At 41.4% G+C, this 141,634-nt stretch overlaps 2 protein-coding genes across 4 annotated transcripts; one reads left to right on the top strand and one right to left on the bottom strand.

Moving 5' to 3' along the window:
- Positions 1-52,578: 52,578 nt before the first annotated feature.
- Positions 52,579-105,689, bottom strand: GALC (galactosylceramidase). 3 transcript variants are annotated; one of them, XM_067556355.1, is made up of 17 exons: positions 105,346-105,689; positions 103,183-103,251; positions 100,013-100,076; positions 96,102-96,215; positions 93,483-93,622; positions 91,768-91,806; positions 82,692-82,822; positions 78,872-79,027; positions 76,519-76,643; positions 75,416-75,543; positions 73,395-73,484; positions 71,715-71,804; positions 70,081-70,225; positions 64,460-64,640; positions 61,103-61,266; positions 59,124-59,200; positions 52,579-55,346 (listed from the first exon to the last, which is right to left on the bottom strand). In XM_067556355.1, exons 1-17 carry the CDS (start codon positions 105,577-105,579, stop codon positions 55,203-55,205), a joined length of 2,091 nt encoding a protein of 696 aa, XP_067412456.1. In that variant the 5' UTR covers positions 105,580-105,689; the 3' UTR covers positions 52,579-55,202. The 3 variants fall into 3 exon arrangements, with proteins under 3 accessions (XP_067412456.1, XP_067412454.1, XP_067412455.1); XM_067556353.1 differs by having other exon boundaries at positions 93,483-93,523; XM_067556354.1 differs by lacking the exons at positions 52,579-55,346; positions 59,124-59,200 and having other exon boundaries at positions 61,154-61,261; positions 93,483-93,523.
- Positions 105,690-129,159: 23,470 nt separating this feature from the next.
- GPR65 (G protein-coupled receptor 65) lies at positions 129,160-130,173 on the top strand. The gene has a single exon (XM_067556361.1). The coding sequence runs from the start codon at positions 129,160-129,162 to the stop codon at positions 130,171-130,173; it is 1,014 nt and encodes a 337-aa protein (XP_067412462.1).
- Positions 130,174-141,634: the final 11,461 nt, after the last annotated feature.

Here is a 141,634-nt window from a genome sequence, read left to right as displayed (position 1 = left end):
GTTCTTGGGAATTCAACAAGTGGATACAGGAAGCAGATATCTACAGATATTGTAATACACTCACATCTGCTATATGATACATTGTTCTGACAGTGCTAAAGTATTCGTTTTATGGCTTTCCCTCCTATTTCTATAACATAAATAACTCCTATGAGACCTTGTTCGTGTTCCACCTAAATCACCCATTTTTGTAACTAGTTGGAAATGTTTCTCACTCACCTTCTTATCCTCCTGAAGTTATCTTAGATTTTTGAAACAAGGAATATAATATCTCTTCTACAATCTATAGAGGCACCATAGTCTGGAAGTCACTGACAATAATGTCACCAAATCAAATTCACTGGGACACACTGGCTATTAATTACACAATTAGGCCAGAACACAACATGATGCAGTTGAGAAAGTGTGGTCAGGGAAAGTCTAACCCCAAAGCGAAGTAATAGGCACCCTACATCATTCATAACACAGAAATGTCATTTAAAAGCTAACATGGAGAAAAACATATCATGGGGCTCATCCTGCATCCTGAAGCATTCAATATACACACACTATAATCAAAAAGAGTTTTAGTTTAGAGCAGAGTGGAAAGAGTTTTCCTATCTCATGAAAACTTTTTGAGATTTTAAACATTTTTCTGTTTCCAAATTGGAACAAAGAATCAAAATCTCTAAAAATGTTCACAAAGTGAAAAAATCAGCTCAGGTCCTGCAGAATGTTTTATTTGATCATTTCAAAACATTGTTTTGATTTCAACCAGTTTTTAAAAACAAAACAAAAAAAAAACAAAACAGTTTTTGCTATAAATTAGCTTAAGTTTTGAAACAAAAAGTCATTTGGACCCCCCAAAAAATACTTTATTTTCAACAATTTTGGAAATTCCTCCTCCCCACCCAAATTGTTAATTTGAAATTTGGCAAAACTGGCTCTTTCCTGCAAACAGTTTCAGTTTCAATTAATTGGCATTTTCTGACCAAAAAAAATGTTGAGTAGAAAAATTCACAAACAGTTCTATTTTAGATTCAGAAGGTATGCAGAATCAAGCCTCAAAAACTAGAAAAAACACACTGAGTAAAGTAGTAGTATGGAAAGTAGAGCACTTTGAGTACAACAGGCAGAAGTAGGAGGTAGGCATTACTAGGTGATGGTAGTGTTGGAAGCATCTGTTGGATGAGGTGATGAAGGAGACTGGCTGCTGGCTACACAATGCAGACACTGGTTTTATGCTGTTTGCTCTTTTATTCTTACTATTTGTTCTTCACTGGATGCTCTTTCACACAGCACATTTGAGCTGGCTCATCTACATGGGAGCGGTTTTGGAAGAAGCATGCTTTCCACTGTACCAGAATAGTAGGAAACTATAACTAATACCTGGACTGAAAAAGGACAACCACACAAGAGTAGTAATCATATGTATTCCCAAACTACCAGTGTCCTTCACTGCAATAGGATTTCGTCATGTGAAAAAATTGCAAGGTTGGAAACTAAATTGCCAAACTGTATCACACATCGCCACTGGTAGCATTACTAAATTTGCTCTTTAATATGACTGTGTATAGGCCTGAAGTAATTATAGAATCACTGAGGTTGGAAGTGATGGGCATGGATCCATCTAGCTGCTTTATAGCAGCCCAGAATTTGTAATTGCTAAGGATTAGATTGTTTTATTCTATGAACCACTTAATTTTGAACCAACTAGTGGAAGTGTGGGGGAGATGGAAGGGGAAATGAGTACTTCTCTTTGAAAGAGGTTCATGTAATGACAAAATTAGCAAACCAATAGGCTGATGTTTTATTGCTGCTTTACACATTAAAAATAAGAAACCAGTTACCAGCTCTTTCCCTCTGACTCTTTTTGTACATTTACTGGGTTTAACTGGTATTAGTAGGACATAACTGATGACCAGTCAGAAAGATCCAGTTCTCTCTTTGCTTAGAGCAAGGAATCCATTAAACCTCTGTCTAGCTAAAACAACATTGTGCTGTCACCCAGACTTACGTAGGTCCTTAGTTATGTGGTAAATACAGAGCAAAATCACATTGTCATGGAGACTTTGAATTTATCCAATTTGTTTGCTATTTTGAAGTTTCTGATTCTTCTCTGTCATAGCTGGATGGTAAAATGGAGGATTACAGGCAGGTAGATCAGGTTTTTCGACAATGTACTGCAGGCAAGTCAAGATTGGTAGCTGGCAAGTTGGAGGAGGAGGATGTTGCATATAAGTTTGGCATCCAGGATATTGATTCAAGGAAATACAATACCATTGACTCCTGAATGCCTTTTTCTATTGAGAATAAAGTGTGCTGCTGGGCATGGAGCACTCCTGACAATTAGGCCCTAAAATTATAATCTTACAGAAATATTCAGGGAGATAGAGATATAAATCCTGGTGTAGTTTGTTGAGAGGAATATACAGTCTTTAGTTTTTAATACTATTTTACCATGCATGATCCATTCAGTACAATGAAAGGCTACAAGAGGAAGTTATTTTTCATATCTCTGTCTCTAGTGTTGGTACAGAGAGAATACCACTTAATTCACACCATCATTTGACTGTGTTTCTAGGGCCCTTTACCACCCACTTTCCTCCTCTCTGAAAAACCTCTAGCAGGTTGACCAGTGTGAACCCAATCAATTTGTATGTACAAAGATAAATAAAAAGCAGACCCAAACAAAAGACCTTTCCATCATGCAATTGTGATTTAAATTTTTATTTATCTAAATATTTCCTTTGGAAAAGCTTTTCGCAGTCCCTTGTGCAAAGCAACAATCAGCTGTTAAGAGCAGATAAATTAAAGAATGGAAAATTATAAACACACATTCCACCTGCATATTGGCTTTCAAAGTGAACATCAATCATTTTCCAAGGTAATTAGATATTGTGTTGGCCTGCAGGGACCCCAGTGAATGAAAAGGGTAAGATTTAATGCTCTGTCTATGCAACAGGCACATGCACATGCACACAGAGGCAAAAACTCCCTCTCTCTTAAAAGGCTCACGGAACAGCCTTCTTGTGAGCACCACAGCTTTTCTTAAACTGGTTAAAAATCAAGGCCAGAAGCTCATCTCAGTAGCACTGGTCAAAATCCAGAGTAACACTACTGATATCAATGACATTGCTCAGGATTCACCCCGGTGTAAGTGGAATCAGAATCTGGCCCAACATTCCTGCCAAGTTCTAAGGGAACAAAACCTTTTTAGTTAAGCAACAGGTTACAAAGAACAAGGCTCTATCGTCTAAACAGACGGCAGCATGCTGATGAGTAACAGCTATGGTGGGTAAATGAAACGTTATTAAATCCATCAGGCCAAGTCCTGGTCCCACTGAAGTCACTGGGAGTTTTGCCACTGATTTCAGCAGGAGCAGGAGTTACCCCCAGGTGTGATTATCTCAAAAGTATGAGACACAGTAAGGCAGCAACAGCAAGGACAAACATTTAAAGCCCCACTGGATGAAAGCCTAGAAAATACACTGGGGAGGGAACAACTGGAATAAACCCCAGTATCTAAATGCAGAGTAGATCATAACTGGAATCCAAAAGGAAGTACAAGGTTACTCAGGAGGCAGTGCTGATTTATCCAAACCAAGGCTTAAAGTTATGGATTTAAGAAGATTCATCATAGCATAGTGAGCGAAGCCCATTTTTCCCATGTAGTATTAAGGGAAAATCCATTACGTTTCAAAAGGTTTTAATACTGCAGAGTCCCTTTGGCATCAAGTAAGTATGAGCAGAGCTGTATGGAAGATGGGCACCAAGTAACACTATTACTTTCAGAAGGCCTGGCAGCACCACCTATTAGCAAGGTTGCCCGAACTTTCCATTATAAGGCACGGTTTTCATTTGCTTATAACTTTGCCAAACCATTTGGGTTGCAATTTTCCAGGCCAGGTGTTTGCCTCCGGTTGAATGTTTTGGGACAATTTCAGCCAAAATGGCTCAGCCATTTCCAAGAGCGAGGCTAGGGGAAAATATGTTCTTTGGCCCATGTTAAAAAATTCTGGTGGCCTATTACTTTGAAAAGCCCTAGCATCCCCACGCTTTGGTGCAGGGGCTTGAAATTGGACAGGGGATGGCCTTTGTGTCAGGGATGTGATTTTTGTCATTCCCTTGACAATCCACACAAATGTGGCCAAGTTATAAGCCCTTGGAAAAACCTCACTTTGTACATTCTCAGCATAAGAGTAACAGCTAAAACGCCAAAAGAGTATTTTCCCCAGTGAGCATGCACCAGCCCAAGGCTGAGCAGGAATTTCCCTGCAATTACTGCTCTGGGCTGTGCCAGGACTGGGTCTGGGTCTAGACACCAGGACCGAGAGCAGGGAGATTGTCTTTCTTGTGCTCTACAATTCTCCTTCTACTGGGCCCAGGCAGTGTGGAGAAGGAATCTGTCTAAGTCAAATGTGGAGGGGAAAAGAGACAGACCCGCAGGGGCTGGAGACTGGGACAAGGAGCTTGGTGGGAGAGACTAGGACTGGAAACTGGTGGGGGGAGGAAAGGAAAATTGGGACGGGAAGCTGTGGGGGAGACTGAGACTGGCTGGGTAAAAAGACCAGGAGATGAAGAAAGAAACAGTGGTGGAGGTGAACTGGGAGCCAGCAGTTGTGGGGTGGGAGCCTGAAATTTGATGAGGTGCTGCAGGTGGGAGATTGGAACTTGCTGGGCAAGGAGACTGGCCTGCAAACCAGTGGGATTGGGTAAAGACATGGGAAGGAGGAGGGTGTGGGAAGAGGACTGGGACAAGGAGCATGGGAGGGGAGGACACTGAGATTGGACAAAGAGCTTGGGGAGAGAGACTAGAACTAGGGAATGTGGGTGTGTGGGGCAGGGCAGGAATAACTGGAGGCCAGGAGGAGGGAAAGAGAAATATTGGACACGAGCAGTTAGGGCAGGAACTGGGAATGGCCCGGGCAAGGAGGATGCAAATAAACAAGGGGACGAAATTTAAATTGCAGAGGCAGCCTTAATTCTGGCATTTTTCTAATTTTTGAGTCCTGAATTTTGCAAATTTAGCATTCTTTTAACATTACTTCTAATGAGTCCTAAACAAACAGAGTCTGCCTCGGTCGCACTCCAGGATCCAAACCATTATTAACTAATCTTTTCCTTCATATTCCAGCTGACACAGGAGAATCACAGAATGGCTCCAGAACAAGGTGTATCAGCCCTTAGCCAGGATGATAGATCAGAAATCAAAGATGAGGAGGATAAATACAAAGGTTCTAAAAGGTGTGCTCTGACAAAGGAATTAATCCTTTTCATTTAGGACATCAAGCTTGGGAGGTTTAGGAGGGTGGATTTGTTTGTTTTAGTGTCTGTTACTTTTATGTCCCTTGTTCTCCAAGAAATGATGTTTGGAAAATAGAGATTTATTCAGGGCCTCTGACAAAACTGACAGCCTGTCGCTGCTATCATGAGATACGTCTTTATTCTGCCAAACTGGTTTTGACAGACACTTTTAAGGTTTCACTGCTTCACGTCTCAGCTCCAGGAGATGTTTTCATAAAACCAGGTCATTCTATTTATTCAGCTTGTGAGTAGTAGATGATATTTGTTTCTTATCCCAACCCATCAATATTGGAGTCCGTCCTGGGCAGGAATGGTTACATGTCTTTCTCCTGTTTGCTAAATGAACCTGGTCATGTCATTAATGGGGTTTTATTTCCCATAAAACTGACTGGTAGAGTTGGTTGGAAATTTCCTGTGAAAATGATTTTTCAACAGTCTGCAAAATTGAAATTTTCCATTGGGAAAATGGCAGTGAAATATTTCAGTTTGTTGAACTAAATGGAAATGTTTTGTCTTAAATCAGTTTGACATGAAACTAAATCTGCCAAGAAGCCATGCATTCATGTGAGTTGTAATTCAGGGGATTTGTGTCCCCATTCTACCCTAAGGGTAAATGAACTATATCTCCAATGATAAACTGTGATCTTACCTTTCACTCATCTGTGTGGTACATCATCGCAGTCACATGACCGTGGGAGACTAGTCCAGCCAGCGACCCAAGTCTGTAATAGAGAATAGGAGGACAGATTCGTATTCCAAGATCAGAAGGTACCATGTGATCATCTAGTCCTCGTGTATAACATCTAGACCTCCTGTCTAACGCAGATCATAGATCTTCCCCAAAATAATTCCTAGAGCATATTTTTTAGAACATCAATTTTGATGGGATGCAAATGGCACTGAAAGTACAACTCCCATGAGGCACTGCTGCACCGTAGGCAGACAATTTAATATCAACCTGACATGAAAGGCAATGTTCAACAATTCTGAATAAAAATGTTTAGAACTTTTTATTCCATCAAAAAATTCATTAGTCCAACTTTTCATCCTATTTTAGGATGAAAGCAAATGTCAACATATCAGCCCTTCCCATATAATTTTTACAGCAATTTCACTGGTCAGAACTTCTTCACAGCACAATTGGACTGGTCGATGGGGGTGTCACAAAGCTGATGATCTCATCTCTCCAGGAGGCTAGTTCCCTGAAAACATCCACTCAATGTGCAGCAGCAGTTAAAAAAGCTAACAGAATATTGGGAATCATTAGGAAAGGGATAGATAATGAGACAGAAAATATCATAATGCTTCTCTATAAATCCATGGTATGCCCACATCTTGAATACTTCAAACAGATCAAGTCGCTCCATTGCAAAAAAGATATATTGGAATTCAGAAAGGTACAGAAAAGGGCAACAAATATGATTGGGGTATGGAACAGCTTCTATATGAGGCGAGATTAATAAGACTGAGACTTTTCAGCTTGGAAAAGAGATGACTAAGGGGAGGTATGATAGAGTTCTATAAAATCATGACTGATGAGGAGAAAGTAAATAAGGAAGTGTTATTTACTCCTTCTCATAACACAAGGGTCACTAAATGAAATTAGTAGGCAGCAGGTTTAAAACAAAAAAAAAGGAAGTATTTCTTCATACAACACACAGTCAACCTGTGGAACTCTTTGCCAGAAGATGTTGTGAAGGCCAAGACTATAAAAGGGTTCAAAAAAGAGCTAAGTAAATTCATGGAGGACAGGTCTATCAATGGCTATTAGCCAGGATGAGCAGTGATGCAAAACCATGCTCTGAAGTGTCCCTAGCCTCTGTGTGCCAGAAGTTGGGCATTGGCAACAGGTGATGCTCACTTGATGTTTACTTGATGTTTACCTGTTCTGTTCATTCCCTCTGAAACACGTGGCTATCGGCCACTGTCAGAAGACAGGATACTGGTCTAGAGGGATCGTTGGTCTGACCCTGTATGGCCGTTCTTTTGTTCTGTCACAACCAGTTCCTCTTACTCACTTATGGAGTGTCAGGATGAGCCAATGAGAGTCAACAACCTCTTCCCCAACCCATATTACTATTGCTATCCCAGGGGGAATGGCACCACCTTCAATGGGTGTCAGAATAAAGTAAATGGGACCAGAGTAAATGGGACCAACCCAGGTAATTATAGGCCTGTCAGCCTGCCATCTGTCCCAGGCAAAATAATGGAACAGTTGATATTGGACTCAGTTGAAAAAGAATGAAAAGGAGGGCAATAAAATTAATACCAACCAACATGGGTTTATTAAAACAGATCCTGTGAAACTAAGTTTTCTATTAGGGTTGTGGGTGCAGTATCACAAACTGCTAGTTATCACAGTTTGCCACTAAGAGCAGTTACTGACATCTAATTATTATATTTTCTGTCCTATCACTAGTTTGCTATATTTCACCTTTGCCCATTCCCTGGTCCAGGTAATACATTCTGATGGATGGCGGGGGGGGTCTCCTTGCAAGAATTTACTACCTGCACATCAGTTTGTCTACCTGCCCCCTCCCCATTCCTGCCTACACCTGTTTGACCCTCTTCTGGACACAGTTTGCCCCCCCTGCACACACACATTCTGTTCATCCTTCCCATCTGATTTCCCCTCTGCTGCCCTACTTTAGCCACTGCTAACAGCAAGGAGCAGATTCTGATGGCAACTAAAGGTAGAGTGAGGGCAGCAGCTTCAGTTGATATTATTAAGCATGCTTACTAACAGCAAAGTAGCAAACTGATGCTTTAGATCAAATAAGAATTATTTCAGGGAAGGTCCATGGCCTGTGTTATAGAGGAGGTCAGCCTAAATGGTCACAATGGTCCCTTCCTTCTAGCCTTAGGGTCTATGCAAAGTGCATAAGGAAATTAATAACTCTGTCTTCAGAGCAGGGTTTGAATGGGGTGCAGTGACTAAGGCATAGGGTCACACAATGAGGATAAAACAAAATATTGAGCATCATCCATCCTGTGTACTGAATGAGCAAGAGGGGGGGCTCCTGTGGAAAAAAATAGTATGTGATCACGTTATTAAAGTTTGTATCATAATGCACATGCACAAGGAAGTGGGCGGGGGGTGAATTAAGAGTTCACAGGCACCCTTAATACTGGCATTTTCTAGCTGTTGTGTGATTGACTTTGCAACCTTAGTAACGTTCTTTTAACAGGTGTGTGCGCATGTGCGTGCCCGTAATATATATGTAACTTGGTTAAAGGCAAAAAAAGGGAGAATGATGTCTTTCTGCATGTATATGAAATGTTTAAATGTGAAAGAGAAAAAAATGATTCGTGGTGCTTCGAGGATATGACAAAGCCATGTTTTGGACTTGTCCCTGTGGAGAAGAGTTCAGGGTTTGTGCAGCAGCTGGCCAAGAAGGTGTCTCACGATGAGCTTCAAAAGCAACGCAGTCATTTGCATTCTCTTTTTCCTCTGCAAGTGGATACCAAAGGATTTTGGATCAGCCTGATAAAATCAGTACATGGGGATGAAAGTAAGTAAAGGAAAAATTAGGCTCAGTTTGAGGACAAACTTCCTGTCAGTGAGATCTCTTTGGGTGTATGGCCGTCTTCCAAAGGAAGTGGTGAGTCTTCCCTGGAGTCCTTTAAAAAGAACTGGATGAAGCAGTCAGAGAGACACTGGCAGTGGGGATAGATGATATAATAGGTCTTTCACAGCTCTAATTCTTATGATTCCATCATTACCCTTTAATTTAAAAGTAAGTGAGAATCAGCACAAATCAGATAAGTATACATTAGTCAGAAGACATGCACAGTAATAGGACAATATATTACAAATCCATTTAGTAAAGTGCCCCTTTAAAATGAGCTTGGCGCTCACTTCCATTGAAGTCTGCATGTGTACAAGGACCTTAGCAATATGTTAACAACTTCCAGTTCAATTATATAGCAAGGATTTTAAATGGAAGTCATCACAAATATCAATTAAACATGAATCACACCAGTTGATTATTGACATGATGCTCTGGTTACAATATTCCCTCAGAAATCCATTTTCATTAGCAGAATTGCTCTGTCATTCCCTGATTTAACACTCATGCACAGACATCCCCTAATTCAGTAGTTGATAGAGCAACATACTTCTTCCATAGGCAATGAGACGGAAGAAGAACAAAGTCTCAGTGTGTTTTAAAGGGCATTGTGCTATTTCAATGACTTCATCACCAAGGTTCCCTGTGAACACCAACTACACAGGCCTTACTTAAAGAATTTCCAAGGAGAAGGAAAGATGGACTCTTCTCCTCAACCCCATGTCAGGGGAAAGGGTACCTATGCAACCGCTCCTCCAACTCACTGGCTTCATTAGTGGCCACTACTCCTGTAAAACCCTGAGAAGAGTATTTGGCTGGCAGATCTGTGCAGTGGTAGCCCCTAGACCTTCACCCCTTGCCCTCCACAGCCCTGCTCACTAAGTTTCAGGCCTCGCATGCTCTCCTAGCAGAGCAGGGCTGCATTTCTTAGGGAGGCAGAAAAAAAGGTTTTCTGGAGTAAAACAGTGATTCAAATGTGTATTTTTCCCGTTGCAATCCAATTCCTACAATTCGTGTAAATATAAACTCATGCAACTGAGAACCCAAATGGGCAGGGAGGCGGGTCCACATGGGCCCAAATGGCAGGGGCGATGTCCACAAAATGAAGGGTGGAATCCACAAAGGGACTTAGGCGTTGCAATGCCTAACTTTTGGTGCCTAGAAAATCACAGGACCACACTGTGATCCACAAAGCCGAGTTCGGTGCCCACTCTCCTATACAATGTGTGGGGAGAGATAGGTACCTGAGAATGTGAATCACAAAAGTCAGCATGCTACGCAGCTCCCCATGTAAGCTAACCACTGGGAGACACCAATGTGTTATGCCCCACCCCCTTCTCAGAGACAGGCACCTAAATCCAGGCTGCAGGGAGGTGCCTAGCTCTGCTTAGGGATCCAGGAACAGGAACCTTCCTCCTGTCAGGTGCTTCATAGTTTCTTGTGGGAATGAGTTAGGTGCCTGCTTCACTCCACACAAAACACAAGGGGGGAAGGAAGGCGATGGTGGTGGCGGCGATAGCCGCCTCCGCCTTTAAACTTTTAGCCCAGTGGCTAGAGCACTCACATGGGATGTGGGAGACCCACATTTAGTAACCAATCCCTCGCAGAGGGGGGGAGAAAAGATTTGAGGGTCTCCCGTCTCTTAGAAGAGAGAGTTCTAACCATTGGGCTATGGGACATTGTAAAGTGGGGCTTCCCCAGTCTCTTCTGTTGAAGTTGTAAGGTAACCAGGGCTTGGTTTGGAGGGAGTTTTGTAGATCATAGTGGGGGACCTAGGCACCTAAAAATGGGATTTAGATACCTAACCTGAGGGTGGGCACCTAAGAAGCTTCGTGGATTCTGCCGTCTTTCTCTATTAAGTTGTGGTCTTATCTATGAAAAAGCTCATAAAGTGTAGGGAGCTGCCACGACAGCCTCTTTTTTCCCCCCAAAGTCCCTACATTTTATTCACTGAAAATGGTCTTGTTCCACACCCTCACAGTCACCTTCCAGACAGCAGTGCCTTCCGGGTCCTGCTCTAAGGCCTCGTTCTGAGCCCACTTATATTTGTGTAAATCACGTGTAATTTTACTGAAGACAAAGTGATTGCACTGGTGACAAATCTGCCAGCATAAATGGGATCAGAATCAAGTCCTAAAACCCTGGAGTTCAACTAATCCATACAGACACATGAAGTTCAGAATTACAAAAGAGGCTAGGAATATTTCCCAGTTAGAAGAAGGCAACAAATTACTACTGTAACCAATTCCAGCAGAGTTTTGCTCTTGGTAACTTTGCTTCTGATTTCATTTGGGTGCACAGGATTCTTTCCATAGTCTATTGGAAATGGACATATAACAGCCTCCTGCTGTTCAGATTCATGTTCACTTTGGGAGGCAGGAAACGTGCAAATGATAAATGTTTTTTTGCCATTGATTCACTGACAAGTAGCTTGGGGCTTTCACATCTGAAACATCAATGGTCAGGTTTGAGCAGCAGGGGATTTGAAAATATGTATTTGTCTATGAACATTTACCCAACACAGACAGTGGCACAAAATATCCTTCGCCGGAGCCGGCATACCTTTCATCGCTTTGTGCAGACAGCATTGTCATTAATTTTAATGGCAGATCTGCTTGAGTAAGGACTGCCGGATTTGCTTTTTTACAGGGTTAGACTATGGAGCCCTGACACACTGGTGAGCAGTTAATCTCCCAAGGAGTAGAGTCAATAGGATTCCTCAGGTACGTGCTCACATAAGTGCTCACCCCAACCTGGACCATAATAAAAAAAAAAGACTATGAAAATATTATTACAACAGGGGGGGGGAAGGGAGAAAGAGAGAGAAAGACACACACACACCCTGATTCTAGATCCTGTACTCCTAACAGACATTTTCTTTTAACTTGTAGGGTAAAGGCCTGTGCTTTTGGACAGGAGAGTCTGAGTTCTAGCCCCACTGTCATCAGGCACAGCCAAATGTCCCTGTTGTGGCAATGACAGTTGTGACGGTCCCAGGTGGTTTCACAGTTGTTACATTCCACTAGACGTATTTGTCAGCCCAGGCTGCACCTGAAAGTTGTAAGCCTAGATCAAAAGCAAAGACAAAAAAAGTGAAACAGCTGGTCTAAATGTAGCCTGTGCTGTACGACCCAAGGAGCAAAAAGGAAAGAGAAATATCTCCCTTTCTTCTCACAACTTGTCACATATAATGAAGTGTTTTGATGCATCTCTGCGTGCGATGCGTTCAGTAGAGAGCAGCTCAATCACTGAGATGGGAACTGCTTCAGATCCTCTCACAAATAGACGGGCTAGCATGTGAGGAACTTCAATGTCATACGGAATCCAGGCTCACTGAGAGACAAATCAACTCTTACCCACTGAGACTTTGTGTCTGCACTAACTTTTTTTTTAACCTAAAATCTTCCACCATTGAAGCTCGACTGTTGGTTGTAACCATCCTCATGACTGTAACTATCATGTCACATAGACAGGCTGTCACAGCAAGGTTAGACAACATGGTGTCTACACTAGGGCTTTTACCATTTCTTGTACCACCAGTGGAGTTCCACCAGCATTAGCCATTAAGGGAAAAGGCTAGCATATGCCTAGCTTAATGTAATTCAGTTCAGATACAGTCTGTTTGATCTGATCATGGCAATCTAGTGTAGAAATGAGGCACAAACGTCTCATGACACAGCGATGTCATCTGGCCAAAAGCTCCCCTCATAGTCAGTGTATCTATATATGTAAGACTGTCTGAACAATGCTGTTGGGAATGATTGCCACCAAAGCTACAGCTACTAAACACAAAGTGAGCAGGGAATCAGACTTGGTTGGCTGCACTCTAGGTTAGATTTATGTGCATAGCTAGTTCACAGTGCCGGATAGAGATCACAGTGCATCTCACCCAAAATAGTCATTGCCCATCCAAAGGAGCCTCCAGCTTCCGGTATCAGAGTCATGACTCCATCAGTTCATGCCGGCGGGTGTAATATAATTTCATCGCAACTCCAGCCTAGAAAGGTAGGTCTGGAAGGGATCTCAAGAAGTCATCAAGTCCAAGCCACTACACTGAGGAAGGACCACATACACCTAGACCATCTCAGACAGGTCTTTGTCAAACCTATTATTCATAACTTACACTCATAGGAATTCCATAACCTCCATTTAAAACCTATTCCAGAGTTTGGCTACTCTTATAGTTAGAAAGCTTTTCCTAATATCTAACCTAAATCTCCCTTGCAACATATTAAGTCCATTACTTCTTGTCCTACCTTCAGTGAACATTGAGAATAATTGACCACTGTCTCTTTACAACAGCCCTTAACATATTTGAAGACTATCCCCACAGTCTTCTTTTCTCAAGACTAAACATGGCAAGTTATTTTTAACCTTTCCTCAAAGGTCAGGTTTTTCTAAACCTTTTATTATTTCTGTCCCTCTCCTCTGGACTCTCTATGATTTGTCCACATCTTTCCTAAAGTGTGGGTCCCAGAACTGGACACACTACTCCAGCTGAGGTCTCACCAGTGCTGAGTACAGGGGGACAACTACTTCCCGTGTCTTACATACAACCTTCCTCTTGATACACCCCAGAATGTTATTAGCCTTTTTCACAACTGCATCACACTGTTGGCTCATGTTAAAGGCTAAGATTGGGTCATGGGTACGTTTCGTAAAAGATATGGACAGGTCACAGGCAGTAGACAAAAATTCATGGCCTGTGACCTGTCCAACACTATAAACACCCCTGACTAAATCTTAGCTGCTCCCAGGTCGCCACTGCTCTGGGGCACCCAGGGGCAGACAGCTGGCCCCTGCTCCAACAGTGGGGGCTGACTGCCCCCAGTCATCTGCTGCTCCAAGACCTCCAGCGTTACCCCTTTGGCTGCTGCTCTGGCCACTGCCCAGGCCTCCTCTGGAACCACTGCTGCCCCAGCGGTCCCAAGGGCCACCCCTGGGACTGCTGCTCAGGCTGGCCCCAGGGCCGCTCCAGCAGCAGCCGGTATGGCTGTGGAATTCACAGAGGTTGCAGAAGGTCACGGGATCTATGACTTCCACAACCTCCATGACAGACTTGCAGCCTTACTCATATTCAAATTGTGATCCACTATAAACCTTTTCAGCAGTACTGCTGCCTAGCCATTTATTTCCCATTTGGTAGCTGTGTATTTGATTTTTCCTTCGTAAGTGAAGTATTTTGCACCTGTCTGTATTGAATTTCATCTTGCTGATTTCAGATCAATTCTACAATTTGTCATGGTCATTTTGAATTCTAATCCTGTTCTCCAAAGTGCTTGAGGCCCCTCCCAGCTTGGTGTCATCCACAGATTTTATTAGCATACCCTCCACTGCATTCTTCAAGCCATTAATGAAAATATTGACTAGTACCAGACCCAGGACTGACTCCTGAAGCACCCCACTAGACACACCCTCCCAGTTTGACAGCAAATCATTGATAACCACACCGAGTATGGCCTTTCCACCATGTGATAGATTTTTTTCAGCACAGTTATTGTCTGTATATTTCAGGGAGATGAAAATGGCTGAGTTTGATGGAGATCACATTTTTAACACTAAGGGTAGCCATCAGAATAGCCTACCAAAAAATGTGATAGATGCTCCATTACCTGAATACTTTAAATCAAGTTTTGTTGTCTTTCTAAAAGATATGGTCTAGCTGAACCACAAGTATTGGTCTTGGTGCAGAAGTTATTGGCTGAAATTTGATGGCCTCTGTTATGCAGGAGGTCAGACTAGATAATGGTCCCTTCGGGCCTTAAAATCTATGAATCTATAATATACAATTATTTTAAATCAAACTTTCTCCTGGCCTTTTTATGATGTTGCATTAAGGTGAGTTCTCAGGATCTGTTCAACAAAACCTTACAGGATAAGATTGGAATAGGGGTTGATGTGGTTCTATGTTAGGTGCTGGAAATGTCCTCAGTTTTAAAAAAATTCACCCTATAAAATCCCTCCCTCTCACAACTTAAGCCTCTACATTCATAACTCAATTATCTTAATTTTACACTATCTACATCAAACAGCATGTGGAAGAATAAGTTATTAGGTGAAATTTCCCTGACCAAATCTTCCACCAGATGTTTGTGTATTTGGCCATGTATTTTACAATGTTTCCCTATGTGATATCTCTAACAGTTAAGGGTCAACATCATGAAGTAGGTTGTATCTTGCCAACTATTTTGGGGGCTTCCTAAAATAGACAATGTTCTCAAAACTTTGTATCCAGAAATTTAAACTACATGTTTCATAAACTAGACGAAAGACTGTGCTCTGTATCAGTGGCCGAAGAACAACCCCCAGAAAGCTAGATTGGCACTCGTGGATAAGAAAATAGGGATTTCTGTTAGAATTCCTCTCTCTGGCCCTGAATCTGCTTCTTTGCTCAGTTGCCTGGTATTCATTTTTCACACTCCCCATCTATTGTCCATTTCTCATGCCAGCTGTAATTGTATTTTTTTCCTCTCTCCCCATCTCTGTTCTTTTTCATCTCTTTTGTGGAATGTGAACCCAGTAAGGTCCCAGTTCCAGTCAAACTTTCTAGACCACATCGTTCAAGTGGATTCAAAATTAGTTCACCACACAGTAGGTTAAATCCTGCAGTCTTTGAACAGTCCCAAAGGAGACAAGGCTTCTGTTTAAGCCAGAAATGCAGAATTTGGCTTTATATTATCTCCAAAAGTAGTGCCGATGACAGCCATGATGATAACCGATGTGTAATGAAACAGTATTCATAACATTTTTACATTTATATTTTCTGCTGCACTAGAGAGATTTTTAATTGAATTCCAAATTCTCATCACATAAAGCTGATCAAAAGCAACAAACCTACAAGGAGAGTGATCTCATGTATTTGCAGTGCTTTGTTGCACCTCATTTTTAAATGTTGCTTTCACCGTATTTTCTATAACTTGCTTTTTATGACAAATAATGGGAAGGGGGGTCATTTCAAATCCTATTCAGCAACTTGGTGTGCCTCACTACCAGAGAATGCAAGCGGTGTCGGAATAATGAGCTTCATTTGTCTTTCCCTTTTTATCAGCAGTCTGTTAAATTGGGGAAATCACTTATTCTAAGTGCTGTTGGCTCAACTGCTTTTGGATCTGGCATCTGTTTCACTGTAGTGTCTGATCATTGTGCCTTGCATGCCAGGCCAAGCGGACAAATGGGTGCTCATGTGGGTCTAGGTAAAAGAAGGCCAAACTATGGCTAGTTTAAGACTTTCTGTATAGTTACGTAAATTGCTGAGAACTCATGAAATGGGGGAGAGCAGAGTGTAATAACGTGCCTACTGGTATAACTCCTGTCATCACAGAATCACACAGCACTTTACAAATAATCATTAAATCCCACATTTTCCCTCTGTCGTAGGTAAATAGTAGCCTCTTTTTTACAGATGAAAGATTTAAGGCACAGTGATTAAGTAATTTGCTCGAGATCACACAGCAAGGCAGTGAACAGAATGGGCAGGAGTCCTAGGCTTATGGCAATGGGTTACATCACTGCATTCGTACCTCTGGCCTGAGGATAGGATGGTACAAAGGTGCCTCCTGAGGAGCTCCAGAGAGATTATGCCACAGGCAGGGACGTTTATGGAGGGGATGGTAGGATGGGACTGCCTGCAACTGCATGCAGCCCATTGGCAACTGCCAGAAGCAAAAATCCCCAATGGCTGGAGACAGGACATTAGCTGGGCAGGGCTCTGAGTTACTACAGAGAATTATTTCCCAGGTATCTGCCTGGTGAGTCTTGCCCGCATGCTCAGGGTCTAGCTGATTGCAATCTTTCGGGTCAGGAAGGAATTTACCCCAGATCAAATTAGCAGAGACCCTGGGGTGGGGGGGTTGCCTTTCCTCTGCAGCATGGGGAATGAGTCACTTGCAGATTTAAACTAGTGTAAATGGTGAATTCTCTGTAACTTGAAGTATTTAAAGGACTTCTTTTGAGGACTTCAGTAACTCAGCCAGAGATTAGGGTAAGGTTCTGTGGCCTGCAATGTGCAAGAGGTCAGATTAGATGATCACGATGGTCCCTTTTGACCCTAAAGCCTGTGAGTCTATGAATCTCTCTAAGGCCTTCTCCAGAGAAACAGGATTTGTGCAGCATGCTTTATCCAGTTGCATGCAGCAGACTGCCTTCCTGGAGTGCCAGTCCCACTCCACAGGCCAATGTTCCATCTGCCATTTTGTTGCCTAGTCAGCCACTTTTGTGAGAACCCCTTTGTAACTTCCCAGTGTGCTTTTGACTTAGCTATCTTAGTTTTGTATCATCTGCAAATTTGCCACCTCACTGTTTATCCCTTATTCCAGATCATTTATGAATATGTTGAACAGCACTGGTCCCAGTACAGACCCCCTGGGGGACACCACTATTTACCTCTCTCCATTCTGAAAACTGACCATTTATGCCTACTCTTTGTTTCCTATCTTTTAAGAAAGATAGTTCATAGTGAGACACAGGGAAACAATGCTGCAAGAATACAAAAAGTAACATCAGATGAACTGATATCTTCTAAGGAACATAAAATTTCCCAAAATGAGTCACATTATTGGTCTATCAAGTCTGGTATCTTGTTTCCAATGGTGTCTAGGAGTGAAGGTTTCAGGGAAAGGTTTAAAAAACACAATATAATACACTAGATTCACAAAGGAACATAGGTATGGTGATGCTGAGCATTGCCACATGCCACTCCTAACTTTTAGATACCTAGAAAATCACAGGGATTCTCAAAGCCTGGGTTAAGCACACCGCTCCCTATACAATGAATGGGGAGAGAGATAGATGCCCTGGAACGGGCTTCATAAAAGTGAGCACGCTAGCCTGCTCAATGCTAAGGTAGCCAATGGGAGATGCCAAGCTCCAAGGTGTGTGTTCAGCCCCCTTTCTTGGAGATCGGTGCCTCCCTGGGTTTCAGATTCTCATCTGCAAACCCTCTCCTGGTATTTGGCATCTGCAACACTTTAGCAAGAAACCAGCAGGTGGGAGGGAAGAAGATCTGGACCTTCCTTAAAATGTATAACCCAGTGGTTAGGGTGCTCTCCTGGGCTGGGAAGACCCCCCCACTGCATATCCCACCTCCATTGTGACTAGCTACATGAAAAATACCCAGCTTATAACTTTTAGCCCAATGGATGTGGGTTCAATTCCTCCCTCTGCCTAAGAGGGAGAAAGAATTTGAACAGGGATCTGCCGCCTCTCTCACGAGTACTCGAACCACCGATCTATGAGATATTCTGGCAGGCAGCTCGTTCAATCACTCTTGTTGAAGCTGTTCCTCTATGGCTAAAAAAATAAAATGTGTGGCAGCTGATTCTTCCCTCCTCTTCCCCCCCAGGCATTTAGCCCAATCCAATAGGTGAGGTCAGAGCATGCTTACCGGATCAGAACCCGCTGGTTAGTTAGCAGAGGAGCCTCAATTTTCCCTTGGTTTGTGCATCGCTCAGCAGCAGAAACATAGCCATTCAGGGAACTTCTACTGCAAAAATTTAGGCATTGAGCAAGATAAAATACTAATAAGGTTTGGGGGCAACTGAAGAGGGGGGACTCTGTGACTCTCACTGGGGCCTGATTCTAGGATTTAGGTGCCTAAAGTGGCAGTTAGGTGCTGTGACAGGGCCAGCCCTGAGGGCTATAGGAGGGTGCTCCTATTTGCAAACTAGGAAGCCTAAGGAGGGGGAGCTACTGGACCTAGGATGCAACAAATTGCTTGGGACAACAAATGAAAAAACAGGAAGGGCATGAGGGTCAGAGGTATAAACGAAGGGAACCGGAAGGGGACACCGAGCAGAGAGCCCCGGACACCGCCCACCGTTCCCGGAAGGTGTTGACGGAGCCGGTGGATGCCGCCCAGAAGAACTCTGCCCAGACACGTGAACGGAGAAGGGAACGGAAATAGGCCCCACAGTCGCAGGACGCCTCCCCAGCCAACCTCCCCTCCCTGGTATTAAAGATGGCGACTTTGGCCAGGGCCAGGAGGAGGTTGACGAGGAGGTCCCGCGATATAGGAGGGTGCTGGAAGGCATATATATCAGCCCCAGACTTATCAAATTCCTGTTCCCTGGGTAACACAGCCAGGGTTACTCCAGGTTAATTGGGTCACCCGAAGCCAATTAAAGAGCTTGCCACAGCAGGTAAAAGCCTCTGTTTCAGGCAGGCAGGGGCAGCTGAGAGGGAGTTGAGTGGAGGAGCGGAGAGGAGCTGAGCTGCTACAAGGCTTGGAGCTAGGGTGGGTGTTGCGACAGCACCCAGCCACGGGAGTTAAGCAGAAGCCCGTCCAGGCAAGGCCGGGGGACGCTGTCCCCAAAAACCACAAGCAGGGGGGCCGTGGACAGGCGACTCAGGGAAGGTAGTAGCCCATGGACTAAGCTGTTTGAGGCTAGGGTCCCTGGGTCGGAGCCCAGGGTAGAGGATGGGATCAGGCCCCCCCCCCCCCGCTCCCACCCAGCTACACCACCAGCGTAGCCGAAGGAAGCGCAGACCCATGGGGCCAAACAGGCCCATCTCGCCACAGTGCCTAAGTCCTTTTGTGAACCTAGCCCTCAATCAATCGTGCAGAAGTTCTCCTTAATATTATCTATGACGACACTACGTATACACAACCCAATTAGTACAAAAAGAAAAGTTACCTGAAAGGTAAGCAGATATCCAAAGTGGGTAGCCAGCCAGGTGAACACTCACCTGATTTGTGCTCTCAGATGTGGGGATTGGAGCATGCAACAAGTGTACACTCTTGTGATGTCCTCCGTTGCACTGTGCTTTGACCATTTGCCCCTCACACTGCCTTTAACAGTGTCATTAAGGATTTGATTAGAGAAACGGAAGGATTAGGACCTATATGTGAAAAACAGAGCATGGACTGTAATGAAAACCTCAAAATCCCAGCACCCCAGAATTTGGGGGGAACTGATCTGAATGTTATCACTGTGCCCTCTCTCTATCACAAGCTGAGTACTCGAATCCAAACACCCTGGAAACTTTGGAAGAGTTTCGATCTGAACCTAATCTTTGTGCCATGCCCCATTTCTATTTCAAAGACAACCAAGGAGTCATTTCAGGCAGTCTTGTTAGTTTCATATTTAGACTGCAAATGTCTACATTAACACTCTCCTGGAACCTATTTTAACCACCCCCACCACCCATATGTCAAATCTTTTCATCAGTGCATACACTCCTACACCACCTATGAACCCAGCCCTTATCTCCCCCTGACCTATTGAAAGTGTCAGGCAAAATGTTTTAATAACAAAATCTTGTATAACGTAAAGACTATCTTCTGACAGTGCTAAAGGAAGTGTCAGGCAAGGGAATTGTTAAATTGGGTCTCAATTCTTTTGACAGACATTGCATTTTGAATGGAATTAGCTTCTCATCTCATCTTCCACTTAAGTACAAGCAAGTATTCAATATATTCCACACAGAACCGGACAACAAACTGTCAGAATCCACCAGGTAACAGCTCCCGTTCCGTAGCCTTGAGCAATGCACAGCTGCACAGAGGGGGAAAAGTGCATAGTGTATATAAATATGAACTATATTAATAGACTGAGGCAGGATCAGAATTACCATGCTCCCTTAACAGGACACACAGGCATGTGGCAGCAGGCGCCGATGGACCAGGGATATTGAGGGAAAGCCACTGAGACTTTGGTCCGAGAGCAGGAACTACCCACACTGTACCTTGGGCTCGCATCGGTAGAGTCTTCCTGGAGAATCTGCTGGGAGCAGGATTTTATGGCCTAACTGCTGGCAGTCTAGTTTTTTCTTCTCACCACAGCAGCAGGAAACCCTGTGAAAAGCAGCTTGTGGCCCAATGACTTATCTTTCAGCAGTAGCAGGCCCCTCAAGTGAAGAAAACCAGTCGCCCAATGCCTCCCCTTCCATAGCTGGACGGAGATTCTCTGTGATATGCAGCTAATGATCAATCCCACTCTGGTATTGAAGCAGAAGATGGTGGCCAAAACCTTCTCTGGCGACAGGGATCTCTTCCAGCAGTGCAGGCTGGTGACAGCTGAAATAGAGTAGGCTCCACTGATCTGGGGAAGAGACATGTATCTCATTAAAAGCAGGGTAAGTAAAGCCAATGCCTCTCCTGGAGAACCTGCTCAGCAGATTTCCTTCCCTTCCCCTTTTGCTGCAAGAGGCAGATCTTACACATTTCAGAAGCTACATTTCTTCAAGGCAGTCTGACAGTCATATTTATTTACGGAATGAAATAACCCCAGAATACTGATGTTTCGGTGGCATTGCTATGAAACGTTTTGCTGCATTCTCAGGTTTGAATTCCTATTTACCCTCCTATAGCCCCCTTCCATCTGAGCACTTGACAAACACTCATTCATTTAGCCTCACAATACACTGTGACCTAGGAAAGTAGGATTATCCCCATTCTAAAGATGGGGGAAAGCAAGGCACAGGGAACAGAAGGCCAAAATTCCCCAAAGTGTCCAAGAAATGCAATACAGGGCCCTTCACCAATAAGTCACCCAGTTAGAATCTAGCCCCAGCCGTGCCCAAAAATCCTTCCTACCTGATAGCTGTATGGTGACCTATACTGAGTCAGGAAGCTCAGCAGACAGGTGTCCTCAGCACAAAACCATAATCACTGACCGGTACCCTTGCTGGCAGTCTCAGAGGAGCCATGTAGATTAAACAACCATCTCAAGTAATAGGCCTTCCAGTTCAGGGAAGGCATGTTGGTAGAGCGGTTTGCTCTGCCATTGCTTGTACTATATCTGTTTGATGGATAAACAAAAACTTCAGTCTCCACAGCTGTTAATTTGATCTCTCTCCATGACTCTAAATTCAAAACTAAATGATAGCAAGTTTTAAAAGTAATAATGCATATAAAATATATTCTTCAGCAGTAGTGGCTCTAGAATTACAGTACAGCTGATATCCACAGCTGCTGTAAATCGGCATACTTCAATATATACTAGCTGAGGATCTGCCACTTACATTTGGGATTGTCATATTCCCCCCTCCCCCGCCCCGGGATTGTACCATATAGAGGATAACAGTCTACTACTAGGTCTAGCTAATGGAGATATGACTGGAACCACAAAGGAATTTAGGCATTTTGATGCTCTATTCCCCACCCCCAGCTGTTTTGTGTAGAATAGGCTACTTGTGAGCATGGCAATAGGATTGGGCCCTACAGGCAAGCATGGCAGAGGACTCATAGATTTTAAGGTCAGAAGAGACCATCATGATCATCTCGTCTGACCTCCTGAACACCGCAGGACACAGAACATCCCAGCTATCTTCCCGAGTCAAGAATTACTCTGGGATGTATGTGGGAAATGGGTGTCCAGGTGCCTTGAGTGAGGCAGCAGCACACATGCCCAAAGGCAGCAATTTAGCCACCCTGGGAACTTTTACTGTAAAAACTTGGACGCTGAGGCCTGAATGCACAAAAGGAGTTAGGGGCCCAAGTCTCTGTTTTAGGCTCCTAAGTCCCAGTTTTGGGACCACTGAGATTCACAAAACTCCCAGTGAATGCTGTAGGCACCAAACCTAACTCGGCAACTAAATTCTTGCAATAAAATTGCCCGGACACATGTGTTTCTGTCTGACCATGCGTGCTGCTGCCTCCCGGTGAGCATCCAGGCACCCATCTCCCATCTAAGCCTCAGAGCAGTCCACTAACAGGGCAAGATAAACGTCCTCCGCTTGAGTCACATGCGGGGCCCCATCTGGTAGCATGTTCAGAGGGCACCTCCTGGATAGGCCTGGCAGGCAAGTTCACATAAACCAGCAGGGATGGAGGAGGGGGAGGACGGGGAGGAGGACTTCCCTCACATCATATAGCCCAATGGGGTCAGGGCATACTTTCTCTGCTCCAAATGACTAAGGGAGAGAGAGCAAACACACAAGAATGACGCTGTAACCTGGTGGTCAGAGCACGCACCTGGGAGACACAGAATCCAGTCCCCCTACTCCAGTCACTCTAATTATTTATCCCCAGTGCGACAGCTTCAACAGGAGATCCTGAGGGACTCCCTACAGCAGAATATACCATTGCCCAGTGGCGAGGGCATTCACCTGAAAGGGCTGGTGCCTGTTTAAATCCCGTCTTTCCCTCAGGTGGAGAGGGACTGGAACCAGGGGTTTCCCACAAAAGTTATGCAGTCATCGTCCTTCACCTTCCCCCTCCCCCTCCCAGTCACTTGCTAACAGCATAGGCACTTGCTGCCAGAAAAAGGTTTGCAGTGAGAATCTCAAGCAGAAATAGGTACCTCCTGCAGCCCAGACCTTGGTGTCGATCTCCAAGAAAAGGCGAGGCTTAGCACATACCTTCCTCATTGGCATCTCCCATTGACTGGTCTAGGTGGCTCCCTGCCTAACATGCTGGCTTTCGTGGATTGCAGTCTAAGGTGCCTATTTCTCCCCAATCATTGTATAACAAGCCCAGGAGCCTAACTCAGGCTTTGTGAAACACAGTCATTTTCCAGATGCCTAGAAGTTAGACACTATGACGCTCAGTGTCACAATTAGCATGAGTTTTTTAAATCGCAGTTGTGCCCAAAAATAGCACTTAGACACCTAAGTAGCTTTGTGAATCCACCACCTTACTCCTTTAGCTAAGGGTCTTAGAGCCAAAATCTGCTTATGACCTGCATTTTAAATAAAACAGACAATGCCAAATATTAACATTGCTCAGTAAAGCTGGTAAATAATTAGAAAAATTCTTTGCAAACATTTCAGTGACTTCTAAACAGAATTTAATTTGACCATGCTCACAGCCCTATTTAGATGATGTTTGCAAAGTCAGGCAACTGAAGTTTTGTTCATGTGGATGTTTGCAAAAGACAAATTTCTGACCCAATGCTGAGGTTCAGTTAATTGCAACACAAAATTTCATTTCACGATCAAAGTCTGCAATTGCTGTCTTCCATGGGAAATACTGAAGTTAGCGCATAGCTGCTAGAATGCCAGGTGCTTTATAAATATCTAAAGTAAAGAGATGGATAGGCAGGAAACCAAATTTGTTTTGGGTGAAAGCAGAAGCAAGCTATAAAGTTTAGGTCATCTAACCTGAGAACAGAAATAATATCACATGACTTAGGTGTGACCAGTAAGACAGCTCAAACATCTAAATTACAAGTACAGGAATGACCACACACGGTGAACAGTTCATAAGCAAGCCACAAGTAGACATTCGTTTACACAAAACATTTGTCTGACAATTCCAAATAGTCATCAAATTCTTTAAAAAATGGCAGGCTTCTTGCAGAACATTTCAGAACAGGAAAAAGTGCTCAATTTGCAGAATAAATTGTTCGGTGCAAATTGTTCCTCAGTTCAAATGCTCAGCTTGAATAACTGATTTATCTCACTGTTTTTAGTTGTCTCCCATTTCAGAAAGCACTATATTATATAAAATTGTGACTGTTTATTACCTGACACACACCTTTTTTGAAAGAAAACAAGGGAATGTATTTTTAAACTATAAATTTCCAGTATGTTTACCCCTTGCATAAACAAATAGTGCTGGAGTTTGCAAGTAATATAAAAGTTCATTTAAATTGCAAATCTGACCTTATTAAAATGGCTTTTCAGAGAGCTATAAACAAACAGTGTGTGAGCTGGTAATGTAGCCAAAACAACAGAACACATTCTCAACCAGCGCTATAATTAATGTGGAAAAATTTTATTTTCACTTCTGAAAATCTCAGAAGGGGAGAAGGAGCTGGGGAAAATATATTATAGCAATATCTGGGGGTGGAGAAATGATTCCATCTGCACAGCCCCTTTAAGATTCTTTGGGACAATTACTCTTTCAAAGTCAATATAAATTCTGATGAACAGCATGAAAACATTATTATGCAGTTGCTAATTTAATGTGTTTTGAATATTTTTTTCCTACAGCTACTACATTCCCTCTTAATGTTTGAAGCACAACCATTAAGATTTACTGTGTTTTCAGTGAGAATAAAATGGAACAATTAAGACTGCGCTGGTATCTGCAACGGATATGGAGAGCTAGTAAATTTCAGCATTAAACACCAAACAGATATACCAGGTTGGTTTCTTGGTTTATGGAAAATCTATACCTGAAGGTATATTTAAATCCATGTATTGTCAGCAAACAAATTGTTTTCTTTTACTTAGAAAAATAATACAGGCTGCTGCAGACCAAGCAAATTAGATGGAGCAGAGGTGAAACGTGATGGGTATTTTTTTTCCCCTGCAGCTGAGCTTTGCAGTTGGTAATTATGGCTCTTTGGTACAGCACGGCTGGCTCCCTAGTAGCTCCTAGGAGGACTGGCTCAGAGATTAAAAATACCTCTGAACAACATAAAAGCACAAACCAAATATAGGCATGGCAAAAAATGCACATTTGATTGGAGAACATCTATAACAACACAATCACGCAGACAGTTCTGAAAAGAGCCACCACCTCCATTCCATGTGTCCAGGAAGGGGCTGGCTAAGATGAAAAGTTCTGCTGATTAGAAGCAGGAAACCCTATACATGAATGGACAATGAACCACTAAGGCTACGGACTCTCCTTAACATGGGCATGCCGGGGAGTAAAGATATCCCTCTCTGAGTGGCTGCACTGGTGCTACTCAGATTTGCAGGGAGAGCCCATGTCAGATGCTCTCCCATGGAGCAAGGGGGTCAGGAATGGAACAGTAGTTTGTGTAGCCCCAGCTGTACCCCTGAGTCAGTCACCGGCGACGCCGGCCAGCCACGCAGGAGGAGGGAGCAACCTGGAAAAGGGTTTCACCAAAATACTTGGCCCATCCCTGCTGGGAGGTCTCAAGAGGAATTGTGCCTCAGTGAGATGTAATGCTTCCCTCCTGGGCCAATGCAGCTGCACACCTTCCTTTATTCAGACCAGTGCACAAAACGCACCAGCCAGCCCCAAATGAAGTTCTGCCAAGGCAGAGGCAATGAATTGTATGGGAGTTCACAGTCCCCTCGGGTGTAAACAAATGCAGCACAGAAACAAATTAAACCAGCCTTAGACTAAACTACTGATGGTCAAAGCTCAGGTTCTGGGGAGTTCCTCAGCCACGGATCATTGTTTCCCTTTGTGCTTCTACAGTGCTTCACATACATGGGACAGAGATACCCACTGGCGCCTCTAAGCACTACTGAATTGGGTGCATATAACCCGTTGCATATACAAAATAGGACTGGAAATCTCACAAGGACCGGATTTCTTGGGAAGTTTCCAATAGTTGCTGCTTCCCCACGGGCTGGTAATAGCATGAGAACGAGCTGTCTTTGCAACAACTTGATGCTTCCACTGCCAGCCAGGAGCTGGGAGTGCAGGTGCAACACAGAAATGAAAGTACAGGGGAAAATTAATCAAATTATTGCAAAGGCTTAGAAAGAATCAGTTCAGGTCTGATGCAAATTCTGGATCAATGTTCAAAGCAGGTCTTATTTTGTTCAAGTCAGTTTATGTTTGATGTGCCTATATAACTCCATTAAATACAGGCTCTGGTTCCTTTACAAGATTTCATTTTATTGGTTGCTTATTTCAGGCTCAGCTGACTACATCCAGGGATCAGTCATCATCTACCAAAACATATTTGCTATTGAACTAAATGAGCCATTTTGATCTCTAACCATGAGGCAGGGTTTGGTGGGCAAGGTGGAGGGGAAAGGTGAAAACTTTCCATGTTAATCTCTCCTGTTGGCCACTCCACCAGAGATTGCTAAATCAGAGTCAGACACTCCAAGGTGGATGAGTAGGAAAGTCTTCATTACTGTTAAATGGTTAATGTCTGCCAGCTAGCTGGATTATTACTGTCACCTCCAGCTAGCTACTCCCACACCTGGTTCAAACCAGACCATCTTAGAGAACAGTAATGAAGAAAAAGGTGAAAGCAACCCTTCCAGACTGAACTCTGAAACACACTGCATTGTCACATAACTTATTTTACAAAGGACCACATACTAGAGCACAATGGCAGTCCCAGTGCAGACAGAAATCACAGAAGCAAAATGATCAATTGGCCTGCCAGGCGATTATACACAAGGCACGCCAAAGATGCACTGAGATATAAAGTTCACAACCAACCATGCTTAACAGTCCTGAACATTTCTGTGTTATTGCCTGGGAATTAGATAAAGAGGAGAATGGAAAAGGCAGCAGGTCATGCATGAAGGCAGCAGTGCATGGTTTAGATCTGTTTGTCTGACATTTAAGGGAGAGTTTGAATTCAGCCAGTTACTATCTAGCAGGCAGGAGAAGGCAATTCTTAAAGGGTAAGGGAAAATTCTCAGTTAATCTACAGCACACTCAATAGGTAAAATACCAACACAAAGAAACACCATTTTCACTTTGTGAAGAAATGGCAATTTTTAAATGAATTGAAGACAATAAATATGTACTGTATAGCAAGAAATATATTAACAGGGGGTTATTATTATGACTGATGAAATATAATTGGGGGTTTTGTGCTTGTTTTTGTTGTGAGGAAGCGCTGGGACCAACTTTTAAAGGGATTCAAGAATAATATCCTTTCATCTAAGGAGCTGAAGCAGGAATGAATTAATTCTCCAAAAAACCTTTTTGAGGCTAGGAATTGTTAGACACATTTTATAAATGGGGAAACTGAGGCACTGAGTGGTTAAGGGGACCACTTAAGGTCACACAGTGAGTTAGAGCCCAAGAAGTCTGGACACTTTGTCTCTTGATGTAATTAGACAACACTCCCTCAGTTCAGGGAGGACTGCAGTTAAGGAAAGAGCTGGAAGAGTGCTGGAGATTAACTAAGTGGAGTACTAAGCACAAGGCAAAGAGAGTCACTGCTGGACCAATAAAGCTAGCATGCAAGATCTGGAATAAATGCAAGCTGCTATGTACTCATTTTGCAAAGAGACTGAATAAAGATCATGGACTCAGACTACTGGAATGTTTAGACAGGGGGTGGAATACTAGGACAGGATGACCTGAACTGCTTCGTAGGAATGAACTGGAGGAATCAAAGAGGGGTTTTGATGGTCAGCAGGAGAGTGGCTAGGACACAACATTTCTCTTCATAAGGATTAGGCCAATGAATGTTGGTAGTAAGAGCTTTTTTAATAGATGCAGAACTAACAAGTGAGGATTGGACATTTCTGGGTACAGAGCCAGGCAGAGAAGTCTTCTGAGGTTGAACCGGTGGGACTTTCAGGCAGCAACAGCAAGTTGACTAACCCTTCCACAAGCCTGAAAGGCAGATATTTGAAAGAAGAATGGCATAGCAAATGTCACAGTTTAGAGCCCCAGTTAATGAGTAGGCTGCAGCACCTACAGCTATAAGGTAACTGAAAGGCAATGCATCACCTGACTGGTTTCCCATCAGTGTAGGTGTTCCATCCTCAAGGCTATGTTCAAGCTCCTTGTTTTGCCTAGTACACCAGCAATCTCACAAGGCGTTTTCCCCTTCTGCTGGGATTGTGGAGTTCTGCACTGCATGGAAAGAAGAGATTTAAATGAGAGATATACCAAGTCCCTAGGACCGACAACTACTCACTGCACTGCTTGATAAACACCAGTTCACCCATGCTATGTGGCACATGTCAGAGAATAGTGGCACTAAGCATTAATATAAAGTGCCTGAAATCCTTTCACAAGGTCTAGCAAGATCCAGCTGGTCCAAGGCAATGGAGAAATGTACATCTGTGCATGACAGCTCAGCCCAACCTGTAAGAAAAGCAAGTTTGCTCACAAAGAGTTCTCCAACCATCCAAGGAAGACAGATGATCCTTGTTGGTTATTCAATGCTCAGAAGAATCAAAAGAACTTTCTGCAAGGGACAAGAGGATGGTCTGCTGTCTTCACAGAGCCAAGACACAAGACATCACTTTAAGATTGAATAGGCTTCTGTGGTCGATGGGCACTCCGTCAAAAATGGCATTATCTGTTCCGGATTCACTGATAACTCAGATCTTGAATGCTCCTCAATCAATGTCCAAACATGTATAGAACAAGATGGGGTATTAGTTGGTGTCTGCTATGGACCACCACATCACAGGAGGAAACAGGATGATTTGGCTCCTTATGCACCTATCTATAATGTGTAGGGGAAAAAAGCTGAGAGATCATGGAGGACTTCAATTTGAGTGACACATGCTGCCAGTACTAAAAGATCCTTGCAATTTCTAAACATTAGAGATGACAATTTCCTAACTCAAAATGTGTTGCAACCAACACAGGGGAATTCAATATTAGACCTAGCCTTGACAGACAAAGGGGAACAGACCACAGATATAATAATTAATGGTGGCTTAAGGACAAGTTATCATGATTTGATCATATTTCTAATGTGCAAAAAGAATAAAGGCCAAACCAGTAACGTATATACTTGGTGCTTTCAAAGGGCTAATTTCACAAAGCTGAAAACAACTGAGCTGTACAAAATAAAAAATCACATCTATAACAAATGGAAGAAAGGGGACTTTGATAGTAATGAATATAAATGAGAAGCTAGGACTTGTAGAAACCTGATCAGGGAAGCAAAGGAAGGGACACAAGGAGAAATCTATGGCCAGCAGAGCTGACAATAAGAAGGTGTTTTTAAAGTACATTAGGAACAAAAGGAATCCTGACAATGGTATTGGTCCATTACCAGATAGATAAAAATGGTAAAATTATCAATAATAGAGCAGAAAAGGCAGAAATGTTGAATAAATATTTCTGTTCTGTATTTGGGAAAAATAGATGATGTAGTCTCATCATATAATACTATTTCCATTCCACTAATATCTCAGGAAGATGTTAAATAGCAGCTATTAAAGTTAGACATTTTTAAATCAGCAGGTCCAGATAATTTGCATACAAGAGTTTTAAAAGAGCTGGCTGAGGAGATTGCTAGACCATCATGTTAATTTTCAATATATCTTGGAACATTGTGGAAGCTACAGAAAACTGGAAGAAAACTAATGTTGTGCAATATTTAAAATGCGTAAATGGGATGACCTGGGTAATTATAAGCCTGTCACTGTGACATCAATCCTGGCCAAGATAATGGAGCAGCTGATAAGGGACTGGATTAGTAAAGAATTAAAAGAAAGTAATATAATTAACATGAGTTTATGGAAAATAGATCCTGTCAACTAACTTGATAACTTTTTTTGATGAGATCACAAGTTTGGTTGATAAATCATAGAATCATAGAATATTAGAGTTGGAAGGGACCTCAGGAAGTCATCTAGTCCAACCCCCTGCTCAAAGCAGGACTAACCTCAGCTATATCATCCCAACCAGGGCTTTGTCAAGCCTCAGCTTAAAAACCTCTAAGGATGGAGATTCCACCACCTCCCTAGGTAACCCATTCCAGTGCTTCACCACCCTCCTAGTGAAAAACTTTTTCCTAATGTCCAACCTAGACCTCCCGCCCTGCAACTTGAGACCGTTGCTCTTGTTCTGTCATCTGCCACCACCGAGAACAGCCTAGCCCCATCCTCCCTGGAACCCCCTTTCAGGTAGTTAAAGGCCGCTATCAAATCCCCCCTCACTCTTCTCTTTTGCAGACTAAACAAGCCCAGTTCCCTCAGCCTCTCCTCATAAGTCCTGTGCTCCAGCCCCCTAATCATTTTGGTTGCCCTCCGCTTCACTCTCTCTAACTTGTCCACATCCTTTTTGTAGTGGGGGGCCCAAAACTGGACACAATATTCTAAATGCGGCCTCACCAATGCCGAATAGAGGGGAATATAATCACTTCCCGTGACCTGCTGGCAATGCCCCTCCTAATGCAGCCCAATATGCCATTAGCCTTCTTGACAACCAGGGCACACTGCTGACTCATATCCAGCTTTTTATCCACTGTTACCCCCAGGTCCTTTTCTGCAGAGCTGCTGCCTAGCTCGTCGGTCCCCAGTCTATAGCTGTGCATGGGATTCTTCCTTCCTAAGTGGAGGACTCTGCACTTGTCCTTGTTGAACCTCATAATGTTGATGTAATATACTTTGACTTGGTACTGCGCAACATTTTGATTAAAAACTAGAATATAAAATTTACTTGGTACACATTAAATTAATTAAAAGAAATCTAATTGATAGGTCTCAAAATATAATTGTAAAAAGGCATCATCATCTCCACTGGATGGGTGTCACAAGGATCTGTTTTTATAAATGACCTGAAAGAAAACAAAAGTCATCTCTGATAAAGTTTGCAGACAATATAAAAATTGATGAAGAAGAGATGAGGAGGAGGACAGTTCATTAATACAAAGCACTCCGGATTGCTTGGTCAGCTGGGTACAAACAAACAATATGTAGTTTAAAACAGCTAATGTAAATGTATGCATTTAGGAATAAAAAATGTAGGCCACACTTATAGGATGGGGAGCTCTATTCTGGGAAGCAGTGACCTTGACAAAAATTTGGGAGTTGTGGGGGATAATCAGCTGAACATGAGCTCCCAATGTCATACTGTGGCCAAAAGGACTAATGCAATCCTGGGATGCATAAACAGGGGAATTTCTAGTAGGAATACAGAGGTTATTTTACTCCAGTATTTGGTATTAGTGTGACCACTGCTGGAATACTGTGTCCAGCTGTGAAGTCCACAATGCAATGTTGAAAAATTGGAGAGGGCTCAAAAAAGCCATAAGAATTATTAAAGGCTTAGAAGCCCAGCCATACAGTGACAGACTCAGAAAGCTCACTCTATTTAGCTTAACAAAGAGATGGTTAAGGGGTGACTTGATCACAGGTTAAGTATCTACTTGGGGGAAAAATATTTAATAATGGGCTCTTCAATCTAGCAGAGAAAGATATAAAATGGAAGATGAAGCTAGATAATTTCAGCATAATTTGTTAACAGTGAGAGTGATTAACCATTGAAACAATTTTTCAAGGGTCATGGGGGATTCTCCATCACTGATCATTTTTAAATCATGATTAGATGTTTTTCTAATAGCTATGCTCTAGAAATTATTTTGAGGGAGTTTTCTGGCCTGTGTTATATAGGAGGGCAAACTAGATGCTCACAATTGTCACTTCTGTCTGGCCTTAGCGTCTATGAATCTACTGCCCCACCTGCACCCATGCCAAGCAGTCACAGAAATCTTAGGCAGCTGAACTGCTGTGGGTCCACTGCATGGGAGAAGCGGGCCAAAAAAAGGTCAGGAAAAGGGAATCCACTCTGGGGCTCAACAGGCCCAATTCTCCTGTGTCATGTAGAGGGAGCACAAGATTTCCCTTCTTACTCTTGCATCTGCTAGTATGACAACAGAACAGCTTGGTCGGAGTGGAGGATAATTTCCCCCTCTTCTCAGCATCTCTTGGATCACCTGCACAATAATGGCCCGGCTCTGCACAACCGGGGCTGACGCACAGACAAGCTGCTTCTTCAATTCAGTGCAGAGCATGACAATACCCAGCTGCATTTTCTGTAGGCAACATTTTTAATCCCAGAGCTCTTTACAAACAGGACTAATTTCACCCATCAATAAAAGACACCCACCACTGGTGGGGAACACAGCAACACTGCCCAACAGCTTACAACAAGAAGTGAAGCACTCTACAGTATGGTATTCAGGCAAGGAGAATACAATAAACCAGATTGGAAGTTAGCCAGGACATTCAGGGCCAACATCTCTAACTGCACAAAACACGCTGTGGGATGATTAATACCGCAAATCGTCAGGATCTCAGTTTGATGTCATACCTGACAGGTAGTGCTTCTAGCAGCACAGCACCCCCTAGTGCTGTGCTGTGGCATAGGCTCATCCTGGGTGAGAAGGAAGACTTTAACTTAATACCCAGTCTAGCTATCTGCAGGATCTTGAGTTTTCCTTAAAGGTTTCCTCTCCAGGTTCTGACCTCTCCTCACCCTGCACAGCTTATGAAAACTGACAAGGTGACAGCTCAAGGTGCTATGGCTACAGGCGGGTGTTTAGGCAACCGAAAACGCTGTATTCTAACCTCAGAATGTATTCCATCATACCCAGGATTAATTGTGTATGTGCTGCACTGTAGAGGGAAAATGTTATGATCACTAGTGCAAGACAGGATGACTTTCTGGTGAAGTTACAAAGCAGGAAAACCTGTGTTGTGATTATTTGTATCATGGGGGTGGCCAAAGGCTCTAGCCAACTTCATTGTGCCAAGCACGGTACACACCCAGCCCCAGAGGGCTTGCAGTCTGAATAGATAAGCCAAAGGATGGGAAAAGGAAGTATCATTATCCCCACAGTTGGAGAACTGAGGCACAATGAGATGAAATGATTTTTCCCATGGCCACACAGAGTGTCAGCGGCAAAGCCAGGACTAAACCCCATATCCCGCAAGTCTGAGGGCTTGTGGAGACGATCAGTTAGTGCGTGGCAAGGCAGGATATGAATTTACAGTGGACTAGCCTGCCACACGCTAGCTGGTGATGTGGACAGTTCAGATTTGTAGTGTGCAGTAGCAGGATGTCAAAATATGCTATGGAATTTTTAGGGCACCAGTAGCAGAATCCATCTGGTGACTTAGTGCAGAGCAAGTTACTGTTGTAGATATACACCCTACGTAGCTGTGCACTAAGTTTCCATGTGAACAAGCCTCTGTCCAGTCCCTTAAACACAAATCCAACCTTCCTTTCTTTACCCAGCTCTGCCAACAACTTTCAGTGTGACCCTGGGCATATCTTTTCACTTCCACTATGCGATATATTGAATAGCCCTTGGGGATGAGAATACTTCTTTGCCTCCCAGAGGCATTGTGATAATTAATCAGTATGGGTATAGTTCTTTGAGGATTTGCTCAGATGAAAAGCTTTATAGAAGTACAATGCAATATTATTATATGGCCCAGAAAATAGAATATGCTGTCCCAAATGCTGCAGTGTAGTGCTTAATAATGTTACAACTAGCATAATAAAGACACATGCAGTAATAAACTTCATTCCCAATTGATTACATACTTGTCTATCCAGAAACTAACACTCCAGAGTAGATTATTTATTAACCACTTTCATCTTCTGTAAAATGGCACCATAGTCACCTTGGCAGCCTGGTTATACCATGATTATTCACTGACCACAGTAACAAATTCCACTGCAGAGCTCTTGGAATAATTTAAACCTCTTAGATTTCACCAAGATTAGAGCTAAACGTATACTGTAAAAGGCAATAAGTCTATACACACATGCTATGCGTACACGTGTCTATATTAAATGATTAAACCACCAAGCCATGAACATACCTAAGCTGAATAACTGTGTGATCTTATTACTTAATCTTTGTCCTGCCTCATGGCATCCTCTTTGTACAGTTTGTTACGTTCCTCACCTATCATGTTATGTCACAGATTAGAGTGTAAACTCTTTAGTGCAAGGACCTTGTCTCCCTATCTATCTGTCCTGTAAGCATCTAATATAGTGTTGAGTGCTCTAAAAACAATTCAGAGTAACAATAAAAGATTTGTGAACGTTTATTTGAATGGAGAATCATCTCTTCACTTCCATTACAGTCTCAACCTCTTATTCAGTTTCCATAAGCATTCATGAGTGATCTCTTTGTTCGCAGGAACATTCATGGAAAGCATGAGTGTGTTTGCACAAGATACGTGCCCAAAAATGAGTGTGTGACCACCCTGCAATTTTTTTGATTTCCTTCCTCCAGCCTATAAATGTTTTGGTCATCTAATCAAGGAGCAGAAGCAATATCATGCAAAATTGGTGGCCTACACACACTACAAACAAAGCAGACAGAGAGAGTTAAAGAGAATCATTTGCAAACAATCCATAGTCTGAAAGACATCCACAAAAAGTGATCAAATGGACAAATTCTTAAAAAACAATCTATTGGGAGATCACTCACAAACTGAAATTCATTAAATAATTATTAATAGTCTGCACTGTTTTAACCATCATGCCACAGCATATGCTATATTCCAGAGGGGTTGCCTTAGCAGTCTAAGCAGGGTTGCCAACTATCCATAAATGTATAGAGTCAGTAAAAAAAATTTACAATTTTAACAGTCTGTAAACCCGTAAATAAAAGAAAGTGTCTGTGAAATTGGGTAGAAATAAAACATATTGTATTTTGACATTGATTGTCGTTGTTCCGAATCACTTCTTGTATCATAAAACTACACTGACCATGACTTTATCAATTTCCTGTTTTCTATTATTACACATGTCCAAAGAACCCAATTGATCATTTAACTGCAGCTAAAAAAATTGTGTAATTCCAAATAGCTGTTTACACAATATCACGAGTGAGTACACACTTTTGTGACATTATTGTATTGTTTATGGTATCTTTAGTAATGTCAGTGAAACATTTACCGTGTCAGGGGAAAAAAATCAACTTCAGATCTTCATGTCAGTAAAAACTAAAATGCAAGGTTGGCAACTCTGCTGAGCACAGCACATTTGAAATGTCCAGATCCACTGATCCACAGGTCTAAATACAGACATCAACCCAACCTTTCATCCCTCTACAGTATATGTATAGAGTTTCAGGGAAAATACAGACTGTAGGTCTTTCAGATGAGAATTAAAAAGCAAGGTCTGCTCTGCATAGATATTAAAGATCACATGGTTCCTTTTAATTAAAAACAACAGTTTAATCAAAGGTATCCTTGGCCAGAATCCCTCTTTCCCATATTTACGTTGTCTGTCAATTATCTCCCTCTCTTGTCCCCAGAGTGTTTATGGTGGATGTACAGTAGTTAGGCAACTGTGAGCATTTTGTTCCCCGTGCACTGCATCTTTGAAGCAGTCTCTCTATGCGCCATTTTGTTCTGAGAGCTCAATGCACTGTGAGAGGAGACTTTATGTTTGTTTCTTTCTTTCTTGTTTTGATTTATTAGTCATCAGAACAAAGAAACATAACAGAAAAGCAGAACAATTTGTACAGCATGTGGAGACAGGATGAAAGGAACTGTGTAAATGAAAATTATTTTTATGACGGTTTCATACCATACACCACTGATCCAGGGACGACATTATACTGTCTGTCTATTCCATGGACAATTCAAGGACAATCTGTGAGCCAAATTTGGCTAACAGAATTCTAAAACATGGCCCCTGCCCATTATTCTCTCTTTTCCAAAGACTGCAGATTCCATGTGACTTCCACTGAGATCGTGATGAAGCATTACAAGCTTATGCCTTTCACCTCCACGGGTGGAACATCCCTGTTAAAGATGAAGGGGGCTCCAATCTGCTCCATTTAATACAAGTGAAAAGTAGCCCTATAGTGCCAACACTGCCCATGGGTGGGCAAAATCTGTGCTGACCCTGCTCTACTTGGCAAACACTATGGGCGGTATGGGGAGAAATCCTTTACAAGCAGCCTGGATAATTCTGGAATGAAGCAATTGCCACTGCTAAAGCCATAAATCCTGTACCTGGAGACCCTAGAAAGAGCTTCATTACTGCATTGACATCTAAGCACTAAATCTTCTTTATGATGGTCCTCACTTCACATATGGTACCAACAAGCTTGGAGTTGTTGGAAGCAATTCATATAAAAATGATCCCATGAAATGAACAGGCTAAATCCAAAACCAGCCTGGCTTCTGCTTCCTCTAAAAGGTGCTTACGTACACTTAAAAAAAAGAGAGCTGAGAGAACTGTTTGGCAAAGGAAAATGCCCGAGAGGGAAGTGGCTTCTTCAATGCTCTGATGTCTTAAGTGCAATCCAGATTTATTGTGCTGTGGCTAATGTTAAAATTTGTTTGATGTATTTACAGTGCTGTGACTTTGTGTTATGTCTTCTAAGAATGTGATGACCAAATGCCACACGGCCTCCTCAGAAATGCACTGTAGACCTAATAAATACATAAATAATCTGACATTTCTTTGACATTTATTGACTTCCCAGAGGCTCATGGTATATGAAGGATAGGCCTCTGGAATTTTAAACAGTGTCTGACTGGCATAGGTTTTTCTTTAAAATATATATATATATATATATATATATATATATATATATATATATATAAAACGACTTCTTATAACTATAATCCAAGATCCAAAGAGAGGATAAGAAACTGAAAGTGAGAAGATAGGGATGGATATTGACAAGGTTTTAATGCGGGAGATATACAGGCACCTATCCCCCAGCCACAGATCTAAATCAATTTATAATGTAGACAGCTCATCAGTTAAACCTAATCTATTGGTATGAGCTATAAACTCTGTTTGGTTTCCAGATTCTGCAAAGTTTCTATGGAAATCAGGCTGGGTGTGGTGAAGGTGAGAAAAGCTTTCTTTGCTGTCAATATGTTGGGGTTTTTCCCTTGTCCATTACACTGATGCTGGTATAGTTCAAGGCAGATTTAGGAATAAGAAAATGCTGTTTGGTTTTGTTTTTCAACAGGGCTATGTATCTTTACATCTAAAAATATTTTCAATAGATAGATAAAATGCCACAATCTAAGAAAAATAAGTGTGGCTAGTATTCAGTCTTCACTCTAGTGCTTTTAACAAAAGTTATGTATAATTATAACCAGATTGGGAGAGTAAGGGAGGCAGAGAAATAAAGGCAGTGAGCACAATTCCATAAAACAATAGGCTCATAAAATGATCATATGTTTCTCAGTGATACAAACACCCCTCAGAAATGTGGTGTTAGATTAAAGTGCCATGCAGGGCTGTGTGATATAGTGAGTTTCAAAATCATAAATGGAAAAGGAGTCAGGGGAAGGGTTAAAGGAGGATGGTAAAGACAATGGAGGAACTCAATAAAAGCCAGTTCAATAATGGCCTTCCTAGGACTTGATTTATTGTTTTTAATAAAGTATCTTAAAGGCCATGTTTGAATATATCGTAGTGTTTTATTTAGTTAATTTGCTCTGGGACAAAAGATGGTGTCTAACAAATGCCTGTTATTAACAAAGGAGCAAATGAGTTCAGAACTTCCTCCCACAAGAGCCAAAAATGACCACAGTGCAATAGGCAAGACCCACTCTCTGCCTAAGCATCTCTGTGATACTAATGAGCATTATCTCTGCCTGCTCTGAGAACGGAGGGGAGAGGACAATAAGAATGAAGTGAAGCTTCCTATAACTCTCACTGTGACTGGAAAGAGGGTGACGAGAAAACTGAGGCCTGCTTGTAGGTTGTTCACAAGGATTGATGTAATTTTGGAAGATGGTGAGGGAAAGATAAATACCTCAGGTAACAACATCCTACCTCCAGTGAAGTCAATGGCAAAGTTCCCATGGACTTCACAGTGGGGCCGGACCAGGATTTCACCCCTACATTAGATTAGATTAGATAGAAAGGCAGTACTAGATCCAGTTATATACACAGAGTCTGAGCAACATGAGTTAGGTAACAACAGGGTTAAGCTGTCTTCTGGAAGTATTACTTTAGAAAATAAATTAGCTTCACAAGATGAATCTAATTCTGGTCCATTGCTCTCTAGAGATGAGTTTGGACCAAATTCTTGGATCTAAACTTTGCAACTGGCCCATCTTTTCACACTGGGTTAAACCAAAACCCTGAATCCAAATGACCTCAAATGGTGGTTAACTTTGTATCCTAATTTCAAGGCTTTGACTCATTTCTGTGCCCTTCACCCATTCAAGCCCTTCACGCTTCCTCACCCATCAATTACCATTAGTACAGCCTGGGCACCAGAGTTGAATCCAGAAGATGCTGTGACTTCAATGCACATTTAAAAGAGCTCTAGACGAGAGCTGGTGGGAAAGCTTCTGACAGAACACTGGTCCGTTGGAAAACGCTAATTCAACGGAATTGAAACTTTTGATAAAAACCAGGCAGGGAGGCAGCTTGTTTTTCTGCCAGCTCGGGCTTTGTCAGCATCCTGGGCAGTTGCCTCCCTAGGCTGCCTGACTCCCTGGGGCTCCCCAGGTAGACAGCTCCCAGGGGAGTCAGGTAGCATAGAGAAGCAGCTGTTCAGGGAGCCAGCTCCCTGACTCCATGGGGAGCTGTCTTCTAAGGCGCCTGAATCCCTGGTGAGTTTGGCAGCATAGAGAGAGAGAGCTGCTGAAGGAGCAGGTTCCCAACTCCCTGGGCAGCTGTTCCCCATGCTGTGTGACTCCCCAGGGAACTGGCTGCCTGAGGGAGACAGGCAGCTGGGAGAAAGCTGACAACATCCAATTTGGTTTTGACAAATATAGAATTATTCAGAATTTTCCCTCCAGCATGTTTTATTTTTGGACTTTTTGTCACAATTTGAGATGAAAAATTTCCCCTCAAAATCGAAATTTCCCCCTGGAGGGAAGTTCCATTGTCTTGCAAGCCCTGCTCTAGCTCTGAAGGCCGGGTGGGGTGACCATCAGAGGAAAGGTGAAAAAGGGGCCTTTTCAACCCATTTTGGGGTGCTGTCCAGAAGAAAATTAAATGCTCCTATGGCTCCAAACAGGCAGCTGCTGCTGCTATCTTGGCCACAGTTCTGTTCTTAAGAGCAGCAGTCTGCAGCCTCAAGAGCTGCGCTTGAGCCATTTTTGAGCACATAAGAACTGCGGCATTTTGTTTCAAAATGACTGCACTACCATTATCTAACTACAGTCCCAGACATTTAATTCCAGTCCTGCAAGGTGAATTTCACTGAGTAACACTGACTCGCTCTGATACAAGCTACTCCATTCCTTCAGAAGAAAAGGGATTTTAAAGGACTGGGGTATATAAAGCATTTTGAAAGCTGATTTTCTATTCTTTGGTACAATCATATGCTTACACTTGCATTAAAACCTACCAGTGACACAGCACTTTTCATCTCTAGGTTGCAAAGCACTTTGCAAAGGTGGGGCAGTGTCATTACCCCATTTTACAGACGGAGAACCTGAGACACAAAAATGTCTGACCAGATTCAGTGGCAGAAGACTCCACATCTCCTAACCCCGGGTCTGGTGTCCTGTTCGCTGTCAACCCTGCTTCCAAAGTCACAGTCATCCTACTGTCCATAACAACAGGGCAATAGTTTGCCCTGTTGTAAGCCCACCAATGCACCAAATACATTGCTGTATCAGGCCCGTAGCTCTGTAACACCATCAATAGGCCCTGAATGTAAAATGGAGACCTAGCAACGCATGACAAGTTAAGATGGCACAATTCTATTGTTTGGTTCTCCAGATGTTCTATCACCTTAAACTGAACTCAATGACCATACGAGTAACAGTCCTGCCTTCACTAAAGCGTACCACACAGGTACATAACAACACTAATGGAACGTGAACAGGGAACGTGCACATATGAAGACACCCAGTGTCTGATTTCCAGAGGGCCTGAAGCTGCCCTCCGCAAATAGATTCAGGGCTTACTGAAGTCAGTGGGAGCAGCAGGTCCTCGTTACCTCCGGAAATCAGCTAGCTCCTCTAGTCCATCTCGTTGTTAATTCAGGATTGCCCACGACACTGTATTCTCAAGCAATGCACCTCACAGTCTAGTTTTAAGCCATGGTTCGAATCAAGTGTCTGGTACAGCGTTTTCTATATCAGAGCTCTTAAGCTAAGAAAGCTTGCGATTGTGTGTAACCTATGAATCTCTTAGGCACTGGGATTATAGTTAGGCTCTGTTACTAGAACTCCTTGCTATTAGCTTTAGGTTATATATTGTACTGGAGAGCAGCCAAAGTGCTAGCCAGCCAAACAAGGGGGTTCATCATTACAGAGTGGGAGCCAGAAGTGCAAGCAATGGTACCTATCCCAGCAACTGATAACCACTGATTTAGACCAGCAGCTCACCCTGGCTCTCTCTTATCACTCAGGAACTCAAGTGCTTTCTTAAGGAAATTCCCTCACTAACTAATCCCACACAGAGCATCGCAAACATGCTGCCAAGCTGCCTCCTTGTGCTGACTCCACAAACAGTGCAGTAATCAGGAGCAGTGTCCTGGTGTTATCTTGCTTAGTGAGGCAGTCCTATATAACTCACCTGGCTCCAAAGATGCTTGTAAATAACTGTTGTCCTCCACAGGCCCTATGATGCCTTGGGATCTCTCTTCTGCCTTGCTGTATATTCTTCGCTTATCTAAGCTCTTTCTGGTAAGTAATTGGCCTTCAGATTACTGTAAGCAAAAAGAAAAGCCCATCAAGGTTTAATGATCATATTTCAGTACCTCACTGCTTAATGGAAACTTTGGTTTCTGGCCCTTATGCAGTAGAAGCCAGTTCGTCCCAGGAACAAGAGCAGAGAAATGCAAAATGAAGATTTGAAATATTGGCAAAAGAGCAGGTAGCATCAATCAAAGGAAAACTATAGGGAAAAGGGTCACGACTAAAGAGTACAGGATACCTCAGGAACTATAAAAGCAGGCCAATAAAATTCAATGGGATTTCAACAAGGAAATACATCAAAACAAATGAGCAATATTAAGGTTATAAACCAACAAACCAACTGTCTGTAGTTCTTCAAACCAGATCTGCCCCCTAGGTGCTTTGGTAATACAAATAAATCATCATCATCAAAGGGATTTGACACACTTGGAAAAAGTTACCCCCCCCCCCAAACCTCTTCTTCTCTGCAAAAGCATGAACAGCCAACCATAAGAGCCACTTAGCCAAGTAGCACCAAAGCCTTCAGATCTCCTAAAAAGGATGAGTTTCTTATCCTGAGAATCAGGCACATAGGAAGCTACAGACACCTATGAAAAAGAATGACTCCCCTTCAAGTTTGTCAGATTCTACGTGTATTGCTGTAATCACAACAAAAATCAAAACCATTTCTCATGTACTCTTTCTGGGGGATGATGCAAAATGACAATCTTTCATGTTGGATCTTTATATAATTGTTCTAAATTCCACTATGTGTTTCAGTTTCATGATCACGCTATTCCCTGCACTGTTCTGCCCTCCTAGGCTCACGTTGTGCTGATCAGGCAATGCATAGGGAGCAGAGACTGGCTGTATCCCTTGAGCTGGGGATTCCCCTGACATGGAATGTTCCCAACGTAATTGAACTGGTTTAGCCAGCACCCAACTTCCCTCCCAGCCACCTCAATTTAAGTTGCATGTCTGGTGACATGTCAGTGAAGGATGTCATCTCTGCAAACCAGGAAGCTAACCCCTAATGACTATTGAAGTGAATAACTGGCCAGTAACCTAAGGCACATCAATCTTTCGGAAGCTTGACACAAATCAATCAGTTGCTTTCCCATGACTTGAAGAGGAAGCTCATTTGCCTCTCCAACTTCTATGACTATGCAATTCTGATGGTCTTCTGAGCTCTTTTGATGGCCCCACATCCTGTTCAAACCTACCCTCACCTTCAAGAATCTTCCCCGTTGACCTCTCATCTCCTGCCCCTCACCCATGCTGCTCTCTTCCAAGTCCACCTTCCTTCCGGATCTTTTTACATCCCCTTCCTGCACCTATGGATATGCTTTCTCTCACGATGCCACTGCCTCCCTCTTTGAACATGGACTCTCCTTAAACAAGTTAATCCATGTTAGTACTTCCTCGGCAATCAAACCCCACCCCTTTAGTCTCTCCCTGACTCCGCTCTCGCCCTGCCCCCACCTCAGTCCCTGCCCCAAAAATGTTAAAACATGTAAACACCAATAAATCTCCCTCTCAAAATAAACCCAAAATCATCCAGATGCAAAGTGGCAGACACTGAGAACTAGTAAACTCATAACCCTATCTCCTGTAAGACTCACCCTTCTCTTATCTGCTGTCCCTGTTCATTGTTTTGTCTAATTTGGGCCCCCAGCATACAACTGCATTTACAAATGCAGACTCTCTCTCCGGCAGGGTCTCATTAAAATAAATAGGTCTTTCGAACGGTAAAGGTCTGGCCAGCAGATTCTTTGGCAGGATGAGGGCATTACAATCTGCCTCTAAAGCAAAGTGTGAATGCATGGAGCTACAGAAATAACAATAATATATTTCTTAATAGGGAGATAAGAGGAGGTGGATTTTTGAGACTTGTGCACCAACTTACACCTGCCTGCTTCTGGCAACAGTTGGAGGATTTGGTTTTTTTTTCTTTATTTATTTTTTTTCCAGATAAACCCATGTGGATAACTGATGCTTTATGAAGCGCTTGCTTTGTTTAGCTTAATCTGTATAGAGCAGATACAAAATTTGTAAGAGATGAATGAATATTCCTTGTGTGAGTAGCAACAGGTTTTGTGTGCATGAAGTCTTCCATAGGTTCAGTCTCATCTTTCCTCACAAATAAAACTGCATCCATTCCACATTTTCATGGCTGAGAGAGGCTGGCCCATAACCACTGAAAATACCAAATACTTCTTAGTTATAGTAACACTGCCATCTAGCGGCTCTGTGGTGGAACAGAAGATTTTTCCTGCCTTCATGAACTTGTCACAAAAGATAAAAAGTCGTAGGGTTCCTGTCAACCCTCTATTTTTCATTTGGAAACCAATCTTTGTGATACCTCTATAGATTTTTCTGAGTACAACTCAGGCTAGCTTTAATGAGGTTTTCTTGTAGCCTGAAGTATGTGCTAGCCCTCTTGACTGCCTTGGCTGAGTGGTGTTTTTCAAATATTGTGTCAGTCACACTCAATGAGCTGGAATAGCATTGCTGTTTATCTGTTTTCAGTTAGGGCTAAGAGGCTTTTCATGGGGGAATAGGCTGCCAGTGTGGAAAGCGTACCAGTAACTAAGCAATAACGTGACCCGTGTTCATTAATTTCAGTGACGTGACTTTCAAAAGGAGGCTACAGATATAAGTGTATTGGCTGGGCCTTTGGTTTTGCTCTCAGACCACGTAGGACACATGCTCTTGACAGATACTGACTTTACTTTAGGGAAATAAACTTTGTTTGAAGTTTTGCTCAATGCCGCTAAGGCCCAGATCACACCCTCCCACTGTGAAACCCACAAGAGGAAGCCTGGGAAAAGACATTTCTGGGAGTGTGCTGTGGAGCTCCTTACAAACAGGCTATTGGGGTGTTGTATCTCCCTTTCCTTCTGGAGAACTTGGCAGATTCTCAGGGATTTGTGCGATTCCAAGGGGACACGCCAGAGACCAGGGCCATCTGTGTGGAGACTCTGTGAGACTCTACAGCAGCTGTGCCCACTGGGCCCTCATGAGCACTACCTCCATTCTCCCTGAAAAAGCGAAAGCCATCCTTCAGCTCTACTAAGAGACAACAGTTTGTGCCTTTACAGCATCTGTATTACTGTACCCACTTTCTAATGAGAAAATTGTGACACAGTGTCAGGAATAACAACCAGATAGCCTGACAATCAATACCTGCTTCTACCAGTAGTTTAAATGGCTCCTTTTAATTAAAGCAAATTTGCATAGCAACTTTCATTTAAAAGCTAGCGTTTTCATCCTTCGATTGACAACACGTTCCAAATGTCAAGCTGAAGAGCCAAATCAGTCAAAGGCTCTAATAAGCTGTGTAACTCTAAATGCTACAATAAATTCAATACCAGCGAGGACTGCACACCCTGCAGCATAGTCATTTCAAACATCACCAAAATTCACAGCAGCTTGAGGGATACAATTCAAGAGATCCTGCTTTTAAAGCTTCGCCCCCTACTTGTTGAGCTAAAGGAGAATCCCAAATAGCCCTTAGCAGTTATAGGGTCTATGACACACAATGAATTATTTATAGTAGAAGGAAATGGTAAACAATTGCCAGTTCATAACAGAATTGAAGGGGTGAGAATTGCCCAACAATCTTGAATAAACAACCAGGTACAGATGGAGAAAAACATTCCAGTATGAAGGTGTAAGACTAAAAGATACACACACAAAAAAAACCCACAAAAAACCACCCACCAATGTTTTAATCAAATGTTACTTAAATGAAAGCCAAATAAACTTCTGCAAAGTGATTTCTTTTTTTGAGATGACCTAGTATGGCTAAGTACCCCCAGCTGAAGCTTTCAAAGGTATCAGGGAGGCTGGCAGGCAGAGAATTGCAGTAATCAGTCTTTGAAATGATAAAAGCAAGGCAGCACCTTTCCTGCACCAGGCTGCATTAAACAATTTGCTTGCAGAAGATTTTGGTGGTAAGGGACAGATGATAAACAGAAACCCAAAAGGAAAGGAAAGAATAATTGAGAGATCATTAACACCTCCCACTCCTGATCATATTGGGAAGGGTGACCCAAAATCTGCCCCAAAGCCAGGAGCTGATTTTTTTTAATAGGGAAAAGGAAGAAAAATTATCAGAATCTATTTTTACACTGTTTTAATTAGAAGAGAGTGTCATTCCCAGTGTTCTCCGGTGAACCGACAAAAGCAAGAGACCTATGATAGATCTCTATCCCACGCGGTATCCATCATACGACCTTTAAAATGAATACCCAGGATTTTGTCCTTATAGCCATCATATGGTTTTTGTGATATACAACAGCAGAGGATAAGTCAAGCTGTCCTGTGGTTTAAGACAGATAACCCACTAGGTGAGCTATCCTCATTTCTTATGCATGGGAACTCTGACTCGTCTTCACAATGCAGTAGTTTGATTGTATTTATGCTACAAAAGGTGGATTACAGTGAAAGCCTTTTCAATCCCACTACCTGTACACAGATAAAGGAAAACTCAAAGAAGTGACTGTTCAGAAGTAAACTGAACAAGTGGAGAGGGAAGGTAAACTAGCTCTAATACTGGATTTTGAAGGAGTTAATTTTAAAAGACAGATAAAAAGCACTGAATGCTCTATTTATAGTTTGGCTAAACAATTATTTGGATGGGAAGGGACATAAGCCCTCTATAAATATTTGTAGTTTGGAAGGTGTAAACATAATGGATGGACAGAAATTCATTAGAATGGTAGCAAGCATAAGAATATATTTAGGATAAATATTAGGAAAATTCTCCTGGTATTGAGCTCTATTAAGCTGAACAATTGTGAGCTAGGGATTTCTTGATGCCAACTGGCAGACGTTGTGCATAGGATTTTACAGAGATCCTCTGTGTTGAATATATGCATAACAATTAACTAAAGAGTGACACGTGAGGTCTCTACCAAGAACCAGCAGCACACTGGTCATCATAATCAGTGTGAAATGTATGTACAGATAATATTTAAGGAGTTATATGTTTGTACTGAAAATTAAGTTCTTAAGGCAGGTAACCAGGGGATAACTTGTCTCAGACAAGTTTCTTTCAAGCAGGTCATCTCTCTGTCTGGTCATGTATATTGGGCACTGTCTCTCTCTCACAAAAACACTAATCAAGAGACTGGAAAATCTACAAGAGAGGAAATTTATAGAAAGAAATACACAGCAGAAGGGGAGCCTTTTTACTGCTGGGGTACATCTGAGTGTGCAGTGATACACCCTGGATCCCTCACCGAGGTGGCAAGCTAACCCTGCGTCTTATGAACAGAGGGTCACTGGCTGTAAAATGCTGGAAGGACTTTGGGGTGAACCTTGCTCCATAGTACATGGAAGCATCTAGTTAAGTGATTTTAGGGTCTAGAATGAACATTATGACGCTCATTTGTTTCCAATACTTCTACTTCCTATCATTTGACTCTCTACATTTTGTTAAATAAACATTTACCTGTTTTCACTATAAACATATTTAAGTGCTGCACGTTAAGCAGAGCAGTGAGCTGAAGTGTAACTGGTAAGATGGAAAGCACTGTGTCTGTTAATAATGTGAGCTTCCAGTGACACAGGGGTTGGATACTCCAGGAAGGTGCTCCAAGGGCTCAGGGGTTGGAGCCTATCCCTAATCTGGAGAGGGGTGGTCAGGCCTGTAGTAGTCTAGAAGGGAGTGCTTGTGTTGCCCATGGAGCTGGGGAGCAGACCCATGGCAGGCACAGATGAGACTTGTTCATGCTAAGGACAGACTGTAGAATAGTGCCTCACAACCATGGGTACTCATGGGAAGTGTCACCACAATCACCCCAGGACATCAGGAGACATTTTTAACTAAACTGCACCATGCATTCAACACCACACTGTCAGGGATGACCTAGGCTGAGCAGAAGGGACTAAACCATTTAATATAGTTTACACCAGACACTCTCATACCAGTTGCCCATCTACTCCAGCATTCTGTCTCAGACTAATATACATTTGCTAGCATATATATGTATTATGCTGATGATACCATCTATAATATATATTTAAGTATACATATTAAGCATTAGTATAGTAGTTCTATAGCCCAGACTAGCCTGTACTTTTGTTATAATCCTGTACACTTATGATAAGTGTCCCACAACACCTTGCATTAGCTGAAGCATGCCTTGGCTTGAGTGGGTAGGAAAACAGTATCAAAACAGATGATTATTTCTTCATGGCAACAGGAAAGGAATTACCCACACAAACCTAGGAGTTGCCTTCATGCTCCTTAGTACCTGGAATGCGTGGGTTCAGAACAAAAAAATAAAGGGGTGTATTAGAAACAAACATGGTAGAAAGCTGATTAATTAAATCCAGAGGCGTAGTTGTGTTAGTCTGTATACAGCAAGAACAATGAGAATCCTGTAGCACTTTAAAGACTAACAAATTAAATTCAGTTTCAAATGACGTATATAGTATCTTTTACTGGTAAACAAGTAGGGTATAAATGGATGGCTTTAGAGATGCCACTTTGGAGAGCACATTTTCTGACTAAAGTGAACGTAACATAGCCATACAGGAATGTCCTTCAGAGACTGGTATTGTATAGAGCCTTTTCCCTGTACCATATTAATATACCTGACAGACATTGGTGATTTGGTCTCTTGCATATATTTCATAATGAAACATTGAACCAAAATGTGATCAAGCAATTGGCCATGCAATTGATCAACAGAGGGTGACCAGCAGAAGTGCAATAGCACAGAAGATGAGCCATGGTCTCCTGTGGTTTGTGATAGATACACCACTGGCTGAGCTAGCCTCAGGTTATCATGCATTGGAACTCACTGACTTAAATATTTTCTGTCACTACTTGCTAAGATTTTGAAGCCATTTATTCTTTGTTAGTTATTTATATTAGTAGTACAACATGCCACACCATACACTAAGGGAGTAACATCAGGAATTTCTGCTAAAAGCTGGGGGTTCATCAGTTGGAGGTGACAGAGTAGGAGAGAGACCTGGGTGTGTGGGTCAATCACAGGATGACTATAAGCCACTAATGTGTTGCGGCTGTGAAAAAAAGCAAAATTGATCTTAAGTTGCACCAGGCAATGCATTTCCAGTAGCGAGAGAGAAGTATTAATGCCATTGTCCAAGGCATTGGTAAAACCCCATCTGGAATACTGTGTATAGTTCTGGTCACCCATGTTTAAGAAAGATGAATTCAAACTGGAACAGGTGCAAAGAAGAACTACTAGGAAGATCAGGGGACTGGAGTGCCTGTTCTATGAGGAGGAGACTGGAAGACCTTGGCTTGGTTAGTCTAGCAAAAAGAAGGCTAAGCAGGGCTATCATTGGTCTCTATAAATACATTTGTGGGGTGAAAGGGTAAATACCAAGGAGGATGAAGAGCTATTTAAGCTAAAGGACAGCGTTGGCACAACAAATGGTTATAAATTGGTCATAAATAAATTTATAATGGAAATTAGGTTTCTAACCCTCAGAGTGGTGAGGTTCTGGAACAGCCTCCCAATAGGAATAGTTGGGCAAACAACCTAGTTTTAAGATGGAGCTTGATAAATTTATGAATGAGATTATATGATGGAATTGCCTGCCACATTAGGGGACTGGATTTGATGACCCAGAAGGACCTTTACTGATTTATATCCCCATGTAGGGCTACGACCCAGGTCTCCAACTCCTAGCACTCTGTTCATTAGACTAACCTCTCAAAAGGTTCTAAACAAAAATGGAAGATAATTTAGTATGATTTAAGTATGTAATTAGAAGCAATGGGAAGTAATTAAGATAGGGAAAATGTTGGCTGATCCTCAACAAAACATTCCTGCTAACGAGACATACAAAACTGTAGAATAATGCCATGATGGAAAGAAGTGGAAACACCATCAACATGACATTTTTTTAAAAAAGAGATGAAGCAAGGCACTTGAAAACATACTACAGGGACTAATCCTACATTGCCTGGGAGGTGGATTGGATGATCTATTTTCTACTATTCATTTTGTCCTGCTAAACTGAGTGAAGTCCATAGACCATGGGGAAAAAGCACTTTAGGATAAGCATCAGTAGAGGAATAAAAGAAAATTCAAGCTGAACCAGTAGCCAGCCATATCAGACTGAATAGGAAATAGGCAATTTAAGCCACAGCCATTGTATGCCCCAGCGCAGCTTTATAGATCTCACACTGAAATATTAGCATTCACCTCGACTCAGCACAAAACCTGAATGATCTCTCACTGTTTTACAGCTCCATGAACACCGCCATTTATTGCTCCCACTACGAGAGCAATCACATGAGAGTAGAGAATAGACATCATTAGTAGGATTTGCTGTTTGTCACTGCTGCATGCTCTTTTCAGATTGACTCAAATAATAATATACTCTAAAATCAGACTCTGTGGGCCACAGAGCCTTTCATGAGAATCTTAAAATTGTTGATGTACTTTAAGCCTCAACTCCAGTGTGTAAGGGATATTGAATATAAAGTGTTCAATAAACTCTCCATCTGGCCCCGACACTGTCCCAGCATAGAAGACAACACCCACGATAGGAAATGCTGGATCAGAGCTGGGTAACAGATGGTTTTCCCATACCAATTGGAACAGGTAGTCAATCTCAGAAATGTCCACAAATAGAAAACCTGAAAAAAAATTCAGTTCTTGTCAATCAAAATGTTTTGTATTGATAATTTTGAAACTGTTTCAATTTTTCACCTTTCGTTGAATTTTCTAAACTAAAACTTAACTAAAAATTCTAATTTAAAGTTGTTTTGAACCAGAACATTTCATTCCAAGAGAGTCAAAATGAGATGGTTTGACATTTTCAAAACTCTTTCCCTTTTTTTGGGGGGGGACAATTTTTTAAAATTGACGCATTCCTGGGGGAAGTATCAGTTTTGACTAATCTGCATTTTCCAATAGAAAAACCTTTTGTCAAAAAAATTCCTGACCAGCTCAACATTAACAAGTTAAAGTAATTGACATTGACATGTTAAAGAAAGACCTTCTAGGAGTGAAGTTATCAGGTTTGGGGGTTCAACCCAGACCAGTGAGAGGTTGTGTCACCCTTTATCCTGTAATCCTGAGTGCCTTAAAACACTGTTTTGCTGTGTGGCTAGCAACCCCGACTCCAGCAGCCTACTTATTACACCACAGCCACATTCTGGTCTTCACCAGCTTTGCTTACTATCCGCCAAGGGATCCCAACACACCCTCAGTCCCGAATTTCCCCAAAACCATCTATCCTGAAATGTCCAGTCCTCTCCTGGAACATTCAGGAGTAGTAAGGGTCTTTAAAGAGACAAAGCAAAAGCAGCTTGGTTGCTTTAACTGGAGTTAGTAATCACTTCAAGTCCAACACAATACTGGGTTGGTTTAGAATAAACGTAAAGCAAGTTTATTTAATCAAAGAGAGAGAGGTTTTGAGTGAGTTCAAGTATAAGGGATTCAGAAACCGTTACAAATGAAAGTGAGAAATGCTTTCTAGTGATTAAGACTTATCAAAACCTTATAGACTTGGTTCAAGGTAAGATTCTTACCACACCTCTTTCCAGCAAGATGGCTGATCACCCCCTGGGTGAGGATCTCCCACAAATTCCACAGTACTCAGTTCTTTTGTCATTTTAGCTGAAAGATAATTTGGGGTTCTTTGCCCCCTCTCTTTTATAGTCTAGTGAATTTTTGAACTTCCCACAGTTTAGAGCCTCCCACTGTGCCATGAAGCCTGGTGAAGAAGGTCCCATGCTGGTTTTTTCCACACTGGTGCTGTCTACAATGCAAATTGATCTCTTCCCTGCAGCCTCCAATATGCCAATGAATGGACACTTCACTGATTGCCAGTTGTCTGTGGCTGCACCTGGATGGAGACATCGGCCTTTGCTTTGTCCAGAAAAAACTTGTTTACCCACACCCCAGACTTGTTTGGTTCAAATATATTTTAGTCCCATATGTCCTTCACATTTGTACAGTCCTTTGGGTGCTCACCATACATACATCATGCAAGAATATTAGCGATCAGTGTGTTATTGGTCTTCCAGTGATACCGTACATGATCCCTATTAGGTACAGATGATGACATAAGTGAATTGGGATACACTGAACTGGTCAGGCCCGTTGAAACTCTGATACCAGTGAGCCCCTTTCCCTCTGGCATTGGGATGCTCTTAGGGACCAGTGTTTGCAGTAGGCTTCCACAGCAGTCCAGTGTTTGTAGCGGGCTTCTGAGAACCTACATGCCTTAGTTCTAATCCAAATTCTGCCAATGACTCACTGTACAACTCTGTGCTTCAGTCCTACACCATATGGGATACGGGGACAATGTACTCCCTATATTCTGTAAAAGGGGATAAATATTTCCCCACCACACAAATGAGCTGTGAATCATGCACTCTAAGACACTCACAGAAAGTGCAGAGGGGAAGAAGGAGGAGAATAGTTACGAGAATAGTTGAGATTTTTAAACATTTGGACTGATTTTTCCCTCCATGTTCTATAGTGGTGTTTAGCCGTCCTTTTGGATGTACAATGGCAAATAGGAGGCAGTATATGCATTGGCTTCAAAATTATTCAGCTCCTTTTAAAGAATTTTAGTTTGGACCTTAGTATTTACTCTGGACAATTAAACCCTGGTCTCCTTTTACACATTGATTATACAAACAAGAACATCATCATGAGGATGACACCAAAGCATACGCAATATGGAACTTGAGAAATGGAAGGAGCATGTCTAGCAGCAAACAAAACTTGCTGGATATTAATGTATTTGTCTGTATTACTGATGTGTTCCAGATGATTTTTAAAGCTTCCAACTCCACACACAGAGCGCATCCAAACTGAACATCAATAATTCATCTTTGTTAGGGTGCCAGATCAACATTTGTCATTTTATTTCTCTTCTTAGCAAGCCCAGACGTGAATTGTGATGTAATGTTCCCATCTTGCTTTTCAGTACAAACAAAACATATTATACAGAGTTTTTAATAAAAAATGCTTGCATCTCAGTCATTGCCAAACTAATGGGCTGTTTTGTCATGACCAAACCATTGCAAGCCTTTTAAAATTTGGTAACTGTTTTCTTTCAAAAGCAGGTCCTGTGCCTGTGTGAATTCAGCGCTCATGAAAGGTGCTGGATTGACAGCTCTATAGATTAATAGCCTGTTTAATCACAGCACAAGGAGAGCCCAGGCAATGGAAGTGAAGATGTGCACACACACACAGGCACATATAGCTTATCCCTGACCTGGAGGGATTACACCTAAGTGGATAAATTAGGTTTCTAGGCATTTTAAAATCCTTGGCCACGCTGCTTGTTCTCCTTTAAAGTTGGAGTTTGAAGTTTTTAACCATAGTTTTCAAATTTGAATTCAAGGAAAGGTAAAAGCCACATTTAACCCCATGAAACCTGAGCTCTTTACAATAACCGCTCACCCACGTATAGATAAATGGCTCTGAGGCCTAATCCTGCCAGGTGGTCAACTCCCAATGAAGCCAAAAGGTATTTGAAGGCACTCTGCACTTTGCAAGACTGGATATTAAAACAGCTTCATACCCTTAACTAAGTGCAAAGGCCTCAGAAACAAAGCGTATCCTTGCTCCAGTTAAGGAAAAACACTGTTTGAAGAATATCACATCAGGAGTGTAAACACTAACCTATAAGGATCTTTCTGAGAGTTTTGTAAATGAAGGCTGTTAAGTCATTCAAAGTTGCAGTAGCAAAATCTTCCAAAGCATTTAACCTAGTGACAAACATCCTTATCAGAAATCACAAATGAAAGATTATCAGCCTTCTCTCTGAAGGATACTAAGATGCATTTACAGAATGACTATGCACAGATAGGGCTTTTTAGAAGTGTTTTATTTGCTCATTTGGAATCATTAGTATTTATAATCAACCATGTAAATCTGTCCCTCACTGAAACACTGTTATCGCCAAGTGTATTACAGTCCATTGAAGGGGAAAAATTTACAGATGTATAAGATGACTGTGCAACAAAACTTCATTAAACATAGTATTCACATTAATTTAAAGCACAATATTTTAAATCCCCTATACTTTGTATTATATAAGTTAACATAAAAACTATACACTCAATAACATACAACACATTTAGTCCATAATGCAAAAACAGTTCAATTATTTAATAAACTAGTGCAAAAATGTTAAAACTGAACTGTATTCTTTGGAATAATCAGTGCTGTTCCACCACCCACACATACACACCCTGCAGCTAAGTTACCAAGAATTGCTGCACAAATATCTCGTTAGGAAAAGATACCTAGTTCCACCAAATTTAAATTTTTCTTGAAACTTGTTCAGTTACAGACATTCTTCAATTTTAGGGATGCACAAATGGCCTGATTTTAGGAAGTGTTGAACCTCTGCACCTCCCGCTGAAGTCCTTCTGGAGATTAGGTCACTTATTTAGACATTTAAATATAGATTTAGATGCCTAACTTTAGGCCCCCAGTCTGAATATTGGCCTAGAAAATTTTCTTCTGTTTATCAAATAAAAACTATCTTGCTTATTGCCCATGACAAATTTTTAAGGTGATTTTTAACTAATATTATTTTCAAGGTTACCTGAATTAATGAGACTACGTATATATAGGCTTTTGCTAATAGTCACAAGAATTGTCAGTGTAACTGCTTAGGAAAATACATCCCGCTCTAGCAATTAAGGATGCAATTCCGAGATATCTTTCTCCAACAACTATTTGCAAAATGCTATGCATTAGCCTGTCATGTTCAAATTGCGAAATATTTGTAATTACATTATACCTGCCTTAAGCGACCACTCAGATGAGTTGCTTAATAGAGTTAGTCTTTAATAAAAGTGGATCAGAACTGTACTCAGTATATTTAGAGATACTTTGGGGCAGTTTCAAGACAGGAGATGGCCTACTAAATGTGTCCTTGTATAGGTGTCAAGTGTGTTATCAACTCCGGAGTTATATTCTTGTCTCATTGGATTTATTCAGTTAAAAATTGAGTGAAATTTGATAAGCGTTAATCAATTAGGAGGGATGGAAAGTTCTCCCTCCTGGGATGACAAGATGACATACATCTCTCTGAATTACTAAGATACCATTACCAAACTGAGCAGATCACTAACAAACAAAGGAAGAAAAATGCAGGAGTCTACAGAACCCAGAGTTGCAAAACATATTAAGAGTCTCACTCTGTATTTCAAGATTTACTTATACGTTCAATAAATTAACTCTGCAGCTGGTGCACTGACTTGTAAAGTCAAGGAATGACAGCAAAATGTAGAGGTTTTTTTCCCCTTAAGGATTTATAACATGTAATTATACTTAATTTATTCTTTGTTTTAGAATAGAGCCCCCTAACATAAGTGGAAGATGCTTGACAAACCTTTTTGGAGCAGAGGCACATCTTTCATATATTAGCTACTTGGTATTCCTTGCCCTGACATGAATGGAAAAGTTTACAGTTGTCAACATCCATAATTTCTGCATGTCAGAATGGGGCCTTTACTTATCAGACCATTCAGTAGCTGAGTGGCAAAGCTGTCTTGGATGTCAAATGTAGAGGAAAGAGCTCATCACCATACTCAATAAGCACCTCACCGAATTAAGAGACCCATCTTTCCCATCCCACTCACCTGGAAAAGCTGCCAAGATGGTGCACAGTAAGAAGTGGGAATATATCAACAGCTGATCGTGTTACAATTATTTTTAGCTCATTTGCTACACTGTCATTAGTGAGAGAGGTAGTTTAAAAATAAGGCACTTCCTAAATGGCCAGATCAACCATAAGCTGTGTTTCTACTCCAATGCAAAGAACACAGCCCCAAAATACATGTCTAAAGGCTGGTATTGCTGTTCTCATCTGCAGCTGGGAGAAGTAATTCAAATGCACTTGTAGTTGTGTATTCTCTAGCCTCAGACTAAGACAGGAAAAAAGGCAAACATCTTGATATTATAGTAGACCTAGGCACTTTGACAAAATGTGAATCTGGGAATCATAAACGTGACCTTTTACGAATATGTTCACTAGGTTTAATGTTTAATTCTTAGCTGGAGGGTGAAGAGAAAGAACACCAGAGCCATGTGAATGTTAAAACTGAAGCTTGTGAGGTCTTCTACCTAATGCACGTCAATTTCTTAAAACGGCTTAAAAGTGAACTGGATGTTTGGATTCAAAATATTCAAGAGGGTTTGAATCCATGGCTCCTATTTGCTATCTCTAGCTGAAGCCAACATTTACCCCGGGAAATTAAAGGGCAAAATCCCAGAGCATCCTTTTGATTAAGTCACTGGCATGTGTACACCTACCTACTTAGGTACATTTCTAACAAACAGTAACAAATAAGGGTAGAATACAAGAGCCTGGCCAACAGATCAACTTCAAAATAATATTTACAAGTTATCACCAAAGTCTGAACTGGCTCCAATTCAAAGTGGTAGTAAAAGAAGGGCTTGTCCGAGTATGCCAGCAGCCTCAGCTGGCCACAACATGGAAGTTGTCGAACTGTGCGAACTCAAAGGAGTGTGTTCCAATAGCTGCCCAGCCATGACTTGGGCCCGATATGGTGACATTCTCCCAGAGAGGATAACCGTTTAGCAACCCTGAGGCAGAAGAGCCCTGTCAAAATAAAGGAGAGAAAGTTTTGCATATCCAGAGATCAGTTTAACACACTAGATCTAGAGGAGGAGCAATTGGGAAAGTTAGCAAGATGTTGGAAGCACTGAAAACGTTAACCCTTTATAGTGCTTCAAGTGCAGTCCTCTACTGAAAAGCAACTAAAACACTGCATCATAATGTTATGCTTATCAGTTCAGTTAACTCCAAATAAAATATGTTTAGTGTGTGCATGAAGAGATGTATCTCCCCTAAGCTCCAGCCTGGCAAATTCAACCTTGCATTTGAGAATTAAACTGGGTTCACTCCATATTTCTGGTGATTTCAGAGTTCTGCTATGCAAAATCTGCCATTAGACTCCTCTGAGCAACCCCCATTGTCTTCTGTGGATTTGCATGGATGGAACTTACTCCTGCTGGTTACACAAGGAGGAATAGAGTCCAGCTCAATTTCTCAGAGCTGTGTTGGCTTCCCAAGGTTAACAGGAATCAAAACTCTGCTCCTTAAGTGTAGTAAGAACTGTATCCACTCATGATAGTAACTAAAATATATTTTTACTGCTTTGGAGTATGATGCTGCACATGCTAATAATATAAAGCAACTTGTGGTGTAGAAACATTTTAAGAAGCAATATTACTATTTACCACTATTTTCCACTAAATGGCAGTAACAAACAAAAATGCACATCAACTACCTGAGTTTACACTTCTGAACCACAAGTGCTGCTATAACCAGACAGGAGCTGCAGAGGCAGCATTTAACAGAAGGAAAGAGTGGCCCAGCAGTGATTATCCTCTTTGGCCACTATTAGAACTCTTTAGAGGGAGCTCCAATTTTTCTAACATCACATCAAATATGTGGATACCTGGGAATATTTATCAACTACAGTAACATATCCTAGAGATAGCTCCAAAATGGTACTGGAAACCTTCTCTCTACCACCCCAGTATCTGAGCACCTCACAAACAGCACATTTTTACACTCAACATCCCTCTGAGGTAGGTTTCATTATCCCCATTTTACAGAGGTGGACTGGGGCATGAAGATTAAGTGCCTTGCCTGAAGTCTCTCACAGTCTGTGGATCACTAGAAACTGAATCCAAATCACTCCAATCCCAATTCAGTGCCTTAACCACAAGATCATCCCTTCTCCAACCCTAAAAAGATTAAGGTGAACCAAGAACACCCACAAAGCAACATGTGCCAGTCTTACAGCAACATGCTGCTATGTGGACAACTAGGGTAGAGACTTATTGTGCAATTTTAAAAAGGGTTTATTATCTCAATTCAAGCCGGTGCTTAACTGGTCTCAGACCAGGTGTAATGGAAAAGTTTACATAAGGACAGAGAATCTGGTGTTAGAAGTTCCACAGAAAAGCCTCTGGCAACTGCTCTTTTAGTACATGAATCAACACCACAGAAAGCTGGTCAGATGTGAATATTTAAGAAGTTGCTGACAGTGCTCCAGGAGGTGATGGAGGAGTGCTGCCAAATTGTGGCTAGCAGCAGTATGCTACATAAAATGGTAAATTTCTTTATAGTGATGCAGAAAAAGACAACATATTTAATCAATATTTCTGCTCCATACATGAAAAGAAATCAGCAGGCCCGCATGATTAGCACTCAAAAGTCCTAAAGGAGATGTCTGTCCAATTGATTTTTTTTTTTTTTTTAAATAAGTCATGGCACAGGAGGGAAATCCCACAGGACTGTGAAAATGCTAATGTTGCACCAATATTAAAAAAGTATGCAAGCAGGATGAACTGGGCAACTACGGGTCAGTAAACCTGACATCAATCCTGAGCAAAATAATGGAAAAGCTGATGTGATTTGATTAATAAAGAATTAAAGAATGGGATGTCAGCCAGTATGGCTTTATGGAAAATGGGTCTTGTCAACCAAGCCAGATTTCATTCTTTGAGATTACACGTTTGGTTGATAAAGGTACCTGCACGGATATCACAGACTTTTGTTAGGCATCTGACTTAGTACCGCATAGCATTCTGATGAAAAATGAGTATGATACAATATCAACTGAGCACATGTGAAAAGGACTAAGACCTGGCTGACAGATGTCAAAAAACAGTTGTTAATGGGGAGTCATCAAATAGGTGTGTTTCTAGTGGGGGTCAGGAGGGATCAGTTCTAGTCCTGATGTTGTTCAACATTCTCTTTATCTATGATCTTGAAGTCAATATAAAATCACTGTGATAAGATTTGTACAAGACAAAGACTGACAGAATGGTTGATAACGAGGTCAGGACAGTCATACAAAGTGATCTAGACTGCTTGGCAAACTTAGCCCTTTCAAGCAAGGCAGCCACATGGAAAATTGTATATCTGGGAACAAGGAATACAAATCAGACCTATAGAATCAGGGACTGTATCCTGGAAAGCCATGACTCTGAAAAGGACCTAGGGCAGCAGTTCTCAAATGGTGGGTTGGAACCCCGAAGTGGGTCATGATCTCATTTTAATGGGGTTGCCAGGGCCAACGTTTGACTCACTGGAGCTTGGGGCAAAAGCCAAAGCCTGAGCCCCGCTGCCACAGGCTAAGTTAAAACCCGAGGGCTTCAGTCCGGGGTGGAAAGGCTCAGGCTCCATCTCCCCTCCTCCTGTCAAGGGTCATGTAGTAATTTTTATTGCCAGAAGGGGCTCATGGTGCAATGAAGTTTGAGAACCACTGATCTAGGAGTCACAGTGGACAAGCAATTCAACATGGGCTCCCACTGTGATGCTGGCTAATGTGATCCTTGGATGTATAAACAGGGAAGTAGCAAGCAGGAATAGGGAGGCAATTTTACCTCTGTACATGACACTGGTGAGACCAACACTAGAACAGCATGCCCAGTTCTGGTGTCAAAAAATTGGAGAGGGTGCAGAAAAGAGATACAAAAGTTATTTGAAGACTGGAGAAAAATGCATTAGAGTGAGAATGAAAGAGCTCTGTCTGTTTAGTTTATCAAGAAAACTGAGGACTTGTCTGTATGGTCAGTTAGTGTTCAGCAAGCGGGGTGTAAATCTACAGCTCACCATGCACTACTAGTCTGTGTGAACCCTGCTGCCATACACTAAAAGTTCACTAGGGAACTTTTAGTGCACAGCATACTCCTGGGGGAATTCTGCATCACTGTGCATGCAAAGAATTCATGTCTCCTCCTGATATTTTTTATCCCTCTGCAGAAAATAGATTCTGGTGGGGAGGTGCTACAGTTACACCTATTGTCCACCAGGGGCTCTACCTCTTGATATCTTCAAGTCAAGACTAGATGTCTTTCTGTAAGATATGCTTTAGTCAAACACAAGTTATTAGATCCAATACAGGGATGCTGGGTGAAATATAAAGGCTAAACCAGATCACCTAGTGGAATGCTGGATTGCCAAAAAGCAAAACAAAATTACTTGAACGCCACTAGGACTTTATGCAAAACAGTCTAGGGCAGTAGAGTTCATTCCTGGGAATGAAGGACTGCAAAATTCAATCCCAATGTTCCAACAACTCCCTCTGTGGTACTGCACTGGTCGTTTCACCATTCTGTGCCTCAGCCATCTACAAAACAGGATTAGTACTTTACTGGGGTGTTGGGAGAATTCATGTTTGCAAAGCTTTTTGAAGATGTAACACATGAAGTATTATCATTACTAACTATTGCTAACTGATACAATCACCTATTGCTACTGAACAGTAAATATCCCAGGGTACCTGTATGCTGTATTTTAAGGCGATCTATGCAAATAATATTTTGGTTAATTCTTGTGACTTTCAACTTGCATCCTTACCCTGAGATTCAGAGTTAATGTGTGCCATTCTCTGGCTCGCACACCAGACACACCTTTCATCAGGACTTCCTTTCCAGCTGAAACACATACACAATATTAGCAGTTAACAAACAATTCCAAATCTCACAGGTAATATTATAATAGTGACCTTCCTTTTCTTGGCTAGATATTTAGCACCTGATTTTCAGAGATGTTAAGAACTTGCAACTTCTATTGGCTTCAACTCAAGAGTGTGGGGAAGGGAGGCTCAATATTTCTGAAAAAAAGGCAGGCCCTTAGCAAAACAGCCAAGTCATCCTGTTAGGCTAGCTAGACCATTTGTCTTTCCATTGTTTCATCCAAAACAACAATAGCTAGTGTCTGCAAGGGGTTACTTGTCTCTGTTGCCCTGGTTCAGTCAGTTGACTTAAGTTGGGATTTGGACCCTTTCACTAGTGGGATTTTGACCCAGGTTGGTAGTAAAGTTAAAAGAAAGTTCTCCCAGCAACATGGTCATTCCAGTGAAGTAAAAGGTGATCTCAGTGCAGTTATTTGTTTATGAACTAAATATATGCCAAAAATTGGATTGAATACATTCTTAAACAAAAACTGCCATGCCAGCATGTTTAAGCTTCTGATTTGACCTGATGAACAGGGTAAGGTATGATCAGAACTTTGACAGGAGACCAGATAGCCAAGTGCTACATAAAGTAGTGGTAGTGATTCAACAGATAGCCTTCTTTCCTGTGAGTCAGAACTGAACAGATGTGCTAAGTGTTAAGATATCCTTTTGCTAGAAGTATCTTCTATGTGAGAAATAAAACTGACGTTCTGACTACTTATGATTCATTAAAATAGTGACATCCCAGAGTAGAGATGTTAAACCTAATGACTTTGCTAAGTTCCAGTTTGAACCACATTCTCTGTCTACCAAAATTCTCCTTGTTTCAACTGGATAAATTCCTCTCAAACTCCTGTCAAACTGGTCATGTAGTGTTGCTGTCCACTATTAAACTACTTCTGAATTCCAACCCAGAAGTGACTGCCTTTCAGCAGCAAGTGAAATTCAGGTAGTGAAAGCCTTGGGATCTTCTGGGATGCAACTCTATTAATAGGAGGTAACACTTTGTGAAGTGTGGTTCTATTCTGAACTCTGGGTGGGCATAGAGAAAGAAAAATGGACAATAAAAAACAATGGCTGCCAAACAGCAGACGGGGAAATATTTTTCATGTTTACTGATGTGTGTGGCAGTTATAAATTGTCTTTAGATGAGGTACACTGTAGATCTTGCAAATGCATTTTAATTGCCAACAGTTATTGAAAATTCAGTTTGTACTTCATATCATTTCATTAATGTATTTCCAACAACAGAAACTACCAGTTTCAAAGCAAATTAGAAATGACTTTTGCTCTGATAGTGTCATGTTGTCTTTCAAATGCCTGTTAAATGTTCCACAGGTGAGTGCATCTGAAGGACAATAGAATCTATAATTTGTGGAGATAGGACATGTACTGTAAGATATATACATATTACAGTATTATCGCTAACCATCTAAAACAGATATATGGATCTGCAGGCTGGTCCATGGCATTTAAAGAAGTCTTGTCCTTTTATTTACAGTTATGTCTTACCTGCCTTCATTCTCATACCACATCCACCACCAGGGTATCTAAGCAATTACATGGATGTCATCTTGACAAAGACACCCTATATCAATTAATTTAAGTTATTCTAAGTATAACACAGACAGTGATTACTATGATCAATAAAAGAAGCCATGTACTTGTTCAGTAGCCTGCAGACACTATTTACAAGAAGGCTACGGCACAGCTCATTACAGGACAATGGGTTTATAATGCAAATGCCACCTATGAAATAAAGCATCCGGCATTTTCTCTAGCTTTTTCTTCAATCCTTCAGTTGGCTTTACTTCAGTCTTAGATACTACCATGTGTCAGCCCTTTCAAAGGGTGTGTGTGTTAATAATGAGTTACTTACAAAGATCACCAGTGACCCGGTAGGTGCCATCTGCAAACACCCAGAAGAAGAGTCCTTTGCTACGTCGAACGTATATCCCACCATTGTTTACTCTTCCTGCAATAAACACCCCCCCGTTGCCAGGGTGCTCCATGTAGACGTCACAAGTTATTGTCACATCTACCCTGCAAGAGAAAGTTAACGCTTAATAAAGAATAAGGAAATGAGTGTAAAGATGCTTCCGTGCCATCCTTAAGTCTTCTCAGTATATCCTGACAGCCATTTCAATGACACACATTGAAGGAATGAGAATTTTTTAATATGAAGATTCAACCATACAATTGCTATCATCAGTGGGAGCTGCACAGCTAAATCCCATATGGCCTTGCTTTTGCAAATCCCACCAAATGTCTCAAACTTTAGTCTAGAGGAATGGAATCAAATCCAATATTTCAGGTCTTATTGCCACTGCTACTAAAAAATTCAAGATTAACCTATTTCTACAAAGCTTTTCAGACAAGCCAAGTGTAAGGAAACCAGAGTTCAGCCCCTGACTGTATAACCAAGGTAAGCCACATCAACTTCCTGTGTCTGCGTTTCCCTATCTGTGAAATGGGTGATGACATTTACCCACCCACATGTGCAAAGTATGAAGATCTATGGATAAAAGCACTATGGGAGATAAGCATTTTAGTTTTTACACTGAATTATCCCCAATTCAATGGTTCATAGATTCTAAGGCCAGAAGAGACCATTGTGATCACCTAGTCTGACCTCCTGTATAACACAGGCCATAGAACTTCCCCCAAAAAATTCCTACAGCATTTCCTTTAGAAAAACGTACAATCTTGATTTAAAGATGGTCAGTGATGGAGAATCCACCACAACTCTTGGTAAATTGTTCCAGAAGTTAATTATCACGACTGTCAAAAATGTAAGCTTTATTTCTGAATTTGTCTAGCTTCAACTTCCAGCCATTGGACTGTGTAATACCTTTCCCTGCTAAATTGAAGAGTCCTTTATTAAACATATGTTCCCCATGTAGATACTTAAGACTAATGAAGTCACCCCTTTACCTTCTCTTTATTAAACTAAATAGATGGAGTTCTTTGAGTTTAATCACTATAAGACATGTTTTCTAATCCTTCACTCATTCTTATGGCTCTTCTCTGAACCTCTCCAATTTATCAACATCCTTCTTAAACTGTGGGCCACAGTATTCCAGTGATGTGGCATCCTGGTGTGCAACACAGCTGTGTATTTTCCTGCAGTTATAGTACAAGGATAAGCAGTGTAAGTGCAAATTGCACTACACCTGCACACATTACCAAGATGCTTTCTGGCTCATATTGAAAAGGTTTGAAAACTCAAAAGGTTTAAAAACCCAGCATGCCTAAAATCGAAGTGCCTTAAGATAAATAACTTTAACAGTGCCTGAAGGCCATGCATTCAGAAAACTTCCACTATGCAGAGAGTCTTGTTAGTGTATGCCACATCCCTCAAGTCAGTTGATAAATATATCTGAAGGAAAATCTGTTTCTTTTATCTCATCTTACTGGAAGCAACTGTCTGATGATTGGTTCTTTTGTATTATTGTTAAAGGAAGGATAAAGTTTCTCAGTTATACAGTTACTCAGACGGAGGATTCAAAAACAGCACTTAAATGCTCAGCAAAAAGCCAATGGTATCGAGAAATTGAAAGTGCAAACCCACAATACAAAGCACCAAGCAGACAGACCCTTTTCTCATGCCACCAGTACGACTGCATGCAAAGAGCAAGGAGGAAATACAGATCTTCTATCCAAAGCTATTGCAATGGACCACAAATCACAAGGGTCCACATGATCATCAAACCAAACAGAGAATGCTGCTGGGAAGCAGGGCAACAGGAAGCATTCCACGAATAACAGCCAAAGCAAAAAGAAGTTAGTGACTCTGAAGGAGAACTGTGATAGGTCTACTGATGGCTGCAGCTGAATCCCCCACTCCATTATGAAGATGAATTACAGGCTAATTCAGTACTCCATCTCACCATTTCAACAGCAATGAGGACAGAGATTATCAAAGGACAGGTATCTCAGCAAAGCTAAGACCAGCCCTGAACTGGGAATGAAACAAGCAAATCAAAGGGGCACTAGTTAGATTAACAAGTACGTAAAACTAGTGATTATCAGGCCAACATTCAGTTGTTCAGACATTCAACACACAGGAATATGAGGTTACTAATCTGAAAGAGGTCAGAATAGTAACAGAGTAGGAATATTTTGGCAATACTATGGGATAAATAGATACTGATAAACTCAACCAGAGAGCCCAAAATTCCCACTATTATTTTCTACCCACACTTTGCCCAACTTTCATTTTGCATCCCTTCTTTTCTTCAACTAGTCATCACATGCATGCCAACAGACCTCCAACTCAAGTATATAGCCTCAGTGGATTGTCTCCCACTTTATGTGGTTACTAATGACCTTTGACTAACCTCACTGATTGACATTCAGCCATCTTTACCTAGAATGCAGTATTCCATGTGCTCTATAGATTAAGTCGGTGCAATTTTTGGTATTGGCCAGAAGATGGCACCCCAAGGCCAATTTAACCAAATTAACTCTTGCAATTACAAAACATTTCTATAACACCAAACATTTGCATTGACATTACAGAGCACAGCCAAACCTGACCCAAAGCTCTTGCATCTTAAAGTCATCTTACACACTTCCCCATCTGTACAACAGATCTTAAGCGGAATCATTCAGCCTGACTGTAAACACATGGGCAGTTACTTGCACTAGATTCCCAAACATCTGACCTCTACCTTAAAATTAGACTTGTGTTTTTACAAGCTGCCACTAATTTGGCATAGAATATTTTCAGCAAAATCCAGACCAAAATTCAAGACATAAGCCACCCAGTGAGCAAGCACGGGATGGCACGTTTGGGAATACCTGGCCTGAAATTAGTTTTGGGAGGATTAAATTTTTATGAGTAAATGTCAGTAAACATTGATTTCAACATGCAAACACAAGCTGGTGAAAAAATATTTCCACTGATAATAACTCACTGAAATTTACAAATAGGCAAAGAAAAAATACTGCTTGAGAATTTATTAATGTTTGATTTAAGGATATGTACTTTGCATGTTTTAACATGTTGATGTCGACAATTTGTGTTTAAAGAATTATAAAGCTTTATCTTTTTGAATCTCAATGTCTGTCAATAAATTGTCTGATACCCTCCCAATAATTTCCTGAAACTATGACAATGTAAATTGATAAAAATTAAAAAATGCTTAAAAATAAACATTGATATTATCCATCAAAACTACAAAAACCTAAAAACTGAATTCTGCAGAGGCTAGTTAAAGGGGATTTGACATACCATTTAAAGTCTCCTATAATGCTGATGGCTTGGTCTGCATCAGAAGCCCATGTGATGGGTCGCTGAACAACCACCTGGCGGAGTGTGAAAGTGTGTTCTCCTGGGTCAGAAGTGTTGACGAAGTACTCAAATACTCCGGTCTGGTCAGCAAAATTTGGGGCTTCACTAAAAGGCGGGTTACCTATTCAAAGAACAAATAAATCCAACAATGAGGGTGAGGTTTATTTCTTTTACTCGTACACACCCTGTGGGTTTTCAGAAAGTTCTCTTAAAAAAAAAAAAAAAACATTCTCCATATTTATGATTTCTTTCATTGGCGCATCTGTGCTTGAAAATCAACAGCAGTGCAAAATTAGGGTCTGATTTTCAACCCAGACCTCTTTTTGCAAATGCTGTTTTGTTCCCCCAACGAATGACCAGGAAAAAGCATGAACGAATTGTGGGTGCAAAAGTAGGCACAAACTCACTGCCAAACTATGCCCAAAGAAATGGCTGTCACAAGTTAAAATTTTTTTTTTCAATTTACTTCTTATACTGTCACCATTTTACATTATCCAAGCTGAAAGAATAACATGCTTTTCACCATTTATAGTTTTGTTTTTGCACTTTCTTCATCTTTGGCAGTGAAACCAGTAAGATCAGGCATGAGATTCTCATGCTTGGGTTGCGTGAGTTGCAAGAAAGTATTTAAATATATACGTTGGCACAATGTTTTAATTTAAACAAGTTTGGTTGTAAGCCACCTGCTATGTTGCACTCCAACAGAGTGCTAAAGATTCTTTCAAAGCTGTTCTTTACAGCTTGATGTAATAGTGCTAATTAACAGTATACAACAGTAACAAAAACAGTATCGTAACAAAAAGTATAGAAAAAGACACCACGTAGTTCAGAGATGTCCGGTCCTTCCATTACCTCTCACTTCATCAACACAAACAGAAAGCTGCATGGAACCTGAAGATTTACCACATTTGTTTTTTAACTATGTAAAATAAAACTTAGTTAAATCCTTCCTTTTCCATTATCTTCATGGTCAGAAGGTACATAATCTCCATGAAAGATTTAGTAGCCAAGGCTGACTGATATAGTAATACCAACCAACAAGAGGAACATTGGCTCACAACACCTCTCAACATGTTGCTTCCCACATATGGGCTGCGGCAAGTGAAGAAAACCTCAAATGAGGTACAATTATCTATGAAGGAATTTTAAAATGCTGGGCGCACTCTCCTGAGTGTAAATGAGCTCTTTCTATAGCCTCGGTTTCATGATTCTTTATTTCCAGCATAAACAGTTTCCAACAACAAAGTGAGGGAACATCATATTTTCTGTGGATTGGAACATAGGTAACTATGAAACTAAAGTGAGAGATGTTCCCCAAAATGAGGAATGTCTTAGAGGTATGCTGGTCACAACCATTTACTGCACCTAGAACACATATGCATTTAAAGTTTAACAGAAGTCAAAATGTGCTAGATACTCATCTTCCACACACATTGGAAGAGAATGTTTGGATGGACATAATCTGTCATTGCACACTATTTGCCACTGAGGTGGGGGAGGGAGGGAGAACAGAGGCGCAAATTGCGTATGTACAACTCATGAATTCTGATGCTAACTCCAGCACCCAATATGCAGTCAGACTTCATAAAATCAACCAGCCAACTGGGCAAACAGGGACCCCATCATATTTCATGCCATGTTTGGAAGAAGCTACAGAACAAACAAAATAACTCATTAACGTTTAATGACTGTCCTGCCATAGCATAATGTGTATGATAAGAAGAGTGCCTGCACGGAAGAATCCATTTATTATAAGTGATCTTCGGAGTGGGGTGGGGAGGGAGACAAAACCATAAAACAGCTGTTACTGCAGCCTTTAAAAAGCTCAAAGGCTGAGAAGTTGAGAAGGGACACTCAGAGTAACTCAAAGGGTCAGGTTTCCTGAGTGACAGGAGACATGTTGAATGTAGGAGCAGCCAAAGCAAAAGGAAGCTGGGTGCAAGGGCAGGAAGGAGACTCCATGAATCGGAAAAGAAGCCTAATTTGAAGGAGTGAAGTCTCAGAGGGCTTAGAATGCTGAAAAGACGCATCCAAATCCAGAAGAGCACTCAATAGTGGTGAGGAAAATGAAACAGGGAATGGCGCACAAGTGTTTATTGTTTTGCCCAGACCTGTCCCCTTTGTGCTGTCTAAAGCAAAGGGTGACTGTTTTAGAAATCCTAATGCAAAGTCTGTTTGCTTCAAGCACCAATGCAGGAGCAAATTATAGTCCAGAGTGCCCACAAGAGTGGAGCTCTGGGAAAATCTCCTTAAACTACTGGGGAGTCTTTGGGGGCTAAGCACTGGTGTTTGGCACTTCAGCTGTGGGGTCCCACATCTGTAAAGGGACACTAGACAGAGACTGTGCCCAGGAAGTGTGCCAGAGAGGCTGGATATGGTGGCTGAAGACCCAAGGGAGCATAAAAGAGCACACAAGTCTACCGTGTGGGTCCAAACATAACAGCCTGGTGAGTATCCAGGAGAGGCAGCTTAGTTTTTGCATCTCTCAAGCATCCTGTCAAAAGTATCTTTAGATCAGGGTGAGGATGCATTGTGGCAGCAGAGTTGAACAAGGCAGTGTATCTGGACTTTAGTGCCCTCTCTTGTTTGCAAGGTGACTCATAAGAGTGTTGGTGGTAGAAGGGCTTCTGTAAAGACCTCAGTTTGTAAGCTTGTTTAAGATACTTCCTCTTCGAGGCTGGTGTATATATGTCCAGGGAGTGGAGAGTTCCCCTGGAGTCCTTCAGTGAAAATTAAGACTCATCTATCTTGTGGTGGAAAAGATTGATTTTATCAAAGGGCAAGTCCTGCACAATGCTCTGTACTTCCCTGGGTAGCCCCAAAGAGTGTAGACAAGATTCCTAGCATATCATTACAGATGATGCCATGGATTTTGAAGCAGTATCAGCAGAGTTGACTGCAGCTTGTTAGCAAAGTTCTTCCCACCAATCTGCCTTCATCAATAAGGGCTTGAGGACCCTATGCCCTGGGATAATTTCTCTTTAAAAGTCCATGAACTCAGATAGTTTAAAAGATCATATTTTGCCAAGAGGGCTTGATAGTTGGAGATTCTAAATTGAAGGCTGGTGAAAATAAATACCTCTCCCACCATGAGATGCCTCCTTGTCAGCCAGAGTAGCCCTGGGATGTTGCTGTCTGGATCTTTCTGTGGCTGCTTGGATGTGTAGGGAGATCAGGGCAAGATGGGAGAAAAAGAACTCTGCTCCCTTAGCCGCAACGAAGCACCACTTTTCTGCCTTTTTAGAGGTAGGGGCCCAAGTGATTAACATGTACCATACAGTTCTTGCTGGTTCCAGTATGGCCTCATTAACTGGGAATACTATTAAGCTAAACCAATGGGCTGCAGAATGTCCAAGAGCTTTTGTTATGAATTCTGGACCTCCTCTAAGGGGATCTGAAGCTATTCTGCTACTCTCTGAAGTAGCTTTTGGAACTGTTTATGGTCAACTGGAGGACAAGGCAAGGCTAAAGCAATCACCTCATCAAGTAAGGAAGAAGAAATATCTGTCAGCATGGGTAGTACCAGTGGATCTGGTTCATCTTCCGCCTCTTCCATAGGTTCAGTAGGCTCCGGTTGATTCCCTTTGGGAAGGGGCAGTATGATTTCCCTACAGAATCTCTCAGATTTTGGGGGTTGTGTGTACAGGTCCCATGATCCTCAATTAGGCCAACATGAGAGACTGAAAGTAGATTAAGACGGGGTTCCCAAGGCACTGGGTACCATTGATCCCCTAGGATATCCCACTTAGCCAGAAGAGTTTGGAAGTAGGAGGCTCTTGATCCTCTGTCTAGACTGAACTAAACTCCCTCACTGGAGAAGAGGATTGTCCAATGGAACGTTTGACTCTCTGAAAGATAAAAAGGTTGAGTCTGGTTCCATTGGCAGTGCCATTGGTACCAGTGTCAGGAAACCATGGCTAGTGAACGGAAGGGGAGATTAACTTCTCCCTGGCATTAGAATCTCCCTGGAGAGGGTCGGTCCCGAGAACAGAGGGAACTGCGAGTCCAGGAGGACAAAGATATAATATGGTGTGGGGTTGGATATTGCAGCCTTAGATGGCCACATCTTGTCGCCCCACACCACCAGAGTCTGTGTAATGGAGCTGTTAGGAGTCCAAGGCTGTGATAGTACCACCAGCGTTGGAACCTCTGAACATATGGTTATCGCCAGTACAAATGGTTTGCAATACTTTGGCTCTCAGGGCTTTGTTTTAGTTGGTACACAGGTCAATGTAGATGACAACAGGGGGAGCAATGCTGAAGAAGCCTTGCTCTCATGCACCTTTGATAATGGTCATGAAGCTTAGGAGGACCCAAGTCTTGTGTCCTGGGTGAAAAGACTCACCAAACCTGGACAGGATTAGGAAGGGATTCCTTCTCTTAATAGATCTAGGAGCGGATCTGCTCTTATGTTTATGAAAGTGCCTCTTATGAAGGATCCTTCGCTCAAGCTGTTCCCACTCCTGAATCAGACATCGAGCTAGGAAGCACACTTCTCAATGTCTCAGGCTGATGTACAGGAGTGGGGCATCTAACCAGCCTGGATCCAACTGAGGCCTCATAACATGTTCCATCAGGTACTTCCCAAGCCAGAGTTTTCATGCCTGCCATGTTCTGCCAGGAAAGAAGTGGCTTATACTGCACTTAGTAGAAACAGAAGCATCTCTGAGGCAGCAGAGGTCATTGCTGACCAAAAGGGAGCGGGCAAGAGATGCAATTCTTAAAGCCCAGGAACCTGGGCATAATCCAAGCTCCACACCAATGAATCAGAGGATTTTCCAGTGTGGGGATTCTAATCAACTAACTACTTATCAAACTATGAAAACTATTAACACTAACAATATAAAAAACTTAAATATTTACAGGAAAGAACGCCAAAGAGGATTAGTTCCAGACACTGCAAGATTCTGACTTACGCCATGTGGACATAAGAAGGAACTGGAGAGGCATTGGTCTGCACTGCTACCTAACCCCTTGATATGGAGCACCAGGGGAGCAACTGCACAGATATGGACCAGTGGATGCTACTTGCTAGAAATCTATAGTCTCTGGCACATGCACGCCCACAGTGGAATATGCATAGAGATGAGCACTTGAAGTATTCAGTATTTATTCTCAGGGGCTGTCAGTAGCAGCCAGAAGGCTATACTGTGTGTGATGTATTTCACTCTCTTGCAGACCAGCTGTAGGGTTTGTCTACACTTGAAACGCTATAGCAGCAAAGCTGCAACTGCGCTGCTATAGCATTTCAGTGTAGACACTAACTACGCCAATGGGAGGGGTTCTCCAATTGGCGTGAATAATCTACCTCCCCCGAGAGGCGGTAGCTAAGTCAGCAGAAGAATTCTTCCATTGACACAGCACTGTCTACATCAGGCGTTACATCAACTTAAATATGTCACTCAGAGGTGTGGGTTTTTCCTCCTGAGTGACGTAACTGGATTGACCTAACTTTTTAGTGTAGACTAGGCCATATTAATGCAGATTGTTCCTCTGCATTAACCATAGCCGTTTTGCTCACGTAGGCAGCCCAGACCCTGAGAAATTAAGAGTTAACTTACGGATGTTGAAATCATCCTTGTAATTTGAAGGAAAAGGCTGGGATTGGGGAGAATCTGGGTGAGTGCCTTTCTGGCCTGTCATGAGGGTGGTTAAGGTGTAGACTTCATCCACATCCAGATTTAAGCTGAACACCCCATCATGTACCTGTAATAAAAGAAAGCACTAGCTAAAAAACTGTAAGAAGCTGTTAAAGTGATCACATCAGCGAGTGCCAAAATGCTGCAGTATTTCCGTTAACTTTCTGAGTTAACATAAAAGCAGTTTGTGCCTCAGTGGGTCAACTTCCCTACGGGTACGCTGAGCTTTATCCCCAAACACTGTACTTTACTCCATCCTCCAATTAATTGTAACACTGCAACTACCTATAAATGAGCTAATGAGGCACAGCCCTATTTGTCCATTCTGAGCATGAAAGACAACAGGGAGTGACAGTGAAGAGGGGAGGCAGCAGTTGGCAGTACAGGGAACCATCTGGAAACACTCATTTACAACAGAATTTAAGGAAGGTCATATACTATTGAGAACAGCTTTTTCAGAAGTGGCATTTAACGAGCCAATCTGAACCAATCTGCAGAAGCTACCCTGTATTCTCATTTTCCCATTATTTTGGGTATAACAGAATCACTGGCAATAGGGGTCCCTCTTCCCACACGTTACTTCTAAATGTATCAAGAGAACAACATCACAGAGAAGCAGCAGGTCCCAAAAAGGACAGATGTGATGTGAGGGGTTCTGGCCAGAGAAATATAAGACCCTGATGCTTCAAATCCCTGTGCAACAGAATGCAAGATTAATGCTGTCTAACACAAATGCAAGTGTCGGGGACATATAGGTGGGTGTAAGCAGGGTTATAACACTGAGCAGTAAAGGCTGAGGTCCACTGTGCACCTACTCCAGTGCTCAAGTGCACAGGGTAAGAAAGAGGGAAGACTTGGGGAAAGAAGAGGTTTCTTTCTGAGTATATCATTATGCTGAGTCACTTAGCCACATCCTCCTCTCCCAAGAGTCACTCCAGCTACTAGAAAAGAGTGATGTGGCAGGAGTATCAATGTCCCTTGTACTCGTCATCCTGCTCAGCACTTTATGAATACACAGGAAAAACTGTGCATCCACACCATCTGGTGTCAAGCCCAAAGAGGCAAATTCTGTTCTCACACTTCAGATTTATCCCAGTAAGTCCACTTTTTTTTTTTTTTTTTAAACCTTGAATCCTACATGTAACACTCCACAACTGAGCTGGATATGATTAAACCCCTAATACGGGGTAGTCAATAGGCAGACCATGTGCCAAAGCCAGACTGACAGATGCTTTTGAACGGATCCCAAAATATTTTTATTTACCTATTATGTTATTGTTGTTGGGTTGGGGGTGGGGGTATTATTTTCTCTGGAGTCTGGACTTTGACTATACCTTGACCAAGAAATTTGGACCTTGACAAAAAAATAATTGACTACTCCTGCCCTAGTATATAAAATACAAAAGAAGGGCAGAAGTATCTGAACAAGTCAGAGGCGTCAAAACCATTTTTATCTGTAAGCCAGGTTTTCCTTCCACACCCCATCAGTCACCTGGAATAACAAAACAACAAGGTTTCGAGGAAAATTAACAGTGATCAGTAAGTAACAAACCCACCTTTACAGGAGCAAGCTGCTGGAATAAGGTGGAATTTGCAGATTTGAAGCCAAGCTTGGTATACCACATTTTCAGGGTTTGCACTTTATACTAGGAAGAAACAAAAAAAAACTTTCTTAAGATTCTCCTTTGGAAATACTGAGGATTCAAAGCCATTTAAGTCTGTTGTTTTAGTGAAAGATATTGGGTGGACAGCCCAAGAGATAAACCATTCTTTGCTCATCCACAGAATAGGTAGAGCATGACAGCTCACACTTCCCTCACATCAGTGGGTCTCCACCCCAATATGCAAGAACACCTTTTATGAAGAGGGGAATTCACTCTCAATAGCCCATTGAATCCTTGGCTTCGGTCAAGAATGTCGACAAGACAGCAATTAACGCCAACTGTGATGGAGGTCCTGATAAAGACATTATTTCCAGCAGCTGGGCTTAGATTGCCTCATTCATTTCATAGAGCTATCTGAATAATTAACAGATCACAAGTTTTGATCACTAGTGCCTGGGCCTAATTAGAACCAGTAAATAACGTAAGCTGATGCATCCTAGTGCTACAAGAATGTGAGGGTGATTATTGTTTTGTTACTTAAAAACACAATCATTCAATGAAAGTTTTGAGTTTGAATTCAGTCACAGTGAAGTTAGAAAGAGAAAGTCTAGAGTTAGAGACGTGACATGTACACTGTTTCTACAGGACATCATATATAATTTGCCTGGCAAGGTATGTGGCATAAGAGCAGTACCCCTTGGGGCACTGGGGGAGGCTTTGTTCCTGGAGCAATGCTTGAGGACTGCTCTTAAATCTTCTGTTCCACTATTCCAGTGGTGAGTGAGACACTATCAGCATCAGCAACACAGCAACCTATACAACTGTGAAGGGAGAGGAACCAATCCTACTAGAAATTAAAATCTACAAGCATTCAAGCACTTTCACCTTCTGATAAGTATAGCCCCAAATCTGCCATAGAATACAATTACTGCAGCCACTGGAACACAACTCACATTTTTCTCAAGTGAGGTACAGTCATCCACAGGGAGATATCCTGATCATCGTTTCATGGAACAGAACTGTTTAAACTGAAAAGTAGGTGCCTCCTTTTCAACAGAATAGCTACAGAAGATGGTAATTGAAACAGTCTCTCTCACAGGAAGAGGATTTGTCCCCAGTAATTAGTGTTAAACATGCCCACAAGGGAGGGATAATGTAATGGATTTCAGGTCAAATAAGGAAAAATGTTATCCACTCCACACCACCAGAAGTATTTTCAGAAAAATGCTAAGAAAAAACCAGTAACATCCTTTGAATGCTTTTTGGGGTTGGAGAAATCTATTGTTGGTAGGCGAAAGTGATCCTAGTGTAATGAATCGTTCTTCTGTGAACACAATAACTGAGTATCACAATAAATGAGTTTCTCTCATATACCTTATAGAACAAGGATGACAGCACTCATCTTTTGGCCCCCAAAATGTAGGCCTCTACCACTTAATCTGAAGGAGAACTTTCAACTTACAGCAGTAGCTGGTCCCTTACCTGTTACGTGGCTGCCATTACTCCCATGCACAAAGCTAGTTGTCTTATTTTATTATAGGCACTGTGTACATGTATTGTAAACTATATGCAGCAGCCCAATGTCACCAAATACATTTATATGATACATACACACAATAAATATTTACTTACAAAGGATCCTTTGAGGTAGAAAGTTGCTTTTTGAGGTGACACAATGAAGGGAAGCAATGGAGGCCTGATACACTGAGAGTGGCCATAAGTCTGGAAAGAAAATGAATGGAACAGATGGGAACATATGTCACTGGAATTGATCATTTGCCAATTTTGATGGGAGTCAAGATCCCCAAGTATGAGTCAAAAACCATAAATATTAATGAAATGGTAACAAAAAGGATCAGATAAATTGGCTTGGTTCCATATGGACTGCTATTTTGGGGGGTAATGGAAGTTATTGTCATAGAACAGTAGTTCCTATTTTTATTTGGGAATCTGCTTAAATCAGCAATGTGACAGAATTCCCGTGAGCCTGGATGACAAAGCAGGCTGTCAGAGCCAGGGCAGCTGGGGAGGGGTGGAGGAAGAGGAGGGGGGGCCGGCATGAGCCCAGCACCCAGCTAAGAGCCAACAGGCAATATAAATAACACTGTGTCTACATGGACATTGCGTCGCCCTAACTACATTGACATAAGTGCTATGCCTCTCATGGAGGTGGAGTTATGTTGGCGTAGAGGACAATTTACTTCGGTGGAAGCAGCATTGTAGTGTAGACACTGACATAATAAGATTGACATAAGCTGCCTTGTGTCAACCTAACTCTGTAAAGCAGACTTAAAGCAATTCAAGAGCTGGAGAAAACTGAGCACAGCCTTCACAAGTAGGACTAAAAACATACACAAAATTGATTTGCATGAAGATGAGACACTTAAATGAACTCTGCATCCTGCTAATAAATCTTACAGTAGTTTGATTTCTGCAGGAATGATGGCCAAGATTTTCTGAAGTGACATGCTTTTTGGGTACCCAATTTAAGATGCCTTAAAGAAGTGTGGTTGGGGGTAGCAGGGGTGCTCAGAACTCTCTGAAATAAGGCCCCTTTAAGGTATGTCAAACTGAGCACCCAAAAATCCCTAGTCACATTTAAAATTCTTGGTTCTGATACTTCTTGCAATGCCTGCACATGGCCCAGAGAAAAAACACATTTCTAAAATCCCCTAATCCTGCTTCATCTGTTGCTCCCTCTCTCTATAAACTTACTATCTTTTCCTGGGATATTCAAAGCCCTCCTCCTGATTTTAAAGTATTATGCTCACTCAATCAAGGAACTAATAATACTGCATGACCAAGGCCCTTCATTTCCGGTTTTAATTTATTTAAATCTTCCTGGGAATTTATCAGTGTTTATTACAACAATTTTAAAAAATGGGTGATAAATCAGTGCTAAAATTAAACTTCAGATACAATTTGCTGGTTAAATATTGGGGGACGGGAGGATAGAAAGAAGCAACGGAGTGAGGTAAGAGTAATGAAAATAAAAGCATTTCATGAACTGTACATTAAAAAGTACTTACCCATATGCATGCACATGCACATATATCTTCTAGTACATTGCCTTCCTTTGACAGTCTCACATTTACACTCAGACTACCTTATTCACATAAACACACCTATCTAATATAATACAATGTATTTTCTTAACAGTCAGCATTTTCATGTATTTGCATGATCCAAAATTAAAGGGAAAAAAATCACTAAAAGCCAAATAACTTTTGAATAACCTGGAAATTTTTCAGTATAAAAAAAGAAAGTAAACAGAAAAAGAAGGACCTTACACATGACCAACCACAACTAATCAACAGCTCAAGTTTCAAAAGGCAGGAGAGAATAAAGACCTTCTTCCAGGACCCCACCCCCAGAGACTGGTGAGGAGGATAGTGCTGACCCACAACCCACCACTGAAGAGGCTGGATGCCAATACTTGTTTAAAAAAACCACACATTATAAAGTATGATCAAACATGCAGAGTAAATATTAATTAGAAACAAGTATTTCAAAGCCCACAAATGCTATTGTATCAATACAGCAAAAAACCTGCAAAGCTCTCGTTACATATTGAACTCATTAATATGATTTTAAAAGTAAAAGAAAAATCCTCCTAAATCTCAACTGCTTTGTTAGTTATTGGAGAACATTACCATAGTTTCAATGATGATAGTAAGGTTGCCTAGGCCATCAGTCAGAGCTACATAGCTGCCACCATGTCTTAAATGTCCATCTATTTGCAGGTAGTGCCAGCCAGGTTGGGTAAACTGGGTCGTATGTGCTGTGCAACAGTGAAAAGGAACCAAAAGGAAAGGTCAGTCTTCATTCCAGGAAGGTCCTCCTGCTCCCATTTTGTAGCCTCCAAACCATTGGTTTTACAACCACACCCACCATACACTTTACTTTGAAGAAACCTCCATAGAATTTACAAGGCACAAACTCTGGCTAGTTAAGTGGAAGGAGAACAAAGAATCAAGAAGGTAGGTATAGCTGAATTCCTATGTCTGAATCCCTTGCTACATGATACATTTTTCTGTCTGCAGATGAATAGCATAAGAAGCAAAATAGAGGACCTTCCCATGATCCTGCCACAGAGGGGAAGGGGCAGGCCACCTGATCTGGTGACCAACTCTGCAGGGACAAGAAAAGTTTATGGGTGGACCAGAGGGTGGCCACTGATCCATATATACATATTTAAATTGCACGTACATACATTTTTATATACTATACACACAGAGCAGAATGATGGTTTAGAATGTCAACCATAACAAATAGAATGCAGGAGTACTCTAATTCTGTTTTCTTTTCTTCCCTCTCAAAACTCAACTATTTTTGGAGATAAAATAAAAATCAGACACAGAGTGCTGGCTTTTACAGGAGGTTTTAGCTCAAAGCCCTTTTTTCTTTTTCAGAAACAAAGAATTTGTTACAAAACCAAAAAAACAGTAGTTCACCTTGAAAACAGAAAGATCCATGAACTACATTGATGTAATTAATGCATGTGTGTGCACAAGTCAGATAAGAGAACCAGATTTCATTCCTTCCCCCATTCCCATTAAAATGACTAAGGGAGAGTCTTCCTATTGCTAAGAAAGAAAAAATGTTAAATAAAAGTACTGTATCCAATAAAAAGTGAACACAAAAGAAAATCATTATACACCAAAAATAGAGGGTGTTGCGCTACTTTAATTTAGCTTTAAAAACCGAGTATTGTATTGTCTATACTTTTGTAGGTCTATCTGAACTTTTTATTTACCAGTGATCCAGATGGGAGCTTCCACATCATAACAGCCACTCCATGGCTCTTGCGCTGTCATTAATCCATCTCGACCAAAGGGCAAACTTTCATAATAACTAGCCACCAAATTCCAAGCAATGGTGCTGGAAAATAAGTTTTGTTTTTAAAATCACAATAGTTTTGAGTGCAGAGAATTTAACAAAATATTTCTGATAATGCTGAGATAGAGCACCCAGGTGTGTCTGCATAAACTAAAAACATTTCAATGAAGCTATTTCCTTTGGCAGATTAATATATTGCACATTTGCAGTGGTGAGAATAACCTGCAGAGTTGCCATGTTCTGTATCTGTTTCTATACCAGCGCACCTAAAGAAAGTTTAGGAACACTAGCAAGATTAGCTTGACTAGGAAAGTATTGCAAGATCCTTAGTATCTGGAATTTAAACATTCTAACTTCAGCTGCAGTGGAACCCTTAATTAAAACATCCGTTTATCAATTTATTATATTTGCTCAATTCATCACATCAGGTCTTTGGGAAATTTGAAAAGGAAATGTCAAGCTCTTGGGGTTTATTTGTGAAGAAATTTTTTTTAAGTTTGTACATGGTTTTAAGTGCTAGTTAAAAGTGCTAAATTAAATAACTTATGGACCGAACTCCTCCTTTTACCCACACAAAACAGACAGCATCAGTGCAACCTTTACCCCACATTGTCCACTCAAGGGACTTCGGTCATTGAAAGAAAAGTTCTCAGTACACCAAAAAAGCATTAGTCTGATTAACAACTTTTAAAAATGTAAAAAAAACAAAATCAAGAGAGCTAGTTAATTAAAAGATTCCAGGTCTTATCCTCAAAATTACGGCCCCCATCTGTGCATAAAAATTCTGTGATGGCATACAAATTGAGTTGTGGCTGCAAGCAAACACTAGTTATTCTTTTAGTGAACCCTAATATGTGCCAGTACCTAAGTTGCCCAAGTGTTTGTTATAACTGTGTGTGCCACTGTACACATGAATTTTTAAAGAGAGGTCCTAAAAGGTTGACAAAAAAGTTGTTCAGGAGAAAACTTTTTGCTTTGTAAACTAACCAACTTGATCCATTTAAATTCTGAAGAGCTCCAACTTGACTGACAGGAACTACATCAAATTTCAGTCCAAAGGCATACAGAGATACTAGCCTGTTCCTCATAGAAAGGCCAACATGGTTTAAATTATTCAAGGTGTGCCAGATTTGAAGCTGCTCTTAATACTTGATGAATACTGTGTATTGATGTGGTTATTGGGATGTTACTGTATAAATATGTTCATTTAGTTTAATAGGGGCCTGTAAGGGAAAAACAAGCAGGAAGGGAAGAATGATTCAAGATAAGACACATCTCAGTAAACACTTGAGAGTTGTGGTTGTTTAGAGACAATGCCAGGACTAGATGTGGCCAGGAATTTTCCAGCAGATTGTTTTACTGTCTGAACATGCCAATGGATTGACAGTGAATCATTTCAAAGGATCAGGTAGATTTTGACCAATTTCCATTTCAAAACCACAAAGCATTGACATTATCAAAATGGAATGTTTTGAAATTTTAAAATCGAACATTGATTTTTCATTTTGAGATTTCTTCTCATTTCAATGTTTATTTTATATTATACACTTTTATTTAAAATGTTGAACTCTGAACAAAACGTTTTGATGAATCCAAAAATCCCTCTACCCCAAATTTCATTTGGTGGGAAATTTCAAACATTTTTGGCTTTGTTCTGTTTCAGAACAGAATTTCCCACAGAACAGTTCCCCACCACCTCTAGCCAGGGCAGGAAAAGGCCTGGGAACCAGATAATCAAAAGAAAAGAACAGTGGTAGACTTTAAAAGGAAGACTTTCTCGGGGGTCGGCAGGTTAAGGGGAGTTGTTCAGCGGAACCAGATGAAGATGGAGGCACCCACTGGGGTGTCTCAAGTTAGGCCTGCCTAGGTTATCATCAGGGGATGGCAATCCTTTAGGTAAAACAGATATGCACGTTGACTGTTGCTGTAAAGTCCTCCTCTCTTGTTTGTGTTCCTACTCCAAAACATACACTTTTATCTTAAGAAGGTTGTTTTTCACGATCAGACTCCCAAAGAAAAGAACTGCAGATGTCCAACTCACCTGGACCTGCTGTTTAATCATGGTTGATACACAGGATACTGTAGTCCATGGCCTGGCCTAAAAGTGGACCAACTGTGGAATTCCCCTCAAGAGAAGTAAAGGCACAAGGCCTGACACCTCAAGGGTGCACTCAAAGAGACCAGAGAAGGGACCGAGAAGTGCAGCTAGCTTTGTAAGCATGACACGATGCTGAAATGATGAAAATAACTGACTGCATGGCAAGACTTACGATGTCATATTTCCATTCACATAGTTCTGATTCAGGATCCGAGCCCAGCAGCCTGCACCCACTTCATCATTGAAAGTGCTATAGTCTTCTGAAGCCCATAGTTTCTTCTTAGTTGCTAAGGCATTACTCACTGTTTTTGTTCCAGGGTAATGAGCCCTGGATAATATTTCAAAAAGTGACAGCACTTAACACAAGAAAAACAGGAGAACTCAAGACATTCAATTATTAGCTCAAAGCACAAACAAAATGTCTGGTGACAATAAACAAATCATTACATGGATTTCACTCCGGAGAATCTTACTAGTTAGAGACAGAACATTATTTAATAATTTAGCCCCATCTGTGTCAATGAAGGATTTTTCCTTATAATGTATTCTGATGCTTTTCTAGTTTTAAATATCACATGCAATCACATCCACACCCACTCATGCAAATTTTTTCCTGATATTCAGCACAGGTGCCCTCATAGTTTTATCTCAGTGCTGTTAATTATACCACCTTGTAACAGCCTAAATAAATCCTCTCCTGCATTGTTATGACTTTCAAATACTTATGGACTAAAAATAATACTTAGCACTGGGCATATTCCATCCCTATACGGTATGATCTCCCCGTAATCATCACTTAACCAAGCTATTTATGCTTACTTACACTCTTTCCTCAGAAATAGATTCTTTGACCTTTAAGAAATTATGTTGTTAAAGCCAAAAGAAAAAGCAATGAAAGTTTGGAGCAGCTGTAATAAACTGAGGTTATACAGAGATGATGATAGGAGCTCTGCTCATTTCTCTTTGCCAGATCTTTCCTACTCTTAATGGAGATATTTCCTCTCATCAAAGAAGACCTTTTGTGCTCACACACTGGTTTAGTTACCACTAATTCACTCACCCAATTTAGTTTTATAACAATTTCAGAGGCTTTATTTCAGACAATAAGAGGCATTTTTGGTTTTCCCCTCAGATAACACAGTAATCAACCAAGGAGTCAATTTAACTACACACTGAAAACAAAACCATAAACTCTATATATAGAGGGCTGAGAAGGGTCCTTAATATTAGTTTGAAATAAGAGGCAGGAGGAACCTCGTTAATTTGTGGACAAGGGGGGAGGGGAGAATAATATTTCTAAAACAAATAAGAAAGAATTAAACTAAGTGGGATGTTTTCCTTAAAGAGGAGCATGAACAATCTCCCAATATGGTACTCATTCACTTATAACTTTACTAAACTAATGAAGGCATAACACAGCGCTCATAAATATGTTGAATATTCATCCCTCTGCTGTTAGGTTTATAATATACATGTTCAACTCTTTTGGTTTAGAAGCAAAAATGTAAGCATCTAAAATATTAACTTTGATGCTTCAGTGATTAGATGAAAAGTGTAGTTTGCAGACACAGATGTAAAGCAAGGAGGTAGTAAATGTGCTCTTCTATGCCCATCTCCCTAACAGGCTCTCAAAAACACCTTACAAACAATTTTTATTCAACACCCTGGCAGCCACTATCTCCATTTCACAGAAGTGGAAAAAAAATAGATGTGAAATGAGTTGTTCTAGATCATGCAGGAATGCAATGATAAAACTAACACCCAGACTTATGTTTTAAACCACAAAGACCAAGCTCCCCCTATATACATCTAACAGGTAGAAGATGGAAAGTGGAATAATCAAATACTGGGAATCATGGGAGAGCACTAAAGGTAAGGAAAGAAGAGGGGGTGATCAAAGGGTTAAGGTTAAAAAAAAAAGTTGCTGAAACACGGTTTTACAAAAAAGGCAGAAACACTATTTTCAGAACGTATTTATGAGAAGCTTTGTTCCACTTTGAAAAATTCCAGAGGGGTAGCCGTGTTAGACTGTATACAGCAAAAACAACAAGAGCTCTGTAGCACTTTAAAGACTAACACATTTAATTTCTACAGGCATAAGCTTTCGTAGGTTGTAACCCACTTCGTCAGATGTAACGAATAGAAATCACATAGAATCACATATCCAAGGGAAGTAACAACAATGGGGAAGGTGGATGAAAGCAAAGTCCATTCAGTTAGAGTAGTTGAGGCCTATTCACAACCATTGATTAGGAGGTGAGAACGTGTGATCAGTGGCAATTACTTCTTGTAATGAGATAACCATTCGAAGTCCTGATTCAGAACCAGTTTGATTGTGTCAAGTATGCAGATGATTTCAAGCTCAGCAGTTTCTCTTTGAAGTCTATTTTTTAAGTTTTTTTTGTAGGAGTGTGGCAACCTTCAAGTCAGTGACAGAGTGTCCTGGGAGATCGAAGTGTTCTCCGACTGGTTTATGGATGTTGTTATTTTTTATGTCTGATTTGTGTCCATTTATTCTTTTGCGTAGTGACAGTCCAGTTTGGCCAATGTACATGGCAGAGGAGCATTGCTGGCACATGATGGCATATATCGACTCCAATGACACCATCACTGTTCCTAACCACATCAGCCACACCATAAGGGGCTCATTCACCTGCATATCTACTAATGTAATATATGCCATCATGTGCCAGCAATGCCACTCTGCCATGTACATTGGCCAAACTGGACTGTCTCTACGCAAAAGAGTAAATGGACACAAATTTTCCTTATGCTAGTGTAAATCAGGAATAACACTAATAAGAGAAATAGGACTGGTGTGAAACTACAAGTGACAAACAATCAGGCCTAGCACATTTGAAAACTTAGGGCTTGTCTACACTCACAGCTCAATGTTTTTAAATTGTAATTCAAAGTTCCTCAGAAGTTAAAATCACTGGGTGAGCTACAGGGGGAAGGAAGGAACTCATTCTTTCCCCCATACCCAGACATCTACTTCAATGCTAGTCAGCTGCACTTTGGGGCAGGGATTCGCCTGCCCCTGAAGCATTATATCTTGGCTACAAATGGGGGTTTCCTAGTAAGATGAACACACGCTGATAATTTTAGCCCTTTTTACAGTAGTTCTACATCTTCACTTACTAAATGATTAATAGATTCTAAAGCCAGAATAGACCATTGTGATAAACCAGTCTGACCTCCTGTAAAGCCTAGGCCATAGAACTCCCCTCCTCCCCACAAAATATTCTAGAACATATCTTTCAGAAAAAGATTTTAAAATTGATTTTAAAATCTTTTCAAAATTGCCAGTGTTGGAAAGTCAATACAGGTCTGTGGTTAATTTTAATTTTCTGCTTCTGAGACAACACATTAGTATCCAATGAAACTCTCAACTAGAAAAACACATCCACCAGTCTGATGCTCTTGTCTGCCTCCACACAAACAAACCCTGCACACCTAAATGAAACCAATAGTGAGAGTCCGCAGGGTAACTGACTCAAGCATTGCTAGTTGAATCACAGCTGAAATAATAAGGCTCAATTCACCCTATGGTATATAACAGTTTTTGACAGTGTAGACACTGGGAGAAACTGCCATAGTAGAATATTTGCAAGAGAGTGGGGTCAAAGCATTTTTTATGCACCAACTGTAGGGGTTCAAAGCAGCCCCCAAAATAGGCAGGGCTGGCCAGAGAGGGGGCCTGGGCCTGTGACTGAATTCACTGCGCATACAACCCTCAGCAGATTTTAAGGCTGCTTCCACTCAGGTGGAATTTGAAAGAAACACAGGCTGGCTATAAGTATCACCTCTCTGCACCCGACCAAGTGAATTATTTAGCAAGAAAGGTTAAACCTCTAGTGACTGACAGCTTAGTAAAACCAAAGCTCCCAGCAAACTATGTCTCTGAAGTTGTACATGAACAAATAGTGTAAATACACGATCAGAGTAGGCTACCAAGAAAGCAGCTTAATAAATAAGAAAAAGTGACTTACCCTATAATATCAATTACTTTATGGAGCTCAGGGTCAACCATCATGTAAAAAGAAATTGGCTCCCACTCATTATCACTGGCTATGATCCTCACCCGCTGCAGACCTTGTTTATCCAAGGTGTACCTTAATAGCTTTGGAAGTGAAAGGAGAAAGAAAAAAAAGATGTGTCAAACTGGGAAAAATCAATGTTAGGAAAAGAAAGCAATTTTCTATAGTTACCACATGAATATTTTACAATTAAAAAAGTTATATTACAGTTCTTCCTCTTACATCTCAGTACAGAACAGTTATGTCAAGAGCATACTCAGCAAAAAGAATGTCAACCATAAGCTGGTGATCAAAACAGACAAAATGTTCCTCTACCATGTCAAGCCCCAAAGTTCAGTTAGCCCCAGATTGTGCAGTACATAAGGCAGGTAGGGAAAATGAAAAGCACTGATTCTCATTTTATTACTTACATGCAGAGTGCAGATAAAGATAGACAAAGGCAAAGCAAACCACATTCATAAATACAGTCTATTTGCAGATTAGCCACTTACAAAATGTCAGTAGTTTGACAGTTTGAGTGTGAAATTACAAGAACTACATGCAGAAGGGCATGGACAAGTCTGATCAAACAAGTATACAAAATTTCTGAAAATAAAGCAAATATTTCATAATAAAAACCAATGAAGACCAACTGCATCACCAGCTGACAGTTTCTGTTTAAAACTGAAGCTACAGAACACAGATAAGGTCTACAGGCCAAATCGGTGGTGTGGGAGGAATTGCTTTGTTTCTGAAACAAAAACTTCCATAAGAGTATGCTCCTATCAGATACTGATACCAGATACAAATACTGTATTTGTTAAAGTCATATTTAGATGTCTAAGGAATATGTACCTCCCAATACATTCTATTGTTTACATGATACACATGTATAACTTTGCTGCCTTCAAGCTACCATTCATGTCATATTACAGTCAGGAAAACGAGAATTTCAAATAAGGAAAATCCAAAAGCAGAGGTTTCTCCTGCAACATTAGTTCATCCACTTTGCATAGCATCTATTTTGTGATACACATTAAACATCATGATAAGGCTGAAGTTTAATAAGAAAAAAAAGGAATAGGAAATGCTACATGCAGCAGGCCAAAGACAGCTCAATTATATCTTTGTAAAGATCAGAATCTGAACCAGTATGCAACAGAATAAAGTTAACAGCAGAGAACATTATCAATTTAAGATTTTCTGACTTTTCAGTTCTTATTTTCTCAGCCTTAATGTGATATTACTGCTGCTCCTGCACACACATAAAACTGGCGAAGTAGAATACTGAACACTGCAATCTTCTGTATTGGTTTCCTTAAGACTTGGATTATTGTGCCACAACATAAAATATAAATAATCCCAGACTGGTATCCAGCCTCTGCTTTTTTTGAGCTATGCAACATAAAAATTCTGATTGAAATTTACAGGAAAAGCAGCATGGTCCAGAAAAGAAAACAAGAATTTGGTTGCAAGAATTTCCAAGTTCTATCCCAGTTCTGCCACTGATTTAAGTGTGTGATCTTGGGCAAGTTACTTCACTTTTGTCTGAGTTTCTCCAACTGTAACAGGGATAGTAATAGTTACCTACCTAAAGGAATAAAGGTGGCAATTAGCTAGACCTTGTCTTTAGACTAGACATGGCCTTTGTGATCATTAAGGAGCTACTATCTTGGATATACCATCACTTCATACCAGCAGGAGTAAGAGCTCTCTTTGCTTTCCAGGAGAGCCATTTGATCATGGGTCATTCCAAAAAATTCTTGGTTCCCACTAAATTGCAAACTATATCCACTGGAAGACTATTGTCATCAACAAACCAAATTATTATGATCATAGATAAAAATCACTCCTAAACAGCAGCTTCTCACTAATTACTGATCATACCATGATTATTGGGTGACTTAAGAGAAGAATAGACACTGAAGCATCATTATCTACCCTACACAACACCAGGGACCACAGGCTGTTGCATTGACTTCTAATGGGCAGACTTAATTGCGCATGGATTTCTAGATAGCGCAATTACCACAGACCATAAATTTGAGCCAACAATTTTTATTAAAAAAATCAAACTGGAGACAAGAAAGCTATTACTTGTCATTGAAAAAAGCTTCCATTCCCTGATACATATTTCATACTGTCCAATGAACAACATTTAAAATTAACTCCTAGTTATAGAAACACACAATTAAGGTGATTTACATTTCTCATTCTCACTGTGTCTACTAATAGGTCAAGGATCTGAAGAGACATTGTGGAATGCTCTCACGTTTTATATTTATGTTATTAGCATATGATGCTTAAGCAGGGGCTTCCTGTTGAGTGAGTTTGCCCTTTGAAAAGCATGGCAAAAATGTAAGCCTGAAACATGAGGCATACATTGTAGGACTCAGCTGAAAAAAATAGTAAGTACCCTTGATTTTTGTATGGATTATAAGCACTAGTCTGGATATAAAACAAAGCAGCTGAACATTAAAAGTTTTCCAAAGAGAAAAGACAATGTGCTGTTTGAGTTGGATAACTCTGCAGCACATCTAAGGTATGAAGTGGAGACAAAACCATAGACCGCATCATTCTGCACCTATATGCATCAAAAAAACCACTCCAGTCAAAGGATAAAGCTGGTACATACTGAGTGGCAGTAGCTCAGTAACCTTGGGACCTAAATGGCAACTATAAAGTCCTAAACTTCAATCCCCACACCAGCAAACAAGAGCAGAGAAAGAGACAGAGACATTCCTCACCAGATAACCTACCACTGATATATTTCAGCTTATCGCAGTGGGTGGTCTGGGCCGAAAAAGAGGAGTGGGTATGGGAATAAGACACTAGAGGTACTATAGGCGGGACAGACTCATATGGGGTCTTGAAGGAAAGTACAAAATGATTGATCCAGAAGAGAGTGAAGCCAGTGAAGACTCACAGAGCAAACTAAGTTAGCATGGGAAAGAACAATTATTTCATATATTTTAAGGCCAGAAGTTACTATTCTGAGCATTTAGTCTGACCTACATAAAACAAGATATAGATTTGATCCCATGATTCCATTTCAGCATGGATGGACTGGAAGGAAATGTGGCTATGTAAGAGCGCTGATCAGAGGAGGAGATTACAGAAGCTGAAAGATGGGTAAGGCATTTTTGGGGACAGAAATGGAAAGGATGGAATTTAGAAATGCAGAGGATGAAGCAGATTTCGCTAGAGACTGGACATGGGGAGAGATATACAGATTAGCTGAAAGACAAGACACTGTGAAGGGAACCGATAGTATGACTTAAAAACCCACTATTACTGGCACTCAATGTCAAACAGAGGCCAAAGACTTAATAAGCCTACAAACTGAATTATCCTCCGTATATTCTCAATCAGGATTTAGGGATATTAATGAGTCCTGGTCTAAAACTTGTCGGGTCTCTGCTTTTCTTGTGGATATATAGAGGACTTCAGTTTCCAAATATATTAATCCAGCAAGTTTCATAAACCAAGTCATACCTAAAAGAAAAAATATCCTCTAAAGCACTGTGACTTGCAGATGTGGAAGTTTTGCCTGCACTATACAAGTTATAAGGACCACCATGTAAGGATAAAAGTTTCCTATGCGACAACTAACTCCATGTTAATATTATGCTGAATATTCCCAGATTATATTTTTACAGCACCATATCCCAGAAGTTTAACATGTTGGAAAGCTACTTTCTTTATAAAATCCTCCTTTAAAAAATGCTCACCCACAAATATAGCACTGAGGTTCTCTCCTTTTCCTTTGAAGAGCGACGTGTTCAAGAAATAGCATTCACACCTGTACCACCAACTGTGGTCCTGTCTAGCACATCTAAAACCAAAATTTTTCTTCCCAACTGTGCCAATATTTCAGTTTTGATTACCAAGATCTCTTTTTTATTTTAATGATACATATTAAATTGTAATTCTTTGTATTGTATATGTATGTTATAAGAATAGTTTCCCCAAAATCCTAAAGAATGTGCATAGCACACTAAAAATCAGAAACATAGCCCTTAAGCTTACCCAGATATACCTATAAACAAAAGGGGGTATGGGAGGACAAGAGTGAAAACAGTAAAAGGTGATGAAAACGTATTATATAGAAACATGACTTGAAAAAGTTTATTTACCTTGTGCACATATTGTAGGCCTTCCAAATCCAATAATAAAATAAATAAGTACTTAAGGAAAAAAAGATTAGCAAGAAAACAGGGAGAGAGGAGTAGTGTCGAGGTAGCTGAGAGAAGAAAGGCTTAAGGAGCAGGGTGGATTGATTTAAATCAAGGCAATTTAAATCACCAAGTGGAAAGCCTTGATTTACATCATCAATTTTAATCAACTTTTCATTTGTACTTCAGTTATTTTCTAAAAAAGGTGCACTCATTAGTTGATATAACCATTAAAATATGTTGATTCACAAGTAAATACAGCAATTATACTAAATTTGGTACATCTTTTTCTATCTAGGAGAGTACACTATAATTATATATATTTATTTAAGCAATTATATAGCTTAATATTTTCAGATTCTTTATTAAATTGTACATTTTTACTATGTTAGGATATATTGTTATTTATTAGATAATCAACTTTTGTTATATATTGTTATTAACTAGATAATGAACTTTTTGCTCATGATTTTTGTCAAGTTGCATTAGGATGGCACTGGGAATTTAAACGAACACCCAAAGTAACACAAAAATTTTATTTAATTTAAACAAAAACAACCTCAAATGTCTTAAATACATAAACTTCTCATCAAAAACGTTTCACATTTACAACTAAATTATAATAAGTTTAGGCCCTAACATATTTTGTATTACATTCAGATTTCATTTTAAACTGGTTTATTTTTAAAAGAAAAAAATTAAACAAAAATCAAAAAAGTCCAATTTAAATTTTAAAAAATCAGTTTTAATTATTTTTTTTAAATCATTTATTTTTATCAACACCATTAAGGAGGGATTAGAGCAAAGTGTCAGAGTGTGACAAGAAATAAGGCTCAGCCTCTGGTGAGAAGATAATCAAAGGAATTCTACAAGGCTGGCAAAACACAGGTAAAAGTCCAATTTCAACCATCTAAATGGACCCCAAACTCCAAATTTAGACTTTTTTTTTTTTTAAAGTTTTGGCCTTTTAAGATGTACGTGAAAATTGTTAGCTGACCTCCAACGTTCACTAAAGTTACAGCAAGAACCTCAAAGCTTGCTTATAAGCTGCAGACTTAAGAGAATTGAAGGACACTGACTGAACGATGAGTGAAACACGCTGGACTACAAGAATTGAGAAAGACACGGAACAATAGCCATCAATTACTGCAATGCACAAATACCATAATTGCCTGTGGTCACCACATTTGTATGAATCTGTTTAATTTGTGACACAGTAGTAGGTTTAGGAACTTGTAGGATAGCCTGGACCAGACTTTTGGACTTTTGTTTATTTGCGGAAATGTTATGGCCTAAATAATGAACTTGGGACAGACAAAGTTGCAATTTTTTTTCTAGACTTTGTTTTTTATTAATTAGAGCAGAAAGCAGAGTTAAAGAATTTTTTTACAGGCTGTTAAAGAAGGAAAGGCTAAGAGCAAATTATTTATATTTGAATTAAAACAACACTTTTTGTAAATACTATATTATTTTTTATAATAGGAAAGGAAGGTAAAAATAGAATTAATAGCTTTTAAATTTTATACAAAGCAATAAATATTTTTTTAGGTTTTTTAATAGGGAAAATTGATGTAGAAAAGTTTGGACCCCATAGGCTCCATTGATTTGTTTTATGGAGCTTTGCTACTTTTTTTGATACGCTCGGATTGTGTAAAAATATTAGGGGTGTTATTTGGTATGTAAACACAACATTTGGGTCCTATTAGGGCACATACTCCTCCCTTGCTTTACTTTTATTTATTTTTTTACTTTTTTTTTGTTTGTTTGTTTTTTTTGTTTTTTACTTTTTTTTCGCTCCCACTCCTGCTTTTACTTTTATTGTTTTTATTTGGGCTTCTGCTTTTTTGGTGTGGCATGGCCGAGCTCGGGTGCAGGGCGGTAGATGGGGAAGCAGGGGGAGACAGGGGATTAGGAGGGGGTAGAAGGGGGTACAAGGGTTTGGGAGGTTCTTTCTGTTCAGCAAAAATTTAGCTCTAGGAGTTGAGCGGCTTATCACTCAAGAAATCTATTCCCAATTCAGCAGCTCGTTTTTGAAGCTAGAAGTAAGGAAAGCAATGTCATTGTCATTCTTCCATGGTTTGCCTCACACACTCATCATCCCTCCAGGTTAATGGCCTAAAGCCAAACACCTGATCAGGGTGAGGAAGCGGGCAGGTAGCATTATGTGGGATTCATAATGCATTAGGTGGAGCATTAGGTGGAGATTCATTCCCTATAAATTACATATACACACCCAAAAAAACCTCCTGAAAGAATGAGGACAAAGTAATGTTATGCATTGATTAGGAAAGGTAGATTTCTGTGTAAATAAAAATATTGGTCTGCTCAGCAAACCATCTCTACTGAGGATTCAATTCCATAGGCTTTTTCAATCAAGCAGAACATCTGAATATTGAAAAGCTGCAAAAACCATTTCTGGCTGTCAGTTACCATTACCTACTTTATTTTCCATGTTATATGGGTTGACCAAGTTCTGCCTGAGCACATGCGGTGATGAAAGGGAAAGACTTCAGAAAGTACATACAGATTTCAAAGGGAATGCTACTCTACTGCTCTCTCAGGCTAATCCCACCTACTATAGAGGTGGTCCCTAAGAAGACCTATGGTTTAAGGGACAATACCAACTGCGTATCATGGAGACAGATTCTACCATCCTTATTTACTTTTAGTACTTTAATAGGACTGTTTTGAGAAATGTACTATTCAAGGTGAGCAAGGCTGGCAGAATGTGGTCCAAAATTTGGAAGGCCTAGAGAACCAAGCTACTAAAACAGTGACAGAATTAAACTGCAGCTGCATTACTTTATTCTATCACATGACAGGATTATGTCCTCTTTGTAAGGGTTAATCACCCACTTAGAAGTAAAGAAAAAAGTCCTCCCTTCCCAGCAGATCAGGCCAGATTCAGCATATAGGAACAAGACACATAAGGAGCGCTTTACCCAATCAGAACCCATACACTAACCAATAAGGAGCTGCAAACATAAGGAGAGTATATGACAATAAAAATCCTTCTCCTCAGTAGATGAGACTGTACCTAATCACTTAATTCCAACAGGTGTTGAGAATCCTCAACTGCTATTAAACTAAACAGCAATGGAGGCACTCAGCACCTTGCAAGATCATGTCCTTTGTTTTCAAAGAGTGAGCAATGGTCTATATAAGCCAACCCCACCATCTGAACAAAGAGCAGTTAGTTTCTTTCTAGATGTTGGAGCAAGATATTGACTAAAGTGATCTCCCTTATCAGTGGGGCCAGATTTAGTTTTCGTTAGCTAAAATACTATGTGGTTTCAGGGTAAACTGACATTTTTCTAAACACTGGAGTATGTGAAAAATAAAATCTAGTTCAGAAGAACCCACATGTAGTTGGGACAAATTACAAGTCAAACAACTCAACTGGCCACAAAGCTTTTCTCAACAAACTTCCTCAAAGAACTCTGTATTGCTGAATAGAGCCCTTTATTGCTTAAATCCCAGGTTAGCTTTGCTTGGATTCAAAACTAATATGGCAAGCAAAGATGGAAGGTGAAAAAGGGAATGTTTTCTGTATAACAGAAGAAAGTGAACATAAAGAATACACAGAGAGAAATAAGCGTTGACTTTATAAACACAGGCAAATTTCTTAAGACATATGAAAGTCAGAAAACAACATTACAAAAATACCAGAGTTTCCCGTAATAATTTATGTTCAATTGTTTAGTTCCGGTATAGTGAAATAAATCCCACAATATTAAGATTTACCAATGACTACATTAGAACTATTGGCTTGAATAAATTCCAATGTAATCTTGGGGAGAAAAACTACAAAAACTCCATGGCAAACAAAGATCTTTAGCAGTTCAAAGATTAATAGCGTAATTTAGTCTGGGATCCAATCCCTGTCAATTCTATGGGAAATTCAATGTCACTCCGCAAATAAATTTAATCTTGGATTGCATTAAGCGAAAATTTTATTTTATTTCCTAAAGATAAGATGCAACGAGAATTGAATTTACAGTAGAAACAGTTTCTCTGCCTTAATACAATTCCACTTTACTGTTACATGCTGTACTGCACATCTTCTGTCAATAGCAAGTGTTTCTCGTTTTGAGTCATTATCAAGGTCTGATAATGTGTTGTGCTGAGCTCCTTTACTTCCCCTTTATTTCAAAGGGTGGTGAAGAAGCTTGGCCTCTGGCAGGATTTTGCTTTGAATGGGGTAATGTAGTTCCCATGACTAGGTACCAGGGGTATTTGTGAGAAAACTGCCAATTCAGCCATGACAAATAGAATTAAACATATGATCTGTATTTCATTAAGAACTTATAATTGGCAACATAATGAGAATCTTACAAGTTTTCTGTGGTGGTAAGATAAAGGGTATTATCATTCCTAGTGGAAGTTCAGTAGATTTTCAATTGGTTCCAGTTGGCAATTAGGTTTTGGAACAATGCAATATGCTACTTTCGGTAGCAGTTAGTAGAAATCAATAGTCAACAGCCTGAAGGATCCTAATGGTGTCTACTGGAGTTTCCATTAGGAATGAGAGTTGTGTGTGTGACTTCCTCATGAGAGCATTACCATCCATGACTGAAGGTGATACTGTCTTGACTTCAAATCCATTTTATTTCAGCCAATCAACAAACTAATTCGAAGACGGGAATTTCACCCTGAATCCAAACCTGGAACCACTATGAGTGACCATGGGAATTCAGTGGGCAGTGTACTTGAAGGATTGGACCCTAACTCAGTCAAATTCAGAAGAGCTAAATAATCCTACATACAGCTGCCAAAATACTTTATTTTTAAGTTTCAAAAATCATTTAGACATAGTGTTAAATGTAAGTAGCATTGGACATAAAATATGGGAAAGAGATCAAATCATTACATACCTTGATATAGTTGCTATTAAAAGACCTTTCATTCCATATCTATAGAACAGAAGCATAAAAAGCAATTTTTAAAAATAAATGTATGACTCCAAAGAGTAAAGTTAGTCACATCAACACAAAAAAGGAAATTTTACTCTGTAAAATTATACAACCACTATTGTAAATGAATCTTGCAGCTTCAGATTCTTGAATAAAGACACAGCAATTCTACTTGTTTTTGATACCAGCTCTCTATTTGAAGCTGCCCCATTAAGTTCAAAACTGCTTATTTAGAGGCCCCTAGACAAATGCTTCTTCTGAAAATGAATAACTTGCCATTAACAGATTTCTACATTTACACAAGCCTATGACTGTAGCTTTGAATTTACACCTTCTAGCATTACTAGACTCATTTCAGAAGTCCCATCAAAACACATGCATTGAAGAGGCTTCTGAAATTCATCCTATATTAAGAAAACAATTGATGCTATGTATTCTATACCACATGTACATCAAGACTAAAGGGAAGAAGAGGTGGCTATGAAACAGTTAAATGCTTACTGGCAATTAATTTCTCTTGCTCAATAGAGTCTTTACTGTTTCCCCATTTTTAGGAGACCATAACCACAGGGCTCTATCAGACAAAATATCTCAGTAATACCAACAGTATATGGTCTAGAGAAGTGAAACTTCACTTTAGAAACATATCCATTAATTTTATAAAAGATCAAACATAGTTTACTGTACAATATATAATGCAGAAGCCAAATGCAGCATAACTCAAATAATTATGGGAAATTTGGACACCAAGGACTCCATGCTATTCTCAGGGAGGTAAATGCTCCAAAGGCAAAACAGAAATAAAATTGCTTTTCAGAAGTATCATGCTCATTTACTGACCAAGGGGGAATATAAAATCTATCCAGGCAGGAAGGACTTAGCAATATCTAGGGCTGAAAGTAGTCTCCAGAAGAGGCAGACAAATCAGATTCTCTATACTACAGAAAGGTGTTTGAGAACTCCAGGATCTATAGACCCCAGTTTCAGATCTCCAAAGCAGGTTTTCACCACTTCACATTTAACAAGTTGAGCAATGTGCTACACCTTCAAAATATTCAATGGGCCAAGTTCAGTCCTGTAACAGGTGGGTGCAATTCCACTGAAATCAGAGGCCAAGTCTGCAGATCTTAGGTGATGCTGCCACCTTCCTTCATTCTAACTAAAAGAAACTTTCTGTTTACATAGGAAAATAAGCAAACAGGCAACACAATCTCCTCTCTACAAACACATGCACCACAGGATCATGTGATTTATCACAAGCTAAGGGTGAAATTGTATGTGATTACCACTTTGCAAATATTGTCAGTGCATTACTGCATTAGATGGGTCATATAACTTGGGTCCGGGAAGTTCTCAAAAAACTCACTTCATACAGTTTGAGCCAGTACCTATGTACTTCAAGCTGAACAAGACAAAGTCAGACACTCATTTTCTACAGTTAGAGTACGGAACTTTCAAATGTTGAAAATCAGCATTGCACCCCTTAATAATAGCAAAACAACGCCAGTCCATGTGACTTTCGCCTGCTCCAGGAACCAGAGGCAAACATAAGGATATGGATATGGAATGATTTGTTAACTGGCTGCCAAAGAGTGACTGGGGCAGGGGGAATCAAAATTCAGGGACTAAAAACAATTATGAAACAAACAGAAATTTGAGATGTGTACTTTACTAACCCCAATGTAATCAATGTCCAAATTGTGATGCTGCTTAGCACCTAGAATCCAGGAAACAATATAGTAAGCAGTGACATCCGGATAATTATAGGGCCAGTTCTTACCCCTCCCTATCCATCCAGGAAATGCCCAAGTTAACCAAAAAAAAAAAAAAAACAAAACAAAACGACAGTTAAATAGGAGTACTGCGTACATCAGTAAGAAACAAGAGCAAGCCGCTGCCTATATTAACTGAAATACGTAAGGAAAAATCCTCTCAGCAAATCAGTATAGTTCCATTAACTTCAATGAAACCATACTTTATTTACACTAGCTGAGAATCTAGCCCAAGCTGTACATCCTTGGTGACATCTTTCCACCTAGGAATCTCTCATTAGGCAATGACACTCATCTACCCTACATCTCATCCTTGACTAGCCCTGATGATGAGTTATATCAAGTAAAAACTCCACTATTCTTGAACTGTAGGATCAAGCAATACAATGTTTGCATTATATCTAAATACAAAAGAGTTTGATCCTGCTCACCATAGGCTTCTAGCCCACTGCAGTCAATGGAACTAATCTCTCAAGTAAAACAAGCAGGATTTAGCCCTAATTTCGGTTAATTCTTGTACCATAAAACTCATCTGTTTCCTTTTTAACAATCATAAAAAACACTATATAATTTCTGCTTCCAAGGGTTCTGTGGACTCTTCAGCACAGAGACTGCCTTTTACTCTATGTTTATACGGCACGATGGATTTCTGATCCTCGTTTGGAGTCCCTAGGCACTCCAAAAATAATCTAGTTCGTGCTCCTTGCAGTAAAGCACTGCTAAATTTCCCTTTGGAATGAAGAGCTCCATCATTTACTCAGTCTTAATCTACAAACATGGCTCTCTCCAAATATTCCTGACTATAAACTGTTAAGCAACACTAAACTATAAAATAGCAAAACTCATGACTTAGTGCAAATGGTTGAGGGGGGGGAGGCAATGGGGTCATTTACACAAGTGAAGAAATGCACGAGAGCAGGTTATCAGAACAGATGTGACCGCAAATCAATGACCAAACAGGACGGACACAGCAAAGAGACTGGTTTGCAAGAACTCATCAAATGTTTTCAGCCATTACAAAGATTAAAATAGCAAATATGTTAACACTGAAAGACTACAGACTTGCATAAAATCTGTGCTTGGAGAGATTTTCCTGTGAGTATGAGTATGCAATCTTATTTTGTAATATATGTTATTAAATAATGTTCCTACTGAGTTTGTCAGATAGGCTCACCATATAAATTGAATAAATAAATTGTGTAGTTATCAATTAATAACAAATGAGTCACAAGCTGTAAAAGGTAACTATTTCTTGTTTTGTTGCTAAAGGGCTTCTAGGAAAACAGGTGTTCAACCAAACTTAATACAGAAATAGATCAGCAGTTGCAACAAATCGACAATCAATTTTACATTTGTACTTTTTTGGTGCATCATAGTGGCACTGTGGCAAGGTGGACTAAGCAGTTCTGCAGCAAGATTCTGTTGCTAGGGCACTTTGATGCAGTAGACTAGAAAAATCCACAGCAACCTCCAGTAAATTTGAAAACGAAGCTTTTTTACTGAATTATATCTGAAAATGAATAATACAAACAGTACAGTTTTTTTCACTGTTTTGATATTAAATTCAATTTATTTATTCTGCCACTAAGCCTCTCAATTTCAAGTTGCCATAGACTTGAATTAACATTTTATACCTCGATTAAAGAATGTGTCAGAGGAGAAGCCAGAGATCTTGGCAACTGGGTAAGGAATTGTGGGGGCATTTAAAACATGGGAGGTAGGTTTGGAATTATGGAATAAGCACATTAGCTTGGTGAGCCAGACATCCACTCCAAATCGCTGCATTGGTTTATATTCAGTTCAGGTTTGGAAAATTTTCTTTGCAGCCATAAAGAACTGAAACCATTTTTTTCTTTACATGACAACTTCTGTTTTGGAATACATTTCAGTGGCAAGAGGCAGATTTCCACAGCTGTAGACACAGGGCTTTGACTTGAATTGGACGGAACAGTGAAGGCCTCACGGAACGTGTCTATCCATTTGAGATGAAAATCAGAAGTCAAGGAACAATTGCTTGAGCTAGTTTTTTAATGCATTTGATAGAAATTTGAAAGGAATAAATAGGAGAGTTGTGGAAGATATGAACAGTTAGTTTAGTGTGTGTAGGATTAGAAAAAATTCCTCCTAAAAAGGGAACCTGGGAAAAAGGAAGAATGAACATGCATGATGTGGAAGATTTTAATCTTGAATTTTTTGTCCCTAGCCTTTGGATCTCACAGTGTATCACCCTCATACTGACTATTTTAGTTTAGTGATTTAGGCCAATCATAAATATCACCCAGCACTGGAAAGGATTGTAAAATCAAATGCCAGGAATTGTCACAATAAAACCTAACAAAATTCACACAATAATAATATTCTTTAAAAGAAGAGGAAAGGCAAATTGGCTTTGACTCCACCCTGGTTAATGTGACAAAGAATATTTTGTCTCATTAAAACTAAGAAGACAATTAAGAATGAGTCAGGTATGAAAGCATGTTTGAAAACAGGAAGACAGAAGATTAAGAAAATCCAAGTCCTTACCAATCAATTTAATGTTGGGGTTCCTCTTTTTAGCTTCTTTCATTAGCCACCACTCATAGCCCCGAAAATAATTCTCATCATTTTCATAGTGCATGTGGGAGGGCTCAGTACCATCTAGAGAGTAAACAACAAAGATATCTCACTAATTGTTTTCTGTGTCATGACAAATTCCTAAGTATTTTAGGGGGATTTTTTATATTGCTCATCATCTTAATATCTAGGCACATACTTCAAACACAGTTCATACATTCTTTGTACTAAATTTGAAAGCAAATTCCATCCCTCCCTCTTAAAGCATGTTTACACTGCAAGTGGAGGCGTGATTACAGCACATATAGACCTACCCAAGGTCTATAATCTATAACTTAATCTATTTAGCAGTGAAGCAACGGGCAGCATGGGCTAGCTGCTTACGTAAGTACCCAGAGTCCTGGGTGGGCTTGTACAGCCCATACTGACACAGTTTCACTCCTATTGGTAGCTAAATTAAAGCTAGCTCAGATAAGTCTATACATGTTGCAATCATACCTGTGATTGCAGTGTAGACATACTCTTAGGTTATGTATACACTTGCAGTGGCATGTAGAGTACAGACACTACACATGCAGCTACCCGCCACAGTGAAAGGCAGGCTGAGTCCACACGTGTCATTGGCACATGGAGCAAATGGTTCCAGCAGCAAAGAAAGACACTGGCAGCTAACCACTACCAGAACCTTTCACTGCAGCAAGGAAATGCTCCAGCAGTGGGGAGCTGCCAGATCCTCTCTCCACTACATCTTCCCTGCCAGAGGCTTTTCCTGCTACCTGAGACTTCAACTGTGGCAGGAAAAGGCTCAGGCAGCAGGGAGGCAGAGAGCTGTGGAAACTATATACCCTGGGAGTTCAGGTGCATGCAGCAATACTCTACTAAGTCGCATTTCACTGTCTACACTGCTATTTATATCCATGCTAGCTGGGAGTGCTGTGGCTGTATTCTACATGCCACTATAAGTGTAGACATAGCCTAAGTTTGTTGACCACGATCAGGTATAGTATCACATTAACATGAATACGAAAATAAGTTTACTGTGATCCTAAGTCTATCTTCTATATTATTTTGGGCCAAGCAAACACAGCATGAGCATTACCACAGTAGGATCAGGAGGAAAATAAATACTTTAACCATCATGCAAAGACTCTGAACTGAGAAATAACTGCCAGTGTGACAGACTTTACAGCATGTTTACTTCTTGGGGGCAAGAGAAACATGTGGGGAGGGAAAAGAAGGAACTTGTTATGAAAGTAAGAATTCAATTAAAACTACAATGTATCATAATAATGAAAAGTTCCCTTTTATATAAAATTTGGACTATGGGGTTTCTCCACTGCTGGAAGGTGTTTTGGACTTCACTTCGTAACATTCAATTTTTTTTACAAAAAGATAAACTCAAGTTTTGTGTAGGTACACACTGACCACCACTGCATGTCCAAGTCAGGTAATCGACAAGCCATTAGGATTTGAACACTTTAAAACTGTGGCAATGATAATGGAGGATAGTTTTCCCCTTTAGAGGGATAATGGCAAATCTCATTTTTGGAGGGTGAATAGAAGCTACAGTGATGTGAGTATTAGGCATAGGCTGAGTATTGAAGCACACACACGACCATGAGCCAAGAATTCCTGAGTTACAATCCTGGCTCTGACACAGATTTCCTATGTGGCCATGGGCATGTCCCTTCATTTCTGTATCTCAGTTTCCTCATCTGAAAACCAAGACACTACTTACCTACTTATTAAGACTAATTAATGTTAGAACAATATTTTCAACATGAGGAGCTGTACACATTTGTGGACACTCATGACTCCACTTTTTCTGCCAGCAATATACTGACTGATGATCTCTGTAGAACACCAGTGAATTCCTATACTTAAAATAACATCCTTCCTGCCAAACACGTAGACTTTAGGTATCCAGGACTGTAGGTGTCGAAGTATTAATATTTTATGCCCAGAATATAGTCAGTAATATTCACACTTACACACCTCGCCAGTGCTATCTAAAAGCATGAAAATGGAGCATTAACACAGATACATTATACCCATCAGTCCAACCCAATTAACATGCCACTCATCTCTAAGAAATTCAGTTTTTGTGATGCATGTATGTGAGACTTCCAAATAAGGAAGTATAACAAAGAACTATCTTGTCCTAAGTGAGGTTTATATCTTCTTTACATAGCAGAGCTGACACCTGAGAAACTCTAAAGCTATTCGATATTATGACTGGAATCCTACAGTACATCCCACTAGCACAGTTCCCCTGACTATTGCGGATAGATATTATTTTGCTCTAGAATACACCATACTAAGTAACAGTCAGCACCACAGTTCTCAGGTAAAAGAAGACCTTTCCCACATCAATTCAACAAATGGTGCTAGAACCCTGCTAACAAAAAACATTTTTAGACATGGTAGGGCAGTTCCAAGTGTACCATGGACAGTCTTAATATTTCAAATGAGGTAAAATGTTCATCACAATGTTTATCACTAAACAGGTGGTATTTCATCGGTTGCACTGCCACATCATTTGAAAGTGAAGAATGACATGCATAAAAACGAGAGTTCTATGGTACTTGAAAGACTAACAAATTTAATTTCAGCAGGCATAAGCTTTCGTGAGCCTCAGCTCACTTCCTCAGATGTAGTAGGTAGAAATGATACAGCAAATAGGTAACATATATAGGAGGCATCATATACATATACAAGCGCATACAGAACAATGGGGTAGGGGGATAAAAGCTGGGTACTTGAGGCCTAATTACAACCATTGAGGTGAGACAAACACCTACAGGATCTTTATGAAACATTCCTAAAACTACAATACTCACCTGGAGAAATCAAGAAACAAATTGACAGAGCCAGACGGGTATCCAGAAGTCACCTACTACAGAACAGACCCAACAAAGAAACCAACAAAACACCACTGGTCATCACCTACAGTCCCCACTAAAATCTCTCCAACACATCATCAAAGATCTACAACCTATCCTAGCAGATGATCCGTCTCTCGCTCAGGCAGTGGGCGGCAGACCCATCCTGGCTTACAGACAGCCCCCCAACCTGAAGCAAATACTCACCAGCAACCATACACACTACAAAAAGTCCAACCCAGGAACCAATCCCTGCAACAAACCGTTGCCAGCTCTGCCCACACATCGACTCTAGTGACAGTATCACTGGTACTAACCACATCAATCACACCATAAGGGGCTCATTCACCTGCACATCCATTAATGTTATATATGCCATCATGTGCCAGCAATGCCCCTTTGCCATGTACATTGGCCAAACTGGACTATCACTATGCAAAAGGATAAATGGACACAAATCAGACATAAAAAATAATAACATCCATAAACCAGTCGGAGAACACTTCAATCTCCCAGGGCACTCTGTCACTTACCTGAAAGTTGCTGTACTTCTCCAAAAAAACCTCCAAAAATAGACTTCAAAGAGAAACGGCGGAGTTAGAAATGATCTGCAGACTTGACACATTCAAACTGGATTTAAACAGAGATTTGGAATGGCTCTCTCATTACAAGTAGTAAATTGCTTTGATCACCCATTCTCACCTCCTACTCAATGGTTGTAATTAGGCCTCAAGTACCCGACTTTTATCCACCTACCCCATTGCTCTCTATGCACTTGTATATGTATATGATGCCTCCTGTGTATGTTACCTGTTTGCTGTATCATTTCTACCTACTGCATCTGAGGCTCATGAAAGCTTATGCCTGCTGAAATTAAATTTGTTAGTCTTTAAAGTGCCATAGAACTCTCATTTTTTTGCTGTATACAGACTAACACAGCTACCCCTCTGGAATTTTTATACATAAAAACAGTAAGTTCAGTGCCCCAAGAATGCATACCTGTTGACTGTCCATCACCGCCAATCTCTACTTTGAGAATATGCAAAGAGGCACCAAAATTTGGCTTTAAAAAAAAGGAGAAAAACACCAATGAATATAGATTTCTGTTATATGCAGAAGAATGTCCAACTAAAAAGTGCATCACCATCAACTTCAGCACATTTCTATCTGAATATTTTACCCATTATTATTACAATCATCTACAATTAATGCAACTGAAAGATTAGAGGGAAAAGTTATTACTCTTTTTCCAGTTTATTTAGTTTGTGCAATAGAGAGTACTTTGTTTCTGGTCAGTTTCACTGTGTCTCTGTAGTTGTTAGTACCTTTCCCTCTTTGCATGGATCTTTACCACAAGAAAGCTAAGGAAATAGGAAAATGTCAATATAAAGCCAAAATATTTGTACACAGACCCAGAGACTGATGTAGGACAATTCGATTTTAAGCTGCCTAGATTTCAAAGTGAATGTGTTCCTTCAAAAAAACTAGAAAGGTTTGAGAGTTTGTACTGATGTAACTGTATCAATTCAGACACTGATATAGTTAAAGCGGTACAGCCCTCTAAATGGATAGTTTTACTGGTATAAAGCTGTTTTTATTGGTTTATCTAAAGAATTGAGAAACACAACTAATTAAACTTGTATCCTAGGCAAACTTTAGAATATTAATTGTATTGAATTGGAACAATCTTAGCAAACTAGAAAGCAAGGAGGCTCTGCAATTGCCAACTAAACTGTACGGTAATTTTCAGCAGTCATGACATATACAAATACTTTCACACTCTGATTCAATATTGCCTTCAGGACTTATTACCCACAACAGTTATGATCACCTCAACCCTTCACTTATTATATCTTTTAACTAGGAACAACACCTTCTATTTCTAGCCCAATATTCCAAAATATTTAATTATTAGATATTTCAGAATAGCAATAAAAGGAGTCTCAGTAATCGCTATTTCCAAAACTAAACAAACTCCAACACAAACAACAAGATGTTGATTAGCCTAGATTATGGTTACTATCAATATAAAGTACCCTCACATGGTTTAGTCATTTCCATACAATTAGTTGTTTCATCATAATTTAACAACAGTGTTTACTCTTGGTAGCTACCACATCTTGGGATAACAAGACTTTGTTGTTCAATCTCAGAGTTTAAGCCCCAGAAACAGTTATCACCACACAAACAGGGTATGCCTTCAACATACTGTATTATTAAGCATAATATCTTGTATTTATACAGAAATGCAAAGTGAGCTGCAGAATTGGGCCAGTATTCACTGTTTTACACATAGGGACAGTGGGTTTCAGAGAGGTTAAAGTCCAAATCCTGCAAAGACTACATGCTTATTTTTACACATAAGTAGTTCTCTGAAATCAACAAGACTGCTCATGTGCATAAAAACAAGCATGTACATAGTTTTTGCAGGATCAGGACCTGAGTGACTTGCCCAAAGTTAAATCAAGTCAGTCAACGACAGAACCAGAACTGGAACACAGATCTCCCAGCTCTAGCCATTAGCTACTTATCAGTAAGAATTCTGGTTTTGGGGTTTATTAATTTTATTTTGGGATGGGTTACTTTTAGCAATTTTTGCTTTCTACGTATATGTCCAAAAATTCCAAGGGGGAGGGGAAAGGTTGGGCTCTCTTTGTATATACTGTCATGAGTAATCTTTTGTAACGTTCACATAGGACTGTTTCAAACAGCACTATGGTAAAGTTAAATAGGAAACCTTCAGATTTTACATGTACCAATTAATATGCAGCATATTAGCATGCTTTAGAAATCACAAGCCCACCATCCACATTATTTTTCTGTGTAGACAAGCACTTAGATACAAGAAACCATTTCTGGAGTTTATCGGATAAACACCAATTTTGTATTTTTTATACAGGGGGTGTTTATCAGTTAAAAACCAAACATCAGAAGCTCGCCTTATCAAGTAAAGACAATAAAATATTGTCTGGAATGACAATTATAGGTCAATTAGTATAATGCTTAAAAGCCAGATTTTTTTTTTTTTACAGATAGTTAGATGCATAGTGAGATTTTCAAAAGCAGCGAGGTGCCTAAGTACCAAGTATCATAATCATTAACAGCATGGCATTATTTAAGCACTCCCTCTAAATAGATACTTTAGAAAATAAGAAAAACAACGAGCGTTCTGTAGCACCTTAAAGACTAACAAATTTCTGCGGGCATAAGCTTTTTCGTCAGATGAATGAAGTGGAAATCACAGATAGGAAGTGTGTGTGTGTATATATATATATATATATACACACACACACACACACACATCCAAGGATAAGCAGCAACAATGGGAAGGGCAAGTGCTAACAAAGTCAGTTGTCACTGTTCACGCATTCTCATCCTCTAATCAACGATTGTGAATAAGCCTCATCTACTGTAACTGAATTGACTTTGTTAGCACTTGCCCTTCCCATTGTTGCTTCTTACCCTTGAAAGTGTGTGTGTACACACACACACACACACACACACTGTGATTTCCACTTCATGCATCTGACTAAGTGGGTTGCAGCCCAGGAAAGCTTATGCCCACAGAAATGTGTTAGTCTTTAAGGTGCTACAGGACTCTCGTTGTTTTTGCTGTAGACCAGGGGTGGGGAACCTTTTCCCTGCCAAGGGCCATTTTCATATGCCTGCCATCATTCGCGGGCCATGCCGCCGAATCCCGCCGCCGCAAAGGGACACTGCCCGCCGCCGCCCTGAAACCGCGCCGCCGTCGACTCCACCCCTGCCGCCGAAATGCCGCCGCCGTTTCCGCCTTTTCGGCGGCGCGGTTTTACAGTGTCCGCGGAGTGCCGTGGACCAATGACCGCCTCCGAACTCCCCCGCCGCCGAAAATGAGCAGACGGCGGCGGGGTTACGGTGGCGGGGTTTCGGCGGCGCGCACTTCCCGCCCGCCCGCGGGCCGGATCAAATTCTTCCGCGGGCCGGATCCGGCCCGCGGGCCGGAGGTTCCCCACCCCTGCTGTAGACAAACTAACATGGCTACTCCTCTAGAACTTTAGAAAACAAGGGAGGTTTGTATTTTTTTTTAAATCAATAGCTAATGCATTTTAGAAAACTGCCATTAAAAATAAGAATACATACTACAACTTTACAGGAGATTAGAGATTTTTTTACTGATATAGAACTATTACCATAAACAGATAATCTAAGATCTGAGAACGATAAGGCTCTGCATAATTCACCAGAAGTCGAGAGGTGGCCTGAAAAAGAGAACAAAGGAAAAAGAGTAAGTTTAGAGTTATTTTATATTATTTATTTGGATCTGAAATAGTAAAGAGACTCCTATTTAAGGCTCAAGGCAGCCTAACATAACTAATACAATCAAATCCCTTCAAGAAGTAATCATGTCAACAGGAACTCAGCCAGTCAGACAACCACAAAAACTCAACACACCTTCATCTCACAAAATTTACTGTCTTATGCCTGGTCTACACTACACAGTTAGGCCAACATAAGGTAGCTTTTGATGACCCAACTGTGTCAGTGTACACACTACAGCCTTGTCCCACTGATGTAAGTGCCCTACTACGCCAACATAACTCCTCCAGCTCCTTACATCGGCTGTTGGCTGTCTTGTTAATTTCGTGGCTCCAGAAAGCCAGCTCAGGGAGCCGGGCTGCTGTCAGGTCTCCATTCCAAGCCAGACTATCACCCAGGCTCCCAGTTTGGGCTGCTGCCCTGGCACATCCACATCCCTGCTGTCTCCCAAGGGGTCCCAGTGCCCCGCTGCTGGTGTCCCAGCTCCCTGCTCCTTGCAGGAAGCCAAGCTGCACCAAGGGTCTAGCTCAGAGCCCAACTGCCCCCAGGCTCTCGGTTCCCCATCCCAAGCATGGCAACCGACTGGACTCTGGGCACAGGTCTCGCTGCCAGAGGCGAGAAGCCCCAGGCAGCTCCCGCCACTGCTTCCAGCTGGGAGTGGGGAGGCAAGAAGCCAGGGGGGCAGCTGGGGACCCGGGGGTGGGGGCAGCTGGGAGCCCTGGCTCTCAGCCCCCCACACTGCCCCTCTTCAGTCAATGGAAACATTCCTGTTAAGGACACACACCACTGACAGAGGGAGGGGAGTGCGGACATCAGCCACCACAATAATTACTGCAGTGGCTATAAATCAACCTACTCTAGATCAATTTAAGATTATAGTGTAAACATGTGTTTGTAGTAGAAAAACATCAACAAATGACTATTACCCAACTGTCTGCAGCACCACAATGGTTTTGTGAAGTCTATGTTCAGGAGTGGGAGGAAAGAAAGGGATCCAGCACAGGCGTGATGAAACAGAAACATTTTCCCAAGCAAAAACCTTTTTCCACTACAATTTTTTCTTGCTTTTCTTCCTCCTAAAAACCCAACACATGTCAGAACACATGTCCAAGCCAACTCCAGAAAGGTGTCAGTTACCTACCACAGTAGAGCTTGAATGGCGTTCATGACACTAGAAGAGGGTCCCTAGAAACTTACTGGATCATTTGGTGGTTTAAATGCTTCAGAAACAATAGAGAGTCTTTAAAAATGAAGGACAAGGGTAAAGTTAATCCCAGGTGTAACTGAGTTGGATTTACATGGAATTACACCAAGGATTCATTTGTCCTTTAGAATCTCCTCTCATCCTAACAGGAAATAGACCAAAAACACACACCTCCCTGACATATTTTTTGCCAGAGGCAAAAGGCAAAACAAGAAGCACTCTCCCACACTGTTCCTCAACCTCTAATGCTACTCAAAGTCAAGACCTGCAATGCACATTTAGGGAACCTCTTATCTCCCCGCTAACTCGGTGCCATACTTTTATCACCTTAATTTGACTGGCAACAATACCCCAATCCCATTCCCCTCCATGAATCATCACACGTGAATGCACACTCATTTTTCTGAATTTCCCAATACTGTTATTTTCCTTGTTTTCCTTAATGGAGGCCATTCACTCTGGATTACAAATCCCAAGGGCAGGCCTGACGCACAGGCAGCGCAAGAGATGTCACCTCAGGGCAGTCCTGTTCTCCCTACACTAGGGTGACCAGATAGCAAGTGTGAAAAATCAGGACAGGAGGTGGGGGGTGATAGGCACCTATATAAGACAAGACCCCAAATACAAGGACTGTCCCTATAAAATCAGGACATCTGGTCTCCCTCCCCTACACAGAAGCACAAGCCAATGAGGGGGTGACCAGTACCACCCAGGAATCTGCCCAAGGCCCCTTCCTGCCCCCCACACCACCCCTGCCCTCCACTCACACCTATTCCGGCTCGCCCCACGCCAGCCCCCCACCCAAACCCCCTTCCGGCCCGTCCCCGCTCACCCCTCCGCCGCTCACGGCCCCGATGCCGTCGAACTCCCGGCCCAGCCCTCCCGAATCGTCCAGCACGTAGCCGGATGGGCAGGGGGCGGCCGCGGCCCCCGGGGGCTGAGGGCACCAGGCGCAGCCCAGTAGGGCCCAGCCCCACAGCACAGCGCGCCCGCAGGCCGCCCCAGCCCGACGAGAGGGGGCCGGACACCCCACGCGCTTCCCGCCGGCAGCATCGGTGGCAGCCATCCCGTTCCTACGGCAACTCTGACTGCAGCCGCCCACTCGGCCCCTGTCAGATGACCTGCCCGCGGCAGGCCGGCCGGGCCCGCGGTCACCCGACAGGGGCGGGGGCTTCATCCTGGAGAACCGCCCCTTCGCTCCCTGAGGGGGAGGGAGGGACGGACTCGGGAGGTCACGTGATAAACGCGAGCCGAAGTTAGCGGCTGCCATGTTGGGTAAGAGCCGAACGACGTACGGAACGTGGCGCCGCGTCTCTGCGGGAGACCGCCGCGTTGGAGGGGGCGGGGCTGAGACAGGGAAGCCAGGGTGGGGGGCGGGGCTGGCTGGGTGGAAGGATCTTCCTAGAGCGAGCGGGGCAGGAGGGGGGAGAAATGGGGGTGATGATGCTGCCAAGCCCCCAGACCTAGGCAGGGCCCCCCCCACACACACACTCACAGAGACACGTGGGAAGAGGCGGCAGTACTGGGGGGGGGGAGTCAAGCCTTAGGTGCAGTCCAGTCCACAGAGAGTACCAGCACCCAGGGATTACATCGACTGCAGCATCAGAGCCTGACGCCCCCGTGAGACAGCGCAGGCCTGAGGCAGGAGCACCGCTCCAGTAGTGATAAGAGTTTGTGTCTATTTGCAGCATCTCCGACAGAAGGACTCTGTCTCCAGAGCCCCACTGCAGCATCTAGGGTGGAGCACTACACCATGCAGCCATATGGGTGGGGGGATTAGAGGGGAAAAGGACACTAGAGTGAACCATTTCCTTCCACTAAATATAATAGTTTATATACTAGACAGCATTGATGCAAGCTGGCAAATATGCTTGCACTGGAGAAAGATACTAACGTCAGCAGTTGTATGCCAATGTAACATAATGACTGCCTTAGAGCGACTTCATCAAAGCACTATAGCATGGCAGTTGCATTAATGCAACTGTGATGATAACAGCATTTGCAGTGTCAAGCTGCCCTACTAAAGCAGGCCAAAAAAGAATTGGAGCAGCTAGTCCTGGAACCCATGGAGGCAATTCTTGATTTAGTCCTACTTGGTGCACAGGATCTGGTCCAAGAGGTGAAAGTAGCTGAACTACTAGGTAATTGTGACCATACTGTAATTATATTTAGCATCCTTGTATGAGGCAGGAGGAATACCAAAGAAGCCCACCACAGTAGCAGTTAACTTCAAAAAGCGGAACTACACAAAAATGTGGAGGCTAGTTAAACAGAAATTAAAAGGAGCAGTCGAAAGAGTGAAATGCCTGCAAGCTGCATGGAAACGCTCTAGAAACACCATAGTAGAGGCTCAAATGAAATGTATAACCCATATAAAAATAGTAAGAGGATCAAAAAATGCCATCATGGCAACACAGTAAAAGGGGCGGTTAGTGGCAAAAAGACATCCTTTAAAAACTGGAAGTAAAATTCTACTCAAAAAAATAGAAAGGAGCATAAATTGGGGCCAGTTTTGTTCAACATCCTCATTAATGATCTGGAGGATATAGTGGATTGCACCCTCCACAGGTTTGCAGATGACACTAAGCTGGGGGGAGTGGTAGGTATGCTGGAAGGTAGGGATAGGACACAGAGTGACCTAGACAAGTTGGAGGATTGGGCCAAAAGAAATCTGATGAGATTCAACAAGGACAAGTGCAGAGTCCTGCACTTAGGATGGAAGAATCCCATGCACTGCTAAAGATTGGGGACCGACTGGCTAGGCAGCAGTTCTGCAGAAAAGGACCTGGGGCTTACAGTGGACAAGAAGTTGGATATGAGTTAACAGTGAGCCCTTATTGCCAAGAAGGCTAACGGCATATTGGCCTGCATCAGTAGGAGCACTGCAAGCAGATTGAGGGAAGTGATTATTCCCCTCTATTTGGCACAGATGAGGCTACATTTAGAGTATTGTGTCCAGTTTTGGGCCCCCCTCTCTAGGAAGAATGTGGACAAATTGGAGAGAGTCCAGCAGAGGACTACAAAATGATTTGGGGGCTGGAGCACATGACTTATGAGGAGAGATTGAGGGAATTGGGCTTGTTTAGTCTGCAGAAGAGAAGAATGAGGGGGGATTTGATAGCAGCCTTCAGCTACCTGAAGGGGAGTTCCAGGGAGGATGAAACTAGGCTGTTCTCGGTGGTAGTAGATGACAGAACAAGGAGCAATGGTCTCAAGTTGCAGCGGGAGAGGTCTTGGTTGGATATTAGGAAAAGCTTTTTCACTGGGAGGGTGGTGTAGCACTGGAATTGGATAACTATGGAGATGGTGGAATCTCCATCGTTAGGGGTTTTTAAGGCCCAGATTGACAAAGCCGGGGCTGGGATGATTTTGTTGGGGTTGGTCCTGCTTTGAGCAGAAGGTTGGACTAGATGAGGTCCCTTCCAACTCTAATCTTCTATGATTCTATGATAAACTCTGGCAAGTCAAGTGTAAAAGTAAAAGGTCAGGTCTACACTACACACTTTGGTATAACTACATTGCTCAAGGATGTGAAAAATCCACACCCTGAGTGATGTAGTTATACCAACCTTAACCTCCCCTCCCCCGCCCCCCAGATAAAGTAAACGAACGTTTTATCTGTTTCCAGTCTGTGGATGATTCTACTGCAGGGGTCCCCAACCCCACCGACATATTTTGACAGGCCCACCCCTCTCCCATATGGGTCCAGCACACCGTTCTTGGCCCCAGAAGCACCGCCCGGCAGCTGCTCCCCTTTCCTGGCCCCACACCTCTCTGACAAGGGCCTAACAATGCCCTAGCCAGAGCCTCACTGCTCCCAGCCCCAAGCAGTGTCGCATGGTGGCCACTTCCCCCCTCTCGACCCTACCCCTCCCCTCCCTGCCCTCTCCCACGTGACGTGCGCCCAGCCACTCTGGCCACCATAAGAGGAAGACAGATGTGGCCCTCACAGGTGGAAATTTGGGGACCCCTGCTCTACTGGAAAAGGCCTAAGAGAACTTTATGAATGTTTTGATTGAGAATAAAATAAAGACTGGGGACTGCCACAGCCAAGGCTACGACAATGGCGCAAACATGAAGGGAAGAAACAGTGGCGTCCAGGCAAGGATCCTTGCACTGAATCTTTGTGCCTTGTGGCTGTCATTCCCTCAACCTGGTTGTATCAGATAAAGCAGCATCTTCTTTAGGTTCAGTATCTCTCTTCAGAATACTGCAAAGGATATAAGTTCTGTTTTCAGCATCAACTATCAGGTGGAAGATCCTCACGGTCAATGTAACAAATCTGACCATGAAGCCACTAAGTGACACTCCCTGGAAGAGCTGCATTGACAGTGAGGTACCAAGTCACTGAAGTTTATGACGCCCTAATGGAACTGGCACAGTTGAAAATTTGAGTACGGAATCTGACACAAGGTGCAATGCCCGGCAAATTAGGTCACTGACTTCAAATATTTGATCTCAATTGTGGTTTGGCATGATATCCTGTTCCAAGTAAACATTGTAAGCAAGGCACTACAAACTCAGTCAATGGACATTGCAACTGCTACTACTTTGATGAGAAGCTGCCTTGATTTTGTTGTGACCTACAGAGACAATGGATTTAAAGATGCCATCACTGCTGCCAAAGAAATGTTGGAAAACTTAGGCGTTGGGCCTGTTTTCAAGGAAACTCATGTTCATTAGAAGAAGAAACAGTTTGGTTACAAGAGCAGAGATGAGGTGATGGGAAGCTCAGAAATAAAATTCAAGAGGGATTTTTTTTGTTTGCTCGAGTGTCCATTGAAGAAAGGTTCATGCACCACAAAAAGATCTGGGGGTGTGGGAAGGGGAGGGGGGTTACATGACCTTAGTAAGCTGCTGATGGACAGGAAAACACTCTTGAACAATTGTACAGACCTTCACCGAACGCTGACACATGGGGAATGTTCAGATATCAATAATAAAGACCTCTATGTCAAATTGGACAACATCCATCACATTTTGCCACACGGGAAGCACGCTCCAGTCCAAGTTCTCCAACTAATTCATTCTGCTCACGCTGTCAGTTACCGTGAGTGGTGAGTACAGCTTTTCGAAGCTCGGACTCATTAAAACATACCTTTCATAAACGATGGCCGATGAGAGACTGACATCACTTGCTATTTTATCACTTGAAAATGCCACTGGCCAGTCTTTGGATCTCTCTGATGCTTTGCTTCAGTTCATGAGTGAGGGCAAAGGTGAGAAGAGCAACCTTTTGAACTAAAGGACAAGGGTTAACATTCTAAGGCTGTCACCTACTGTAACACTATTTAATACTGGGTCCACCCAATGTTGGTGCACAGTTCAATTTCTTGATAGTACAGTTCAGTTATTTTTAAAATTAAAAGGTTTCTATAAGCTTAGACTAAATGATTTTTATTTGCTTATATATGGCATGAATAAATACAGATTTACAGATCCTAGCATGCAAATTTATCATCTTATATGATAGGGATAAATCATGCATCAAAGTCATGAAATGGACTACAAATGCAATAAAAAATAAGGTATTCAAAAGTTTAACAAATGGAAGGTGGGGGCACCGAAGATGCCCCTCTCCTGGGGCGCCATTTGATCTAGGGCGGTCCCTGCTTGGCTCTTGAATACATTTCTCACTTTGCTGCTCCAGAACCTGGATTTTGTCATCTTCAGAATACACTACACAACAAACTTGTTTTTCAAAGTTTTTCGTAGGGGAAGTGTTGTGGGTTAGGTGGTGTATGATATGGTATAATCATGTCTAGGGGGATGGGAAGGTTCTCATTTCATGGGGTATGTTTTTAGTATCTACATTGGACGATATTTAATTGCTGTACTGCCATGCAGCTACAATATATGAATAACTGAAATAGTAAACAATATTCCCTAAAAGCAAGCCGGTTTTTCCACACAGATCCTATTCCAATAAAATATTCTGCTTAAAGGGAAGGTGCAACAAATTGGCAATGCACTGAAATAATAACAATGTAAATGTAAATATCACTTTTCATATATTGACCTCAAAGCACTTTACAAGAATAGTTACTCCTTTTCAAATGGAGAAAATGAGGCACAATGAGGTATAGGGACTTGCCCAATATCTAGTCAGTGTCAGATATAGGTATAGAAACCGAGGTCTTATCTGTTTATCCTCACAAAGAATATTGCTAATTTTACACTAGCAACTGCTTCTGCTTCTTATGTTGTTGAAGAACTGGAGTATCTAAATGATGACTAAAGTTTCCTGTTTGTTTGTTAATCCTGCATAACAACATTGAATACTTATAGAACATTTTGCATTTTCAAAGTATTACAAACATTAATTAGTTAATCTTCCCACATCCCAGTGAGCTATGTAAGACAGTATTATTATCTCTATTTTACAAGGGGGACAGTAAGGAGGTTAAATGACTGCTCAAGATTACAAAGTGAGTCAGTGGCAGAGCCAGAATTAGAATTCCTGTCTTCCAATCCATACTCAATCCACTAGACTATATAGTTTGTCACATCCCAGTGGTTTTTTTATGAGCTGCTTAGTAATATTATTTTGCCATCCTGATGAGGCAGACGAAGTCAACTGGGTAATTTTTGTTGAGCACCTAAATGAATACATCTATGGAGGCATTTTATTCTCAGTAGAAGGCCCTAGCTCTGCAATGAACATCATCTCATTTGCTAATCATTTGCTAATCAGAAGCCAAATCTGTTGATTTTCAGGACACAACTGGATATATTCAGCCCTAGAACAAGCAAGCACCAATGAGAAGTGTATGTTCTTGCATTGTGTATGATACATCATCTACTCTTCTTCTTCCTTTTCTGCTAATTTTCCATCAGACCAGTTTCAATTCTAGCCCCAGTTTCAGTTTTAGTTCTAGATCCCATTTTGTAGGCATCTGCCAGTCTGAAACTTATCAGTGATTATAGGTTTAATGTATCCAACCCATTGTTAGTGTTCTGCTAACCCAAAGCTCTTGATAACTTTACTCTGTGCAAGGTGGTGTCAGGAACTAAATAAAATGGAGATATGGCCATCCATCCAATAGCTGGACTGGTAGAAAGTATAACACAAGAGTGCTCTCACTTAAAAGATATACTTTACTTAGTCTCAAGCACTTACACATGTCTGCAACAGGTTAGTAAAACACCCCCAACCCTTAATAATTACTGAGTTTAGGATAGCCTTCGAGTGGTACAGTGGTGGCTTTCTGATTGGCCGGTCTTCCAGCTGCCTTTGGGGGACCCCAAAATCTGTGTCCAAGAAATCCAAACCTCCCCTCCCCCACATTTATCCTTGTTAGTAGACAATAACACATCAAGGAAAAAACTTGTTGGACAAGCAGTTTCAAAAGCTAATCATGAGGTTGCCTCAAAGTACTAATTAGCTAGATGTGTTCCTCCAGAATCTGCATGTCTTGAGACCATTTCCTAGAGGGCATGCATAGATAAGCTTCTTGCTTTTCTCCTAAAAGATAGATCCCAACATATCCACCAGAGACTTCATCGGGAGAGGGGTAGGGGGAGTGCAGAGTCAAATAAGATTGAGAAAAAAGCTCCTCACTCCTCCCCTCCCCTCCCCTCCTAGCTTAGTCATTCCAAGGCTGCACAGGCCTGCAAAAAAGGCCTACCGATTTTGGCTGCTGTTAGCAACAAGAATGATCATCAATATTACACTATCAAGTGGTCTCTGGCCCTTTTACTGGTCTATCAAAATCTTGCCATACGGTCTCCTCCTTACAGGTCACCTTTTTATAGAAGGGGGCCTTTACATAACCACTGTCACAATTATTCGGGATACACCAGAGCTGTCATTCAATGAAAGCTCAAAGCTCTCACCTGAAACTGGGAAAGTGATCTTTCCAAACTCAGCACACCAGACTAGAAACAGACAAGCGGTCATTTGAGGGAGGTGTGACAAGTTTGATATGTTCCCTTCCAGGGTAGTAGCGAGGATGGTAGTAGCCACTGGTTCATCTGTCGGAGGACTTGTAGTTGCCAATTTTTGTGCCAGATTCAGCATGCCATTAGCTGATAAAGAGAACCACTACTACTTGGAACCCCAAAATCATTACAATGGGATGTGAGGCCAAATTCAAGATTCCCGTGCCAGTGGGGGACCAGCCCAGCAATGCTTCCCACCACTGATGTTTTAGATCCTGGCCAATTCTTGGAAATACCCACTAATTTCATTAACATTATGATGCACAATCACCGTGACTCTGCATCCTTCCTGTTTGGCAGTGCAGCTGGTTCTGCAAATCAGGATGTACAAGCAACATTTGTAGAACATTCCAAGGGGTACAGGCTTCACAGCAGAATAAAAAGTATACATCACCTCTAACTGATTAAATCTAAGTTCAGGCACTTGACATTCAAAATCACATCCCCTAATCGCTACAATATGAGAAAAACATCTATTTACATGAGGATTATAATCTATTTCATGCACGTAGAGAAAAAGAAACACCAGCTTCTGAGACACACACAGTGATTACCTATATACACAAGCATAGAGTTATTATTTACAAATGGGTTAATAGCACAGTGGCGTTTTTCTTCAGTGGTTTTAAACACACATTCTGTACTTGCAAGGCATTTTTGTGGCATTCATATCCTGTTCTACATTTCTTTAAAGAGGTTTCCAATTTTACTGTTTTTCAGCCCTGATCAATTTTTTTCCCCACCACCCACAGTCTATATGTATCAACCCATTGTATTTATCTTATCTGCTAGCATGTTTTCCTTGATTCTGTTAAGAATCCCTGCCATCTTTCCAATTGCTCTCCATAGGTCCCTTCTCACCCGTCTCTTGCCAGATTTGGGGACCTCATGTAGATTTATCCAGTTTTTCCAGACTTCAAATAATAGCTGGACAAACTGCTCACAGTGGGGCTCTAGTGCCAAAATGTTTGCTAGGCTCATGTCTAAGATTACCTTTTTGAGGGAGTGGTGCGGGGGGAGAGTTAATTGCCAATTGCTTCTTCACATAGGTTTGAATCATGTATGACCTGACCAAATTGATTACAGGTGATTTCAAAATTCACACTTCCATACTTTTTACTCCATGGGATTCCTGAAGGATCCATTTTCCCATCATATTGGGCTGCATGTTAATAACTATTTTACTAAGGTTCCATTTTAACCACACTACTATCCAAACATTCTTTACCCTTATTACATATTTCTTGAGAACCCAGGACCTCCAAAATGGAGGGTGAAGGGACCTCCCATTCCCCTCCCGATGTCACTCTCTGTAGCCTTGCCTCCCCCAGACCTTCTTGTCCAGTGTTTGGGGGAGAAAGTGATTTTTTCCACCTAAAATGAACTGGCTTTTCCCCTGGTGTTGTCCACTTGGGGAGGTCAGTCCACAAATAAGCACATTTGGGCTTACTACAATTAAATAACAGCTTGTCGGTTCATACCCAGGGACAACTGTATCCACCTGGGTGTTGTCAGTTGTTCGCTGCGTTTGTGTGCTCCCTGAGTGTATGCTGTCCCAACTCTGTGCAGACAACCAAGACACCACTCCACAATTGCTTTATAACAGACTTGACCATTATTTTAGCTCAGGCCTCATATCTGCCCTGTTATGCTAGGCCTCAGGCCTCATACCTGGCCTGTTATGCTAGGCTTCAAGCCTCATATCTGGCCTGTTATGTTAGGCTTCAAGCCTCATATCTGGCCTGTTATGTTAAGCCTTACGTTTCAGGCTCTTGCTTTCTACTACACTGGGTAGCTTTTAATTTTCCCCACTAACAAATTTGTTTTCCCATTATCCCCTGTGTACACATGAGGATGGTGTGGTTGCTACCAAAGTGGTAGGGATTCCATAGTTGCCAGCTTAGAACATTTGTAACCCAAACCAGGATACATTCCAGTTCTCACTCATTTGCATGCTAATGTCCAAATCCCAGGTATTCAATTTTACTGAAGTGGGGTCATATCCATCCAAGGGTCCTAAAAGAGTGATTTGTTCTTCTGGGATGTTAGGATCAGTAGTGATGTCAATGGTATTGTTCACTTTACATTTCACTGTAATTCATGGATAGTTTCCTCATAATGCAGACACAATGAGTTCCTGATTCACATCAGGGAAGAAGCAGGTTTGCAAACCAAATGCCAGCAACAGCACGGGAGTGCATTGTCAGATCTTCTAGCATTCACAAAGTTAATGATCTATAACACAAAGCACAACAAACTTCCTCCTTCCTATGTGGGAGGTATCACTAAAACAAAGAAAGCACTGGCCAAATTCAAGACTGAAAACCACTGGGCCCATCCTACAATGCAAGTCATCACCTCCTGATATTTAGTCACTATGGGGACCAGTAGTGGGGTCACCCGGTTAAGGGACAAAAATCCACTACAAACCTCGTTGGCTCAGAAGCTCATCAGTTGTTTCCTTGAGGCTAGTTTCTGCCTCCTTTGGATATTGATACTGTTTCTGGGGCGAGGGATCAGGGCCTGTGACGAGGATTTCTGCATCCATTTTATCACATTCTATTTTATTTTTAGCCCACACCTCCAAGTGTCTTTCTGCTATTGCGAGGATCCAAGTGAGGACATTCCAGTTCTTCAGATGCCTTAAGGGCTACTATTCGATAGCTTGCTGAAATTTTCAGAGGCTCCCAGGGTGTGTCAGGAGGCATTTCTCTCAAGACATCTATGCCCAGGACCCCATCTCCTTCCAAATCCATTGAACCTAATTGTCCTTTATTTCTCCTCTTTCCTACCTCATAAAGGATGTTTCTGTAAATACAGTTACAGTGCTCACTGATTCTTTTCTGCTTAATGTAGTGACCCCCCCCCCTTTTTTTTTTTAAACAATACACAACGTTAGCAACAAAACAAACAACACAAAACACAATATTTGTTGAAACACTAGATCTATGGTGTTGCTCTTCAGCTGGTACCAGCTTTTCCTAAAGTTCTGAAAGACAAACCTACCACCTTTGGGAGCGGGGCGGCAGATTGTTGTTTAAAATATCCCTTCCTTTTACAAATCTCCTTGCTGGCTGCAAGCAAAACAGAGGAATTACCCCCATAGTTTCCTGTGTTTTTGTTCTATATGCAGGCCAGGTTTGTAATGTTTTCTACCTTTTAAGGGTTAACCTGTCCCTCTCAGTATCAAGAGTGACTTGTTTTCCACCTTGCTTTCTTGAAGGGTTGAGCCTTTGGTTTCAAGTAGTTTGTTTGCTGCCCAGAAATGTCCATTATCCACAGCTTCTTTGTGCTACTTTGTCACCAAAAAAAGGATCCAGAATCTCCCGGTTCTGGCTGCTTCTGCCACAGCTACGACTTTGGTCTTTAAAAGATATTGAACTTTATAAAGCATGGAAGTACCCAAAGGGTTAAACACTAACAAAACCAATTCATCTGAAATCTACAAAACAGGGTTTTACAAATCAAAAGTGTTGGTTTAGGTCCTTATAACCTTACATCATTACGCAATATATTTACACACACAAATTCTCTTTTTCTTAGCATCCCTTGCACTGCTCTAATTATTTTCTCATAGCTATACACAAATTACATTCCCTTTTATACATTTGGAGATAGTTAAGTTCCAATGGAAACCCCTTTTTCCTTTTAGTGATTTTAAATCATCATCATCATCATCATCATATTCAAATGATTTCAGTCAGGATTATTTACTGATCATTCTTTTGGGGAAAGGACCCATTTTTCCTTCAGAATGGCTGCAAAGAAACCAAGAATTCTTTTCTATAACACTTTTCACAACTTTCAATTGTTTAATTCCCTCCAACCTCTGTAGTGTTAACTTCTCACTCTCTTTTCTTAAATCACTGCTTATCTTCTAAAAGGAAACCTCCATCAGCTGAAATATCACCATTCCAAGTACTATCCCAGTGATCTGAATCCCTGGTGCCTGCGCTTACTCCTCCCTGCTCTTTTCTTTCTTTGGAAATCAGGACAGACTGACGCAGCGGGATCGATTGAGTGGCCAGTGGAGACCAGTTCAATTGATCCCGTAAGTGCTCTGTGTTCGATGCAGTAACTCCATCCCCTGGAAGAGTAATGCTGCATTGACTGGAGGGCATTTCCTGTCGGCACAGCAAAGTGAGGACACTGCGGTAAGGGAGCGTAAGTAAGTCGACGGGAGATACGAATTCTCCAGTACATAGCTCACGTATCTCCCGTCGACCCAGTGTGGCAGTGTAGACCAGACCTTCCCTTTCTTTTTTGTTGCTCTGGGATGGTCTGCCAGATATGCGGTGATCCTTTCTGACGGAAGGCATAGGTATTCTGCTATTATTTACTGTGTTAGGCTCCATCAATTTGGTTCAAACGACCTTAGGTTGCCTGCATTCTCAATCAACAGTTTAGGGCTCTCACCCCCCTGCCCTCTCTTTTGGGTACTCGGGAACTAAGGAACCCAACTTTACTCCTCCATGGGCTCCGGGCTAACACCCATTCCCACTGAACTCAGGACACTATGAGTCTGCAGCATCTTTTCCCAGTGAAAGAGCCTTACACAGCAAAATCCTCCCTTTGCTACTTTACTTTTCTCAAAACTGCTTTCCAGGTAATTACAAAGTATGAGTAGCAAGGTACAGCCTTGTCTCCACGAGAGAGTTTTGTCGACCAAAGTCAGCTTTTTACGGCAAAATACTGGTGGTGTACACACTGCAATCACACACCCCTTACCACACCGACAAAACTGCCCTGTATTTTCTACAAAATAAAACCACCTCGAGAGGCATAGAGCTTTTTGCTGCAAAGTTTTAGCGACAAAGCATCAATGTAGACACTGCCCTTGGTTATATCATGGTAAATAGCCTCCAGACTTGTCCCACAATGCCCATTCTGACTGCTCTGGTCAGCAGTTTGAACTCCGCTGCTCTGCAGCCATCCGCCCCTCCCCTTTCAAAGCCCCAGAAAGTTTGACAGCTAAGCATACCAGTTCCAGACAGACAGGCAGGCAGCATAGGCTGCTGCTGGGAGAGGAGTGGGGGAAGACTCCTGATGTGCTGTGCAGAGTCAGGGAGGGAGGTGGGGGCTGATGTCGGGGTGTACCCCTCCCCCCACCAGTGTAGCAGTCTCTGCTAAGCTGGGGTGGGGGGACTGGGACACCAGCTGTCTGTGCACCAGCTTCTGACTCAGGATTGGTTGCTTCCAGCTGCTGCTGTTTAAACTTAAAAAGACAGCATGCGGAAACACTCACTGTCCCTGAAAAAACACTGTCTCTGTCTGTCTGTCTGTCTGTCTGTCTCTCTCTCACACACACACTCCCTGTCACACTTTCATCTCCCCCTCCGCCCACTCTCACACATCGGTGGGTTTCTTGTGTTTGTGTTCAGCAATGTCAGTTTAGCTGACAGGGCAGTTGAAAAGCGGCTGTCAAACTAGTAGGCTGCCCTTGGAACGATGGGAGTCAGAAATCTTCATCAGGTGATGCTGTACCTGTCCTGTGAGGCACTGCAAACCCTTCCCAAAGCACCCTGTAGCTAACCCACTGTGCACTGCTACCTGTATCGATGAAAGAGCTGCTAGCGTGAATACATTTATACATTCTACTGACACAAAGAACACAGTGAGGACATGCAATAGCAGTGGCTGTACGCCAGCACAACTTGTGTTGACAAAACTTTCTAGTGTAGATAGGGCCTCAGTCAAGCTATTTCCCAACATCATTTTCAATTGTTCTCCCTTTCCACATTACCTTTCCTTTGGGAACAGTTCCTCACTCGAGCAGGCATTCAGCCTGAGTTTTAAGTCTCAATAACAGAATTTATCCATAAATTGATTCACAAACTTCAACATGGGCACTTGTAGGGAGCAACCCCTCCCAGCAGTTTTTCACTGCTGTCTATTGCAATAGACAAACTACAAACTGTTTGTACCATCCGTCTCCTTCCTCTCCACTGTCCTCGCTAGGGCCTCCAATTGTGTTACCCAGGGTTCTGCCAACCCAAAGCTCTTGGTAACTTTACTCTGTGCAAGGTGGTGTCAGGAAATAAATAAAATGGATATACAGCCATCCAGACAATAGGTGGACTGGTACGAGTATAACACAAGAGTGCTCTCATTTAAAAACTATACTTTACTTAGTCTCAAGCACTTATACATGTACAAAAGGTTAGTAAAAAAAAAACCCAGCCCTCAAAAATTACCCAAGTTTGGGGTGGCTTTTGAGCGATGGCTTTCCGATTGGCCGGTCTTCCAGCTGCCTTTGGGAAACCCCAAAATCTGTGTCTAAGAAGACATACCAAAGAGTCCAAACATCTCCTCCCCATTTATCCTTGTTAGTAGACAATAACACATCAAGAAAAAAACTTGTTGGGCAAGCTGTTTCAAAAGCTAATCATGAGGTCACCTCAGAGTACTAATTAACTAGCTTGTCTTGCAGCCCTGACAAACATCTCCTAGAGGGCATGCATAAATAAGCTTCTTGCTTTCCTCTTAAAAGATAGATCCCAGCACGTCCACCAGAGAGTTCATCACAAAGGGGGTAGGGGAAGTGCAGTGTTAGATAAGGTCGAGAAAAAGGCTTGCCTCCCCTCCTAGTTTAGTCACGCCAAGGCTGCACAGGCCTGCAGAAAGGCTTACCGATTTTGACTGCTGTTAGCAACAAGAATGATCATCAATATTACACTATCAGGTGGTCTTTGGCCCTCTTATTGGTCTGTCAAAATCTCCCCATACACCACCACTGCAAACACTGTGTATGAAAATATTGTGTCTCATTCTGGCTGGAAAACAGGATTCAGATCTTTGAATCAAACAGTTGACATTGACGTCTGATTCAACAGAGCCTGAATTTGCTGTTTATCCTATTTCAGAGTTTTGAAATATGCCAGAAAGACCTATATTTCATTTCTCCTAAGCATTTTATCTGAATCAGCAAACAGGCCATCTTTTTGTGTTGCCCACTGTGTAGCAATCTGGTGTGAACTTGTACCAGTTTCCCAAATGCAGAAGTGAATCACTTCCAACCAAAATCAGAAGTTATGAGAATTAATGTATACAAACCAAAATGTCTTATCTACAGAGAAGAAGAGGAATAGCACAAATTAGCCAATTGTGCAATAGCCTCATTAAGACAGCATTATTTGTTAAAAAATTCAGGGCCTGAACTTCCTCCTTTTAACTTCAGTGGGAGCAGGTCCTAGTTTCGATATATATGAAATGATAATTATTTATACATTTACGGATCAGATATATTACATATATTATACTTTCATGCTGTAGGTCAAATCCTATAGTCCTCACTGAGGCAAAACTTCCATTGAAAAAGACTTGACCCTGTGAATGGGTGACTATAAATAAAATTTGTAAATTCTCATTTACAGCTTTTGAAATTAATTGATTCTTGTTGGGCCAAACCCTTAAATCCTTTTCAGTTTATACTCTGCCTGAAGAAAGCCTAATTCCCATCTGATTCAATGGGAGGTTTCCTGAGAAAGGCTGAAATAAAAAATGAATGTCTGGTACTTCAACAAGCAGGATCAGGTTCTAAGTAAGAACCTCTGCTTTTTGACATATTAAAATTTAAAAGATGGAGCACTGTATTTGTGGAGCTATCGGCTCTGCAGGCTCCACATCAGTAGCATAGATAAGAGTGGCCACATTATACTCCATTTTATGAAATCAAGTGTTAACCTTGGGCTCCTGTAAAGTCAATTGGGCAAAGTTTGGGCACCCTGTTTTATTCAGTCCTTTTGCCTACTTTCTTGCTGCCAAACCAAGATTAATAGGGTCAGCTGCAAGACAAAAATTAGTGCCTGAAAAGCAAGGAGATTTCCCCCTCCCCAAATCTGAATACATTCATCCTGTCTGTTGAGCTGCTTTCTCATTGGTGTGTGCTCTACTGAACATGTGCATTGCAGTTTCCTCTTTCTTTAAGTGCACTCTTTGCTGTAGAAGTTTGCTGTCTCAAAATCAGCTCCTGTTCAAAGTAATTATGGCATCACAGTAAAACTGCAACACTGGAATGAATAGCTTGCCAGGTAAGTCTAGAACATCTAAGAAACCAGCAGGGACATAACTTTTATCAGCAGCATTATCCTTTAGTATAGCTCTCCTGCTGGTTTTCCTTGAATGTGATGCTGACACCATCAGACAGCACTGCTAAACAATGAGACATACACAGATGTGAAAAGAAACTGCCTGATGCTATAGTACCAACATGTGTTTGAGGCACAAGGCAGAAGGGTGACTGGATCTTTCTAAAGATGGGGTGAATTAAGACACTACTCCAACCCGGTGGACATGGTTTGTTGCTCTTAAAGAACTGCTGGGTTAAAAGCCTCTATTGTTTTGTCTGGATGGTGGTGATGGGGGGAAACAATAAAAATATTTTCAGACGGGCTTTCAGGATGATAAACTATAGAGTTTACATTACTATAATGTTGCCCCAGCATCATCATGGCTAAGGAGTTTCAGCAATTCATCTGATTATTATTCTTTATTATTTGTTTAGCACTAACAATATGCTCAGCCTTGTACTATACAAAAAATTCAAACAGTCTCTGCCACAAAGAACTTACAAACTAACCAAGAGAGACAAAAAAGGACAGGACACACTGGAAAATTATTTATTAATGTTTCTAGCACCATACTGTATTTCACATAGTTTCTCTCTAAATGTGCAATATCAAAAATATGCTTTATTTAAGACATAGCAAAGTAATAGTAATAGACATATGTGTGAACTACATCCTACCTAACCAATGAACTCTGTTATTTATACATTAGCCAATTTATTTTAATAATAATATTTGGGGTTTTTTATTGCTTTATAAAATAGTCTGCTAAGCATATCTCAAAGTTAACAGAAGTTGGTGCTTTGTAGACTTCCCTGGCTCCCTACTAAAGATAGACTACAATTGTGACAGTTGTGAGTATAATTTAACAATTCATGAAAGAAGTTGCTGTTCATTTTAAGCATGGGGCACAAAAGATACCATCCTAGAATAGAATGCATTTTATGTAAACAGTAAATATGGGCTCAAGCATAAAAATTCCCATACAAATCTGGATTTCAAACACCCAAAAGTTTGTCAAGGTTCAGACTTGAGTTTTTGGATCTACTTATTCTAAATATAGGGACTACTCGCAAAATTCAAATTGAGATCTAGATTTGGGAGGTGTTACTGTTTGGGTCCATCTCTCATTTTAAGCACATGAAACAATACAATTTTCAACATGGGTTTGATAGGAAAAAGGCATTTCAGGCCAACTAACTGCATCAACAATTTCCAGCTGCTTTACTCTGTTTTGCATAGCACTACTGCAGCAGCAGCCCTTACAAAACTTGCAGCTTTTGCAACATGGTTCTCTAATCACTTATTTTCTCTGCAGAGCCATTTATTTACAGAAGTGTAGCCCAATATACTGAAGATTGCTCGAGGGAATTAGTTGGTTCAAAATCTTCTTGAATTAGAAATGTAGGAATCATGGTGAAATGTGCTTGTTGTAGATGCTTCAAAGAAGATTAAGCTGATGGCTAGTGGCTAAAGTAGGATTTGTTGAAATGAGTGCATAAGCCTTACTGTTCATAACACAAAACCATTAATCTGACTCTTCTCGGGCTTTTCTGATTTTCCAGACTGGTATTCTCCAGTCTGGGGGAAGAAAAAAAACTTTCTTCCACCGAATTGAAGTAGGAAGCCTTTTCAGAAAATAGACTGTAGAATGTTACTAGAATCTTCATTTCATGTTTATGATCAAATCAAAGGATCATTTTTGTGCTGATTCTATTGCTTTCAAATGGCAATGAGCAAAGAGAATCTTTCAAGTTCTCTCTGGACAATGCTCTGTGGATCTAAACTGCAGTGTTCAGAGCACACATATTATGATGATGGGAGCTGTAGAGATATCATAGATGATAGACTTTCATCCTGGAATGACTAGAAACAGTCCTTACTAGCTTCTTTACAGACTTCCCCAAAAGGATATGATTTCCCAATCCACTTCTCCAGATGTTACTCAAGAACATTACTCTATATCAGTGGTGGCCAAACCGCGGCTCGCGAGCCACATGCGGCTCTTTTACAGTTAAAGTACGACTAGGGGAGCTACCCATGCTTCCCCAATTCTCTACCTACCAGACTGATTCAGGATGGTGGAGCTAGGGGCTTCTGCCCATTCAGAGGGGGGTTCAGAGCTTTAGCCCAGGCCTTAGCCCACCGGCATGCCACAGGACTAAAGCCCTGAGCCCCGGCAGACACGCCCCAGGTCTCAAACTTCTGAAGATTGTTGTATGTGACTCGGAAGGTCAGTAAGTTTGGCCACCCCTGCTCTATATTTAACTTTCCCAGGCTACTCCAACAGATGCTTTCCTATACTAGAATGGTGGAGAAACTAGCAAAATGGTAATTAAGGAAATGGACTGCTAAATAACCAGGACTATTGATTGCAATGAGGACAGTGCAACATGTATGAAAAGCTGGCCCCACGTAGTTTTATGTTGGAGATATATTCAATTAGGAAACCAGAATATAGATATGGTGGGCCAAATTCTACTCTCACAGTTACGCAAAGATGAGGCTGAAAGAACTCTAAAATCTGGATTTACTCCAAAGTAATTAAGAGTAAATTTGGTCCTATAATTAAGTTATTTTTTGAAGCACAAGTTCAAAATTAGGTTCCTATGTATTCTATAACAGAGACAAATAAACAGTCTGGTCAATAAATAGATAACACTCCCAAAACTATAACCCAATACTATCATTCTAAGCAATAAATATAACATCCAAAACAGAAGAGTAGGCTACCTATCGAAGGAAGGCTTTGGGAATGATTCACTTTATTCATTCAGAAAAAGTGAGTCATGTTGTATTAAATATTCCAACTGATAGTCATGAAGTAGTGAAATAAACATTGTAGCCAAATTCTTCCCTTCCCAGCCAATAAAATACAGAGTGTAGCTAAAAGCGGAATTTGGCCGTCCCTGATCATATGATTCTCCTCAAGTAGCTGTTGTCCGTTTTCTAGTTCATTTGCTGACTCTTAAGTATAATGCAATGTAGTCTGCTAACCAGGTTTATTCAGTGACAGAATGACAGGCTTCTAATGGGATGCTCCTGTTGAGAGCACGACCTAGCCTAAATAGTATCAATATGTATACAGGACCTAGAAACAGGTTCTTTAGGAGGTCAGAAGCTGCCTCCTGGCACAAGCACTTTCCTTTATCAAAGAGCTCGTGCTGAAACATGTTGTAGCTGTTGACGGATATTAGTAAAGAACATGTGAGAGACATTGACCAATTCAAATAAGGACAAGAAGAATTGCTGGGGAGGGAGAGTCCACTTGGGTCCAGCTGTCCCCTTTGAATCTGCACCTTTCTTGCATCATATTGCCATCTTTTTTTTCACGCTAAGTTGTCTCAGACTCATCTCTAATATTAGTTGCATAACGTTCTTTGCAGAACAAGATCAAAGCAAGGTTCCAACCCTAAAGACCTTACTGTCTATTTCAGACAAATATAGTACATGGGACAACAGTTTTAACACAAGAAGAGAAGGCTCATGATCAGTGACTTGATCAGCATAGAAGAAAGGATGGGAGGATGACCAGGATGCTGGTCTAGGAGTAGGTAATGGCATGAAAGCTAACAATGTGAGGAATCAAAGAAAGCAGTTACAGTAGATGAGAGGAAGTGGAGGACTGCAGTGAATGAGAAGTGCTGGAGGATGAAACAGCAGCATATTTTCCTCCTTCTCCCTCATCTGGCCTTCCTACATGTGTTTGCTTTACTTTCAGTTACAAGAGGGCCTGACCAAAACCCAGAATCCAAACACCCGCAAACTGGACATTTGCAATCTGAGCCTATATCTCTGCTTTGAGTGAAATAATTCTGCCTATATTTAAATGCTCTATTCACCAGGAAGGCTGTTTAGCAAACCACACTGGAAAGCAGCTTTCCTTCACTCTTACTAAATACTTCTTTCTCCTTACTAAATTTTCCTTTTTAAATTAGTTAACTCAGACAATCTGTCAGTAATTAAAAATATCCTCAGGGGCTAAAGTTGGCTAGGATCACTTTTCTTTAAGAGGAATTTTTCCCCTGTTTCCTAATGTGTGTGAATTTAGTGCTCCCAAAAGTGAGGAATTAGTAGTCTTGGTTTAAGTCAAACATAGTGATGGCAAGCGATGGGGCAAATGCCATTTCTGACTCCTTTGAATAAGGAAAGTATCTCTATCTACAGTAAACGGATTAATGCAATAACAGTGAGAGCTGGCTGACAAACCCACAGTGAACCTCAGACTGCTCACATCTGGCCTTGAGTTTCTGTCTGATGAATCAACAAACTTATACAAAGTCCACAGAGCATGGGCTGAAATTGCTGACGCAGCTGGGAAATTCCAGTGCCCCAGATGGCTTCCTTACAGCAACAGTTCTTTACTGCTGTACCGCAGTCACTTACCCCAGTTACTTGACATTATCATAATTCTTCCATACTGGGCCTCTAACATTCTCATTCCATAGGGAGCTTCTCCTTCTCTTCTGCTGATGCTCTGTCTGATCTTAAAACTGCAGACAAGTCATACAGAACCCTGACAACAATTCATTTCTATGTATCCGTTAGCAAACCACATTACAACTGAAATGAGCAATTGAAATGTTCCATTATCTCCTGAACATTGATTGGCAAACCTTGGAGTAAGAAAGCCACTAAAGACCAAAGTTGTAGCTTAGTGGTTCAAGCTGATTGTGCCAAAGGTTCAAATCCCAGTGTGATTGACTGGCCAGAGCCCTCTGAGGATGACAAACTGAATAGTATGCAGTTTACTGCATGAGGGCCTTTCACAGGCAGCTTCAAAACAGAGGCCTTAGAACCTATGTAGGAACAATTAAACCACCATTTTTTTAAAAAATGGGAGCCAGGCATTTGATACAGCTTCAGCAAACAGCCAAGATTACATGGTGAATGACTATGACGGGAATATTTATTTTGAAAATCAGAAGGTTTGTGGTGAAACCTAAATTGTGGTATTCGGATTCAGGGTGAGGGTATAGAAAATCATGAATTTTCAGGTTTAACTCTACATTTGATATTTGGACTGGAGGGAAAGGAGTCTTAGAAATCTGCCTCATTGGTGGGTTTAACCCTTATTTAGATATCTGGATTCAGAACCAGCAGGTGGGAAGAAGTAGAAATTGATACTTTTACTAGTTGAACCCTAAAGCTGCAGCCTTATGTTCCCGACTTACATTATTTACCAGAAGGATGGCAAAAGTGATGAGAGGCAGCCCATTCCCAGGATTCTATAACACTGCGTAAGAGCTACAGAACCATAAAACTTTGCAATTTGATGGTGCTTTCCATCATCAGTGCACTTTATAACCACTAACTGAGCCTCACCACTCACCCCTGTAAGGTCATAGGTATCATTCACATTATCTCACAAAATGGTGAACATGAAGCACAAGAAGCTGAAAGGCTCATCTCACACTACAAAATGGAACTATTCTTTGACTGCCTCAAGAAAGAAGAGTGGTGACACAGTAGTTATTTGTAGTGTAGACAGAGCCTTCTTGTCTACCTAAAGTCACACAGGAAATCTCCAGCTAAAAAGGAAAATACATCCTCAGTGTTTTGTTAGCTAGTCCTGGGCTTTAGCCACAAGACCTGCCTTCCCTTCACATATTTGTTGGGAATGAGCCAATATGACCTAACAAGTCTTTCCCATTGTTGATTTCTATGATCCAGTCAGAAGCATATAACTTTGAAAAGTTTCACATTAGAACAAGACTCTCCCAGAGCTTTTGATGCCACAGGTTGGAGCTTCAGATGAAAAGGGAAAAATCACTGTGCATTGCTTCATTTTTCAAAGTTCAGCCACAGAAAATGTCCTCTGTTTGTCTCCCCTCATAGCAACATATCTCTTCAGCACCAAAGAAAGATTCAGCTACAGCTCTGCCGGTGCAGAATGACAGCTGAATGTGCTTTTGGCCGATTGAAAGGGTGCTGGCCTTGTTTACTGACAAGATTAGATCTCAGTGCAAAAAATATCCCAATGGTAATACCTGCATAATATTTGTGAAGCAACAGGGGAAAACTTGTTGCAGGGGTGGAGGGCAGAGGTTGAGTGGTTGTCTGCGGAGTTTGAACAGCCAGACACAAGGGCTATCAAACAAGCTCAGAACCGAGCAATATGGCTCAGGGAAGCTTTGAAAGAACACAGTAAATCACAGTAATGGGGTGTATTGTGTATTGGGCTCAATCTGGTGCTGCAATCTGGGCACCTGTTAGGAATTGTGTGGTGCTTTCTGCACACCTGGGTGTATATCATGGACAGCACATCTATTCACGCTGCTGCACATTTATGATGACTACACTGTTTGCATGATGACTCCACTGAGCCTGTGGGTTATGAGAGTACAAGAGCACTGCTTTCACTGCCAGCAGGCATTACACACCATGTGTTGTAAACTAATAAAGATGAATGGCTTCCAAAATAAAAGATTTACTTACGAAAACAGCTCCCCCCTAAAAAAAAATCTGAAGAATTTACAAGTAAATACATTTTAACTTTTAAAAAGGTAGGAACTTTAATAAATAAACAAGAGGAAAGAACACTGATGTCCATTGTAGCGACATACACTGACCTGTGAGAGCCACAGCTGATGTATATGTGCAGCTGTGGCTGTCCATGCTTTCCCCCAGTGTGGAATGGTAGGGGTAGGTGTAGGCGTGAGGGCCCTTAGGCCATATGGAATGCTGGGAGGGGAGGGGGGAACTTACACAAATTGAGATGATGAGAGCTCTTGATTTTGCAAAGCACATACCATGTTCACTCCTAAATACATCTCAGAGGTGGTTCGTTCCTATACTAATTGTCTCAGGAATAGCCCAGGTTCCATGCTGCACCTCCCAGGCAGCACAACACAGAAGGTGCAGCCCAGAAAAGTACGGGGCAAAATGGGCAGATCTGGGGTTGCGCTGGTGCCAAAATAGCCTCTGCAATAAGTTATTGAAGCTCCAAGGAACTAATCCACAGCTCCCAACAGGCTACACCAGAGCCCCAAATAGCCAGAGCGAAGAGTACTTAGCCCATCCCTCTCTTCCCCTTGGCGTAGATAAAACCTATGCTGGAGCCTGAGGGGAGCTGGTGCAGGGCTGCCTGTTCCCCCCCACACACTGGGGTATTCAGAGGGCTTTTTCCATGCCCTTTAAGGCCTTTATCTCCTTTGGAGCAATATAAATGGGCTTTACTAGGTGACAGGATTGGGCCCGTTCTTGCGGCGAATAAGTGAGATGAGCCATAACATTACGAATTTTTAAAAAAGATGAAAATGAGAACTGGAGACATTCATCACTTTGGGAACCTCAGCTTTAAGAGGCGCATTGCAAACACAGGGTAATACTGCCTATGAAAACAGGAACTGCTTTAAGCTTTGAAAGACCCCACTGATCTGTCTGTGTAATTATGTCAGGGCTAGTCTACACTAGAAGCACTACATCAGCACAGCAGCATGGATGAAGCTGCTCGGCTCCAGCATGTCTGGTGAAAACGCTGTATATCGACAGGAGAGTGTTCTCCTGTCAGCATAATTACTCCTCCCCAGCAAGAGGCAGAAGCTATGTTGGCAGGATACACTCTCCCACCGACATTGCGCCGGGGGGGGGGGCGACAGTGTTATGTTGCTGTAACTTGCGTCATTCAGGGGGGTGTCGTCTTCGCATCCCTGAGGGATTACATTATCTGAAGTTACATTGACTGAAGCGGTACTGTAGCTCTGCCCCCAGCAATTCAAACTTGATTTGATATTGCTATTATATTCACTATGGGCCTGATCCAAAGACCACTGAAGTAAATGGGAATCCTTCCTTCTTTAAATAAGAAAATAAACTTACTTCATGTTGACAACATGAGAGAAGGGAGCTCTTAGAGGGGATCTGAAAGAGCAGAAGGTGTTGACTTCATGAATGGGAACCGGGAGATTGTCCCATGCATAAGAACAGCATATACTATTATCTTGGAATTAATTATTTCAAGCTATAGGTATTATACTGTGTCATGAAACTGATCTGATGGTAAGTTTGCTAGTTATTTCTTAATGTTGCTAGGCAACACAGAGTGGCTTTAAAGTGTCCAGAGAAGGCCAGTGAAGAATGCCGCCTTTGCATGGGAACTCTCCACTGGTGTGAAGTTGGTGCAGGAAGCTCTGCTGCTCTCTTTACCAGCCACCTCCTCAATCTCCTGTGTAAGGGGAAGGAAGGAGTGTGTCAGGGACATTACAAGGGTGGAGCATGGGTGGGATAGAGAAAGGAGGGGGCACTTCACAGAAATGCTCCACTATACCTGCTTCTCCACTGGCATACGTTAGGGCAGTCCCTGTACAACCCTATTTGAGCTGGAGCTGGGCAGCTCTAAATCAGGGAGCCGCAACTGGCCCCTGTGAGTATCAAGCTCTGTGATTCTAGTTCCTTTACTTCTGTATTGGCTTGGAGCTTTCAAATGACCACTGCATTTTTGCACACCGAGTTAACTGAATGATCAACCTAACAACATTTTTTTTCCTTGCAGCAGAAGGAAGTTTCAGTGCAGTGAATGGGATTCTTGTTGCTGTGTCCTGGGGAATTAGCTGAAGAAAACGACCCACAAGACTACAGAGCTCGCTCTTCGGTATCCAGACTGTAATTAACTCAATAATTGTTCTAAGGAAGGGACAATGAATAGCACTATTGGGTGTTCTGAATATCACAATCTGGATAAGTACTTGTTTCCATTTGTTTACACCATTGTGATTTTGATCAGTATTCCTGTCAATTGCACAGCACTGTGTGTATCTTGTATACAAGTGAAGAAAAAAAATGATCTAGCAATATTCCTCTTCAGTTTATCCCTAGCTGACCTTCTATACTCTCTGACCTTGCCTCTGTGGATTGATTACACTTGGCATGGAGATCACTGGCGATTCTCTTCGTTGCTTTGCCAGATTTCTGCCTTCCTTATGTACATGAATTTTTACACCAGCGCTGCCTTCCTCACTTGCATCTCCGTTGATAGATACCTGGCATTGGTTCACCCTCTCAGGTTCCAACGCTTTCGCACAAGAAGATTTGCCTTGCTTGTTAGCATCTTTATTTGGGTTTTGGAGACCATCCTGAACTGTATGATTCTGGTGAAGAATGAAACATTCACAGAGGCTTGCAATTCCACTAAGCATGTCGTCTGTTATGATAAATACCCTTTGGAAAGATGGCAAGCCAAACTAAACATCTTCCGCATATGCTCAGGATACATGATCCCTTTGGCAATCATGCTGTTTTGCTACCAAAAAATCTACCAGGCTGTGAAACATAATCAAGCCACAGAAGACAGAGAAAAAAAGAAAATCAAGAACCTGCTACTGAGCATCACCATTACTTTCTTCTTTTGCTTCACTCCCTATCACGTTATGTTGCTGGTACGCAGCAGCATCAATGAGCCAGACAATGTCAACTTCGCCAGTATTTTTAAGACTTACAGAATCACACAGGCATTAACAAGTTTCAACTGTATTGCTGACCCGATTCTGTACTGCTTTGTGAGTGAGACTGGGAGGACAGATATCCTGAACATGCTCAGGTGCTGCTTTTGTACGCGGCAATCTGAGTTCCAGCAGTCGAAAGATGTTACGATGTCTGGTATTATTACAAAGAATGCTACAGCAGTGACCCTGATGTCACCTACAGACCTTTAGGTGAAAATGAACCTCTGTCCAAAATGCCCTATGTGGTGAACTGCCAAAGAACTATATAACTGATGAGACAGGCCAAATTCTTTCCTTATTTACACCCAAGAAACACCACTGAAGCTGTGTAGTATTCTAAATAATGTGGAAGCAGTGGAGTTGCCTGGATGTAACTGAGGGCAGAATCCAGCCATTATATTTTATTGATTTATATATACACAATACAAGGGTGGGTGGATGGTCTAATGACCTAAAGAAGGCGAATGGGAGTCAGGACTCACAGGTTCTATTATTGGATCTAATAGGGATTCATTATGTGATCAGGGCAAGTCACTGAAATCAGTGGAATTTTGCCAGCCTACAGCTGGAGTGGAGAGGCAGGCCTAGTGTCACTGTACTAACTGATGAAAAACAAATGCAGAGATCAAACCGGAATAAAGATTATAGCTCACCCTGTGCTGTGCTGCCAATAACTTAATCAGTGGCTCCCACAAAACTGTCCCCCTTATTTTATTCCATACATCTTGAACCAGGCATGCACAAAGCTCACAAAGCTCACAAAGAAGAGGGCGGAAAGACCATAAATCTATTTATTTGCTTTCCAGTTTGAATATACACCTGAAGGTTGGGGGGAGAAGGATCCTGTCATGGGATTTTTTTAAAATACCTGGTCATTTGATACAAAGCATATTCTAAAGGCAAAATGGGCCTATGAATTCCAGGGATAAATGTTATCAGTTGGACTGGAATTATACCGCAGTAGCCAGACAGAGGGTGACTATGTTGGGCACTCATCCGAGTTCACCTTCTAATGCGGTGGGGCAATTTTAACAAGCATATTTCGGGGAGCCTCCAATCCTTCAGCAATCTTTTAAACCAGTGTAATTTACACAGGCCAGATGCTTGCCAAAAACCTTCTCCGCTTTCGTCTTTGTTAATACATGTGCTCTCCCCTTTTGCGATGGTTTCATTGTAACAGGAAGATCTAGCTTCAGATGGTTAAAAGCTAATTATTTTTGAAACACACAGAGGGCCTCATACTGGTGTAATTCTGTTGGAATTATTCTTTGTTTACAGTTGTGGAAATGTGGTCCCACATCTCCAGGACACGAAGAGGCACAGCAAAGGGGATACAGCAGGAGGAAAACTTGAAGTGCTAATCCTCATGCTGTTCTTCTTCTGGGGTTAAAACAACACAGGGACAGATCTGCTCTTGGTTATAATGGTCTAAAGCCAAAGTAACTGGATTCAAACCAGTTCACTGAAAATAGATATTAGTCTATACTCCAGTCTTCAGGGCTGTCGAGCTGGTTAAAACCAAAATCAAACTATAAAAAGAAATAAACCTAGCAATAATCTGTGGAACAGATACTAACTATGGGCTTGGTTCTGTGTGTTGCTGAGCGCCTCCTGTGACTTCTACTCAAAGGTGCTGATTTCTAGAGCTTAACAGAAAACAGGAGGTGTTCCACTGAACATTTCAGCCGAAAATCAAAAACTTCACTTTTCAACTGAAAATTTTGTTATCCAGTCTTCCAACAACATCACCAACAACAACAAAAGAGAGAAAATTTGCATGGAAAGCATTTTGCTGCAAAATTTTCATTTAGCCAAAAACCCAATTTTCCATTGAAAAAAAAGCCTTGGTGGAAAATTTTCAGCCAGCCCTACTCAGCACGTTTCTGGATCCAGCTCTGAAAAAGAACCTCTAGCAAAAGGATTAGTGGTGGTCACAGTCAGCTAGATAGAAATCTTTATGTAATCATATTTGTATGTGTTTAGTTTATAAAATCCCTAGTACATAGCACCAGATCCTTTGCTGGCATAAGCCACTGACTGTGCCTCTTTATACTATCAACTAATTTGGCCCCCTGCGAGGAGCACTTCTATAAATTAAAAAATATATACATTTCACCAAAATGTCTGCATTTTTGGCCATAACCAGTAAGTCTGAAGGAACATGCTCTCCTGCCCACTTTTACTCCATCATATTACCATCAGTTCCACAAATTCTTTTTGCATTTTAATGTGATTGCTCCACAACTGCTTCCTTTTAAACTTTGAAGTTATGGATTGAATTTTATTATTGACAGAAAAAGAACCGCACAACCCAGGAAGCAGCACTTCCAATTGTTTCATCAAAATGCTCTAATGCTGCCATGGGAACATGGTGAGTTTCATAAATGAACGTGAAATTTCATCACTCAAAGAAAAAAGGAATCATCTCCACTGTATTTGCATTGTTTTGAACGAATATCAGAGCCTGTTGTTTCCTGAAAAGATGAGCTACAGGGAAGTAAAACAGTGTGAAAACTACAGCTCTTTGGTAACTGGCCAGCTTTGTGAGCTGCCCGCAGGAAGGGAACAGCCTTGCTGCAATACCTTAGCATGTAAACATTTTTCAGTGCATATTGGAAAAGGTCAGAAAAAGAAAACGATCTGTAATACTCACTTGGCGGCAAGACGGGGCCCTATCTGTTGCAGCATGGATAGCATATTGGAGTGGGATTCAGGAGACTTAGATTCTGTTCCCGGCCTTCCACTCTGTCACTTGGCAAGTCACAAAGGCCCTGATCCTGCCCCGAGCTTTGCGCAGGTGGATCACTGCATCCATCTGAGGTCCCACTGACTTCAACGTGGTGCTGCCCAAGTGCAGGTGACCTGCCCCTGTAGATCTCAAGGTAAGATCTCTATGCCTCCGTTTAAAATGCAGGAAGTGATTCTCCCCACACCTTTCCAGAGGGCTTTGCAATGCTAAGATGGACAGTACATTATAACATTTCTGTTATTATTAATGTAATTTTTGTGTAAAAATGAGGGTGGGGGAAATCAAACCAAAGCAACCAAATCAGCGTGAACTTAAACAAATTTAGGTCTGGTGTAAGTAAGTGCATCTCTGTTGAATTCAGTGGAGTTACAGCCAAACTCCTCAGCATGCCTGAATTCAGCCCTGAGTTTTTAAAGCCTTTAATTTCCCCAAAGTACTACCTAAGGGCCTGATCCAGGACAGCTTGCATAGTCACACATATGTTTTTGCAGGATCACCTCCTAAATTGACTAAATTTCCCAAATTGTTTTGGAGCTATTTGGAGGTAAAGAAATAATGCAACTGTGCCTACACTAAGCATAGATGCTAGGATTTTCAAAGGAGTGCAAAGGATTTAGGAGTCCAACTCCCACTGAATTGCAATAGGATTTGGGTGCCTAATTCCCTTAGGCTTCTTTGAAAGTCCCAGTGTCTGTGCACAAGACTGAATTCCTTTCTGACTTTAAGGGAGCTTTGGGACTGTGGGGAATGCAACATGTTATACCTAACATCATTGATATATTTGTCGAATAAGTATTACAAAGCTAAAAAATGTAGTTAGAGATAAAAATATATATATATATATATATATATATATATATATATATATATATATATATATTTTTTTTTTTTAAACTTTTTTCAATGTCTCCAAATTTCTTCACTTCAGATGTGGCAAGTTTGCCTGGAAAGCTTTCAATATGGCAAGGTGGTGTGGGCAATGCCCATGTTTTGTTTATATTTACATGGGGTTATTGCAGCAATGGCAATACAGAAACATTTGAGAAAAATCCTCCCACAGGATCCACACTGCAGATTTCTTACCCATACCATAGATTCTTTCTTCTTCTAACCATCTATATGGGGTCTGCTCTTTGAGTTCTCCTCTTTTTCAGTCTGTCTCAAAGCAGTTCCTTAGAAACTCTGCAGCTTATCAAATCCTTTTGTATGACATCCATCCATCTAGTTCTGGGTCTTCCAACCTTTCTCTTACCCTATATATTCTTCTGATCTTCTTTTCACATTACCAAACCATCAAGCTTGGATTCCTTCAGCTTTTTATAATTGCTACCACCTTCACACTTCTCTTCATTCATTCATTTCTAACATGATCCATCCATGTAACTCCAAGCATTCCTCTTAACCATACTACAGATTGCTATTTCATATTCTGCACTGGACTCCTGATGACACTGCATTCATAGAACAAGTGTAAATCCAGGAGGAGAATTTTGCCCTAAGCAAGGAAATTCCTCCTAACAGGCAAAAGGCCTATCAAATTCAAGGCAGTACTATGAAGTGGGCTGAATACAGGACAAGGAGTGAGGAATGAATGAGTTCTAATCTCAGCTTTCTTCGAGATGTGGATATGGTCTTGGCACATGTGACAGTGATAATGCATGGTTTCGAGTAAGTCACTGAACTGAACTTTTGTTCATCTCAGTTACCCAATCTGTAAAATAAGAATGCTAATACTGAGAGGGTGTGTGACTGCTGAGGAATAATTAGCTAATATTTGCACAGCATTTTCAAGATGTCAGTGTAAATAACGGTCGTATAGTTTGCATGCTAATAGCAGAGTTGTTTTTGTACATCAGTAATTAACTGAGGATAAGATCATTGTCCCTTCAGCCCAGCCCAGTTATCAAGGTATAACTCAAATTCAGGGAATTAGGTCACCTTGAGGCTGACCCGGTTACATTTCAGATTTTATTAATATATTTTTTGAAAATTGTTCACAGTATTTTAGAAGTGGCCTGTCTCACTCTCCAGAATACAGAGCCTGATTCTCCTCTCATGTCACTTTCACAGCAGTGTAGCACCATTGACTTCAATTGAGTTACTCTAGATTTATGTTGGTGAGCATGAGAAAGAATCGGCCCAGTATTTTTTATTTCTAAAATTAGCCTTATTTCAACTCTCAGTCACCATGAAACATATCTGACTTTTGAGAAACAGAAAACAATGTGGTTTGCATATGAAGGTTAAAATATTCTATCTCCCTGTTCCACTGCTTAAGAAGCATACTAGTAATTTCATTACAGCTCCAAGAATGAAACCCTTATAAATACATTGATCATGATCTGTTAGTGTTAATTAAGAAAAAGAAGGAAAAAAGTGGCTGTGATTATAAGTAAACAGTGTGGATGTTTGCCATGGATCAATGTGTTTGCCATTTATCATACTCCTTTACCATTGTAATGAAGGCACTATTAGTCACATATAGTATTACATATGCAAACCTTCTGCCAGGAGGTATCAACAGCAACAAGGCCCTGGTTCAATATCCAGAGGTTCTTCTTAACATTGCAAAACAGTACCAGATCGAATCCTGACCCAAAAATCTGAGAAAACTAACCACCACCCCATAGTGCCTCCAAGAGTCAATACTTATCCACACGCGAGGACTTGTATTAAAATGGACAGGGAACTCAGCATCAGTTTGACAAAACACCGCAACAATGACTGAAAAGTATGGAAACAATCAGTAAACACCTGCCTCACAGCAAGGAGGACAGTAGTTTGCCTTTGCCTCAGTTTCCCACCCTGCAATGTGAAAGTCCGACAGATGACTGTCCCTTTAACACGCCACTCCCTTTTCTCTCTGCTGCACTCTATCCACAGTTGGTTGTCTGCAGTCAGCAATGTCCTAGAATTCAGGGGTGCGTTCACACGGTTCACCTCCCCCCCTTGAAAGAGGGGTTAAGCAATGCCCCTGCTACTGCCACCACTGCTGCGGCCCTGCTACCATTTTTACTGCTGCTCACAGCTGTTTCTGCCACTCCTTGCCACTTGCCGCAATGCCGTGTGCTGAGGTTCCACCACTTAGCCCCCTTCTTAGTGATTTCAGCTCTTTGTGATTTTGCTGGGGAGTGAGAAAACCCACTTTTGCTGCAACACCTCCCCTACACCAGATCTAACCCTCAGCCTCCTAGACCAGCTCCTCAGTCATTTTAGCTCTTGTGATCACTGAGCAGAAACAAGGACTTTAATTTGAGCCTGATCATCTCTGCCTTTAAACACGGGAGGGCGAGGGGGGGTCAAATGGTATCTAGGGGTATGTCTTCACTGCCGCAGCAAATTCACTGCCATCAGATCAATTTATCCGGATCTATTGAGCAGAAGTGAAGACTCGCTCAATCGATCCGGAAGTCGATTTAATAAAACCACCTCCACGAAAAGCATAGGGCTGCGTCGACAGGTACACATTTCCCATCAGCGCAGCATAGTGGAGACGACATGCAGAACGGACTTTAGGAAGTTGACGTAAGTTACGCAAGCTACTCTACTCCTGTCAACTGCCGCCGAATTTGCTGGTGAGTATAGACCAGGTCTAGGACTCTTCACACAAGGGTGCTCAAGTAGGAATGCCTTTCCCCACCTCCTCTGACATTTCACCATGAATCCAAGACTAAAATACATTTTAACCCAAAACAGCCAAAATTAATCATTTTGGAAAAGCAAGACTGTGCTGATCACCTCAGCAAAGTGGGTTTGTCTATGTATATACAGTCTGCTCTTTGTGTCTTTTCCCCCAGTTCGTCAGTAGAGGGCAGAAAGCTCATTCAGATCCTTTTTACACAGAGTTTTCATCTGTTCAGTTTTTCATCGGTGGAGAGGATATCAGCAACTCACCCAGCTGCTTCATTCCCAAGCAAACCTAGAAAGTGGGAGTATACAATACCAGATTTCTTCAACATACCACACTGGCTCTACAGCTCAAACGCACTAGCTCACCAGTGCTAAGAAGCTTAGGAAATCGTCACACTCACAACACAGATGTAATAAAAACAATGCTTTTTATCAGCAGTGCCTTATAATGTCCAGGAAAGATTCCATCTCTGTTCCTGACTAAGAACCAAAGAAAAGACTTCCCAAATAACCCATCTCAGCTTTTACACAAGAAACACAGCCCAGCTAGGTCAGTGTAACAAATCAGTGTGCTAGAGACAACAAGGTTGGCTCTTCTCCTGCTATAAATCAACATAGCTCCATCCACTGAAATTATCACCTGAGGATCTAGCTCACAGTTCCTAAATAAATCCAGCACACACCCCCTGGGGAGATAGAACCCTGCTCCGTGAGCTATCAGAATTGTGCTGATTTACACCAAATTATAATAATTATTAATAAAAGAAGCACAAAGGATGGCAGGTGTGAAGCAGTTAATAAAAATAAAAAGACAGGAGCTAGCATTTTAAATATAGCATTTTGAGAGAAATTATTGCTATAGCAACCACTTGCTGGAAAATCCAGTGCCAAGGACAAAAGCTATCTTTTTCTTTCTCTTCTTCTTCTTTTGTGTGTGTGTGTGATTGAGAGAGAGACAGAGAGAGAGAACGAGAACTGTTTCTCGGATAGGAAGTTGAGATGAACCTCACTCAGGTTCCTGCCGGTTTGTGTTGCTTCACCAGCACCAGACGGCAGGTTAAGATTTTCCCTTTGCAGAACTTTCTGAGGAAAATGTCAACCTTTGATTTCAAATTTCTGACTGTCAACTCAGCTCAATAATGTGTCTGTCCAATTCCCAGCCGTATCCCAAGCTGCATTTGCCTTTTGGGAAGATTGTCCCTGCAGCTCTGCTTCCTCTTTTGAGGCGTTTGAAGCAGCTGGTGCCCTTGGAAGCTTTAGGGATAGAGCTAGGCCAGGAAAAAACAGCGTCCAAAGGAATGATCTGTGTCTCCTGCCCATCTCCCCCCATCATGAAGTGCCTCATTGGAGAGCACAGTTGGCTGTGGGGGCAGAGTGCAGTTTCCCCTCTAAACCCAATCTGGGCACGTTATCTTAGATTCGCCTACTCCGTGTTTAAAACCCACAGCAGTGAGTCTCAGAGCCTACGTCTACAGACTTGGGCTCGCATTACGGCACTAAAAGCAGCCATGCAGACACTGCAGGCATCAGAGCTGGAGCTGCAGGTGAGCCTGAACGTCTACACAGCTGCTTTTAGTGCAGCAGCACAAGTCCTGTGAGCCTTGGCCTAGTCCATAGTCCCAGGCTCTAAACTAGCTGCCACATATTTTAAAATTCTGTGTAGACATACCCCTTGACACCTATTGTCGGGACAGGAAAGTTGCCAGCCACAAAGTGGTGAAGCTGTCTCTGCAGAATGCAGCCACTTCCTCCCCCTCTGCTTCCTCTCGGGCCCTGACACTGGATTCAGCATAGACACTGAGATGCCTGAGAGAGCAATAAGCAGCCTTCGGACCCAACCCCCTCCAGCTTCTGCCACCACTGTAACAGGCCTCCCAAGAGATTCCCTATTGCTATTGCAGGTGGCAGAGTCCAGGGAAAATGTAGAACCATCTGGCCCAGAAAGATGTCATGCTGTAGAGAGGGGTAGAATCATCAGGCTTTTGGGGAGTCTTTTCTCACACCTTAGTCCACTCTATGAGAGACCCAAAAAGGGCCCTGGATAGGAAAGAAAACAATAAGCTCAACTTCTTTAGGGTTCTCCTAGCCTTTAAATCACCTGAAATATTTTAGGAGAAGTCCCTGAGGCTAATTTTGCTCCACCCTCTGGAGGAGTATCATAGGCCAAACTCCCAGTTTCCGCGCTCATCTTCATGAAGTGGAGCATGATGAATAATCCTCGGTGCCCAATTTCCTTGGAATGCAGCACAGCAGATGAACCCAGGGCAGATCAAACCATAGATCTGTATTGATATCGCTGTGGCAGCCCCATGTATAGACTTTTTTCCCTGGCAGACAGGGAAAAAGCCACCCTGGCCTGGCAACTCAGCCAGTAGACTTGCATGCAGCCCCTACATGTGGTTGAAGGGATGTGGAAAGCCTTGCACCAGGTGCATTTCACCCAAGAGTACAAACCTGTATTCTTTGTCTCTCCCCCTTTTATTTTTGTTCACACATTTTGTTTGCAAAGACAAACAAGTTGCGTTTTAACAGAAATAGCACCAGAAGATCAGATATGTAATATGCATTTCTGGAGCATTTTTCTTGACATGTCCTCCTGCAATCTTCCCTCCCAATCTGCATAAGTCTTTAGAGCACAGCAGTATTATCTCAATCCAGTCCATATGTTGCTATGGGAACAACAGTAGTAACATACTGCAATGTATTAGGAAGGAATCACTGTTAACTAACTGCATAGTTTAGGTTGCATTGAAATCTGCAGCAGTTGCAGGAAATTGTTATGTATAAACAATACATTTGGTGATGTATTTCATCACCAAATTAACAACACATACTCTGAGCAGAAAGGCTTAATTTTGTGGAAAGTTACAAGTAAATTTAGGCAGTAGTTTAGAAACCAGCAGCAGCTTAAAATAATTCATTTTGGAAGTGGAAGGCTTTGGGTCTAATGTTTCCTTTGGATCCCACTGAGGTCACCAACCCCACTTGGTTGTAACAGTTTCAAATTTTTATACTATGCCCATCAATGTGACATGAGCGCCTAGACTTCTTATCACTTTCATTCTCTAATTTTCGTGATTTATCCCAATATTATAGCTCATGGTGGAATTTGCAACACTGCAGGACAGGTGGGCAGGTGCAGCCTTTTTGCACATGCAAGTAGGCATCTAATTTTTTTTAAATATGGGCCAAAATTTTTTGAAAAGAGGATGGGATAGTGTAGCTTCATTCTCTGTCTGAGATAACATAGATAGCATAGATCTAAGAGACCTGAAGAGGAGCTCTCTTTGTAGCTCGAAAACTTGTCTTTCTTACCAATGGAAGTTGGTCCAATAAAAGAGATGAGCTCACCCACCTGGTCTCTGAGACAACATACTGCTTTCTGTTTAATAGGGGCAACACCTGCATTTCAATCATTTAAAAATATTAATTAATGCCTAACTCATTATTGTAAAGCATGTAATACTTTGACTATGAAAGGGGGTCACAGAATATATTTTTAAAGACTGTTGTCCTCTCTTCTGTATTTGAAAATATACTACAGTTCCTAAAGGAATTAAATGAGTGAGCTGAGACTCTGTGGTCACTAGAGGGCGCTTTTTCTCCATCTAGCACAAATTTAAAAACAGACTAGGAAGTGCCAATCTGGCAGCATTCATCTTTCCCAGACTCTGTTGTAATGAGATGCACACACTGCACAGCCACAATTACTATATAACCTCACATATATGCCTTAGACTGGAACTAGAACCCTGGTCCTCGAGCTTCAGTAACAGGCCTCTGCACCTTGAACTAAGCAATTAATTCAGGGAAGTTCTATGACCAGAGTTATGTTAGAAGGTCAGATTAAATGATCCCAGTGGTCCTTTCTAGCTTTATAATATATGAAACTCCTCTACCTAGCAGCAGTAGCTGGTCCCATATCTTTGCTGTGGACCAGCCACTATACGGTAACAGACAGAAGAAGCAACATGTGCTGCTATTAACACAGGTAGACTGAAAATGATGCCACAAGACCAGAATGTGACCATTCTAATGTCAGTAATTGGAGTTACTGCCTCGATCCATGGAGTGATGTTCATGACGCAACATAGCTCTCACACATGAGAGAGAGCCAAATGACACACATGGATTGTTACATTTGTAAATGTTTCCGTGCAGAAGTAAAACCAATTAGAGAGATCACTTTGAAAACTCTGAGTCTCGTCTGCTGGTTGTTTTCTTATTTCTCTCTTTTCCTCCTCCTTGCCATTCAGTCCCTCCTTTCCCCCTTCCCTCTTCCTCAAATTCCTTCTCATCTTTTCTGCTGCCCCTCTGTCATGCTTTCAGTCCAATGAACTGGGCAAAGCAGGTGTAAACCAGTCTCCATGCAGACTGGTGTTCAGTTGATTGCACCCTCTTAGCACAGATAGAAGTGACTGCACAAGGAACAGTGCAGTGGAGAATCACACTCTGCATGTCTAGCAACTAAGTGCTTGGCCTGCTGTAGAGCAGTATCTTGACAGGATCAGGTTAGACGCATCTGCACAGGTGGCATCAGGAGTAAAATTCAAGATGGTTTTGTTGGAAAATTAACTTAACCAAAACTGCAGGCCCCAGGGCCAGCCTTACACATGGTGACCACCCAGGGTGCCGTGGTCAGGGGTGTGGCACCACGGTCAAGAGGCTGTAGAAGGGCCATGCTCACCCAGGAAGCGGGGGGAGGGAATAAAGGGGCCTGAGGAACGGGAACCAGGCGCTCACACACATCCCTTCTGCGCCCTCCAGGCAGCATGACACCTGCAGTGACACCACCACTCCACTTACTGCTGCTCTGCCGGCTGAGTGGCCGCCCGCTGCTTGGGGAGCAATACTTGAAGGGCGCCCAAGAAAGTACGCCCAGGGTGTCATTTTCCCTAACGTTGGCCCTGGCAGGCCCAATCACCTCTAATACTCTGATACTGTGACAAATCCTCACACACTTATCTCTCACCCAGCAGATTGATCTGAAGAAACCAATGAGTAACATAGAAAAAGTGGTTTTAGCAAAGGCAAGCTGCCATGTGGAAATAAACATAAAAAGGCTATTTTTAAAAATACCCCTTGTATTTCTTCCATAGAATGTTATCTGAGGGTGTATGAAAAAGAAGCAAGAAGAATAGCCATTGAGGTGGATTTCATTAACATCTGTTGCTTACAAATGTGGAGTGGAGACTTGGGCCTTAAGAAAGAATCTAGAGCTTGATTGTGCTCCTATTCTAACATCAGGTTATATACGTTATCAGCTTCTCCATTTGTACCAGCATGACACTG

The sequence above is a fragment of the Emydura macquarii genome, unplaced genomic scaffold, assembly GCF_026122565.2.
Source record: "Emydura macquarii macquarii isolate MOO-44397 ecotype Brisbane River unplaced genomic scaffold, CSIRO-AGI_Emac_v2 contig_1713, whole genome shotgun sequence".
In the NCBI taxonomy this organism is placed as follows: domain Eukaryota; kingdom Metazoa; phylum Chordata; order Testudines; family Chelidae; genus Emydura; species Emydura macquarii.
Note: the sequence above shows the minus strand (reverse complement) of the source record. Positions and strands in the feature narration are given on the sequence as shown.

What these genes read in the sequence shown, in the direction of transcription:
- GPR65 (XM_067556361.1), top strand. Translation starts at nt 129,160, where the DNA reads ATGAATAGCACTATTGGGTGTTCTGAATATCACAATCTGGATAAGTAC.
- GALC (XM_067556355.1), bottom strand. Translation starts at nt 105,579, where the DNA reads ATGGCTGCCACCGATGCTGCCGGCGGGAAGCGCGTGGGGTGTCCGGCC. An exon ending in AAAGTAATTGATATTATAGG is followed by an intron (nt 79,028 to 82,691) that starts GTAAGTCACTTT and finishes AATATTATCCAG; the next exon opens with GGCTCATTACCCTGGAACAA. An exon ending in AGCTCCCATCTGGATCACTG is followed by an intron (nt 75,544 to 76,518) that starts GTAAATAAAAAG and finishes ACTGTTGCACAG; the next exon opens with CACATACGACCCAGTTTACC.